This window comes from Hibiscus syriacus, unplaced genomic scaffold (genome assembly GCF_006381635.1).
Source record: "Hibiscus syriacus cultivar Baekdansim isolate YM2019G1 unplaced genomic scaffold, ASM638163v2 tig00111689_pilon, whole genome shotgun sequence".
Taxonomy (NCBI): Eukaryota; Viridiplantae; Streptophyta; class Magnoliopsida; order Malvales; family Malvaceae; genus Hibiscus; species Hibiscus syriacus.
The window spans coordinates 340,427-481,568 of NW_024063154.1; the positions used below are offsets into that span (position 1 = coordinate 340,427).

General features: G+C 33.1%; 11 protein-coding genes, 2 long non-coding RNA genes, 1 other non-coding gene and 9 pseudogenes across 15 annotated transcripts; 11 read left to right on the plus strand and 12 right to left on the minus strand.

Moving 5' to 3' along the window:
- The first annotated feature begins 3,850 nt into the window (after positions 1 to 3,850).
- LOC120167607 lies at positions 3,851 to 4,474 on the plus strand (annotated as a pseudogene).
- A 7,547-nt stretch (positions 4,475 to 12,021) lies between these two features.
- Positions 12,022 to 21,774, minus strand: LOC120167536 (annotated as a pseudogene).
- LOC120167608 lies at positions 12,695 to 15,176 on the plus strand (annotated as a pseudogene).
- A 3,303-nt stretch (positions 21,775 to 25,077) lies between the features above and the next one.
- On the plus strand, positions 25,078 to 25,701 carry LOC120167547. The gene is made up of 2 exons (XR_005520057.1): positions 25,078 to 25,130; positions 25,658 to 25,701. It is a non-coding gene; the product is annotated as an uncharacterized LOC120167547 (long non-coding RNA).
- Positions 25,702 to 26,735: 1,034 nt separating this feature from the next.
- Positions 26,736 to 27,412, plus strand: LOC120167544 (40S ribosomal protein S8-like; the record flags this gene model as incomplete). Its single annotated transcript, XM_039176532.1, has 2 exons — positions 26,736 to 26,905; positions 27,139 to 27,412. Coding segments are annotated over 2 exons (246 nt in total), but the record flags the coding sequence as incomplete, so codon positions are not given.
- A 622-nt stretch (positions 27,413 to 28,034) lies between these two features.
- LOC120167542 lies at positions 28,035 to 29,566 on the minus strand (annotated as a pseudogene).
- Positions 29,567 to 33,883: 4,317 nt separating this feature from the next.
- TRNAQ-UUG lies at positions 33,884 to 33,955 on the plus strand. The gene has a single exon. It is a non-coding gene; the product is annotated as a tRNA-Gln (tRNA).
- Positions 33,956 to 34,179: 224 nt separating this feature from the next.
- On the minus strand, positions 34,180 to 40,135 carry LOC120167538 (glycerophosphodiester phosphodiesterase GDPDL3-like). The gene is given in 11 exon segments (XM_039176529.1): positions 34,180 to 34,727; positions 34,820 to 34,873; positions 34,876 to 35,299; positions 35,974 to 36,116; positions 36,538 to 36,822; positions 36,972 to 37,010; positions 37,428 to 37,935; positions 38,066 to 38,181; positions 38,619 to 38,822; positions 38,825 to 38,911; positions 39,891 to 40,135. Coding segments are annotated over 11 exon segments (2,307 nt in total). The 5' UTR covers positions 40,009 to 40,135; the 3' UTR covers positions 34,180 to 34,398.
- Positions 40,136 to 43,203: 3,068 nt separating this feature from the next.
- On the plus strand, positions 43,204 to 44,500 carry LOC120167609. Its single transcript, XM_039176570.1, has 3 exons — positions 43,204 to 43,294; positions 43,354 to 43,867; positions 43,921 to 44,500. Exons 1-3 carry the CDS (start codon positions 43,204 to 43,206, stop codon positions 44,498 to 44,500), a joined length of 1,185 nt encoding a protein of 394 aa, XP_039032501.1.
- A 25-nt stretch (positions 44,501 to 44,525) lies between these two features.
- LOC120167610 lies at positions 44,526 to 45,056 on the plus strand. The gene has a single exon (XM_039176571.1). The coding sequence runs from the start codon at positions 44,526 to 44,528 to the stop codon at positions 45,054 to 45,056; it is 531 nt and encodes a 176-aa protein (XP_039032502.1).
- A 7,232-nt stretch (positions 45,057 to 52,288) lies between these two features.
- Positions 52,289 to 53,420, plus strand: LOC120167541 (probable long-chain-alcohol O-fatty-acyltransferase 1). The gene has a single exon (XM_039176531.1). The coding sequence runs from the start codon at positions 52,313 to 52,315 to the stop codon at positions 53,357 to 53,359; it is 1,047 nt and encodes a 348-aa protein (XP_039032462.1). The 5' UTR covers positions 52,289 to 52,312; the 3' UTR covers positions 53,360 to 53,420.
- A 5,336-nt stretch (positions 53,421 to 58,756) lies between these two features.
- On the plus strand, positions 58,757 to 64,914 carry LOC120167537 (annotated as a pseudogene).
- Positions 64,915 to 68,847: 3,933 nt separating this feature from the next.
- On the minus strand, positions 68,848 to 71,827 carry LOC120167540 (annotated as a pseudogene).
- A 453-nt stretch (positions 71,828 to 72,280) lies between these two features.
- LOC120167611 lies at positions 72,281 to 73,959 on the minus strand (annotated as a pseudogene).
- A 9,268-nt stretch (positions 73,960 to 83,227) lies between these two features.
- On the minus strand, positions 83,228 to 96,515 carry LOC120167539 (glucan endo-1,3-beta-glucosidase 12-like). The gene is made up of 6 exons (XM_039176530.1): positions 96,405 to 96,515; positions 95,013 to 96,320; positions 94,851 to 94,900; positions 90,095 to 90,104; positions 90,022 to 90,035; positions 83,228 to 83,240 (listed from the first exon to the last, which is right to left on the minus strand). The coding sequence occupies exons 1-3, from the start codon at positions 96,472 to 96,474 to the stop codon at positions 94,866 to 94,868; spliced, it is 1,413 nt and encodes a 470-aa protein (XP_039032461.1). The 5' UTR covers positions 96,475 to 96,515; the 3' UTR covers positions 83,228 to 83,240; positions 90,022 to 90,035; positions 90,095 to 90,104; positions 94,851 to 94,865.
- LOC120167545 lies at positions 83,286 to 86,823 on the minus strand (annotated as a pseudogene).
- On the minus strand, positions 90,136 to 92,590 carry LOC120167612 (grpE protein homolog 2, mitochondrial-like). Its single transcript, XM_039176572.1, has 5 exons — positions 92,387 to 92,590; positions 91,469 to 91,925; positions 91,219 to 91,397; positions 90,579 to 90,707; positions 90,136 to 90,418 (listed from the first exon to the last, which is right to left on the minus strand). The coding sequence occupies exons 1-5, from the start codon at positions 92,540 to 92,542 to the stop codon at positions 90,305 to 90,307; spliced, it is 1,035 nt and encodes a 344-aa protein (XP_039032503.1). The 5' UTR covers positions 92,543 to 92,590; the 3' UTR covers positions 90,136 to 90,304.
- Positions 96,516 to 103,246: 6,731 nt separating the features above from the next.
- Positions 103,247 to 104,772, plus strand: LOC120167500 (small ubiquitin-related modifier 1-like). Its single transcript, XM_039176496.1, has 3 exons — positions 103,247 to 103,452; positions 104,139 to 104,288; positions 104,608 to 104,772. Exons 1-3 carry the CDS (start codon positions 103,372 to 103,374, stop codon positions 104,686 to 104,688), a joined length of 312 nt encoding a protein of 103 aa, XP_039032427.1. The 5' UTR covers positions 103,247 to 103,371; the 3' UTR covers positions 104,689 to 104,772.
- Positions 104,773 to 107,787: 3,015 nt separating this feature from the next.
- LOC120167498 (aspartate carbamoyltransferase 1, chloroplastic-like) lies at positions 107,788 to 110,379 on the minus strand. The gene is made up of 5 exons (XM_039176494.1): positions 110,308 to 110,379; positions 109,181 to 109,757; positions 108,956 to 109,095; positions 108,395 to 108,568; positions 107,788 to 108,269 (listed from the first exon to the last, which is right to left on the minus strand). Exons 2-5 carry the CDS (start codon positions 109,725 to 109,727, stop codon positions 107,925 to 107,927), a joined length of 1,206 nt encoding a protein of 401 aa, XP_039032425.1. The 5' UTR covers positions 109,728 to 109,757; positions 110,308 to 110,379; the 3' UTR covers positions 107,788 to 107,924.
- Positions 110,380 to 112,115: 1,736 nt separating this feature from the next.
- LOC120167501 lies at positions 112,116 to 112,998 on the minus strand. Its single transcript, XM_039176497.1, has 2 exons — positions 112,852 to 112,998; positions 112,116 to 112,457 (listed from the first exon to the last, which is right to left on the minus strand). The coding sequence occupies exon 2, from the start codon at positions 112,444 to 112,446 to the stop codon at positions 112,222 to 112,224; it is 225 nt and encodes a 74-aa protein (XP_039032428.1). The 5' UTR covers positions 112,447 to 112,457; positions 112,852 to 112,998; the 3' UTR covers positions 112,116 to 112,221.
- A 6,105-nt stretch (positions 112,999 to 119,103) lies between these two features.
- LOC120167502 lies at positions 119,104 to 121,059 on the plus strand (annotated as a pseudogene).
- Positions 121,060 to 121,315: 256 nt separating this feature from the next.
- On the minus strand, positions 121,316 to 122,308 carry LOC120167499 (lon protease 2-like). Its single transcript, XM_039176495.1, has one exon. The coding sequence runs from the start codon at positions 122,218 to 122,220 to the stop codon at positions 121,372 to 121,374; it is 849 nt and encodes a 282-aa protein (XP_039032426.1). The 5' UTR covers positions 122,221 to 122,308; the 3' UTR covers positions 121,316 to 121,371.
- A 4,055-nt stretch (positions 122,309 to 126,363) lies between these two features.
- On the minus strand, positions 126,364 to 127,452 carry LOC120167533. Of its 2 annotated transcripts, none has more exons than XR_005520056.1 (3): positions 127,281 to 127,452; positions 127,068 to 127,179; positions 126,364 to 126,787 (listed from the first exon to the last, which is right to left on the minus strand). It is a non-coding gene; the product is annotated as an uncharacterized LOC120167533 (long non-coding RNA). The 2 variants fall into 2 exon arrangements; XR_005520055.1 differs by having other exon boundaries at positions 126,364 to 126,622; positions 126,694 to 127,179.
- Between the last annotated feature and the right edge of the window lie 13,690 nt (positions 127,453 to 141,142).

The following is a 141,142-nucleotide window of genomic DNA, read 5'->3' on the forward strand; positions in this document are numbered from 1 at the left end:
AAAAAAATGAAGAATGCGCATTTTTTACTACTTATTATGAAAAGTAAGATTTTGCACGAAAATAAGCATAATACAATAAAATCAACAAGAATAAATCCACAAGATCGAAGAATTAACGCGAAAATATTAACAATTTAGAACACTCGTTTGGACCCCGAAACTCCATTGTTGGAGATGGAAGTTTGCGTTGGAAACCACTGCTGAGGCACTCGAACAGTTCTGTAATGGAAGGAAAACAAGAAGAAAATTCTGGTTTTGTTGAGGAAGAGTTAAAAGGGTCAATTGATGATCCTTTTGTGGAAGAAAGTGAAAGCTACGAAGCAGAAGAAGTAGAAGAATTAATGGAAGAAAATCAAGTGTTAAGCACTGAAGAGCTGAACAACGGCACTGGAGATCTTTTTTTTTTCTTGTTAATTTGATGGGTAATCAAAATTCAAGATCGAACTTCCACGAATCTAATCAACCAATTAAAACAAGCCTAATAATACAAGATGACAGAGAATTAAAAATATGGAAGGAGATACTCTCAAGCCACTGTTTTTCTTATTTATGGTTGTTGTCACAATATAAATAGAGATTTGATATACAAAATATAACCCAAATAGTTCTAAGATTATATTTTTATCGTATCTCATTGAACAAATTAACATTAAGTTCAGACGACTACTAATTTTTTAATGAAAAATATGAATTTGGAACAAATGAAAGTCGAACGACTATTTATAACTTTTAATAATAAAAGATTCAATAAAATAATGTCTCATAGTCAGAAGATCATTTTATAACTTTCAATTGTTAAAAAACTCAATAAAACAATATCTTATAGTCGATGGACCATTTGTGTACTTTATCAAAGAAAAATATATAAAAATTAAAGCATGCATTAAATAATTTATTCGCATCCAACAAATACATTTAAATAATATTAATTTCAGATAATTTAAATATTATGTCGTTATTATAAAACTAAGTTTCTTTTTTTTATAAATAAAGTAAATATAAGATATTATTTATTAAAATACTTTTAATTATTTTATAATAAATGCTCTACTTTTTATACTCAATGCTCAAACTCAAAAATAATAATAACGTATCTCTTCACCAAGCATTCCAATCAGTCTCAATGTGGAATTTTGTATGAATTTTTTTAGAATAAAAACTTTCCATAAAATTGTGACGACTAGAGGGTCTAAATTATGGTGATGAGGAAAGCTCCCACAACTTGGAGCTACTTGTGATACAAGTAATCTTAATAATCGATGTTTAACCTCTAATAACGAAAACGATTCCTCAATAACATTTAAATACTCGTCACTTATATAAAAATAAAATCCGAATCATAAACTAACTCGATTTAAACGCACACGTTTATCACCCTACTCTTATATACCAAAAATAAATCTCCGATAAATGCTTTAAAGAATTGGAATGGATCACTCCACCCCAGTTATATGGTAAAATATTTAACGATTAAATATAAAAAAAAGGTTGAAAAATAGAACTCCCGTTTACATATATGATTAGAGGGTTTGAAGGCAGAAATTCTTTATGTAATTTTAATATGCTCGAAACTATTTGCTTTCGGTCCCTCGAAATATGTTTATGAACAGTGGGTCACTTAACTACTGATCTCCCATGGTTTAATATGGAAATATTAAATTTATTTTGGTCATGTGCACACTCAATCTGTCTTGAATCTTGATAATACCAGTATTATAAGACTTTTTAAGTATTGACTAAATTATGTCAACTTTGGTTGGGATATTTCCTTTTCCATTCCAAGTAATTTATAGAATAACGTAGAATATGCATTAACCATTAAATAAAGAGGGGCATTGTGAATGTGGTCGATATGTACCTTCCATACAATGAATCTGATGGAATTGCATGGCATTGCCAACTCTAATCTTCATAATTTTATAGAACTTTTAACTAATAAATGTTTCACTAGTTTAATTGTTGTCGATGTGTTCTATATTTGTTGATTAAGTCAACACACTTGTAACTATTTAGGGTAAATTAAACCAAAAATCACTCAATTCTTATAAGATAAACATGATTCACCGATTTCAAAACATTACAAACGAGTCATCAATTAATATATTGTTAGAAACATATCAGTGAACTGTTAAATATTAGAAGACTTTCTTACGTTAAATATTTTATTCATTAAAGAAGTACATTTCATGTAGTTACAAATTAGTTCACGATTAAATGATTGTAACAGCCAAGTCACTGATTAGTTTATTGTAACAATTATGTCATGTGTGTTACTACGTCCCATCACATTCAGTGATCGATGCCCCAAATTTCATCATTAGTGTCACCTTGATCTCCTTTTTCCATTCATTGGATTATATTCCCAAGAATCTCTCTCAAAAGTCATAAGATCACTCAAAAACTTTAAGACATTTAAATCTCAATCTTAACTATATACTATCAGATTACATCCATCTTAGGATATATCTTCCTCTCGCCAATGAAAGCCTCTCCACAAATTCGGAACATTGAATGAAACCCCCAATCTTTGAGAAACTCAAAATCCAAAACGAATTTCTTTTTTTTCTTCCTTTTAATGGTTGACTTTTTAAAATTTGATGATCAATTTGTAATCTTAATAACTTGAGTGACCATTTATAGTCTTACGACTAATTGGATAACATGCGATGAATATATCAAATAAGAAAATCATTAAAATATTTTTGACATCACCGTCTAGTATCCGTTTCATTTTTAATAATGACTCGTTTATAACTTTTTAAATATATCAAGGATGAGAAAAGCCTTTAAAATTAAAAAAATAAATTAAGTTTTTAATTTTTTAAACTTAATTAAGTCCTTTATTACAATAAATTAATCAGTTAAGTCATCGAACAAAAAGTTTGCATCAATTATTTTCTTTGATCGGTTTTTATAATTATTCTTAACAGTTTAGGGTTAGTACTACCACTGTTGCACAGTGTGCTATCACATGACATTTTCAGATTTTTTTAATTTTTAATTTAGAAATTATTTTAAAATTTTAAAAAGTTTTCAAAAATATTTAAAATTCTATTACACATCATAAAATTCTTTTAGTTTTAGATAAATTTAAGATCGTTGGATTAATGAAAATAGACGATTGATATTAACAATAATAAATATAAAAATAATATAAAAAATAACATCCAAGCATTAGTTGTTTACTTAGAACCCTCCATGTGCTGTCATTCATGTGCTTTGATTTATAAATGATGTTATTCGTAATTATTTAGTACACTTCGACAGTGCGGAGGTGTAGGAAAAGTTGGGTGTTTGATGAGGTTATCCATACCTAGAGATTATTACGTCAAAATCCCAGCCCTAAAGTTTCAGAAATACTCGGATCTACAAGTTGACTTTGATCAAGAGTTACTTTGAATATTCAAGCAATTTGTTTCCAATCACATTCCACTGAAATCTTCACAATATTCGTTACCCGCTGTTAAACAGCTGATGATGATTAAGATACTAATTGACTTTTGCATTGCAGTTAACTCAAGATTAAGCTTACATGCAAAAGGTTGGCATAGAGAGGTTTGATTGGATTGCTCTCTTTGAACCCATAATTGTGGATCATCACTATCTTAATTCTTAAACTTCCATTAATGCTCACATAATATTATTTTACTTATGAGATCTCATGGCATTATTTAAAGAGTTGGTAATGATAGTTGTTATTTTGCAGTAATCAAAGTACTTCTCTCAAGCAACATTCTTTTTGGAAGGGAATATGAAGGTGAGTTATTTATTAAAGAAACAATTTATCATCATTTATCGTTTTTGAACTAAAATGTTGGGAAATCTGATTGTTTAATTTTTTGTTTCAAATATGCAGCAAAAGATAGTTATAAAAGTGTCGATGCATTGCAGAAAATGCCGAAAAAAGGCATTACAGGTAGCTGCTGTTGCATATGGTATGTAATCTTGTCAAATCAAGTGACATTATTGGGCAGAATTAATTCTGGAAAATTTGATGGGATAATGTAGAGGGAAAAATGGTTGCGTTAGTTCAAAATAGAGTTAAATGAATAGTGGATAGGAAACGTTTGGATTATTTGATATTTTTGAAAAGACAATACATCTTCTAGGTTGCAATGCTGTTAAAGTTGATGTTCGCACTACATGCAGCCTATTGAATACGTCGTATCTTCTTGACATATTCTCAAAAATCAAACCACATATACTATTCATTTCACCTTAATTGACTCATGATTTTTTTCCACCGCATCATCTAATAAAGTTCATCAAAACAATGAAAACATAATTAATAGATGTGATGGATTGGCAGGGGTGACATCGGTGGCAATACATGGACCAGAAAGGATAGCTGATGATAATGGGTGATGGAGTTGATGCGGCATGCTTGACCAAGGCATTGAGGAAGAAGCTTTGTCATGCAAGCATTGAGATAGTTGAGGAAGTGAAAGATCCCAAACCAGACAATCACCGATAATAATATGTAAACCAGCCCAAGTTGAATATTACAGGGTGTGCCTGATCCAACTCCAGCTCCTTGTACTATCATGTGAAACTAAAATCACACCATTGTCTCCAATAAAGTCATGTTAGCACCTGTAACTCCAACTATTGGCCTGCTTTTTCAGTCATTTTTAACCTCCTTTTGACAATACCATTAGCTCATTGCCTATGTTGCTGTTGCTACAATATGTACGCAGGGACGAAGTTCGGATCAATTATTAAAAAAAATATCTATCTAGTATTTAGATTTAAGAATCAGGGAATAAATATCTTATTTATATTTAAATTTACTATGACCTAAAATGTTATTTTACCAAAAAAAAGAGGGTCACGGCCCTTACGAAATATATAAATTTAAAATGTTATTTTACAAGGAGAAGGGTAAATTTAAAATATATAAATGGATAGTAGAATTTTTCTTTTAACCCCATTATCATATGAAAGGATACTAATCAATTTTCTTATATATAGGGTAACCGCAAAAACAGCAAGCACGTGGAGATAGGAGAGATTGCATATATTTAATGGATAGTAGAATTTTTCTACAACGAGAAGGGTAAATTTAAAATATACAATGGATAGTAGAATTTTTCTTTTAACCCCATTATCATATGAAAGGATACTAATCAATTTTCTTTATGGGTTGCGTGGATAAATGCTTATGTTCTTAAGGACAAAGATTTATGGCAAATGAAGCTGGTCCAAGTCTGTTGAAGTTTCAGAAAAATCCTTAAGCTTCGAACCGAAGCTCATCCTATTCTGCAGAATGGAGCTATAATGGGAACTGTGTTTATGTAATGATACATTGGAAAATCGTAACCATCTGTTCTTTGAATGTCGGATTGCCACTCAGCTACGGGAGCAAACTTTTCTCCTTAATGGGATTAACAAGACATTTTTCTTGGAAGACATGATCACTTGGGCGAGCAACTCTTGGAAAGGGAAATCTTTATTAATCACTATTCTCAAACTTGCTTGGAGCGCCTCCATCTACGTTTTGTTGGAGGAATGCAACCGAAGAATTTTCAAAGGATGTTCTCGAAACATTGAAGAATTACTTAGCAGCATCAAAGATTATGTAGGTATTAAACTTAGGGGGAAAATATTAATAGGCTTGACTATGTTAACTCCAATCTTTGTATTGCTTGGGGTATTGACTAATTCCGATCATTTTTTTTTGTATTTAGCCTGTATATTCTTCTTGTTTTATGGGATCGGTGATTTTTTTGTAGCAAAACGTTGCTTCTTGGGTAATAAAATCGAATTATCCAAAAAAAAGTCTATATTAGTTTATAGTTTTAAGTAGGTTCAAATCATATTTATTTAATTATTCAAAATTTAAATAAATATTGTTAAATTGTTATATTATTTATGATTATTTTTAATTATTTAAAATTTTGAAAAAATACAGTTTAAAATTATTTGTATTTATTTAATTATTAAATTTAAATATACATTTAATTTTATAATATTTATGAAATAAATAAAAATTTATATTAAAAATTATTTCAATAATTTCAAGAATAGAATATTAATTTTAATTTGAAATTTTTAATTGATTTTTAATTGATTAATTAAATATAAATGATGATTTAAAATCGTTATTTAATTATTTCTTATTTTTAAATAAAATGAGATTATTTAAATTTAATTTAATATTTATATAAGTTAAATAACAATTTTAGTATTTATTAAATTAATTCTTAATCTAATTTAGTGGTTAAATATTTAAATATTTTTGTGAGATGTCCTTTCGAATCATAGATCTAATAAATTTCTTTTATTTTATAGTTGTAGTTTAATATAAATTAAATATATACTTTTGGAATTTAAGACCAATCATTTCCCTAGCCTAGATGGTTCAACACTTCAACGTTTGATTTACCACTTTATTAGTTGTCTAAAATTAATTAAATAATAGTATAAATAATTATTTAAAAAATAAAAAATTACCACGTCAAGTGTGCCGTTAATTTTTAAAGAGAGACTAAATTGAAACAAAAATTAAACGTTAAGTACGATTATTACCACGTCAAGTGTGCCGTTAATTTTTTAAAGACGAGATACTAAATTGAAACAAAAATTAAACGTTAAGTACGATTTTAAAATAATTGGAAGTCCAGGTGCTAAATCGGATCAAACGTGAAAGTTTAGGTATTAACCGCGTAGTTTACCCTTTAAATTTTAGATTTAAAAATAAATAAATATCTTATTTGATTAAAAAAATAAATCAGGAGGGATAAATATCTATTAAATATTTAGATTTAAAAATAAATATCAGGAGGGATATTAAGTATTTGAAAAAAAATCTATTAAGAATAAATATATATTAAGTATTTGATCAAACGTGAAAAAAATAAATATCTATTAAGTATTTAGATTTAAAAATCAGGAGATCATCTTCGTTTCTGCAGTATTCGATTGGATTAATTGATTAATCGATCAGATACGGTGATTAATTGATTAATTAAAAAAATCAGGATAAATAAATATCTTATTTGATTATTACTCGGATCTACAAGTTGACTTTGATCAAGAGTTTCTTTGAATCTTCAAGCAATTTGTTTCCAATCACTTTCCACTGAAATCTTCACAATATTCGTTACCCGTTGTTAAACAGCTGATGATGATTAAGATACTGATTGACTTTTGCATGCAGAGTTAACTCAAGATTAAGCTTACACTTCAAAAGGTTGGCGTAAGAAGGTTTGACTGGGTTGCACTTTACATGAAAATAATTAAACCCATTCATTATCTTATGATTTGCTTGGAAAAAACCACCTTTGAAGCGGATTGAAGGCAGAGAAAAGCCGTATAGTCAAGCCGGGGTGAGTCAACTTTTATAAATAACAGGCAAAGCACCGATGTGGCGGTGGCGGTGGTGGAGTTGTGTTCACACTGTGTACAAGGAATAGGAGGAAGGGAACGAGGGGAAGACACAGGGCAAATGTAGGATTCCATGACAGGGAGAACGAATATATAAATTTTAAGTAGGAAAAAACTTATAAAATTTATGGATGCGAAAATATATTTTTAATAAAAAAAATACAAAGAAAGTGTCTAAAATATATAGGAATTTAAAATTTTAGGGGGTAAGGTGACCACCTCCACCCGTTCTCAGTGATGGAGCCAGAACTAAATATTAGATTATTTTTAAAAATATACAGATTTAATAGGTATTTAAACTCAAAATTCAGCACAAACCAAGTGATTTTAGTGACTAAGGGATTATTGTTATCCTTAAGGTCTTGAGTTCGAGCATTGCATATATAGGGGTATGAGCGTTCATTGTCAAATAGTTGAGTCTTTGTACAAATATTACATTGTATTTATTTTAGGTTTATAAAAAAAACTCAAAATTCATAAGATAACACCTAATTTGTCTAATATTTAAACTTACAATGACCTAAATTGTTATTAGACCAAAAGTTTTAAGAACACGGGTATTCTTCTTTAGTTGTATCCTTACTTGATTAAATATTTAATAAATTCTTATATTTTTAATTTAAATATTTATTTTTACATGAACCAGAATATTATTAGACCAAAATTATATTGAATATATAAATTTTAACAGGATTTAGGACCCTTTAGACCCTCACTAAGCTCATTCCCTTCCCGTCTCCTCTAGGTTCATCCCTAAAGACAAAAGAGAGAGAAAATATGAGAGGAGGAGGAGACGATGCACAAGGGAGGATTTTTTTTTAAAAAATAATATTTAAAAAAAGTAAAATTTGTTAAGTGAAAGCGTCACGTTTATATTTTTAAAAAAATTTTAGGAAATATAAACATGACATTTGTCACTTAACGAGTTCTTTTTAACAGTAGACACCTAAAAGTGTAACGAAAAAAATATTAGACACATCTTTTTAACGAAAAAATTTTAGACACCAAAGTTAATTTTAACTATAGTTTAGACACTATTTTTAAATTTTTAAATTAAGCCCAAATAAATTATTTGTACTTTAAATTTATGTTAAAATCAATTATACTAATTATTTTATGAAAAAAAAATAATTATAATATAAAATATTATAAAAATATATTTATAACATAATAATAAAGAAATTCAAATTCAAATTAATTTAACATGCACATTTGAAACTCAGTTGGTAGAGCACAAGACTTTTAACCTTGTGGTTGTGAGATCGGGTCCCACTAAGGGTAATTCATAACGGAGGTCTTTTACGGAAGGTGTTCTCAACCTGGCGTTGAGGGCAGCCTACTACTCTACATCCCCTTATCTCATTACATATGGAAATAGGATCAGCTAATTTAAAGCTCAACAACATTGATTTTCCTTTCCTACATATTTAAAAAATAATTGTATCACAAAAGTTGAAGGGTCATTGATCTCAGGGCTAACAAAAGTTTCAAGAGTAATTTAACAAAAGGTGTTTAATATATGATTATTTTTTTAGTTTAGTGCTTAATGTTTTTTTCGTTTTAGTTTGGTGCCTAACATTTCATTTTGTTACTCAAAATTGGTCAAACCGTGACAAACTGTTAGTTTTCTCCATTAAGTGACACATGTCATAATCTCGTAATTTTGAAATTTATTTTTAAGAAAATATTATTATATTTATAAAAAACCTTATTTCTTTTAAATTACAAAAAAAACTCAAAATCCCCAAATCATAACACTAACCCCTGTCGCCACTCTTTCCGGCAACGATCACCACCGTCTACGTAGTCTTTGTCATCATCCTAGTTATAAGTCATTAGTTGTCGTCGATTGGCTGTCGAAATCGCTTGGAATTATTATTTTCATCTTAGTGTTTGCGGGGTATAAAACGTCGATTTGATGTCAATCGCCATTGATCAGTCACGATTTCATAGGAGTTTTAGTCACCGGGGGAGGTGTGGTCGGGTAGAGCTTCGTCGACGGCAAAAGGGTTGCGATCAGCGTGGTTTTAGGGGTTGAAATGAAGATTTTTAAAGTTTTGGGATCATTTTGAAATTTATGTGTTTTCTTTTTTTTTAATATATAATTTTATTTTTAAATTTTATATAAAATTTTTAAAATTATCATATTGTGGCATGTATCACTTAACGGTGAAAATTAACGATCTGTCACAACTTGACCCATTTTGAGTAACGGAATGAAATGTTAGGCATCAAACTGGAACGAAATAAATGTTAGACACTAAACTGGAAAAACGAGCATAGATTGGACACCTTTTATATATTTAAGCCATATATCAGTTTCGGTATATCTAATATAATAAAATTATAAATATTTTTATAATACCATAATAAAAAAATGCCAATAAATATTATAGATATAACCGACGTAGGGGTGCAAATGAACAAAATGTTCGATGAATTGCTCATATAATGTTCATTTATTAAGCTAAATAAATGAGAATGAACAAAAAATTTATGTTCATTTAATAAACGAACAAACATGAACAGAGATACGTTCAGTTCATTTATGTTCACAAACAAGCTCGTTTATCGACTCGTTCGTTTATGTTTATGAACAACCTCGTTTATTATTTTTTTACATTTTAAATATTGGTGAATATAGGAACTAAATTAACCACATGATTAAATTTAAAGATTAAATTATGAAGTTTAAGGAGTTTAAGCATTAGTAGTGTAATTTCATCATTTTTAGCTTCCAAATGAACATGTTTGTGAGCGTTAAATAAACATGTTTGCGAACATTAAACGAACATATTCGTTAAAGCAAAATAAACGAACACAAACACCTTCAAAAATAAATAAACAAACACAAACTGAACATGAATACCTTTAAAAATAAGCAAACGAACACGAACACAATGCTGCAGAGAATATCCAAGCAACCAATTCTAACAAAACGGTAGAGAATGTTTAAGAATTACGCGAGAGAACTAGAGAGAGAAGGGCTCCACGTGTATTAATAGATTTTGTCCTTATTTAGAATTCTGTTATTAGCATTTTCCTTGCTAAAAGATAATAGTTTGTACAGAAATGGGCATGAAAACACTGAATATTGCTCTCTTTCTTGAATCTATCGTATTTTCTTCTATCTCCCTCTACTATTCTAATCTCTTGTTTACCATACGTAACACATGAAATGTATGCGGATGAAACAGTCCCGCTTCGACCCACTCCATTATTACCCTTTATATATATATAGAGAGAGAGGATAAATACAATGTGTTATCTGTTTAAAGACTTCCAACTCTTTTATAATGAACACTCATACTTTGATATACTCAAAGTTGAGACTTTAAGTAATAATAATAAATCTATTAATCACTAATAGAAGTGCACAAAAAATCCGAATATCCGATTTTACGCAAAAAAATATCTGAAACCGGATTTGAGAAAAACCAGGTTTTTTTAACCGGATCGGATATTTTTAAACCAGATAGTATAACAAGTTTGGGAAAAAATTGAATGACCGGATTTTTTACCGGATTAAAAACCGGTTTTAAAAAACTTTTTTATCCGGAAAAAAAACCGGTATGAGATTTAAAAAATTGGATGACCGTATTTTTTATCGGATTAAAAACCGATTTTTTCAAACCGAAACCGGTTACATCATCCGGCCCTCCAAACCAATTATGATCCGAATCGATTTTTTTATAAACCGATTTTTTAACTTGGTGAAAAAACCACCGATCCGGATCGGATAAAGATCGAATTTAAATCCGACTATATGCATCTCTAATCACTAAGATAACTTAGTTTGTACTCTATTATTAACCTTGAACGCTTAACTAAGAAACATCCTAAACTTTAAAAAAAAAAAAAAAAAAAAAGTTGTACGTGTACCAAAAAGAAAATTTTGTGAAAAACCTGTGGAAATTCTAAAAATCATTCTGTTTCTGGTTCAGGATAGAGCATAAAAGCAGGATTTAAATGTATTGTTTTATAGAAAATCAATTTAAGAAATGGATCAAACTCTTACTTTAAAATACAATTAATATCATTATAAAGATTATTTTATATTTTTATATAAAAATTTAATTAACCGATTAAAGACCAGTAGTTGAGATATTAACACAAAACTAGTAAATTTATGTAAAAATCTTCTACTACACCTATGATTACCTATTGATGTAATTTTGATAAATATAGATAAAATGTTTTTGTTTATCTATATTGTAAGAAATTCTTATTAAAACCAACTTAATTAGATTTTTATTTTTCATTCAACAGTCTGGAGCAGTAAGCGAATAATCTAGATAAATAAATAATGATTAAATATGATAAAGAGGGTTTAACAGAAGAAGAGTATTATTAAAAAACTAAAGAATTTTTTTAAAAGGAAAAAAGAATCCCAATATAAAATCGACGTGGATGGATTTGCATATTTCAGTTGAATTTATATTTTTATAAATATAAAATTTATGACAGAAATAGAAAAAATAAACAAATTTACCTTGCCTCGGATACCATTTATGAGTTGTTGATCTGGATTCAAGTAACTACAATCACAAACACATTTATCAGAGCAAATTCCAGAGTATTACTAAAACACATTTATGAGTTGTTCACACCTTTTTTTTCAAAACCAAAATTTGCAAGGCAATAATTTTAACAGTCACGTACAATACTTGGCTTTCAACATAAATTCTCAACCTAGAACCACAGGTTTTTTCTCCCTACTTATTTTGTAATGAACAAAAAATTGTTTCCTCCAAATCTTCGGGCTGATTGGATCCATCCGTTCAACTCCAACAGCCAGCCAGCGACATACCACAATGATCTGTAGAATCAAAAGCAAATCTGATGCGTTTCAAGTATTCCCACATAAAAATGAAGCCTGTCCGTTAACACCGAGACCAAGAGGGACTAAACAACAACCCAACTCGAGAAACAGCTTTTGTCCACCTAAAACTAGATTTAAAAATTATCCCCAACTAAAGGAGCATAGTTATTCTGTTATGACCCAAGAATCTATGCCAACTCAGCAATCCTATCAATTATTGACAGATCAACATTCCAAGGCTTTGTTGGTTACGGTAACTAGCTATAAAATAGTGGAGTCAATGAAGGAAGGGCATGAAATATTGTTATAATCTGTTACTCTCTCCCTTTCTAGTTTTCTCTCTGTTCTTCCCTCATATTTCTCATTTTATCTTCTCTATTTGCTGTAATTTCTTGTTCTTCAATGGAATACAACTTAATTACTTGAGTTCATATCATTAAGAAACTGAGTTCATAACATTTGGTGCTTTCGTTGAGAGGCTGAACTATGGTGAAGGAAACAAAGTCCATTAAAACTCTGCAGAAGACTGTCGCTCGTCACGAACAACTATTGGGATCTCTTCAAGCTCATGCTGAGCAGCAGAAACAGGTGAACGATGAGATCCACAAACACTTAAATAGTGGAACGTCAATTGGAAATCATATCATTGCATTTGGGACTGCCAGGTAAACTTGTTACTAAGCAAGACAATTCAAGCACAAAGATCCCCCAAGTGTTCGACGATTTGTCAACACCAAAGGAAAATGATGTTGAAGACCAAACAAACCAAAGCAGGGATAGACTTAATTTTTCAAGTGATATCAGGAAATCATAGGTTCATCTAAACCCGTCGAGACAACAGAAAATGATGTTCAAGATCAGAATATTAAAATACAAGAGCAACCATCGAAGAAAATTGGGAATCTTCATGTAATTGGCATTCTGAATCCTGTCAATGGCAGTAAGTGCAAAAAACCTTCGCTTTGAATTCAATTTCCATACTGCCAAATATCTGGGATTATACTCTTTGATGTTGTGTACACCGCACGTTGCTGATTTCGGGAATAAATTACAGCTTTTAGGTATTACATATAAGGGGTTATTTGTTAGGAATTTGATATTTCTAACTATTCATGCTTGGAAAAAGCTTAAAAAGGAATCATTTATTGCATCTTACTCATGTGAAAGTGTTGATTAAGATTGATGGTCCTTCTAAGTTTAGGCTTTTGTTAATGGGAAAGAGTGTGACTCAATTCATTAGAAGTTTCGAAGTTCATGATGTCAAGCATTACATAAATGTAACAAGCGATTTGGTGTTTGACAAGTTACAACCAAATCGAAAGTTATGGCTTGGCCTTCGTCGCAATCGAAATTTTTTCCAAAAAGAAACACGAGCGGTTGTGAGAGCTGAAATGTTTGGTCAACTGACAAGTGGCCTAGAAGTTGCTTGGATCAAACTTAAAAGAGATGAGGTTTGACAAATGAAAATATTATGGGACCAATGTGTGACATTAGAAGAGCACTTTTTGAAGCATATGCGAGTCTTGTCATTAGACAAGTTGTCCAAGCTATAAGTGACCTGGTTGTGGGAGTTGTTTTATTTCAAGGGGTGAGCCCGAATCAACAATTATTTAAAATTGTACATGATGAGTTGATAAAAGTGATGGGAGAAGAGGTATTGAATTTGTGTTCTCAAAATTTGGTGCACCAGCCTGGAAAAGTAGACTTCAATCTCACTTTATCTACGAGTATAAATGTGTTTTCAGAGTTTTTAACAATATTAGCTTGGCTTTCGGGCATGCTGAAACAGAGAGACTATCCCGCATAACAACATTTGTCCCTGATACTGATGAATCAATTAGTAAGTTGGTGATACAACTCGATAAGCTTGTGGACATTCACGAGGTACAAGATGGCAACCAGTTGCCATTGGCTGAACGAGAATTGATGTAACAAAGATTTTGTGAATGTTGCTGCTCGACAAGATGTCCTTAACATTACCTACATATTTAAAGCCAAGGTTGTTGATGTTCCTAATCACACAATTATTCTCGAGTTGATGGGAGGACTAGACAGGTTAGTTACATTGCAGAGATTGTTGGTGCCGTATGGCATTTATAAGGTTGTTCAAACTGGTCGTCTAACGTTACGACGAATGAGCGAAACTAACTTTGTAGCCGAATTCTATCGATTAATGCCTCCGAGATCAAAGCCTCCAAAATGCCGCCAGAATTAATGCCTCTAGAATTAGACTATATCATTGAAGATATTGTGGATGGACATTGCAAGATGGCTCCTGATAAATAAAGAAATGGTGGTTGAGATGCAAGAAGTGAAGAAAATGTCGAACCCACAAAAGTTTTGTTCGTTGTGAATACAATGACTGGCCAAGAAGTTGCATTAGTCACGACATTCAATGTTGAGAAAGGGATTGTAGGTGCCATTTTAACAAAGCTAGATAGAGGTTCTAGAGATGATGCATCTTTGAGTGATAAAGAGGTGTCCGAGAAGCCAATCAAACTTGCAGGATATGGAGAGCACATGGAGGACCTTAAACTTTTGTATTTAGATCAAATGGTTGGACGCCTCTCGGGGAGGGAGATGTTTTTCATTGGTTGAGAAGGCACAAGAAGTTATATGCCAAGAAGATGCTGAAAAATTGCAAAAGATCCGGAGTACAAAGTTTTACTTCAATTATGTCCTAAAGCAGACTAATGCAATTACTCGGATGAGTTCTCTGACTCGTGTTATTGGTATGATTCCTGGCAAGGGAAAGGTTACCCCAACCCAAGTTCGAGAAGTAGAGAAGAATTTAAACTTAAGGGATTCAATGATGAAGTTCATCAACAGAAGTCACTCCACTATATTTGTTGGAAAAAAATTGTGTTCAACATCTTCTTCGAACCTTGAGGACAGGTTCTTCTCCAAGAGAGGGGGTATTGTTATGACCAAGAATCTATGCCAACTCAGCAATCCTATCAATTATTGACAGATCAACATTCCAAGGCTTTGTTGGTTACGGTAACTAGCTATAAAATATAGTGGAGTCAATGAAGGAAGGGCATGAAATATTGTTATAATCTGTTACTCTCTCCCTTTCTAGTTTTCTCTCTGTTCTTCCCTCATATTTCTCATTTTATCTTCTCTATTTGCTGTAATTTCTTGTTCTTCAATGGAATACAACTTAATTACTTGAGTTCATATCATTAAGAAACTGAGTTCATAACATATTCTTAAGTTCTCAGACTCGATGAAATGTACTTACCTGTGTATCATCAGTTTTGCTGGACTTGTCGCTGTATTTGCGTTATCCAATCGGCATAACCAGTGGTACCACCCATCTGGTCCTCAATAAGATTAACAAGCAGCAGTAAACCTTCCCTGGGTTGTTCACCTTGTCTTACGAGATAAGGAAGCTGATAATATGAAGGATCACTCTCTCTTAGTTTCTTCAATATCTTCATCAGCCTTCTCGACATTTCATTATCATGCTCGGTAAGCGCCACCTGATTAAACAGACAACATGAACCACCAGTTTAGTACTATCACGGGGCATGCCATGGCAAGGTCAAAGGAACAGTCAAGCAGATTAACTTCAAATAACATTTATCATGGCCAGCATTTGAAGCAAATCTTGTATATGCTGAATACCAACAATGATATCAAGCTTTACACATCAAATGGTCACTAGAACGGAACAAGCAATAATATTCAACAAACTTGAAACTATATGAACATAGCTTCATCAACAAGAGATCATACCCTTGATAATTCGGCTGCAAAGTCTGGTCCGAGTAAATTCTTAGCTATATCGGGAGAAACCATTCTACCAAACCAAATAACAAAGCGAAAACCATCATCGTATATATATAGGCCTCTTGAATCTAGGCTTTCTGCAACCAAAGGCAGCCTCTTCATGATGTTTTTGAAACCGTCAGCTTGAGCAGATGGCTGCAAATATGAGACAGAAGTGATGTTCAGTTTGCATGATCAACATCCTTACTGAAATATTTTAAATGTTTAAAATATTTCACCTTCAAAAGATACTCATCAATTCGAATCAAGCTGGGATATAGAAGCTTCAATAACTTTTTAACAGGTAATGCCATCATCGTGAAACCTGCTGCACAGCGTTCATCAAGCTGCACATCCGCGTATCCTCCTTTTAGAGGTACTGATTTAAAGAGTGCTAATCCATACAAACATAAGAACTTAAGAGACTCTGGATAAATCATCCTAGCTCCCAACCGATGCTGCACAGAATATAGATTCCGGTATTCTCTGAGTGCTTTTACGATCCTTAGTTGCAAAGAATTTCTAGCATCTTCGAGTTTACTGGTCAAAGTTTTCTCAATTGCTGCAAAATTTCTAGTTGGTTAGAAAATATAAGAATCCACAAAACAAATAGAATTCCTTGCAAAGGGAATTTTGATTAAGTTTACCTAATCTAGAAAACAAAGAAACAATGGCACCAGTGTCAGCCTGTCGGTACATCTCCCCCAGATCAGTAACAACAGGGGCAGCTGCTGTATGTACTCTGATACGCCTCTCTCCACAAGATGCAGTATATCTTTAAATTATTAAAGAAACATCAATAACCTATATCCTTTCCCGATTATAAAAGTAGCAGTTTCAGAAAACAAGGGAATAACCAAATAAACTAAAACTGATATAGTAAAGGAACCACTTGAAGGATACAATAAAGCAACTTGGAAATATACTGTTTGAGTTGTCAGCAGTGTCTCCTCAAGGGATAACTGCATTGCATATGCTTTATCACAGTCCACCGCTGGAAGTGCTAGTAAATCTGTGGACCTCAGCATAAAGTTTCCATGATAAGATGTAAACCGAATCCCTGGAGCGAAGTAACAAATAACATTAATCAATTACTTTGTATCATAAAGTCATGGGGAAATGTAGCATAAGTTACAATAAAGATTAACAGCGTTTTATATTAGAATTAATCCATGTCAGCACATAGATGGAAGGGGGGAAAATCATGTAGCTAACCCAACTACATTGGGATTATGGCTTAATAGCATCCACTTGCACGTGGATAAACAACAAATAGAAAGAATCTGCAGACCTTTTCCACATCTTATGCGCATAACTGCTTCCCAGGCTGTTTCCCTAGTGAGATCTCTGGCTAATTCATGGCTCAGCTTTTCTCCATGAATGCCTGATTGGAAGCTTGGATAATAATAAACTTGACCTCCAGTATATTTTGCCAGGGTTCCTATATTGAAATTCACAAAAGAGACATCAAGTATCACTAAAAAGCTCTTCTAAACATCTACATCATCTATATAAAAAAGAACAGTGTTTTTTTCACCTAACGAAGCTATGTCGGTGTATTTGTCACTGAAGGCATAAATATTAACCCCTATCTGGTACTTTGTAAGATCAGCAGCCATTTGCTTGTAGAAGGGATCTTCTGGTAATCTTAATATATGCTCCTTATCAGTTCCATACACTCGAAGATCATCCCCACGCAACTTCAAGCGCCCAACTCCCAGGGAAGGTAATGAGTTCTGGAATATTAGCAGCTTTCCCCCAAGTTGACTCTGCCGTAAATAGATGGTCAAACAACCAATATACAAGACAAACATCAGCAAGAAACTAAAAAGAATGCTATCATTGGTAAAGACTAACAGTAGAAATGGTAGAGAAAATAACATATCATAACCATTCTTCTTTTTTAAAAAGAAAAAATAAAACATACCATAACCATGAATGCTGCCTTAAGTGCAGGACCAAAAGCAGATTCCACGTTCACATTGTCCTGAAACATGGAGGGCAAACTATCCAGGAATGTTTCAACCACATTTTTAGATTCAGACAAGTTAACAAGGAGATCATCCGGCAATGGCACAAATATATCATCCAGATCAGAAACCACCATCATTTGAGGCTGTGTAAGAGATGACTGCAAAGACAGGAAACACACAAGTTATAATGGAAGGGGCCGAAATGGAGAAAAATCCCATCTAATAAAAACATTTCCACTGATCTAAGAATTCACTTGCCTTCATATTGTAAAAGTGGATGGTGCTATCATAAGTAATGAATCCAATTTGTGTTCTGGGGAAGCCTGGCAGCTCATCCAAACACGAACGTATAGTTTGAGCAACAACCTAACAGATATGTTGTAATTCAACACAAACAGTTAAATGAATATACAATGTAAGGAGAAAAATAGAAGGTAGAGATGAGCAGCAAGGCCTATCAAGGGTACATGTTATCACCAGAATTTAATAAACTACGATCAGAAAGTGCCTAGAACAACCAGGATGAACAATCAGCTAAATAAGTTTTACTATGTCCAACAAACCCTGTAATAAAGAAGCAAGGCTAACCCATGTTTCTCTCTATAGATTCCATGGCAAGGCAAAAGATTCTGCAAACCTCACTTTATAAACTTATTTGAGACCAAGTTGTGGCAAAGCCCCCTATCTATCACTTTCGAAACATACAAAATACATGAGACAGACACTAGATAACCCAAGCCAGCATTTTATACAGAATATCTGAACAAATATTGAGCACCAGTAGCTGATCAGAGAAAGAGAAACCTCTTCTTAATTCACGTTACAATTACAAAACTTTGCCTCTGTAAATCACTATTAGTGTAACACAATGTTTTATTACAACACACTATGCAAAACAAGTAACTGCTTTAAAGGAAATGCTTACCTCAATCATACCACTTCTTACTGCAGATATTGAAACATCAATGAGAAAAAAGTACAGTGGCGGCATTGGAGGCCGCACCATGTATTCAGTTGGTGCAACAAATTCCACACTGCCTTTTATAAGCTCAGGTCGCTGATCCAAATCAATTCTTCTGCCAGTGGCATCCAAGTTGGCAAAATACTCTCCGGGAACTGAACATAGAAGTTGAACCAAATAAGCATATTCTTTGTATTCTAACTATTAAAGAGATCGACCCAGGAAAGAAAACTTAGAATAAACAAAAATTACATTCCTAATAAAGAACAGTTAGTTAACATATTATGTGAAACCCCATACCACACCTATCATTAAATCAGAAGTGCAAAATGCAATTCACTTTACCAGTAAATTCAGAAAGTTAAAGAGTAAAGCTAGGAAAGATGCCCATTAAATCAAGCTAGCAGAAGACCGATGTATTTTACTGCAAAAAATCTATACGAGTGAGTAATAACATCATTGCACTCCAACAATATTTGACATTCCAAAAACAAAAGAAATGCAGATAAAAGACAAAAGAATGTATAGCATGGGAAATGATGCCATCAACATCTGTCACAACTAGAAACACTTGATGGAACTCATTGCACTTTCAATCGTTCAATTATATCTTTTCTTTCTATGTCAATTGAGTTTACCATCATTTAGAAAAGAACAAATGTTACACCGCCACTTTCTTCCAGCATCTGTAAACGTGACATAGGGATTCACATAAGTGCGACATCTTCTACAACGAATAATACCAGTTGAAGAGAAATTAATTGCTGGTACTTCCTCCTGAACATAAAACAACAATAATTAACAGGAAAAAAACATAAGTCTTCAAGAAAATACAGTTACTAAACACCTAGAAGTAAATTATTATTGATTCTTCATATACTTACCCCTTCAGGAGCCTCTGCAAGAGGACAAACAACTGCTCCAAGAGGCAAATGCCATCTTGAAACTAAAGACTGGGAATTTGGTATAGCATTTGTAGTAAGCCGTAGGTATCTTGGATCGCAATTCATGGGATACATCTCAAGGAAAGAACTTGGCACCACATCACCATCCAACGGCCTAGGAAGTGATCTATTATCAAGTGCAGGATCATTTGTTCCAGGAATAGATGCAACAGCGAGTGAACTAAAATCTTCTGTCAATCTTTGGACACCTCCAATAGGAGGTGCAGAGCCTGGATGTTGCATTTGGTCCCTTGATTGGTAGCCCAAGTTAGCTGCTACTGATGGAGGAGGACCATAACTTCCCTGCTGATTAGGAAAGGGAGAAGGCGATGCAGGTGGAGGGCATAAAACTTCCTTGCTGGGCAGGAAATGATGGCGATGCTTGTAAAACCGCAGGCTGCTTGCTTGGATATCCGGGAAAAGGTTGTTGGAAATTGGGTCTAATCCCTGATAACGATGAATCAGTTGGAGGTTGAGGAGCATTCATACTGGATGGGGGGAAATTTGCATTTTGTGGCGGAGATCCCATTGGCACAGGCAGTGCTTGTGTCTGTGGTCGAAAAGAAGGTGGCGGCACTGATACTTGACTTGCAGGAGGTTGAAATGGTGGCTGCCCCACAGGTGGTGCACGATTAGGGGGTGCTTGGGCAGCTGAAGGAAACGGTGGTGTTGGAAATCGCTGATAAGGCACCCCAGAAGGTGGGACAGATGTTATGGGTGGAGAAGGAACTGATGGATCACTAAAACGAGCGGGCGGGCTAGGTCTAAAATTGCTGCTTTCTGGTCCTGTTGCAGGACCATGTGGTGAAAAAGGTCTCACAGTTGGAGGAGCGGAAGCAAAAGGGGTAAAGGAAGGTCTCATGGGAAAATTTGGACGACCAGGGTTTTCAGTCCCCATTCTTATCAGTAATATGACTACGTTTGTTATTAATAGACACTCTCACAACTCTGCCTGCCAGGAGATGGAATATCACAATAGTGAGCTTTCACAAAAGAAAATAATGAAAGACCAGTAAATTTCAACTGAATCACCCAGAAAATGGCAAAAAATTTTCAGACATCACCAATGATTGTTATCAAGAATCAAGCAGCAGCCATAAACACCTAGAAAAACTAAATATTTCAAATTCACTTTTTTATTAAACATTCACATACTCATTAATTCCATGCATCCAACAAAAAGCAGGAAAAACAGTACAATGGCCTCCACGAGTCTACAGCAAAATTTAAGAATACCGCTGATTCAACCTGCACTCCTTTTGGCCACACACAACCCCCAAAAAAGATTAAAAAAAGTCAAATCCTTGAGTCTAAGGCAAATCTTAAAAAAGCATAATCCCAGTTCATAAATTAACTTCCAAATAGAAAATACCTAAAAAAAAATATTTAAAGATCACATATAACATAATTGAACCCGAAAAGCGTTTGGTTTCTTTATTTCATCAAAATTTTGTTCAGTTTTAAGCATTCAATATTTGCATCATAACAGTAATACACAGTTTAACAATATCAAATTCAATTCAATTCCTACTATCCCACAAAATCCAGCTCCTTTAATCCAATATGCTAATCCAAATTCAAACAAAAAACAGTTGAGATTCAATTTACAATCATCCCTAACTGAATTTCAATCAACTAATCCAAATTATAATTTCCTTTACACAAAATTAGCTTTAGCTTTGACTAAAAAATATTCTTTCCCAAAGCAATAAAAAGCTACAAAAATAAGACTAACCGGCGTCGCTTTCAGAGGCGTACACCTTCAGTGGCAGGCCATTGAAGATCTACACGATGATTTTCAAGAAACTGCGGATCAAAATTAAACCGAGGGGGTCGTAAAGGTATTTGTGGAAGGCGAGATCTAAAGAGAGAAGAGAAGCTGCTTTAGAAATTGCAGATCGGGGAGAGAAATTAAGTTAATAAATACTTGTTCGATATGTAATATTGTAAAGGGATAAAAATATAGATGCCCCAACACTATTTAATATAATACAGACAGTAAATTTACGTCGTTTTTATCCTTTGGCCTTGTTTTCATGAAGTCGTTTTGGGCAAGCTGGGTTTTTTAGAGTAAACTACATGAACGGTCACTTATCTTTGTGGTTTATTTTATTTTTCTCATAAATTTTTAAAAAATAATATTCCGGTCACTATATATATTTTCGGGGTAAAACATTTTTATCATGGGTCGTAAACTCACGTTACCTCGTTCACAGAAATCTGACTCAACACTTTAAAAAAAAATCTACATAATATCCAATTATAATACGTAGATTTAAAATAAATGTTGATCGGTCATTATTTTTAAAAAACATCATTTATTTACTCAATGTTGATCGGTCATTATTTTTTAAAAACATCATTTATTTACTCATTTAATTCAATAAAATACGGATAGTTTTAGTAACGTAGATTTAATAAATAATACGGATAGCTTTTTTATGTTCATCGATTCTGATTTATATTTTATCGGTGGTCATTCAATAGTTTGATATTCGTTTGTAGTTTATTTGTCGGTACATATATATTTGTTTTTATTCGAGTTTATTTATTTAGATTTTTAATATTTTCCTTATATAATTCTTATGTGATCGTAAGTAACTAATTTTTTATGTTAATGATTATAGAAAAACATTTTTATTATTTGTTTGAGTTTAAAATTGTGGTTATAAATTCTTATTGTAATTTAAATAGTTTTCTATTTTTTAATAAAACTAAAGAATTTTATCTGGTAAAAAAATGTTTGTTTACGTTAGGATTCCTAAATGAATTTTTCTTTTCGTTTGTTTTAATGGAATGTCTCATATACGACATCTTTAATATACAGTTAAGGAAAGATATTTTCGGAAATGCTATTTTTTTTAACATATCTAGTAAAACGATACCTAAAATATTATTTTTTCTACCGAAAATGTTAATATTAGACGCTATCTAAAATATTTAACATTTCCGATAAAGCGCTACCTAAAACATTATCTTTTCTACCAGAAATGTTAATATTGGGTTCTACCGAAAATTAGTTAGCGAAATTAACATTTCCGATAACATCTTTCCTTAACCTTATATTAAAGTTGTCGTACAACAGAACTACACATTTTAATGGGTTCCGAAATTGGTTTTTTTTCTTCTATCGGTCACCATCAATTTTTTACTATTGATTTTTATTTTTTAAATGTGATATGATTTTATATTGTTATGATCTTAATTTATTTTTTTCTTGTCGTGGTCTCACTGATTGATTATTGAAGTTGAATATTTTTTTTGTATTACTTTTATTTGTTTACTATTATTTTAAACCGCCATCTCTGTTCATTCTCAACCTAACGAACATCATTTTCAAGTCGATCATCAACTTTATACTCAATGCATCGATCATTGCATTATTTTTACCCCAATACAATCATAGTCTTTAAGCAATTTTAATCCACCTATGATACCTTAAATTCAACTTTCTTTGCGTGAACAAGTGTTTGAGAATCGTGTGATTAATATAGATGTATAACTTCTTCCCATAAAGGTACTCCCTCCAATTCTTCGATGCGAAGACCACTATCGTCAACTCTAAATTATGAGTAGCATAATTTTACTCATACAACTTAAATTACCTCGAAGCATAAACTAATATCTTATCCTCTCATATGAGAACATGTCTGAATCCACTAAAAATTGCGTCGCTCAAGATGGCATAACCCTTCTTAAAATATGACTGAGTCAAAATAAGAGCATCTATCAACAAGGTTTTAAGCTATTCAAAACTATATTGGTGCTTCTCGTCCATTCAAATGGAACTCTATTTATAACAACTTAGTCATAGGGGCTACAATCATCGAAAAATTCTTGACAAACAGACGATAAAATTCATCATTTTGATATTTGAATCATTTTTGTTATAACTTAGTCATAAGGGTTACAATCATTGAAAAACTCTTGATAAACAGACGATAAAAGTCATCATTATGATATTAGAATCATGTTTGTTACCTTTTATTATTGAAAGATTTGTGTGAGACCTAAAAAATTAAGAACAATGAGAAATTGATTCTATGTTGAGCAAGAGATATTTTTTTATTACCGTTAGCTAACATAACACATTTTTAACTCATTTATACTACTTGTAGCTCATTACATTTAGTTTGTGTACTTGTATTGGGTGTTGAAGCATGTTTTGGGCGACTTTAGTGCATGGTCATCATTATATAAAATCTAGACATTGCATTTGTGTAAAAACGGTTTATAGTGACTCTTTTTGACGTTCATAAGCTTTAATAATCACCTTAGACCTTAAAACAAATGTTTATAGTGAATTTGTATGAGATTATATGATAAAACAAGACATTTCTAAGTTAGAGTATAGATATTAGATAAACTGTATCGATATTATTCTTGATGAAACAAAAATCTAGGTTTTTAGAAGAGAGTATCAATGCCATGTTTATAGGTTATTAATATTATTCCTTTGGTATCGATATAAATATTATGGTATTGATATTGTGGCATTTAAGTCAATTCAAGGCTACAATTGATATCGATACTTAAGGAGAATATCGATACGCGTGAAAATGTATCAATATCATATGGATTAATGACTTCAAACATTTTTTTGGTATCAATACGCAAAGAGAAATATTGACACCCATAGCATGGCATCAATACTCATGCATGGATATTAATACGATTAATATATAAGAAATAGATATTAGACTTTGTTTTATCATATTGGAATTGAGAGTAAGGAATGTAATAGTGTTTCAGATCGAATAATAAGCCTTAAATTTGAGAACTTTTTCACCTTGTTTCTTAAATTTTTTTGATTCATATTAGTCTTTAAATTTAATATTTTTTTCAATTTGGTCTTAAACTTTTTGTTTGGTTCATATTAGTATTTAAACTTAGACTTTTGGTCATTTTGATAGTGAATCACTATGAAATCATCCCATGTGTCAGAGTTTCACGTCATCATAAGATTAAAAATGAAAAAAAAAATCTATCCTAAGGACAAGTTGGACAAAAAAATTAGTTTAGGGACCATAATAGAAAAGTTACCAAGTTCAAAGACTAAAAGCGTCCATCATTTCCTTAAAGGACTAAGCCCTAAATCCAAACATTTTATTGGGCCAATGGCTATAATCTATCCTTTGCATAACATAAACCCAGACCCTAAAAGGACACAAGAGTAATTTCAAAATTAGGGCTTTTGTGTAAACATTTCCTTGAACCTCAGAGCACAAAATTCCCGCAAAAGGCTTGAGCTTTTGCCTAAGCTAAAATGGGTATTCATGTGCACAAAAAATTTGAATATTCGATTTTGCATAATAATATATGAAACCGGATTTAGAAAAAATCATTTTTAAATCGATCGGATTTTTTTAAAATCGGATAGTATAACCCGGTTTGGAAAAAATTGGATGACCTGTTTTTTATCGGATTAAAAACCTGGTTTTTATCCCCAAAAAATTTGGTCTGGGGTTTAAAACTAGCTGTTAATATAACCGGTTTGGGAAAAATTGGACGACCGGTTTTTTTATCTGATTAAAAATCTGTTTTTTTAAAACCGAAATCGGTTACACATCCGCCCTCCAAACTGTTAGGATCCGAACTGATTTTTTAAAATCCGATTTTTTGGCTAGGTAAAAAACTGGATCGATTTTATCCGATCCGGGTCGAATTTAAATCCGACTTTGTGCATCCCTACTCTCATCCCTCTAGTTATTTTTTATCGATCTCTTCTAAATCATGCAATTTTCTGATTAACTTTCTTGCTTAATGGGTTTAATTCTTATTCTTTTTTTCCTGATAGGTATTTCTCGTGATTCTATACACAAAAGGCGTGCCACTGGTGGCTAAGGGTGTAAACGACCGAGTCGAGCTCGAGTTTGCGAGCTCGACTCGAACTCGAAAACTTTAAATGTAAGCTTGACTCGACTCGAAAACTCGCGAGCCTAAAATTTTCAAGCTCGAACTCAAACTTGAATTTAAACTTGCAAAAATCTTATATTACATTTAAAATATATAAATAATTTTCCCTTTAATCAACCATCACCAATACATTATAATATGAATATATGAACTATAAAAAAATCTAAAAAATAAAAATACAATTACAAGAAATTTAGGATAATTTTTTTTTGAAATTCAATCAAAAATCCAAATTAAATGTATAGAGTACCTTTAAATCAAACCCAAATTAAATTAAAACACTAGTCCCACCGTGAAGCACGACAACCAAGCAGCAACGCCCATACCCTGCTACCCAAGCACCACCCATGACCAGGCAAAGGTTTGCTCCCCATCCAGCCACCCATGCTCCCACATGAAGAACACCAGCAGCTAAAAAATTGAGCTGCATTGGTCTTGCCAATTTCAGCCCCCCCAGAGCAAGACCCACACCGTGCCCATATCTGCCCATGCCTTGCTCTACAAGACCCCGTGTCATATTGACGGCCATGAAGAGGAGACCGATGCACTGCCCTGTGTTTTTTTCTTAATATTTTTGTATCATCTGGAAACCGAACCTTGTTGTCCACTTTATTACGTCTTTATTTATTTTTTTGTGAGGTGCTGATTTTAGTTTTTCTTTAGCTTTTCGTGGAAGTTGCTATTTTTCTTTGAACAGTTGTTCTTGTTGCAACTGATTTGCCCTCACTATTTGGGCTATCAGTGCATATTATAGGTTGATCCAATCATGCTATCGTAAGTGTATCAGTTGGTTTCTGCACCTTCTCGAACTTGGTCTCCTACAAAATAGAAGTTCTATAGCAACCCAAGTTATACCTTAGGCAAGAGTCAAGACTTAAGTTTAAGCCTAATGACGTTGTTCTTTCAATCCTTAACTGAGGATATTGCTGTTTAAATTGTTTCACTCTGTGTGCCTATAAGAAGGTGAAACTGCTACAGAAGAGGTGAAGAAGAGCAACCATGCCTTGAGGAAGCTGGAGAAGCGTCAACAGAGTTGCAAGCTTGACCCTCATATTGAGGACCAATTCAGTAGTGGTCGTTTACTGGCTTGCATTTCTTCACGACCTGGCCAGTGTGGCCGTGCTGACGGGTATAACATCTCTTAAATGTCTTCCTACAGAAGCCATATATCATATTTCCCTAACCTCTTTCCTTTTACCATCAGCACCTACAATTGCTTTGTTTGACCTGTTAATTCTTACTAGATAGCTCATAATAGTTTTTCAATTCACTAATCTATTTGAATATGCAGGACAAGTAGTTATTAGTTAACAATAACTATTACCACTCATATTTTAATATGATGTCATATGGGTTTTACAGGCATATCTTGGAGGGCAAAGAGCTGGAATTCTACATGAAAAAGATCCAGAAAAAGAAGGGAAAGGGAGCTGCCTAAAATTTTCTTACTTGAGATTTCAGCTTTCAGAACATTTGATGTTGTGTTAGTGTTGAGCTTTTAGTTTGAATGTCAAGTAGTGGGTTTTGTCCCTATACAATTGTATTCTCATATCCTCAAGTTGCATGTACTTTTTTGTACTTTGAAGTTAGTACCTTGAACTTAATAAATTTAGCCTATTTTGGTTGGTATGGATGTTATTTTCCAGGTTATTTATGTTCCAACAATCACCCTGATGATAGAATTGTTACATGATGCCTGCAGTTGAAGTCCAAAGACTATCCTTCAGGATCTTTCTCCCACATTTCTTGGCCTCAACGTTTCTCCTGATATAGATTTGCAAATCTGTTGTAAAATCTGAATTTGTTTTTATATCTGTATTAAGTTCACATATTACTTTACGAATTTAACCAAATATACAAAAGAATGGTGAGTATTTGATAAAAATGATACAAGACTTCTAAAAGTAAGTTTTAATAGGAATTTTTAAAAGTGAACAACGGAGGAGAATATTCGAACTTATCACAAACTTCAGTTAATAAATTGAAACAATCGAAAGTACAGTGAGATTAAACCTGGGGTCGCTTATTTCCATCATATTGTTACATCAATTATCAAAGTTTTGTTGGGATTAAATCTTAATATTTTAATTTTTTAAGGGTAATGAATAGATAAAGTATAGTTAGTATCACATTGATGGATATATGACTTCTATGTAGATACCATACATATCTGTTGTATCGTTTCATATACTTTATTGATAAAATTAAAATTGAATAATTCTTAGACCAAAATAAAGAATCAAAATTCTAGGCTAAGACTAGTTTTCGGATCTCCAATGTCTTGCTTTCTCGAATCCATTATTGTAACTTTCTAAATCATCGATTGTTTGTTCAATCTCCTCTCGAGTGTTCATCACAAACGGACCACATTGCACCAACGGTTCACCTCCTACTAAAATGAACCTTAACAATTTGGATGACTTGTTCCATGCCTCTAAGCCATCCCCGGCTCCTAGAAGAAGCAAATGGTGAGCATTTATCGGCGACGATTTTGACCGCCCGAATAAATCCTCTCCTTCCAACAAGTAAACAAAGGCGTTCCATAATTTCGGTATCGATTGTTGGAGGTGAGATCCCGGATCTAAAGTGAAATCCAAGTACATTGTTGGGGTTCTCGTATAGATTGGTGATTTTACTCCAAGGCTTCACCGGCTATAACCCTACCTTTGACCCCATCCTTTGCGGTTTCTGCAATGTCCTTGCTTGATATTTCTTGATACATTGGTTCAATCCTGTGAATAATCACATGAAGATGAAGATTAAACTATTTTGGTACAACAAAGCTTACTTGGCGTTAATAAATCATGAATTAATGATTTCAAAATAAAGATAGATAAATTTGAATCAAATTAGAGTTCGATCCGATTAATTTATGTAGTTAATTTTAATAAATTTAGGATATAAAACCAATATTTTCGAAATCGAACCTACATTTTATATTTGGAGGAGCGGTTGAACCAAAGTTGAAGACCCTTTTGGGTTCCTTGTTGTGCAGGCATCTCAGAGTGCACAATACCTCTTCCAGCAGTCATCCATTGAAGATCACCTGCTCCAATGGCTCCTTATGCCCCTCAAAGTCTTCGTGTGTAACTGAACCCTAATGGAAATAAAACATAATTCAAAAATGCCCCTACCAAATGCAATATTAATACATATATGATATTTATATATTCAAATATAATAAACATAAACCTGGAAGTTTATTAACATAAAAATGTATTCCTTGAATGGTCACAATTCTATACCTGAAGCATGTAGGTGACTGTCTCAAACCCTGTTAAACAAAAAGGAAACAGAGTATATATAAGAATCAAAATATTTTTTCCATTTTCAGAAACAGAGTGCACAATTTTAGGGAAAACAGCATGAAAATCAAACCTCTGTGTAGATGATCGGGAAATCCAGAGGGTGCGATGACTGCGATTTCCAGAATCAAAAACGTTTTAATATATTAAAAGATAAAAACATGAAAATAATATTAAAACAGAGCATGAAAACAGAAACACTAACCTGAGAATTCATCCAAAACAAGGAAAGGATCAAAGTACCGTAACTCAAATCTGCCAAAAAAAAGATACACTTTAATCTAAAGAAGTGAAAATCGTAAAAGAATCATTGATTTTAATGGAAAAATAAAACAAAGCAGGAAATGAATGAAGCAGTCACTTAACCTGGCAATGCTTCTTCTTACTATAGCTCCAACTCCTTTGTGTTGTGGCCTAGCCAAAAACTTCATCACCACCAATCTTGGCTCATTTAAACCAACATCACAATTGTTTTTCTCAAGCATTTCGACAGTTTGTTTGGCTTAGTTATGAGTTGTGTGAATGAATTAATATTTATAGAGAAGATATCTATTTGGGGGTAAAACGGGGGGCAAGAGTTGGCCAATTAAACACTCACCACTTTCCTTGTACTTAAGTTAAACGCCTTCTGAAATATCGTCAGTATGGCGTTTCCATGATGTCCGTTGATGCAAATTTTGATCACATCCTTTATTTGATCGCCACGTGTTAAATCATCTATATCACTAGCTATCCGATATTGGTTCTCGACGTTGAATTCTCTTGTTAGTTTGGGTGAATACAAGACCTTATCCGAATTTTAGTCATTTGATAATTGAATATTCATATATTCCTTGTAAACTTCATGTTTAAATTCAAATTTTCAATGATCAAGTACAATTCTTTAATTCTTAAAATTCTTTAATTCGTGCTTTTAATGTTGAATTCTAAATAAACTTCAAGTAGATTTTGATATATTAATACGAGAAACTACCAAAGGGATTGATTCAAGTGGTAAGTAGTTTGACATTGTTTAAGTAAAGTTTCGAGTTTGAGTCATTATGCATACAGAAAATCTCTTCTAGTGTAGGTGTACGACGCGGGTCGGTCCAGATTAATCATGGTGAAGCCTCAGAATCAAGAGGGCAACCAAGAAAAAAAATAAGAGAAATTGTTGTATATGTCGTTTGTGTAAAGTTTAAATTTTATAATTATATATATTTGAACAATTTTAAAATTTTACATTATAATATTTATTAATATAATTATGGATGTTTTTTATTAGTAATTACTTATTTTAATATATTAATAAGTAATTAAAATGAAATGATCAAGGATTTGAACAAATTCTTCTTAATATGAAACAGATATTATTATGTGAGTATTATATGAAAGTGTAAAAAGAAAAAATATAACATTATTGGATATTTTATACTTATAAATAAAATTTTGATTTTTTATTAGTCCAAAGTATATATAAGATAGGATATGCTCAAAAGACTTAATATCATTTGATAATGAACGCTCAAACATCAATGCAGACGTCGAACTTGAACACAAAAACTCAAGAGATAACAACAATCCATTTACCATTGAGATCACTTGATTTATACTAATTTTTTTTCTATTTTTTAGTTCTCAACTAAATATGTTATATCAGCAATCACTATAAGATAAATAAACTCTAAAATTTTAATTACAATACTAAATTACATTAATGATCGAGAATTTAGATTTTTAAATATTGAATTATTTTAGAAAATAGGATAAATTAAATAATATCTTTTAAATCATCTTTTCTTCCTCTTCAAGTATTTCGGTTTAGTTTCTCAGACAAACTCCACAAAACCTTTAAAACTTTTGGCCTTCTTTGATCTCAACATTTGACTGTCAGATCACCATAATTTTGAGATATATTATTTTTCTCAGCGACATCCACCTTTTTTCCATTCAATCATTAGAGTATCGAGGGTGAAAATGAGAATTGTGACAAAAAATGGGTTATGAGTAGGGTTGTAAATGAGACGAGATTGATCACGAGTTACTCAATGTCGACTCGATCAAAGTTTAATCAACACTTGATCAAAGTTTAATCCACCTTTTCGTCATTTTGACCTGGTCAAAGTCGAAGTGAGCTACTTAATACTTAACTTGAAAAGTTCGAGAGCAACTCAAAAAAATAATATATTACATTTTTAGATTTTTTGAATTAAATTATTAATAGTATTAACATTTATATGTTTTTTTATAAATACAATATAAGACTTTTATGTACTTAAAGTTCATGTTCGAGCTTCAATTGAGCTAAGTTCGAGAATATTTTGAGTTCAAGTTTTTTTTAGCTCGAGTTGAGATTGAAAATTTTAAGCTTGTGAGCTTTTAAGTCGACTTGAGCTTCAATTTTTATTTCGAGTTTGAGTCGAGATTGATAATTTTAAACTTGCGAATTTTCGAGTCGAACTCAGTTTTAAACTTTTGAGTCGAGACGAACCAGCAACACTTGAGTTCAATTCATTTATAGCCCTAGTTATGAGGTTTAAGGTTTGATTGTGATTTTAGGTTATGGTTTTGATTGAGATTTATAGTTTAGGGTTTAGTTGAAGTTTTATGGATTTAGGTGAAATGAATGTTGAATACAGACTTAGGGAATCGAAATAAGCTAATTTATTAATTTTAGGTCTAACGACAATCATCAACAATAAACGGTACGGTGACCAATCTAAAAAATAAAATAAAAAATGCCAAGGCAGCACACAATTAGATAGATAAACGAGCGCTTGACTAAAACACAAACGATTCGAAAGTTCAACAATTAAATTAATAATTTTAAACTTCAATTACCAAAATAATAGTGAGAAGAAAGTTGAGTGATTATTTGTAATTTACCCTTTTTAATAGGGTTAAAAAACCTAATAACATCATAGCACCAAAGCATGACACGTGGAAAAATATCCTACGGCCTATGGCTGTGTTTTGGATAATGAAAAATCAAAAGTCAAGTCAAAAGCTTATACCATTACATGCATAATCGTATACCACAACAAAGTAATGGAAAATTTCTACAATGCGACAGCTTATAAAAAAATATTATCGATTTTTTATTATTTAAATAATAAAATCATAAAAAAATTAACTAAAACATTATTATTTCTACCTAAAACATAAATGGTTTTAACATTTCTAATAAAGTATTCAACAATAATAAAACCAGTAGAAAAAATAACAAAATTAGTAGTGTTTTATTGGTTTTATTAACAAAACTTATAAAACACCCAATAACAATAAAATTAATAAAAAATAATAATATTTTTGATAAATTTTTACCGATTTTATTATTTAAATAATAATAAAACCAATAATATTTTTTAATATAGCCGTGCGTGATCATTTCCCAAACTAATGTCTGTAAAGCAACAAACTGTGGAAATCAAAATCATTAATTTCCGCTTTGGGATTACAAAAATGATTACGCTATTATCTTTTCTTTATTATTTTTTATCCTCTCTAAACGTCGTTTGTTTAAATTCAGTCTTGAGCTATATGTAAAAGATTTTTCACAAGTATTAGGTCTTTAGATTTAAGCTCCAACATTCAAAATTTAAGCGTACATCTCAACTTATTATGTGTTATATTCATCATGACTATCTCGTGATCAAGAAAGACCGAGTGTCTTATATGATTAAATATCATTTTACGATAATTTATTAAAGTATTGAAAATCAATTACGAAACAATATATCAGATTGATTCTTTTAATCTCCACACCTACATTAATATTATGTCTAGTTTTAAATAAAGGTAATAAGATTATTAATAGTTGTTTGGTTTTTTTAAGATTATATTCGAAAGAAGTTTTTAGTTTTATTTTTCTTCATGCATATTGAGTTTTTATGTTGAGATTATTTTGCCTTTGTTATATTTTTTTCATATTTTAAAAAGACCTAGCTTTTTGTTAAAAAATATTGTTTAATATTTTATTTTATAGTAATTTATGTTACATAAAAATTAAATATGTAATAATATATATTTTTAAATATTGTATAAAATATTATTATGTTTAGCTGCAGCAATTGCTTGGACCAAAAGAGTGCCCAAACCACAAGTCTTTTGGCGAGGAGTTATAAGTGCAGATTGACCCACCGAAAAATATAAAAGATAGTTCATGATTTTATTTTATTTTTAATTAATTTAGAGTGATTACAAGGTAGTGTTTATTCAAACACTCTTACAGTTTATGGTGTTTGAATCTAGGATCTCTAGACAACGACGATCTATTTAACCACTAAAGTAACTTGGTTCGTACAATTAGTTCATAATTATTGATCCAAAATGAAAATAATAAATAAAAATTTTTCAAATTTTAACATAATTTCAGTGTAATATTTCGATACCTCCAAAAAAATTTTGACAAAAATCTAAACCAACAAAAGTGGACATCAAGTGTTCCGGCTTGAATGATTAAAGCAACATTAATTTATTGTGCTTTCTCATATCTTGAGCTATCAAGTTCTATTGTATTGTTGCGGTTCTATACTTGTCCCATGCTTGATATGAACAAGTTAACTCTGCATATTTCACCACTCTTGAAGCAAAGTCGTTTTTTTGTCTCCACCAGAGGCCTATCAACGTTAAAATCATAAGCACAGAGCGATTAAACAAAATGTCACTTCTTTCCAGCTCTACTTCCCCAAAGCAACATCTATATATATATTGAAAACAACCCCCCCCCCCCAAAAAAAATAATAAAATAAAACCAAAAGAACTTAATTGGAGTAACTATATAATAAACAAATAAATTATTGGAAAAAGCTGAAGCAAAAGTGGGTTCTATGGTGTAGTGGTTAGCACTCTGGACTTTGAATCCAGCGACCTGGGTTCGACTCCCGGTAGGACCTTGAGGATTTTTGTTTCATTTTGCATGTTACTTGGGGCTATTGAGTGTGGTGCTCAAAATGAATCTAAAATCCAATATTTTTATTTGACACCCAAATTCCAAATCCAAAAGTTTTGCCTCAAATCTAAATATCCAAATGGATCAACGTCTAACCAAATAAAACAAACGAGAGAGTGTGTGCTAACACAAAAGAATAATTGCACCGTATCTTTATACAAAATCAAATAGGGAAAGGATCCGTATCTTTTATACAAGTGTGAAGAATGAACAAACCTGCAAAACGAAATGCTAAAAAAATTAACGTCTGTTTGGACTCTGGAGGGGAGACAACTACAAAGAAAAGTTGTATTTTCTGCCTGCACTCAAACTTTCAAGCTACTCCATATCGAAGCAGGCCAACAAGGGGGCAAAATGGTTGAAGGGTAGGTCGGGTTTTCGAAGATTTCAAAACAGTACAGAAATGGCTAGAAGCACAGTCAATAGCGGCACGATGACTGATGCAGCAACTTTAGGCTGTCCATTTGGTGATCTTGGGGCAGCTGCAGTACCATTTGGAGTAGTTGGGGCAGCTGCAGTACCATTTGGAGAAGTAGTTGGGGCTTTGGCTGCGACAGGAGGCAAAGGAGGCTCGACAACATCCGCATCGGTCAGGTAATGGTTTGGAGCTTCAGCTGGTGGCAAGTAAGGTTCTGTGATTAGTTGATAAAGGCTTCCAGGCTGCACGGGAGCCATGTAACCAGGTGTACGATTGCCTCTGTTCAAGCATCGATTCCCTAGGAAATGATTATCACATTAATACTGGTTCGTGACATATTCATATTCTGGTTATAAAAGCGAAAGGCCGGTAGTCTGTAACAACACTTACTCCGGTATCTATTAGATGTCTTTGGGAAGTCTGTAACGACACCATTAATACCGCCCCCCAAAAGAATGAATTGATCTCAACAGTTGCGTCGGAGAAGAAGTCCCATGCTTGTGATGTGAACTCATTACTGAAGGTTTGGACATATACAGAGAGATTTGCAGCTTGTAGCCTTGGTACAACATTTGTAGCATTAGTGATGAATGCTGCATTTTCGGGGAATACAGAATCCTTGCTAATGACCACAGCAGTAGCGAATCTCCTAATGTCTTCAATCGTCGAACTCTGAGCACCTCCGATATCCTCATCAACCTTGTAAACAAGTTCATAGTTGGTTTGACTCTTGAACCTCATTAGAACAGAACTATTACTGGACTGTATCATAACTCTCCGAGCTGTCTGGTTACTGTAGCCAGTTTTGCTCAAGGCATCAAGCACAGCATCAGTTACACCAAATCCTTGCTCCGCAAGGAAAGGCGCATTCTGAAAGCAATAAACAAGTCAAAAAATGTCTAAACTCTTCACAAGAAAATGTCTGCTAGCTATAACCATCACAAATGAAGATTTAAGATAAGACTTCCTGAAGAATGTAGATTTTAGATCATCGAAAAGAGAAAAGGATTGCAAATTTGTTAGAGAATGTCAAGAAAATATTTAGACAATTGCTACCCATATAGAGGAAAAGATCATGAAGATTCTCTTTACAGTATCTATTAAGTTAAAAAATATCCTAAATATATTTAGCCTAAATAGAATAGAAGATACATTACAGTTTACACAATCGGTACTGCATTTCAGCATTTCGAAAACGGGAATGGTCTTTCAATCTCGAGTCAAGTCCAACTAAGGTTAAGTACTAACTGTTCTGGAATCTCTAGAATACTGTACTTTAACAGTGAGTTAGACAATGAAACTGTCAAACAGATGTTGAGTTCATATAAATTGAACTATGTTTCTCATAATAATTAAGATACCATGTTAACAGTAGCCCCCTGGCATGACAGAAAAATAGCTACCATTCACAGTCACTGTGCCTAACCTCTCAACATCCATCATTAGGTTCAATAATGTGATTAGAAATAGAAAATAAAATTATGGCAGTAAACTCGAATGCAAGAAACTTGAAGAGCAAAAATATAGAAAGGGAAGGAACTGACCTCTATGCCGATTAAGACACCTTGAAGAGAGCTAGCATTGCTTGCCATGTTTAAAAACTCGGATAACGTTAAGAACTTCCCAGCATTTCTGAACTTTGGGTTTCGAAACAATTTGAACTGTGACTGTGGGCTTGATATTACAGCTATAATGAAGTAATGATAGATTAAAACAAGGAAGGTGACAATAAGCTAATGCGGATTATATCTCTTAAAGGATGATATTACAGATTTAGATGATAGGCAAAGTGTAAAAAATTATAATATGTACAGTAGCAAGGAAATATCATCTCCCAAAGCAAGATTCATTCATGCTCCATCAAAATTAGCTATGGAACATGAAGAGCATTCGTTAAGCATAAAAAATATATATATATATAAAGCCACTCGATGTAAAAAAGTAATAATGTACAAACACCGATCTATATTGAGTTGGAAAACATTTTTTTCCAACATGTTATGTTTATATCTAGTAGAAAGATCCACCCCGAAAGAGAAAATAAATAATAAAAGAAAGCAAAAGTTCAGTATAACAAGGACAAACAAATGAGAACTATATTTACTTACGTGTCAAGCTTTGAATATCACTCCATGACAGATTAAAGGTAAATATTCCACTGCCCTGCATAATCTCTGGAATTGTTGTTGTACGATCGCTAAAACTTGATTGGGCAACTTTTGTGCTATCTATGAGATTTATAGAGCTCATGCAAATAGGCATTCCGTCCATTGTCATTTGAACAGGACAGTCAAGAACATCTACACCATCTTGAATTGCTTTTAAGTACGCCAAATTTGTACAACCAGGAAAGTCTCCACTTGCCCCATTACTTGAGATGACCAAAAGGTCTACTGTAGAATGCCAAAAAAAGAAAATAGCTTAACGATAACCTTAAAACAATTGTTAGTGCCTTGAAAGACACAATCACATAGCCATTACCACCATCTCTTAGAAAGAAAATATAAGGTCTTTCAATCAGAAGCATTGTATAACGACATACCTTGTTTTGAAGCATTTCTGCCTAGATGAGCAAAGCAATCTGAAATGTTAAACGAAAGTTAGCATATCAACAGAAAAATATTATTACCCATGAGCAGCAAAATGTAATGGTATTTAGTAAGAATCCTCTTATTTTTGACGCAACCATGGCAAGAGGCAACTATCGAGTAAAAATCAACAAAGTTCAAGTTTCTTAGGCGCTGTCTTTGTTATGGGTCAAATCTCACAATAGGATGTAGCACTCTTTTAGTCATAAATCAGGATATACTCTCTAATTTGTGAAAACTAGAAAAATTCAGAAGACATTTGCAAGATGGCAGCACAAGTCACTACAACAACTAATGATCCTCAAGAAAAATTTGAATTTGACCACAAGTTAAACAGCAAATATCAGTGTCAAAAAGAAACTGAAGAATGCTATGAGGATTTACATTGCATCAACAGATATATGCCTCACCTATAGCTGCTGATGGCGTTGTTGGGAAGTCAGATATAACCCCATCAACGGAGAATTGGCCATTATTAACAAACTGAAGATACTCAGCCACTGGATCATAGGAGTAGTTGAAGCTAAACGGAACATCATTATAAAATTCGGATGCAAAAACTTGTAGGCCTACTCTGTGAGCATCCAAGACGAGAGAAGTATAAGGCAGCAAGTAAAGTTGTCCATCTACAGGCCATATATAAGACTTGGGGACAATGATTCCAGAGGCAAATGTCCTGATAAATGTGATATTTCTTAAGAGAGAACCATAAGTCTGATTGGTTGAAGGCTCTATATCGTTCATTCCTAGAAAACGGAAGACAAGATTTGTTGCTGTTCTTCGGAAATTTGGTGCAATACTTTGCAGGAAAGCCACTTCCGGTGATGAGATATAGTTAATAGTTACATTTGCATTTCTAGTTACAGAAAGTACAAAGCTTCTCATACTCAAGTTGTGTTGTGCATAGAATGCATCATGCTGCAAAACAGAAACACGGTCAATTAAATCCAAAAGAGGAAGATGGAGTTGTAATAATTTAACAAGGGGATAGGAAGAAACACGATGGAAAAGGTATGAAGGCATTATTAAGCATTGAAAAATCCTTTACCTGAATATTCAACCAAAAACCAGGTGGATTCAACTGTGTATAGGTAGACTGAACAGTCATAATCGCGTAATTATTGCCATCAAACTTATTAGTTCGAGAATAGACACCTTGATTTACTGTCCAGATAACAAATAACACATTAAAATATGACAGGCACGCCAAACAAATGAAATCATAGAAGAATATATTACTAGTACATTTTGAAGCAAGTCAACCAAAAACAAACTTTTAGAAAAGGCTGAACCTGTATAGGTAATAATGTTGACATTAAAACTGGCATGCCCATATCAAAATTCCTAAAATGATACCCGATTGCTTGCAAAATGGCTTGAACTAGGTAGTGGTTGGGGAATGAGAGTTTTAAGATTCAAACTAAAAACTAATTTGAAACCAGTATGATCAACTTGGCACTCATAAGTTCATTAACTATCCATTCCACAAAGTTTTAGGAGATAATAATAATAATCAGAATGAAACAAGGACAACAATAATGAATGACATTAAGAACATTGATGATAGCAAGGGGGGAAGGATAAATGTTGAGCTAACTTACATATGACATTTCCAAGTTCCCTGAAAGTGAAATCAATAGAAAACCATCCCTTTGTAGAGACTCCATTGACAAGGTAAGTCCCCTGTCTATCATTGTATACACTTGCCACGTCAGAATTATTATCTAGCTTAAGATCAGGAAAGCATATCCCAGCTGCATCCCTTGTTAATTGCACATCACACCACAAGATCACATCAGGTAGACTGTTAATAAAGCCAAACTATAAGCTCCAAAACTGGAGTCTGCAAATACTCCTGAAAATCCACCATGTGCTATGACAAGTGGCGGCCTCCCTGCAAAAGCAATTAAATGGTTTAATCTTATTGAACAACAAAATTTTAATTAGCCTTGATGTCTGTCTACTAAGTAGAATCTGAATGAGGAGAAAGCTCAAGCCCTTTGGTATTGGAAAAAGGGCCCTCTTTTTTTCCGGTTTGTAAAATTCATTCTAATTTAAGAAGGAAGAGTCAAAATAGAAAGCATAAATATTCAAAGAAGTAGATCAAAAGGCATCAAGCTGCATTTTCAATCGATTTGTTCCATATCCCCGTCTATAATAATTAAAAATATCTACTAGTGAATAAATGAAACAAATATAAGACTCAGAAACAACTTTATATTTCAAGTAAACCTGAAATAATAAATGTTAAAATTACCCAGCAAAAAAAGAAAATTTACTTGCAGTTGATCTTGAGAAACCAAATGGAAAACAACTAAATTTCAAATTAAGGATCATAAATCTATAAAGAGCAGGTCAAGTTTTAATACTAATAAAGGAAAATATTTCCACTTTGACAGACTTGGGATTGGAATTAGTTTTTTGAATGAAGCTGGAACTTATTACAAACATACATTTTGTCATCGTTTCTTCCACTTTTATACAAACGAAAGAGAAATTAGACAAAACTTGAATTCTTTTTTTCCTTTACTTGAAGGACGGCAAAGTTTCTATTCATCTTTTCTCCGTTTTCTTTGTCCACAAACAGAAAAATACTGAAGAACAAAAAAGCCAAACCCAAACTAGCTAAAACTCAAGCATAAGACAAGAAAATTAACTTCGACGAATCTGCTAAAAGCTCAGGCAGCTAAAAGTAAGCTTATTTTGTGGAATTTTTATTATCATTTCCTCCACTTTTGAGGAAACGAAAAGCCAATAATTGAGGAAACTCAGGAATACTGAACATGCTTCCGGTTCAACAAGCTATTTTCTCAGCTATCTCTCCTATTTTCTCATCAATCAAACACAAACCCAGCTAAAATATTAAAACGCACCGTTTAAAGTCTGCCAACGAGAACCATTAGTCGATCCTTGAGCAGAAACCAAAGCTACGGAAGCTAAGAAAGCTTGAAGTACAAAAATGGCAACTGAAAGGCCCCGTAAACATGTCATTGCCAGAAATATCTTTTCCGATGACAGCTCAGCTCAACTCCGGCCGGCGACAGTTTCTTCCTTGCGTGCAAGATTAGAGAGAAGAGAACAATAACAGAAAAAATAGTGAAGTTTTCAGGCTGTATTTCAATGGAATTTTGAATATAATTACGACCTTTTACTTGATTAAAGAATGTTATGCAACCCCAAATTACGCGTTGTCGTAAGCTCAGCTTGAGCCGCTTTCACGAAGGTTCTTGCCTTTTTGGAGACTCTTTGTCGTATAATGACCGATTCCACGATATTATTGTGAAGGGATAGCAAATAATAAAATTAAAGATAAATTAAAACGGGATGGGGTTTCTCGAGACGCACAATAGCAGGTCTGATGTGTGTTCTGATTCTCTTCTCCGGTGTTAATTTTGTCCTAGTTTTTAATATTGGGTGATTGTTAGTTTTCTTGGTGACTTTCACATGGATTTGTCGTCTTTGAAACTCGATTGGAGGAAACTATTTGTTGGAACGGAAGAGCAGTCTCTCGCATTTTTTCCCTCTGAGGTCTTAGATGGGGTCCTCACTGTTAAACCGCCATTGACAGTGATTGAGGAGGATATAGCTGATTGGAGCTTCGCAGTTGTGGGTCATTTTATTGGCGCTGCTCCTAATTTCGTCTCGATGTAGCGGATTATCAACTCTCTTTGGGGAAATCCTCTTCTGTTAAGGTTAGTCTTGCTGGTGCTAATCTTTACGTCTTCTCGTTTGAAAATGCTTCTATTAGGGACTGGATGCTTGAGAATGGGCCATGGCATGTCCATAATAAACCTCTGGTATTGAGGAAGTAGGAGCCCTGTATGCAAAGGTTGGATTTCGATCTTTTTCACATGCCTGTGTGGATTCAGCTCTACAATGTGCCTCTGTAATTATACTCTAGAAGAGGTCTCAGCTATATCTCTAGTGCTTTGGGTAATCCATTATACATAGACTCCATAACTGCTTTTAGGGGAAGATTAGAGTTTGCTAAAGTTTGTGTCGAAATCTCTGTCGGGTCTGTGTTGCCAAATGAGGTTCAGGTAGTTCTTAAAGATGGATCAATGGTGAGGGTAGGTGTTTTTGCTCCTTTGCTACCAAGGGCTTGCTCTAGTTGTAAAACTTTTGGTCATCTGGCTGGCAGGTGTGTTGTAAGTCAGAAGGCAGTTTCAAAGCAGGAGGTTCAAGTTTGGAGGAAAAAGGACATTATACCTTATGTTCCTTGTGATGTACAGAAGATGGATTTGAACTCTCCTCATGTGGACTCTATTTTGTCTCCTAGTTCTTCAGGCAATGATATTCCTGCAGCTGTATTGGTTGTTCTAACCCTGAATTGTTAGTTGGCGAGGCTGAGTTAGTTCCTGCGTCTTTCTTGCAGGAGATTCTTGTTGGCCAAGCTCAGGAAGCTACTATTTATGTTACTGCTTCATAGGACAGCAGGGAGATGTGTGATATTGCTGTGAACTTGGTGGCTACTACTGTTGATCCTGATTGTTTGCCTAACTCTACCTTAGTAGAGGATGTTGCTCATAAAGTTTTACAAGAGGATTTTGGGTCTGATTTTCCCACATTGCAGGACTCTGTGGTCCAAGAAGAAGGTTAAGGGTAGGAAAAAAGAGAATATCGGTTCCTCCAGTAAACTTGATGTGTTGGTTGGTGGTGGTGGTGTTGCTGATTGTCATAGGAAGGTTATAATAGCTTTCATGAGGGTTGTTGTCCTGCTAAATGAAATCAAAACTAAGAAGAGAGATATAGTGGACAAAGCTAAAGGAAGTGTGAATGTAGGGGTTGGTGTTGGTGTTGGCCCTGCTGCTAATTGATGATTGTGTGCTTCTGGAGTGTAAAGGGGATTAACAATCCCCTTAAGCAGCAAAAGGTTCTGAGCAGGTTGGTTAACTTGGATGCTGATGTTGTGTATCTTTTGGAAACTAGAATTAGAAGTATTAATGCTGATAAATTCTATTCTACTTATTCTGATGTGTGGAACATGGTTGATAATTATTTGTGTTCTGAGGGTGGCAGAATTTGGGTTATGTGGAGGAAGCAGTGGTCCTTCTCTGTCTTGAGGACTACTGATCAGTCTATTACTATTTTTGGAATTGTTAATGGCCATATGACTTTTATTACTGCTATCTATGGCAGTAATAGTAGGGTTGCCAGGAGAGAGTTATGGGATCATTTAAAGAACTTGGAAAATGAGGCTGGATCTTCTCCTTGGGTAGTAGGGATGACTTTAATGTTGTCCTCCAAGCTGAAGAGAGTTCTTACTATGAGACTCTGGGCGACCATAATTCTCCTGACATGAAGGATTTTCAAGGCTGTCTGGAGGACCTGGACTTTTTGGATCACTCATTCTTAGGCCCCTCATTCACCTGGTCTAATAGACAGGATGAGAGATTTTTAGCTCGCAAGCTGGATTGAATTTTGGTCAACCATCCTTGGTTGGCTGCTTATCCTGATTCGTTTACTGAATTTAAGGCTCAGGGTGTTTCTGACCATTGCCCTGGTGTGATTTGGACTCAGAGGGTGTCTTGGCTAGGAGGCCCAAGCCTTTCAAAATTTGTAACTGCTGAACCTCAAGTGTTGACTTCTTGGTTATTGTCAAGGAGTCTTGGAAGGAGTAATGTGATGGGAATCCTATGCAAAGGCTATTCATAAAGCTGAAAAAACTAAAGCCTAAGTTGAAGGAGCTTAACAAAGAACAGTTTTCTGATATTTCTAACAGAGTGCTTAGCAAAAAGGCTTACTTGGAAAGGATTCACTTGTTTAAGTTGAGTCATCCAGATCTGAAGAACATGGACGAGGAGAGAAAGACCCATGCTGAGCTGGTAGACTTAGAGATTGCAGAATCTGAATTCTACAGGTAGAGGGCAAAGGTTCATTGGTTACAAGAGGGTGATCTCAACACCAAGTTCTTTCACCAAAGAGTTGAATCCAACAAGAAGAGAAGCACCATTAAGATGTTGGTGACTGAAAATGGACAGTTCCTAGACTCTTTTGATGACATGGCGGCTGAGTTAGTGAACTTCTTCACTAATCTCATTGGTATTGCAGACCCAATGGTCAAATGTCCTCCTGTGGAGTGCCTGAGAGACTTACTGAATTTTTCTCTACCTGTTGATGTTGGAGCTATGCTTATTAAGGAGGTGGAGGATGAGGAAATTAAAGAAGCCTTGTTTAGATAAGGCAATGGTAAAAGCCCAAGCCCTGATGGGTATTCTTCTTGGTTTTTCAAGGATGGTTGGGATATGGTGGGCTGTGATTTCCTTGCTGCAGTCTGGTTCTTTTTTATCTCCTCCTACCTGCTGCATGCTTTTAATTCTACTATTATTGTCTTAGTTCCTAAGGCACTAAATGTTTGCATGGCAAAGGATTTCAGACCCGTTTCTTGTTGTATTGTAGTGTACAAAACCATCACTAGAATCATCACTACTAGACTATCTCACATATTTTCTAGTATAATATCCCCTAGTCAGACTACTTTTGTAAAGGGAAGAAATATTGTTGATAATACCTTACTAGATCAGGAGATTGTTAAAGGCTATTCTTGGAAAAGTCTTTCTCCTAGATGTGCCATTAAGATTGATCTACAAAAAGCTTTTGACTATGTGAATTGGGACTTTCTGATGGTTGTACTAGAGGCTGTAGGTCTTCCTGTGAATTTCTGTAGTTGGATAAGGCCATGTGTTACTTCATCTCAATTTTCTGTTTCTTTGAATGGTAGCCTTGTGGGTTATTTTAGGGGTGCTAGAGGAGTTAGGCAGAGGGACCCATTGTCCCTTTACCTCTTTGTCTTGGTTATGAATGTTCTTTCTTCCTTGCTGGATGTATCTACAAAAAAGGGAATCTTTAGGTACCACCCTAAGTGTAAAAGAATTTCACTTACACACCTTTGCTTTGCTGAAGATCTATTGGTGTTCTTTCATGGTTCCATGGATGTTTTGAGTACCCTGAAGGTTTTTATAAGTTCTCCGATCTTAGGCTTAATGCCCAGAAAACTAAACTTTATGCTTGTGGTTTATCTGATTCTGTCCTTCAGCAAATCCAATCTGGTACGGGATTTAGGGTTGGTATGCTCCCTGTTAAATACCTTGGGGTATCTTTGGTGACCAGGAAGCTCACTAGCAAGGATTGCTCTGCTTTGGTGACTAAGATTAAAGAGAAGCTTTGTAAGTGGTCTAATAGAAAGTTGAGTTTTGGGGACAGGCTACAACTCATCAAATATGTCATGTTCAACATCTTCAGCTATTGGAGTAGGCAACTCATCCTGCCTAAAGGGGTCATTAGTGATGTTGAGAGACTTTGCATGAGGTTCTTTTGGAAAGGCTGTGATTTCCCAGCTAAAAGAGCCCGAGTTAGCTGGAACCAGATCTGTTATCTGAAATCTGAGGGAGGCTTGGGGTTGAGGAGTCTGGTTGATTGGAAAGCTTGTTGTCTGAAAATCTTGGCGCTTGGATGCTTGTTTCAATTGCTTTCTCATTGTTAGCTGGATCATAGTAAAGCTGTTCAAAATGAGGAGTGATGCTGTGAGACTATTTTGTTCCGGTAGTAACTTATATCAAATTAGAGCCAGCTGCTTATGGGATAAGGTTCGAAGCAGGAGTGAGAAGGTTCCCTGGCATCGCCTTGTGTGGTTTCCTGGCCACATTCCAAATTTTTCACTGATCTCTTGGATGGCAATCTTGGATAGATTGCCTACTAAGAACAGGTTAGCCAGGTTTGGTATTGTTACAAACAGTGTTTGTAGACTGTGTAGCTCTGGCCTTGAGTCTCGAAGTCACCTCTTCTCTGAATGCTCTTATGCAAGTGAAGCTTGGTGTGCTATCTTGCTGCTATGTGGACTTTACCATGTACCTACTGGTTGGAACGATCTTCTGCATTGGTTATTGCTAAACCTGAAAGGTAAATCATTGCTGGTGCATATCCTCAAGTTGGGTTGGACTGACTTTATCTATTGCATTTGGGAGGAACGGAATCGTAGACACTTTAGAGGGATGCATTGCTCGGTTGACACAGTTATTGGTAGCGTTAAAGAATCATGATAATTAAATTGTATAGGAGCTTTATGAATAGTCTAGATATTGTAAATAGGCAATTGTGTATAGATTGGGGACTGATATAATGCCTTGATTTATGTTTGTAGCAGCTTGGCTGCATTCTTCTGGATGAATGGAATTCTACTTATCCAAAAAAAAAAATTAAAGATAAATTACAAGAATGATCATTAAATTATTATCCATTTTTTATTTTAACCATCGAGGTTTCACTTTATTCAAGGTCGCATGACATAGATTAGTGACCCACAATTCATCAACTAGAATAAACAAGTTATTAAGTAGAATGGTAATATGTAAGGAATGAATTGGGTTTTCTTTGTTTATGATGGAAAATTGAAAGCAAGAAAAATGGATTAAAAATAAAGATTATTATGGTACAAATAAAAAAAACTGATTTGGGTAAATTACATTAAGAGTTATTAATGTTTGAGTAAGTTGTTGTTACCTACAAATGTTTTAAAAGTAATAATTTGATCATTGATATTATTGATTTATAACAAATCAGTCACTAATTATTAATCGTCGTTACGTTATTAATAGTCGAAGGTCATTTCTAAAGACGAGTTCGAGCTGAATGCATTCATTGTTGACTCCATATTCATCATGGGATCTTTTCGTGCCTTAACTCGAATTGTAGAAGAAGGAAAATAATTTGCAAGGAAAGGAACTTGTCTTTGTCATAGGCAGATTGGGAACTCGGATTGGGATTTCGATGCACTATCAGAGGCAGTTTCACCTTGCATAAGTATGTTTGGATCAAGTTCGTATTGAGAATATTAGAGTAATCTCTTGATGGAGAAAGCATTGATGCAAATGAATACGTGGTAAAAAGGATGGTGATGAATGATTAGAATGAAGATGAGAGGATTATGTTGCAAAATGACGATGATGTGTTTGAGGATGAGATTGATATAATTTATTCATAAGAAGAGTTAAATTTCCGAATGATTTAGATTTAAGGTTAAATTAATGAATGTGTAAATGTGAAAGATTAAAACTTTTATATTTTTATACAATATTTTTTTTAAAACCTGAAAATTATTATTTCATCTAACACGAGAATAATGAATTTATCTCTATCACTCGATTCTTAAAAAAACAAAGCCCAAATAATTGTTTAACAAAACCACATGTCTTCACAAAGTTGTTAGATCATGTATTGGAATGTTAAAGAATATCTTACAATAAAGATGTAGAAGTGAAACTGTTAAAAACAATAATATCATTATAAAAAATATCATTAGATTTAATTAAATTGTGTTTGTTTCTAAAAAAATATCATTACATTATAAGGAGAGTAATTTTTTTCAAAATTATATTTACACGTTTGGTTAATGAAAAAAATTATTATCATATAATAATTTATTACTAATAATAATATTGTTTTAAAAAAAATGTAGAAATGTCATTACCTTCAATTTATTAAGTATTACACAATTATTGTCATTTTATATAAAAATGACCCTAAAATAATTAGTTATTTCATATGAATATTTCTCAAATCTCATTATTTGAATATATTTTATAAATAAATAATACTTATAAAAATTATTTAAAAATTATAAGTTTGATATACCAATTATATTAATTATATTTAATATATTTTCCTCAAACGTTAGATAATGTAACGATTAAAATATTTTTATAAATTTTCATTCAAACATTTGTTATTTAATATTAAAATTTAACTTATTGAAAAGAATAATATCATAAGAAAATTTAATAAAAATATATATTTAAGTGATCTTTTATTATTTTAACTAAATAATATTTCATTTTAATATCTTATTTATAAAGATAACCTTATATTCCACATCCTCTGAAAGGTAGCTAGGGGAAGGAGTTAAAAAACCGAGTCCAATTTCTTTTTCCACGGCTGGAGCCAGTAAGCCAAGCCAAGCCATCCTTTTTCTGATTGGAAGACAGCTAGTAGGCCCACGTGGGATTACCCCATTGGCTTTCCTACCAAACGTGTGGTTAACGTTACAAGGTGGAAATCCCACCACAACGAATTAAACAAAAATAATAAATAATAGGAAATTTGGGGCAATTAGAATTAGAACACACTTCTTTTTATTTTTTTTATTAATTCGAAATGAATATAAGTTATTATCTGTTAAAATATTATTTTTAATCATTTAATAATAAAAATTTAATTCATTAATATGTGATGCTTGAATCAAAACCTCAAGAGATACGAAAAATAATAAAATTTTTAACCATTAAAATCATTTTATTTACGCAATATTCTTTTGGTGAAATTGAAAGATTTTGGCAATTTGTGATTTGGTTTGGGATTTTTGTAGGGCTTGGTCAAATTATTATTGTATTTTGATGTTGACTTTAATTATTATTTATAAATATAAAGCCATGGAATTTTTTATTATTTTAATTTAAGAAATTCAATGAGCAAAAATATATGTTTGGCTTTATTAGCTGTATGTGAATGACTGTCCCTTATTCCCATATGTAATGAGATAAGGGGAGGTAAGATAGTAGGCTGCCCCCAACACGAAGTTGAGAGCAGCTTCTGTAGGAGACCTCCGAATTATGAAATGCCTTCCATGGGACTCGATCCCACGACCTCAAGGTTAAGAACCTTGTGCTCTACCAGCTGTATATGATTAACATGAAATCAATATTATCACATTTCAACCATTGAAATTAAAAATTAAGATAAAGATCAACGAAGATAATATAATTTGAATTTATATATATTAATTTGTAAATTAATATTCTCTCATTTCAAAATTTAATGATGGAATTATAAAAGAAAATATTCTCTCTTAACCAACTCATATGTCCATTCACATGTAGACTTTTCTAATGATGATATTATTATTTCATGCATGTTCTCAGACATTAATCGCAATATTAATTACGGAAGGAAGAAAAGGTACAATTGCTTGCTTAGTTGTTTTTTATAATATAATAATTGTAGGATTTTCAGTGATTATCTACTAAAAGTTTAGGAGAAGCATGTGTTTATTTTACAATTTAACTTTTTCAAGTATTATATTTTTATTAATTATGTTTATATTAAAATTTTATTTGTACTCATATCAAATAATAATCTTATATAATTAATATATACGTGCATACTTTAACAAGTATTTCTAGATCCATCACTATGATTATTCCTTTATTCTTTAATATAAAACTAATATATTCATTACTAAGTCATCTAAACATCAACATCATTTTATTAATTGCAAGTTGCATAACGAAAGGCCAAGAGAATTTTTAAAACGACCAAACTTCTACAAAATTTAATTACACCATTTTTAATTTAAAAAAGGGCTTCTTTACAAATATTTTTTTAAAAAATAAGATTATTTAATTGTTATTTTTATTGATTTTAATGAAAGGTTTGATCAAAATATCCTCTCTCCCATCGATTTAGGATACATTATATATCTATAAAAATTGCAGGTTGAGATGCAGAGGACAAAGAAAGGAAAACTTGCTCTAGGTTCTTGTTTGAAGATGAGAAAAGAGAAAAGAAGAAGGGATATGAATATGAAGAAGAAGAAGGTTTGGGAAAGAGCATAGGAGAAAAAAGGTGGTCACTATATCCCAAAATGACACACCATATCAGCTCCAATTCTCCACAATCACTCATTATTTTCTTGAATGGATAAATTATCTTTTAGGTCCCGCTACTTTCATTTTAAGCTCAAAAGTCCCTTTTTTATCTCCAATTAGATAAAATTCTTACTTGATTACGCTCAAAAGTCCTATTTTTATCTCCAATTATACCAAATCCTTACCTGATCAAGCTCAAATTCAACCCAAAAGACCTACATGCAATAACTAATTTATTCAATTAAATTTCAGGTCAACGTTAAAACATTGACTCTAAATTTTAGGTTGTTTCATATAAACTGACCCAAGATAACAACCCGAGAGCCTTGTTGGCCTAACTACCTAGATGACTCGTTTTAATTATGGGTATGGGGTGATGATTGGGTCACTGTCAAACCTGTTTGTAATTTTTAAAGCTTGTATATCTCTAAGCATATTTTGGGTTTTTTTTTCTTGGAATATTGTTATTAACCCAGTGCGTTATATCTGCCCCATTTTTAGTGTGTAATGTGCAAAAACGAGTCACACATAGTTAAGCCCAAATTCAACATAGTTGAACAATCCCACAAATCAAGGGATCTCCAGCAACGATTCAGTGCCCGAGATGTATGCATTTTTCATTGAATCACTACTACAGTTTTGCTGATGAATTTGACTTTAATAATCATAATATGTTAGATTATATGATTTTTAATAGTTAGAGTTGATTATAGGTAGCATATGTTTAGAATTATTTTTAACTTGTCGACAACGTGCACAAACCCTAAAAACACAACTGTTTGAATCCAAGATTTACAGGAAGAACAATATTCTCATTTACCATTTAAACCAATGATTGAGTACGTAGTGATATGTTAGTATTAGTTGCATTGTGCATTTTAATGTCAAACACTTATGTTGATAAAACGTGCTCACATCAATGCAAAGCTAATTGATGTTCGTCCGATATGAAAATAAAATGCATTGAATGCTAAGTGAGGAGATTAGAAATTTCAGGTACATTAAAAAAAATTAAATTTTCATATATTTAAATTTAAATATTTTTAATTTAGATATTTAAAATTATAAATAATTAAAATATTATATTTTTTACTTTAAAAAATATTGCACGACAAATAAAAAACACATGGTAAGGCACAAGTAGTTCATTTTCTGATAGGTTTAAAAAAGATATTGTTTTTACCAAGCTCTAGCACTTCCAATTAACGATGGACGGTATCAAAGGCCCTTCTAATTGATTGCCATTTAAGTTGAGATTACTCAATTGACAGTCCTGTTGGAGGAATCATCCCACTGTATCTTGTTCTTCTATAGATTCAGAAACCAAAGGCTTTTGCTCAAGTGCCATCGGAATAACTCCACTCAAAAGTTGTTGTAAGTAGTATTGTAAATGAGATGAGACAGATCGTGAGTTATTCGAGCTTGACTCGGTTAAAGTTTGATAAAATACTCGACTCTAATGGACTCAACTCGACTCGAGTTCTTAATGAGCCAAAACGAGCTACTTGATATTCGACTAGAAAAGCTTGTGAACAATTCGAAAAAATAATATATTAATTTAAAAATGAATTATAAGGTTTCTATGTACTTATGGTTTATGTTCGAGTTTGAACTTCACCCAAGTTAAGTTTAAGTTTCTTTTTTATTTCAATCTTTTTCGAGTTTCAATTCATGATTTTGAGTTCAAGTAAAGCTTAAAAATTTTAGGCTCGCGAGCTTTCGAGCCGAGTCAAACTCCATTTTAAAATTTTCGAATCGAATCAAACTCAATAATACTCGAACTTGACTCAGCTCGTTTATAACCCTAATCATAAGATATGTCAAAAACTCCAACGGAACTTGTATTGAATATTAAATTATTATTTGAGATCATAAAGACACTTATTGTCCGAGATAGAATCGTAAGATTTCCACGAAGGAAATTAGAGTTTAAGCCTACTTCCATGGATGTCTTTAAATTTCTTCCATGTAAGAAACTTTTCCGTTCAAACTATTATTCGAGATCGGAAAGACATTTATCGTCCGAGGTAATATCAAAAGATTTGCATGAATGAAACTGGTGCTTAGGTCTTCCTGATGGAAGTTTCCAATCTTCTTTCATGTAAGAGACCTCTCCACTTAAATGACTATACCACGTAACTTTGGTCTCAAAGATTGCATCGGAGAGATATTATGCTTCTTATCATGAATGAACACATTATTTTATGTTAAAGAACGGATTTATAAAATTTGATTAGAACGAAAAGTCGAAAACATATTATAAAATACAAAAACTCATCAAATGATATTCGTGGTAAAGGGATATATCTGTAGGATGTTTGTGCGTTTTTAATTGATTAAAAAAATCAAAACAAATATTACTTTATAATCGTCTTAAACTGTTAAAAGTATATTTAAATATGATAATTTAGACATTTGTAGAATGCAGAATTAAAAAAATTTGTATTCATTAGTTTAACTCAAAGAAAAGATGAGGACGTGAGCTTGCTTCTTTGAATCATGAATTAAGCCACCTAAAACACATTAAGGACATTAAATCTTCCGTATTGAAAAATATCAAAATAAAATTTTAATTATAATTGATGGTCAAATAAGATAATTTCTTTTTATTAATTTAACATGTTATGTCTCCTTCTTCTTCCCTCTCTCAATCCCTACACTAAGACGATGCAACAACCAGCACTGGGTATGGTCCCACCTCCAATGGCTCCGCCACCGTCTATGGCGGGAGCTCCACTGGCCCAGCAACAATACCAATACCAGCAACCTCCTCCGGCTCCTCGGTCTCAGCAACCTTACATGTACATGATGCCGCCTCAGAGTCATCCTCCTCGATGTGGACCCCTCAACAGGGTTCGGCAGGGATGTTGACTCATCAATCGAGGACGGGTTAATCTGGTCAACCAGTTAGCAAAGATGAAATTCGGACTTTGTGGATGAGAATTGTCTCACGAGTTGTTTTGCTCAAACTGGGGAGGTATTCAATGTCTTTTTCTTATTATTGTCTCTTGAATGTTCATTGCTAAGACTAGCAAGCATTCAAATTTGAGATGCGTCTTTGGAATTATGATGAGAGAGGCTGGAATGGATTGGTTTGGTTCTCGGGGACTTTGGGAAAGATATTTCTTTCCAAGCAGCGTGTTCCAAAGGTCTGGGGAGTTCCGCTTGTTCCTTGACTACCATCTTTGTCAATTTTGAATTTGTGATGAACTTGTTTCTCACAGGATCTTTGGGTCTCGTAACATTTTTGAGTTTTATCATTTGCAGTGCAGTAATGATAGTGTCCTACCTGCTTTTTGGCCTTTAATTGAAGAATGTATTACCCTGCCCTTACAGAGGAGGAGGAGGAGGAGGTGGAGGTCTATTTTTTAATTGCCGCGTAACACTAGAGTTAACGTGACTTAACGGAGGAGGTATATAAACCGAACTGACCGATAATGAATGTGATTAAACGCTCAGACATTTTTAAACCGATGACCAAAGTAGAATAGACCAAAAACAAAGGTACTACTCTTATAGTTTACCCTTTTTCTTTTTGCTTTTAATTATTTGATTATTATATTCATGCAAAACATGTGATTTTCTATATTAAATTAGTTAATGTCAACTATATTCCTGAAAATTCACAAATCTTCATCAGGCTTCGACATCAAGAAATGGAGGCACAACTTGAAAGCACCATCAAGGTATGGATTTTGGCTATAATCTCTCTTTCTTATTGTTTCTACGTATCATCAAAACTCCCCAGAGGCATATTCAGGCTTATTTCTTTGATCCCAATCTTCATCCTCTTCCTTTACCTCCCTCTCACCATCTCCTCCGCCCATCTATGCGGCCCCACAGCCTTCTTCCTCGCTTGGCTAGCCAATTTCAAGCTCCTCCTCTTTGCTTTCGACCAACCACCGCTCTCACCGCCGCCTCCAAGCCTTTTCCATTTCATTTCCTTAGCTTCTCTCCCCATTAAACCCAAACACACAACCCCATCTCAAAGCAAATCTAAACCACCCCAAAGATCAAACAACACAACCTATCTCCCAAAATCAATCTTGTTCGCCATTAAAGTTGTAATATTAGCTCTACTTTACCATTCTTATAACTACAAAAATTATATCCATCAAAATGTAATTCTAGCAATGTACTGTGTCCACACCTACATCGAGCTTGAGCTCACTCTAGCCTTGGCGGCAGTCCCGGCTCAAGCCATCTTTGGGTTTGAGCTCGAGCCACAGTTCAACGAGCCCTACCTGACCACCTCTTTACAAAATTTCTGGGGTCATAGATGGAACCTCATGGTTACTAGTATTCTACGCCCTACCGTATACTACCCCGTACGACGTATTTCAGCTCCTCTACTCGGATCGGAGTGGGTTTCCTTGCCGGCGATCGTTTCCGTGTTCGTAGTCTCCGGGTTTATGCATGAGTTGATTTATTATTACTTGACTCGAGTGGCTCCTACTTGGGAGGTGACATGGTTTTTCATCTTGCACGGTGTTGCGGTGGCGGTGGAAGTGGCGGTGAAGAAGGTGGTGTCCGACAAACGGAGGTTGCACCCGGCGGTTTCCGGGACATTGGCTTTGGGATTTGTGTCGGTCACCGCTTCTTGGTTGTTTTTCCCGCAGATATTGAGGAACGGTGTAGATGAGAGAATCATCGGAGATTACTCCAAGTTGTTGGATATTTTTAAGGGTTTGCCCCTATCATGATTACCATTAATTTGATTATCGTTGTAATGAATAAAATCAAGGGCAAACTACAAGTCTATTACCTCAATTATTACTTTTATTTTATTTTAATCATTAATTATTTTTTATTAACTAACAAAAAATATATTTATTTTATTAACATATAACGAATATAAAATAATATTTATTCAAAGACTTTTAATTATTTGACTTTAAATACTCATATTTCTAACATACATAAATTTAAATTTAAAATCTCAAAAAATAATAATAATTCTTTAACCATCAAAATTGTTTGGTTCGTATATATATTTATTATTATTTTTATTTAACAAAAATGACAGTTTACAATGTTTAAGTTTGAATAATAAACTTAATTAATATTATATATAATTTCCTTGTTTAATTTAAATTCAAATAATATAATATAATGTATTGAAAACAGAAAACCTTTTTATTAAAGTGCAATTATTGCTTTTCTGTTGAGTGCCGTTCTATTTTTATTTATTAATTTAAAATAAATAAAATACAATATTTTATTTTAAAATAAATTTTAATTATTTAATATTAAACATTTACATTTTTAATATTCACGTTGCGTATTTACTTAATTATTTAATGAATAAAGATGATATAATGAAAACAAATTCAATAGTTATTAATATCATACATGAAAACAATATCAATATCTTTATCGATTAATCTTTTAATTGATGTGAATTATTTATAATTTTGGATAAAGTATACAAATGGTCTCCTGATTATAAGGTATTATTTTGTTGAGTCCATCGACTATTAAAAATTACAAAATAGTCTCCTAACTATAGGACATTACTTTATTGAGTCCCTCGATTATTAAAAATTACAAAATAGTCACCTGACTATTCATATTAATAGTTTGATGACCATTTTGCAACTTATAATAGTCGAGAAACTCAAAAAGCAACACCCTATACTCAAGAGATCATTTTGCAACTTTTATTAGTCCAATAACTCAACAAAACAATACCCTATAGTGGGAGGACCATTTGTGTACTTTACCCTGTAATTTTTTTAAGGCTAACATCTTAGATTAGAAGCTAATTATTTCTTGTTAATATAAAAACTTCAATTTTCAAAATGATTAAAATTATTTTTTCAAATAAAATCAAAGAAAATATTATGCTATGTATGTGGGATTAGTTCCGTCAATTGTCCTTCAATTATAATTAAAATTTTAAATTGATTTTTAATTTTAAAATTTATAAATTAACATAAATTTGGTAAAAAATTATACAAACTAGTATTATTTTTAAAATTAAAATAGGACATGAAAAATCTATATAAAAATAAATTTTATTTTATAAAATATTTATTAAATATTCATTAAAAATTATAAACACACTCTAGACAAACATAATTAAAAAAACTCAAATTCTTCTTTGTTTTTAAATTAGTTTGCTTCCGACGTGACGTGCAGTTTAATCACAGGTATATATATTTTTATTTGTATCCTTGTTAGAATACTCCTATTTATATTTGTATTAGTTAGTAATTTAAGGTGTTTCATGACGACAATAAATATATAAATAAAAAAAACATAAAAAAAACATAAAACTAATAAGAAATTTCGGAAATATATTTAGAGAATAGAAGGACCATTTATAATTAATACTATTTAAAAGTAGAATTTTCATTAATGAGAAAATAAACTTATTTTGTTTTTAGAAAATATGTATATTTAATACGATATATATATATATATATGAACCGAATCAAGTAAGAGTGACAATATGAGTCATATTAAAGATTATTTTTATATTTATTTTTTAATACTTGATGGTTACAATGTAGTATTTACTCAAAATATTTGTTAGTTATTGATAAAACATACACTCTACTAATGTAGCTGTTCGATTTGAAGATCTCTAAAATAATAACATTCTTTTTAACCATTGAAATTGTTTAATGAGTTAAAAGAAATTATATTTAAACATTTCCAATTTTTTTTATTATTATTGAAGCATTTCAAAAGTTGTATTTAAAGTATATCATATATATACATAATAAATATAATTTATTCGATTCGCTTTCTTGTTGAATTTGATTTATCTGTCCCCCGCCCCCCTCTCTGTCTCGCACACAATGCATGTTGCATAGCATGCGGATGCCATATAGCTTTGCATAAGCGCAATCGGTGGCACGCTAAAGAACATGAAACGTAAGTAGTGCATGAACTATGGACGATAAACCATATGATGTGCATATGGTTTATGACTCTCCTTCAGATGCTTAGGTTTGATATTAGGGATAAATTTTTAAATTTTTAAAAGTAGATAAATTTATAAAATTTATTGGAGATGAAAATAAAGTTTTAATTAAAAATTTAAAAAAATTAAAATATATACTATTTTTATATTTTTATGGGCTGCCCCCACCTGCTCTCTATCCATCCTTGCTCTTCTTGGATGAATGAGTAAGTTTACATAGTTCAAGGGTTATGTTATTGGAATGATTGATCTAATTTAAATGAGTTGTATAATTATTTCTAAGGGTAAACTATATGCTTAGTACCTAAATTATTAATTTTATTTCATTTTAATACCTAAATTTTTATTTATTTCAAAACCATATTTAACATTTACTTTTAATTTCATTTTAATACCTCGTCGTAAAAAATTTAACGCTGACAATTTTATGGGTGAATTACATCATTCATCACTTAACTATCTTCTCACTCATATTTTGGTCACTAAAGTTTAAATTTTTTCAATTTAACTACTAAACTTTCAAATTGCTCATGTTTTTATCACTCTAATTTATTTTATTAATAATTTTGTGACATGATATTTTCTATTGTTATCTTATTAATAAACAATTAAAATAAAAAATAAATTTGAAAGTTAGAGTGATTAAATTAGGAGTTATTTAAAAATTAAATACTTAAATTTAAAAAATTAAACTTCAGTGACCAAAATATGAGTGATAAAATAGTGAAGTGATGAATGATGTGATTTACCCATAAAAAAGTATCATGTTGTAACAGTTCCGTTTAGCTTTTAACGTCAGAGTAAAAAAACAAAAAGTAAACTTCATGTATGATTTTAAAACAAATGAAAGTTTAGATACAAAAACAAATATTTATGTACTAAACATGTAGTTTACCCTTTTTTTAATTTACGTCGATTTTTTAACCTGCAAAGTTATTAAATACTAGGGTAAATTACTTAAATGACTTCTTAACTATAGGGTTAGTTCGATATGACCACTATTCTTTCAATTTTGGCAATATGACCACAAAATTATTTAAGTGGTTTCAATGTAGCCATATGTCGTTACAAAAAAATGACGTAGTTGGTGTGGACCTTTGACCCACAGTTATTCAATAACAATCACATCAACTACATCGTTTGTTTTGTAACAGTAGATGATTACATTGAAATCACTTAAAGAATTATGTGATCATATTACCCAAATTGAATGTATAATGGTCATATCGACATTCACTTCATAACTAAGTGGTCATTTGAGTAGTTTACCCTAAATATGAAGACGGTTTCTCAACATTATTTAACTGACAAATATTTTCTCGATTATTTCAACCAGATTAAGAAGGATAGAAAATATCTACATTTTATGATCAACTCTAATATGTTTCGTGGTGATTTTATAGGAATCACATTTATTTAAAAATAATTATAAAAACAGTTACAAAAATATAAAAAAATATATATAGAATACTCATTTCAATGACGTAAAACAAAAATGTATTTAGTTGAAGTGTTTTATATACTCTTAGCTAAACACGAGACAACATTTCAGTGTACTTGATCTTTATTAGATGAAAAAGGAAAGGTGCGGATTGTAAATTCAAAAATGTATTTTTTGATTCGTATATTTAAATAAAAAAAATTATTAATTTGAAGAAGATATTTTATGTAGGACGCGTCTTCTTTCTCACGACGTCTTTGTTAATAGACAGATAAGAGAAGAATCCATGAGAGATGGGCAGGAGTTATACAGGCCCATGAGTATTGTTGAAGATTAGCCCAACAGATAAGAGTCCAATACACCTACTCAACACAAGAAGAAGACAGCAATGCTCAGCGTTTAAGGTTTAGAGATCAGCATACAATTGTTATCAGTAAATTATTTATACGTTATCAATAATTAAAAAAAATTATAAATAGATTATATCTATAATTATTATAAAATTATTAAAAAGAAAAAAAAGCGAGCTAAAATCAACCTTCAGATTTTGCACTAATTTAATTGGCTACTCACGGAATCCAACGTCCTTTTATTTTTTATTCTTTTAATCTCCTCTTCTTTTTCTATCCTTTCTTTACTTATATCTAAAACAGTAAATTTTACAGCTGAAAGTTTTACAGTTAATTGATTATTTTAATCTGATTTTAATTAAAAAAGAAGAAAATATACACAAATTGATCAATACTTGGCAATTTGTCAAATCTTATTCAGTAAATCTCCAGCGAATCTTCTTGGCAAAGCCAGTTTGTTTTTTTTAAAATTATTTTAAAAGGTCTATTTGACGCAGAGAAATCCAGAAGAATCTGATTCCGATGTTGATTCAAATAATAATTAAGTAAAATTTATTAAATAAAATCAATTAGATGGTATATATATAAATTTAACTTTGAAATTTAATTTGATATTAAATTTATTTTTCTTCAATTAAACGTTTATATTTAATTTAATAATTTTTTAAACTCGAGTTCAGTGCATGAATTTGACTTAATTTTTTTTAAATTAGTACTTATAATAAATAATTTAAGTTGTAAAGTCAAATTTAGATATCTATTTAAACTAAAAAATAAATTTAAATATATAATTTTTTAAAAAAGAAAGTAGGACACTTGGACAACAAACTGAATTCAAATAGGCGTTAAAAAAAAGGTAGTTACACATTTAATATTATAATTATCATTTTTGTTTCATTTTAATCGTTTAACTATTTTTTGTTTTAAAATAATATATAATATTACGTTTTGGTTTCATTTGGTTATTCATTGTTAAAATACTAATAATGTTGCTGAAGTGATACCATTATGTAATGTCGCATCATTGTTATTTTTTTAAATATCACATCATCAATTTTCTTAATTTTTTAATGATGGGTGATTAAAATGAAACTAAAACATAATATTAGGTTATCTTTTGAAAAAAAAAGTTGAATGAACAAAACAGAATAAAAGTGATACCTGGATACTAAAGTGTAATTTACCCAAATACAGGACAAAATTGGGCTAAAGGCCTAAACTCTCCCAAAATAATGAAAAGGCAAAGGCCCATTGAGATTGCTTCGTTCTCCTACCCAAACTGCAACACTTTTGTCTACACGTTAAGCTTTATCTTTTTAAAGTTTTACGTTTAACACACAGCACAGAACCTGAGAAAAACAAAAGAAGAAAAGAAAATAAATAAATATTTTTTAAAATAAAAGGGGAAAAAACCTACACAAAGGAATCATAAAGGGGTGTATCGATTTATCTAAATTTGATCTTTTTGTTTCAAAGGTAACACTTTCCACCCATTAATTTCACTACCCCTTTTATCTCCCCCAATTCTTTCATGTTTAGGGTTTCCTTTACTCAAAATTGACAACTTTTTTTTTGTTGGTTAATCTTCTGTTTTCCTAATTGCTCAAGTGTTTTTAATTCTATAAAATTTTCATGAATTTGGTTATCTTAAGCTCACTGTTTTTGAGTATTCGGTTAATTTTCTGAGCAAAAAGCTCTGTTTTATATAGGGAAATGAAGCAGAGAATTTAGCTTTATTGCTTCTTCTAAAAAAAAAGCTTCAATTGGTCTATTTTTATTGATTAGGTTTATCACTACCGGAAGCTTTTGCCCCATTTTTTTTTTGGCATTTTATGTTAGGTAGAACTTAGAAGGTTATTAGTTTGATCTTATTGGCGATATTTTGCATGTTTATGGACATGGATTTATAGGAAAATGCTTTTTCCTTTTGCAGATTTTCGATGATTGGGCTAATTATTATGTCTGTTTTTGAATATGGGGTGTTTGGAGTAATGGGTATTTCTTATCTAATGGCATTTGTTTAGAGCTCTTGTTTGTTTTGTTGGTTCTTCAAGCTTATTCTGTTATTATTACCTATTTAGTTTTGTATTGGGATGGTTTACAGGTATTTTATGGTTTTTCTTTTGCTCAGCGATATGCATGGTAAGAATTTAGGTTTCAAAGGAAAAATGATATATTTATTTGTTGGGATTTTGACTATTCTGCTAGTTATAGGGTTGGTTTCTGGATTTTAGTGTATGTGGCATAATTGGTACAGTTATTTAGTGGGATTTTTCAGGATTCCTTATTGTTTCATTGTTTATTAATTAAGCTTGTACTGAAATTATAATCCGTTCAATTTATTTGTGATTGATTTATAGCGGTTTTAGATGTAAAGTATGCTTTGTTTCTAAAGTAATTGAAATTCTGTTTTAATCAGATATTTGATTTGATATACATTCCAAAGCAGTTCGTGGTTGGATAATGGCTGTGCCTGTTGAGGCTCCTGCCAAGCATGTTTTCGATTTTGATGACGAAGATGATGATGGGCCTGTAGTGTTCAAGAGGAATAATACCTCGTCCTCTAAGCAAAATCAGTTAAACTCGGAAGCAAAGAAGGTCTCTTCTCAAAGGTCCGATGGACAACCTGGGAGGCAGGCCTCTGATGCACAAGCTCCCAATGGTCAAAGTTCCAGTTCCCAGAAAAAGCCCATCCCACCTTCTAAGTCACCTCCTGTGAGATCACCTATTTTGAGCCCAAAATCATCAAATTCATCTGTGATGGCATCACCAGCGAGGTCATCAGTAGTGAATTCTAAGGCATCGACTTCACTAAATGATCAATCAAAGCAAGAAACAAAGCAGCATAAGTTTACTGCTGTAAAGGAAGAGAAAAGACCAATTAAAACCACTGAACCAGACAGTGACGATGACGATGATTCACAACCTTTGAGTGCAAGGCTTAAGGGGATCTCAATCCAAGGCAACAAAGGGGCAAGTACTTCAACTCCTATCCTATCACAGCGATGTGTACCAAAGATTGAGATGAAAGGATCTGTTGAAGATCCTGATGACGAAGCTCCTTTGTCTTCGAGGTTCAAAATGAAGTCGGATGCAGGGACATCAAGTAGTAAGCCATATGAATCTCATGAGAAGAAATCTCTGGCTTCTAAAATACAGCAGAATGGTTCTATCATGAAGTACAAGCAGCAAAAGTTTTCTTTGTTGCCAGATAAGAGACCTCTTGATAAGGGCAATTCATTAGATCAGTCTCGTGCTAAAAAGCCGAAGATTTCAGATACACCTACAACAATGAAATCCAAGCAAGTCACAGTGAAAGCTGAAAAGATGATGATGACCATATTCCAATTTCCCAGCGGATAAAAAGTCAGTTTCATCTGACAGTAAAACATTGTCAATGAAGCAAAAAGCGACCAAAGTTGTCTCTTCCTCATTTAAAAAGACAAATAAAAAGTCAAAGAAAGAGATGAGAAATTCTAAATATAGCAAGTCAACAAAGCTGTCACCTAGTTCAGGTGATGGTCAGAAAAAATGGAGTACCTTGGTTCATAGTGGTGTGATATTCCCACCTCCATACAAGCCTCATGGGGCTAAGATGTTGTACGATGGACGACCAGTTGATCTAACTCCTGAACAAGAGGAGGTCTCTCTCTCTCTCTCTCTCCATCCATCTATCTATAGTGTTATATGTTGTTGAGTTATCATGTTTTTCTGTGGACCGATTTCGTTAACGATATTGCAGTTTGATGAAAGTTCAAAGTTCTCATTTGACTTTCTGCTGGATATTTTAACATGATATGTTCATTCTGCAGGTGGCAACAATGTTTGCTGTAATGAAAGATACAGATTACATGAGTAAACCACAGTTCAAGAAGAATTTCTGGGAGGACTGGAGTAAGATTCTGGGAAAAAACCATATCATTAAGGGCTTGGACAAATGTGATTTCACTCCAATATACGAGTGGCATTTGGAGGAGAAAGAGAAGAAGAAGCAAATGAGTTCTGAAGTGAGTTGGTTCAAAATAAGTTTTGGCTTCAACATACTAAGGGTTTTTGTACTACATCCATATTAGAACCTGCATATTTATTTGCTTCATGTTCCTTCAAAGTAAACTATGAATAATGCTATTTTATAACCGTTAAGCATTGTTGCTTTTTGCAGGAGAAGAAGGTTTTGAAAGAAGAAAAGTTGAAGCAGGAGGAGAAATATATGTGGGCTATTGTTGATGGTGTCAAAGAGAAGGTGAAGATTTAGTTTCAGTGTAGAATTCAACTTATTCCTTTCAAAACTTCTTTACATGGATTTATTTAATTTGTTTTTGCTTATCCTCATTCTACCCTGTTTTTGGAAAATAATATTGATATGCAACTTTTCTTCCTCCTTGTCCATCAATCTCAGCGAAATTTACAAATAAAAAATGAATAGCTTTCTTTTGATTTATTGGTCGCTTTTCTTTTTCTAATTCAGATGATTGCTATAATTGCAGGTAGGAAATTTCAGAGTTGAACCACCGGGGCTTTTCCGAGGCCGAGGAGAACATCCAAAGGTATTGGGGACATGCTTGACAACTTCAATGATGTAGAGAACTTTATGCTTTATTCTGATAGTTCAATTTATGGGATTCTTATATTACGCTCTTCCAATTCATCGTTGTTTATCAGATGGGAAAATTGAAAAGACGTATTCGTCCATGTGACATTACCATTAATATCGGAAAGGATGCCCCAATTCCGGAATGCCCAATCCCTGGTGAAAGGTGAAGACTTAAGAGACAGAGATAGAGTGTGTTAATTTTCTAATATATATGAAAAGATTGGAAATTATTAACTTTGGGCTTTTGTTTGATTGACAGATGGAAAGATATAAAACACGACAATACTGTTACATGGTTAGCTTTCTGGAATGATCCCATTAATCCGAAAGAATTCAAATATGTATTTTTGGCAGCTAGTAGTTCTTTGAAGGGGCAAAGTGACAAGGAGAAATATGAGAAAGCAAGGCTGCTGAAGGTAATAACCAATGTGATGGTACTTTTAGTTTTTATTTACTGAACCATCTATAAATGGATATCTGTGCTTTAAATGCAGGATTATATCAAGAACATCAGAGCAGCGTATACTAAAAATTTTACAGCGAAAGATGTTACAAAGAGACAAATAGCAGTTGCTACATATCTTATTGATAAATTAGCTCTCAGGGCGGGTAATGAGAAGGTATATCATGTCTGCCATGAACAATCCATTTTCTGCTTCTTTTGACTTGTATGCAAGTACATTAACTGCGGATAGGAGTGAACTTAGTGGAGGAAATAAAAGGTCTGACCTGATTTTTCCATATGCAGGATGATGATGAAGCTGATACTGTTGGTTGCTGCACGCTTAAAGTGGGAAATGTGGAATGTATTCCTCCTAATAAGTTGAAGGTAAGGACAGATTATGCACTAAGAAGAGATATTCAGTATTTCATTGCTAACTTGTTGGAATGAGCCTAATTTTTGTAAGACTTCACATGTTAAAACTGTTTAGTTTTGGTTAATATGCAGTTTATATTAGGCTTGGAAATTGTTGTTTGTTGAATTCTATTGCAGATAGTCATTTACCTGCTAGCTGATATTAATGTTCAACATTTTTTGTTTTTGTTTTGACATTTAGTTTGACTTCCTTGGTAAAGATTCAATTCAGTATGTGAATACGGTAGAGGTTGAGCTTCCTGTGTACAAGGCAATTGGACAGTTTCAAACTGGTGAGTTTGATCACCCGTGGTTAAAATTCATACGTGTATGATATCACCTGAGCTAAAGAGTGTGATCTTTACTTTATGCAGGGAAAAGCAAAACTGATGATCTTTTTGATGAGCTCGATACGAGTAAACTAAATGCTCATTTGAAGGAACTCATGCCTGGTCTGACAGCAAAAGTTTTCCGTACCTATAATGCTTCCATTACATTGGATGATATGGTATGTTATACACACATTTTACTCTATTATGCATGTGTGCCTATCCTAGATGTGAGATATATATTGGACCATGATGCTTATAGGGATATATAAAGGATTTATGAGAGCTTTCAATGTAGTAGGCAAACACCTTTACTGATAGCATACCATTGTGGTTTTATAGTGTAAATTTTTATACAGTTTTCCTATTTGACTCTGTTTGTTTGAAATGAAAGTTAAATAAAGAAACCAAAGGTGGGGATGTGGCAGAAAAAGTAGTGATTTATCAACGAGCAAACAAAGAGGTAAGGGATGTTTCTGGCTAGATGCTAAGCTGAGGAAGTTATCTAGTTTAACTTTTTGGTTTCTAGAATTTTGATTATTCTTGCTGCAGGTTGCAATCATTTGTAATCATCAACGTAGTATCTCAAAATCTCATAGTGCACAGATGTCGAGGTTGACCGAGAAAATAACAGAACTCAAGGTAATTACTCTTCTAGAAATTTTCTTGGAAAACTTCCAAATCTTTACATGTATATTGAGTGTCATATTCCCATCCCTCTGGGAATATAACTGACATGAGTGTTGCCAGTACTTAAAGAAAAATTGTCGGAGTAACACAGGCACATAAGATTTTTTTCCTCGGTGTTTTCAAGTTGAAACATTTTCTTCTGAGAATTGGTGCTTTTCCATTTTAACCATTGGGCTGACATTTTTCTATTTCTTGTAGGGGGTTCTAAAAGAGCTAAAAACTGATTTGGATAGAGCTAAGAAAGGGAAGCCGCCATTGAAGGATGCTGACGGGAAGCAGAAGAGAAACTTAACCCCCGAAGCGTATGATAGCTCATTCGCTTTTTCTTAAGCCTTCCATACAAAATTTTGATTACCAACTCTTTCATTGATTCGTGTTCGATGCAGGATAGAGAAAAAGATTGCACAAACAAATGCAAAAATCGAGAAGATGGAACGGGACATACAAACTAAAGAGGATCTGAAAACTGTGGCATTGGGAACATCGAAAATCAATTACCTTGACCCTAGGATCACGGTTGCATGGTGCAAGCGACATGAAGTTCCCATCGAGAAGGTAAACCATATCCAATTCTTACTATTGGAATGACACATTATTCAATCGAGGTTCATTTGGCTCTTTTATGTTGCTTCACAGATTTTCAACAAGTCTCTTCTGGCAAAGTTTGCTTGGGCTATGGATGTGGATACGGATTTCAGATTCTGATAATCTGTAGCGATTACCAGGTTGGTGCTGTTAAATTCTTACTCCGACCTACCGGCGGCCCGCAAGGAAAAGATGAACAACCGAAAGGCCCTCATCTTGAATCATCGTCCATTTTTCCATTAAAGTAAACATTTTTTCTCTCGGTTTTAGCAGAAAATTCATGTTACATGTCTATCTAATCAAATCTAATCAGAAGGCTGGTTGGCCTAGTTCTTTTTACATCTCCTCATGCTGTTCCATCTTAAAAGAAATTGTTTGCTTTTAACTTTTGAACATTTCTTACTAACTGTCAAATGTTGGACTCGAGATACATTCAAGAGTGGTTCATAAACTGAGTTAATTTTGTACTTTTCCTCACCGAGTTAGTTTACCATTTTCCCGTTGAAAATTCTGCATATGTTGTTTTCGGTGCAATAAAGATGTTAATGTTAAAGATAACATACTGTCCTAAGAAAACAAAACTGGAATCATCCTAATCAGGGTGGATCGAAGGGGGAGAGGGCGGGTGAGGGCGATTGCTTTTCATAAAAATTTTAAATTAATATATATTTCAGATATTTTATTTATATTTTCAATTAAAAATAAATCCTTTCCTCCATGATCCTAATGGATAGAAACATTATTCAACAACCCTTTTTAATTTTAAAATGAAGTATATGACTTTTATCCTAAAAGTGATTTATTAAATTATCCATTTAAATATTTCATTAATTTTTGACATTATTTTATAATGATACGTTAATATTACTGTTAATTTTTAAAGATAAGTGATCAATATGTAACAAAAAGAAATTGAATAATAATTAATTTTTAAAGATAAGAGCGCGACCAAAATAAATGAGTGATAAAAATAAAATAAGTGAGTGATAAAAATAAAAACTAAATAACAAGTGAGTGACTAAATTAACAATTTATCCACTTTTGGCATGGGGTGAACCAAGGCATAGGTAGGCTTAGATACGTCCCTGTATCCATGGGCAGTTGCATGATATGAAAGCGCTTTTTAAAGTAGGAGGTGACTGTCGTAAGACAGATTATTTATTTCTTGGATATTTTGGGTTTTACTGTGTGGAGACCTTTCTGCTTCTGTTAGCCTTGAAGGTAAACTATCTTATATATATTCTAAAGGTGCGTTTAAAGTTCCTTTTTTTTGGTAATCATCAGGTGAGATATCCAGATCTCATTGGAGGGAACCATGAAAGTCATCAAATCACACAGGTTAAACAAATTTATTTGGTTGCTCTATTAGATTATTGTGTTTCTTCAAGGTATTGAATCACTGTCATATCTTATCAGGTATATGGATTCTATGACGAATGTCTTCGTAAATATTTGAAGATACTGCACCGACATATTCGATTATTAAGGTTTTCGAGTTTCTCATTATTAGAAAATATAAATTACCAACGACATCTGTAGACTGTAGATTGTAGGGCCAATGATGTTTTAGATTGTCAAGGGCCATTTTAAGTTTTGCATAAACAAGTCTTTGTCTGATGATCTTTTATGCTGTTGATTGTATGTTGTCTTGTCGTGCACATCAGTTAGATGTTCGACAACCAGATAGTTACAGTCTGGTGGTCAGCTCCCAATTACTGTTGCAGGTAAATGATTAACTCAAGAGTTTCTCTTCCATTACGTCATAGCTTAATAGTTGGTCCTTGCCCGTCTTGCAAATGTGGTAATGTTGCTGCAATTCTATAGCTGGATGAGAATCTTAACAAGAACTTGTGTTAAAAGGAACAGTTTGTATCACAAATAAAATAATCAAAATTGGAAAAATAAGTAAATAAATAAAATCAATTTTATATTTTTCGGATAAAATAATTATAATTAAAAGAGAAAAGAATCAGTTTTTTAATTTTGGTTAAAATATAAGATTGATCACTTTCATTTAATATTTATATTTTTTCCTCATCAAATTTTAAAAGAGTTAATTTTTTTTCACCGTATTTTCATTTTATTAAGATGTGGTTGCTTGAGGTTAACTGTGATTAGATCATTAATGAATTGTTGACTTGATGCGGTAAATAAATAAAATAATTTGCATGTGGATTAAGTTTAGAAAAATAGTGAAACAAAATCTGTCCACAATTAACCTAGCCCTTTGTTGAAATCTCTAAAATAAGATCCTTGTCAACTTTTGCAACCCTTCTTCTAAATCCCTATTAGCTTAAAACCCTTTCATAAAGAAGAAGAAGAAGAAGACATCGATTAAAAAAAAGAAAAAGGAAAAAAATTATAGAAGCAAGCAACATAATACCCATTAGTCGTTGTAGAGAACAAGTTGAAATCCTCACTGCTTAGACTGATGAGAACTCATATAGGATGTTCTTTGGATGTAAAAATTACGGAAATGAGAGCAAGACTTGTTGCTGATTTTTTATTTGGTATGATACTCTTCTCACCCCTCATTCAAGAGTAGTTATTGTTGGACTCGTAAAGAAATTGAAGAAAATCAAGAGGACGAGATTGTTAGAACAAATTTATTGACTGTGTCTGTTAGTTTTATGTGTGATGATTGTGTGAGTTATGAAGTAATGTAAACTTAACTACCTTAAACATATGTTTTTTGTGTGATTGTGGTGGAGATTTAAGATTTTTAAGACATGTTAGTTGATTTAGGAAACTTTTCAACTTCCTCCTCTTTGTGATAATTCGGAGGTCTCCTACGAAAGATGTTCTCAACCTGGTGTTGGGGACAGCCTATTATCTTACTTCCCACTTACCCCATTACATATGAGAACAAGAGTCAACCATTCATAAATAAATTGAAGAAAATCAAGAGGACGGGATTGTTAGAACAAATTTATTGACTGTGTCTGTTAGTTTTATGTGTGATGATTGTGTGAGTTATGAAGTAATGTAAACTTAACTACCTTAAACATATGTTTTTTGTGTGATTGTGGTGGAGATTTAAGATTTTTAAGACATGTTAGTTGATTTAGGAAACTTTTCAACTTCCTCCTCCTTTGTGATAATTTTTCCCCATAGATTTTGTTCGAACGACCCCTGTAATTAAAATATACTTATCTTTAACCTCTAAAATTGATTACATAAAAGAAGATAGAATGATGTTAATTACTAATTAAATAAATAAAAATGAATAAAATAATTATTTAAATTAAAATTACTAATTTTACCCTGTGAAAGTAAAATACTCAAAGATTACTGTTTTTTAATCAAATCTAATGATGTGGCCGAGGGTTGTCTTTTAAATAAGAAGTGATTGAATAGAGTAATAATTTTCTTTATTACTTTCATCAATTAAATTTAGCTTATAAGACGACTTATCTTTCACTAAAAATCTTAAGAAATAAACAAGAAAATAAAAAAATGATTTCGACCAACTTTGTGGACTAGTACATAGATCGACTTTTTTAATGTAACAAACATAAAAATTTATTTTAAAAGATAATTTTTCTTATTTGATCAAAATAATTTTTTCCAGAAAATGTGTAAAAATAAAAGAAATAAACTTATAAATGAGTTGATCTTAGACATGTGAGCTTGTATAGGCCATAGTTCTATCAATTAACGTGACGACTATATCAGCAAGTATATATTATTATAGTCTTAAATTGGTATTTTTTCAGCTCAAATAAATTTGCATTTTATTATTTTTTAAAAGTTATTTCTTTTTAAATTTAACCATGATCATTTTAAATATTTTAAACAATTAAATTTTACAAAATATATATTTTAAAAATCATATCTAACGTTTAATTTGTATTTCATTTTAGTACCTGTGCTATTAAAAGGTTAACAATAATATTGAGATGTCAATATAAAATAATGTCGTATTATCACTGAAAAGAATAAAAAATGTCATATCAACCGATCTGTTAATTGTTTAATGGAACGGTACTGAATTAAAACCTTAACTAAACGTTAAGTATCATTTTGTAAAAAAAAAGTTTAAATCCCAAAACAGAACAGAAGTAATAATTTAGATACTAAACTCATAATTTACTCAAAAAATTAATGAGGGAGATACTTGCACGTTTATTGAAATCACGGACTATTACAAAATAGTATTTCTTTATATACTTTTTAATTATTTCAACTTTATCGAAATTCTAGTCTATAAAATATTTAATTTTAAATATATTAATTTAAAAAACTAAATGTTTATTTCATAAAATTTATATTTTAATTATATGTCTTATTGCTTTCTCACTAGAAATAAAATTGGATGAAAAAGTAAAATCCGAAAGAAAAAAATCTCTTTTAAAAACATGGAATCTCAAATGAAAAATTAAAGTAAAGAGTTGTTTATAATTTCCCCACTCTGAACTGAAAAAAAAACTCTACAAATCAAGCCATATGATTCTAAAGAACATTGGTAACAAACTTTGACTGGCTGACGGATTAGTCAGCAATTCAAGTGATTTCTTTAAGTGCTCTACGGCAGTCGACACATCGTCAAATGCTAAGGCACCAACTGCGAACCGAGCTGCCTTGTGTGCAGCGGTGATTTTCTCAGGTGGTGGTTGCCAATTGCTGTCGTATTGGTATTTTTGGGTAGGAGTTGGTGAAGGTTCCGAGATTTTCGCGTTTCTGCCACTCGAAGAGTATTGAACTGTTGACGGATTGCCACTCGAAGAGTATTGAACTGTTGACGGATAGCTTGTCGTTGGAGGATCTGACTGGGGACCGTAAGGAGTGTCGGAGCCTTGATGGAAAGAAGGATGGTGAGACGAGGCTGAAGGTAAACTACTCTCTGAGAAACTTGGATATGACTGCAAATTAGGGTATGAATAAGAGGGAGCTTCATGGGATGGGTAACTAACTGGCAAATGTGGTTGCTGATCTTGTTGATAGGGTTGATAGTTGTATAATTGAGGGTATGTGGGATTTTCAGATCTATTTCCAGGAAATGATGTATGGAAGTCTTCTTGTTGGGGCTCTTGCGGGTAGGATTGATCGTGAGAAGGGTAACCGGCAGAAGGAAATGAATGAGGTGACAGTGAAATATTTGACGAATGTTGGCCATCGATATTATCATGGAACTGAGATGATGGTGGAATATTAGTATGATGCTGGTTATTTGCTTCATGGAACTGAGGTGATGGATCGGAACTTTGTTGAGGACTGGTAACTGCGGGTTATTGTGGCCCGAGATCCTACAAGGACAAAATAGATCAAGATTATCGAGAATTTGACATTCTGTTTAGAAACATACTAAAGCAGTGTTCTGATTAGAAACATATATATGCATCATGAGGTGTACTCGATGGAACCGACAAATCTTCATCACCATTAGGAGGGCCAGGTACGGGCTTCCTTCCTTCTTTTAGAGCTCTCCTAATATCCGCAGCTTTCCACACCGCATACTTCTGTTTCTGCTCAAGCTGTAGAAGAAAACAAAAATGTTTGAAACCAAAATAGCACCAATAATATGTTATAGTACAAGTCATAGCCAGCATTCAATCAACATTAGAAGCACAAACTCTAAATCCAGTTATAACAATTACAAATCAGAGACTCACATCAGGCTGAAGAGGACCGAACTGGTTTATAATATCGAAGAAAATGCTGGCAGCGTAAAATGTCTTTGCTGTATTCCTATACCAGCAGAAAATGTTAGTCTCAACGCACTTTATCAAACTACTAAACTACAGTAAAAGGATTGAATGTTGTAACTGAAAGTAAATTTTATAATTTAGAAGGTACCAACGGTATACAAACAACAAACTGCAAACAAGCAATTTAGCTCATCAAAAGAGCTGATTTTCACAAGTTCTTTATCCCAACAAAATGGTAAACCTCAAAGGCACGTCAACAAAATACAAATTAATATGAAAACCATATATATAATAAATGAATATTCACATACAAGTCTGCCCGTCCAGCACGATCTGGTTTGTCTGCCTTTGAAAAGACATTCAAGGCAAATCCCTCTAGATGCAAATTATCGTCAGGTCCCAACTTCACTGTTTTCTTATCCTGCAATGCATCAATAATGAGGAGAGATTTATAGTTTCCGTACAAAATTTATTTATCATACAACAACTAAAAGCTAGGAGAAACAATCCCATGGTGATGATCAATGCAAAGCTGGATGATTCTAGTTGAAAAGCTATTCATTCACACACGCACACAAAAAAGAGAGCAGGTATTTTTTTCTTTCCTCTGAAAGATAACATTAATTACAAATGAAGGAAGAACCTTTACACAATGTGAGGGGATTACAGGCAGCATAAACATGGAATAAAGTCAATGCTGCAAAGCGGATCCCACCGATCGATTTCTCACATTAAGATTATGCCACCAGACAAATTGGAACTAGCAACCTGGAGCCTCAGTACTAATGCAAAACAGCATGATAAGATCCCGCTAGAGGATCCAAAGTTAACACAATAGAGCTTGATGATGTAACCGAGTTTAGAAACTATGATAAATACATTACTTGCATGCGCTTAATGGGTTCAAAACAAAAGCACAAGCTAGGATTCTTGGAGGTGGTGTCAGCTTGGACAAGTTGGACCATAGAATCAAGATGATCAACTTCTTGCAAGTTGATAATGACGAGAATCCAAGACCATGTTGTGAGACAAAAGCCAGATTTTCATACCAGCCAATTTGGTTAGTTTCACATTATTAGCACCTTGCAAGAGATTGACCACAAAGGTTCCATGGTCTAACTTGTCCAAGCTGACACTCTCTCCAAGGATCCACAACAGCAAGGCTTGCATTATTTGTTAAATCATACTAACTCCAGCTTTCCTATTTGAACTAGTTGACACACTCAAGTCTTTATCATAATAGTTGAGCTAGACCCAATTGATTAAACAGTTATGTGACAAATACCAACATTCTAAAATCGAAGATTTTCATGTAAAATCACATGACTCAACCATAAACAAGACCTGATTCAACATTATCGATTAAGTTCTCCAATACAGTAAACTAGATCCAGAATATTAAACAGTTCAAATAAAAATACCCATAAATAAAATTTCAAATTCAGTTAATCATTAAAAAGAAGAAAAAAGACGAACCTTTTCAAGCTGATTCATGAGAGAAACAAGAAGAGAATTGGTGGTTTTGGTTCTCTCGCTATTGGGTATCTTCAATCCTTTTTCCATTGCATATAACCGACCTTTAAAAAAATCAAAGCATAAAAAAACGATCTATTTAAGTTCCACAAAATGATTCAAAAAGCATTGATTTTACAGTAATAAGCCACAAGAGGCTCGTGTTTTTGAAGTTCATCTGCTCTTTAAAGATACGGTAAGAGTAGCTTGGCTGGCTCGTTCTGGCTTGCCATCCCTTTTTCTTCCTCGGAGAGAATAAAAAAATGGAAGAGTTGCGTTGAGATTTTTCAAGATGTGATCGTTTTAGAAAATTAGAATTTAGACTCGACTTGAGTTGTGAAAAGTATAGGGGGTAATGTATGTACAAATCCTCGAACTACAGCCAAAATTTTAAAAACATTCTCATTGAATCCTCAAAACATTGTTATCACATCAATAAGAAATCTAGAGAGAGAAATGCAAAGTAAACAATATGAACTAAAAACCAACTTTCAAACGCCGAATATATTTTTTCTTAGTAATATGGGATAATTACATTGTAGTATATGTTCAAAAGATGTCATGATAAAATCCGAGACCTCTAAGGATAATAGTCATCTTTTTAACCAATGAAATCGTTTGGTTTATACACAAAAATCACATTATTAAGCTAGAAACAGTATATACTCTCCGGTCAGTAACTATATCCCTACAAACAACAGCTCTTGGATTCAAACCAATACTCTTTACAACAATCTGATCTGGTAATAACAAGACAAAGGGCTGTAAAATCTCTCATGGTGATGCCGGAGATGGACCTTTTGATAATTTTCTCCCTAGCAGCTTTGGGATCTATCTCTATATGAGCGGAGGCAAATATCTCCTCGAGCTCCACTTGCCTTTTGAAAGCTATTTCCTTCATTGACTGATTTAGAAATGTTGCATGTAACATGGTCGAATAATCTTCTTTCTTCCTCAGGGGTGTCCATCAAATTCCAAAGACCAATTAGCTAAGTTGCCAACTCCTGAATCTGTCAAAAGAGGAAAACCTTGACACTTAAATTTATTTGAACAAAAGTAAAAAGATTTTATAACCTCGGATATCTATATTAAGTATTAAAAATGACCCCATTAGGCCGAATATCGATTTGCAATAATGTAAGTAACAAGGCATCAAGAAGAGAAACCGGAAGTACATTTTCCATAGTTGCTATAAAAGACGAGGTACCTTATGAGGCCTCTTCTTTTTATCTTCATTTAAAGCTGAAACTGTCTTGATCAACCTCGATAGTGTGTCATTGCTTATGCTTTTTGACTGTACGCCAGTGGAGTCATCTAAGCTTGGATGAACTTCGGTTACAGTACAGAGATCATGTAGGGTGCCAACTAATTCGAGAACTTTACGAAGCTGATCACTCTACAATGCAATGAGAAGTTAGTGGAATTATTCATGTAAAACTAGATACATGGATAATCAAACATTTCAGCCAAAGAATTTACCTTCTCCTTTTGAAGTTATTTCAGCTCTACTTGATATTCATCCAACTTCTTCAGGGACAAGTCGGACTCATCCACTGCAGGAGCATCTGTCAGCTCACTGGCATTCCCGGCAATTTCCTCACATATCTTCTGAATCTGAGACTGTACATCAGAAAACTCTTTAACTCTCTCTCTCTCTCTCTTTTCCATAGCTGTTCGAGAGCTGGTGCTATAGCAGTGACTTGTTCCTTGATTGTTTCAGATGCCTTCTCTGGCTGTCATCAAACTCGAAGGAATAATATGATCTCTAGCTCATGGTTTGTTACAGTAAACTTATAAATACCTTCCCATCATCCATAGCAACTTCGAATATAAGGTAAAATTAAGTGATTAAGCCCCCTAGGGGGCCAAGTGCATCCCCATGGAAAAATTGTTAAATTTAGTTTAATGTGTTAAGGAAAAAAATAGCAAAATAGAACAAATGTGCACACCCATTATTTTTAAGAAAAAAATATAAAAAATTTGGACCCCTTTCCTAAGTTTCTGGATCCGCTGCTGGCACAATGCCAACTGAACTTTTGTCTCCGAGAACTGATACAAGAGTAGAAAGCTCGAGTTTGGCATCTGACAAGGTCTGAAGAAGTTATGCTCTCGATTTTTCAGCGAGCTTCACCTTCCTCTTGTAAACATCCAAGCACTCTTGCTCTATCTGCTGAAGCATCTTGTCCCTGTCTTCATCACTTTGACCGACTTCATCCCAGATTTCCTACATTCAATCGAATAACATTTTACCAGCTATATTTCTTACAAACAAGCAGGTACTAGAAACAAAGATTTTAACGAAGACAGCAAAGTTAGAAGCCATATTATCTGAAGTTTCTGCAGTAAAGAACCACTTGAAGCACACATGAAAAGAAGAAATCAAAGCTAGAAAGAGCATCTTACCAAACTAATGACATAGAAACCTAGCAGCAGAAGTCACAAACACATGTAATAATGGCAATAAAAACTAGAAATTCAAAAAGTACAAATACATCATTTACAATGGATCGGCATGTTGAAACAATATAAAAGAACCTCAAAGGCATAAACCATGTAAGATGCTACTATGGCATTTAGCAAACAAACTATAAAATGCCTGTAAATGCTTTCCTCTAACGAGAACTGGAATACGCTGAGTAACTAAAAGTATTATTTAACTCGGGTAAACTAGAAAAGAAGTTAAAGGTGTTGCGGAAGACGGCTATCGGATAGAGTAAAATCGCAACTGATAATTTGAGAAAATAAAAATGAAGATAAAAGAGACACAAAATTTACGTGAAAAACCCCTAAAAATTTAAGGTAAAAACCACGGGCAACGGTAGAAGAATTTCACTATGAGAAAATAGGAATTACAACCTCTATCGATCTACCAAGGAGAAAACAATGATAATTCTCTCAAGATAAAAAGGAGAAAACAACTCTCAAGAAACTCTCTAAAATCTCTCTAGTATTGGAAGAAAGTTAAAATGCTTTGGGATGATCTTGAAGCTAAATGAGCTAGGGTATTTATAGTTGAAACTTAAGGACTAATCTTATAAATACCCTAAAGTCTAGGGACTAAAGTTTGTGATTTTATCATTTTTGTTTTCAACAAAAACTGCCGTAATAATTTTGTTTGACAATTGCACCATAATTTTTCAACAATTTGGCAGCAAACTTTGAATCAAATTCAACCGCCTCATGCCGCCCCATTTAATGCTTTGATTTTTCAACAATCTCTCACTTGAAGATTTGATTTGAACAATCATATCTTCACACCATTCTTTCTACCTTGTACCTTCATGTTGCTTACGTTTCTGACAGGCCACAGGAGGATTGACACCACATAAATTTATCAGCATTGATCGCTTTCGTCATGAAATCTGCTACGTTGTCTTTGGTATGGATCTTCTGCATATCTACTGTCCCTTCTTCCACCTTTTCACGAATGAAGTGGTACTGAACTCGTATGTGCTTTGTCCTTGAATGAAATGATGGATTCCTTGCTAGATGCAAGGCGCTTTGACTGTCACAAAACAGAGATACATACTCTTGATTGTGCCCAAGCTCCTCCAATAGCATCTTCAACCAAATTGTTTCTTTACTGGCTTGTGTAGCTGCTACATATTCTGCTTCTGTTGTGGATGTAGCCACAACTGACTGCAATTTTGAAACCCAGCTTACAGCTCCACCAGCAACTTTGAACACATATCCTGTAGTAGATTTGATTTTATCCAAATCCCCTGCATAGTCAGAATCAACATACCCATTGATAAGTAAGTTTGATCCTTCGTAACATAATGCAACATTTGAGGTCCCTTTGATGTATCTTAGGATCATCTTTACTGTATTCTAATGCTCTTTGCCTGGATTCGCCATGTACGGACTAACCACTCCCACTGCTTGTGCAATGTCTGGTCTTGTGCATATCATAGCGAACATTAAGCTTCCCACTGCTGATGCATACGGTACTCGAGACATCTCCATCCTCTCTTTTTCACTGCTAGGATTCATACTGGAGGATAATTTGAAGTTAATAGGAAGAGGGGTAGAAATTGACTTACAATCTTGCATGCTAAATCGTGACAAGATTTTCTTCAAGTAATTCTTTTGTGAAAGCCAAATCTTCCTATTACTTCTGTCTCGGTGAATTTGCATCCCTAGAATCTTATTTGCTGATCCCAAGTCCTTCATTTCAAATTCCCTAGCCAATTGTGCCTTCAATTCTTCAATATGATCTTTGTTGGGTCCTGCAGCCAACATGTCATCCACATACAACAACAATATAACAAAATCGTTATCACCAGACCTCTTGAAATAAGCACAAGGGTCTGCATTAAGTCTGTTGTATCCAAGGAACATAATGAAGGAATCAAATCTCTTATACCAACACCTCGGTGCCTGCTTTAGACCGTACAAAGATTTGTTCAACCTACAAACCAAGTTCTTCTTTTTCAAAACCTTCAGGCTGGAGCATATAAATCTCTTCTTCAAGATTTCCATGAAGAAAAGTTGTTTTAACATCTAGCTGCTCTAGATGTAAGTTTAATGTAGCACACATTGTCAAGACTACTCTAACTGTTGTTAGTCGAACCACAGGAGAAAAAATCTCATTGAAATCAATACCTTCTTTTTGAGCATATCCTTTGACCACCAGTCTTGCACGATACCTCTCCACTTGATCGTCACCATTTCACTTGATTTTGAAGACCCATTTGTTACCAATTGGATTCCTTCCTTGTGGTAGTGGCACAAGGTCCCATGTATTATTTTTATAAAGGGCTTCAATTTCTTCTTGCATCGCCATCATCCACAGTGAAGCATCTGAGTTGTTTATTGCCTCCTGGTATGTTGATGGCTCACCGTCCTCTGTTAAAAGGCAATATGCAATATTACCTTCTATAACATAATCTGAGTGCCAATTGGGACGTCTTCTCACACGATATGATTGACGAGTTGTTGGAGCTTCAGAACTCTTTGGTTCTTGTTCATCATGTGCTGGTTCTGCTTCAGAAGAATCTCCTTGTTCAAACTCTTTTTCCACATATATCTGAGTAGTCTCTGATTTTTCCACATCGTCTTCTTTTCTTTGTAGTTTATCTTCTACAAAGATAACATCTCTACTGATGATCACTTTGCGGGCAGTGGGATCCCACAAGCGATACACCTTTACTCCATCAGCATACCCCAAGAATTTGCATTTCCTGGATTTTGGATCCAACTTTGAAATTTCTTGGGAGTTATACATCACGTACACTATACTTCCAAATATATGGAGGTTTGAATAATCAGCTGGTTTTCCAGTCCACATCTCCATTGGTGTCTTCAGCTCTATTGCAGTTGATGGAGCTCGATTCACCAAATAACAGGCGGTATTGACTGCTTCTGCCCAAAATGATTTTTCTAGGCCTGCATCCCTCAACATTGCTCTTGTTCTTTCTAACAAGGTTCTGTTCATATGCTCTGCCACTCCATTTTGTTGAGGAGTGTTCGCCACTATGAACTGTCTTTTGATGCCTTCTTTCCTGCAAAAGTCATCAAATTCTTCACTTGTGTATTCTCCTCCATTATCTGTTCTGAAACACTTGATTTTATTTCCAGAATCAAGTTCCACCCGCGCTTTGAAGTTTTTGAAAGTTGAAAACACATCGGACTTCTTCTTAATAGGGTACACCCAACATCTCCTGGAGTAGTCATCAATAAATGAGACAAAATATTTTGCTCCGCCTAGGGATGTAACTGGTGCTTTCCATACGTCAGAGTGAACCAGTTCTAGAACACTTTTGCCTCTAGAATTTGATGTGTTGAATTTCAACCGGTGCTGCTTACTTGTTATGCAATGCTCACATAAAGTAAGTGATACATTTGTTAAGCCTGGAAGTAGCTTTTGCTCCACAAGGACTTTCATTCCTTGTTCTGACATGTGTCCAAGTTTATTATGCCATAGCATTGCAGAATCTGAACTACATGAGGCAACAGAGGCTTCTGCTTCTAGCAATGTCTCTCCCTTCAGCATGTACAAGTTTGCAGCTATCTTTTCACCTTTCAGCACCACAAGCGCTCCATGAAACACCTTCATGATTCCTTTCCGTGTTTCAATCTTTCTAGCATTATTATCCAACAATCTGTAGGATAATAAATTTTTCTTCAGACCTTTCACATGCCGCACATCTCGAACAACTTTAATTGTTCCATCATACATCTTCAATTTGATGGTTCCCACGCCAACGATCTCTAAGGCATGATCATTGCAACTATACACAGATCCTCCTAAGACAGATTCATAATGATGGAACCATTCTCTTCTTGAGGTCATGTGATATGTTGCTCCCGAATCAATGAGCCATATATCTGCAAATCATTTTCTTCCTTCCACGGTGGTTGACGCTTCACAGCATAGAGCATCTCCATCATCTGAAGTGTTTGCGGTATTGCCTTGTGGATTGGAGTTTTTATTTAGACTCCAACAATCCTTCTTCAAGTGACACTTCTTTCCACAGTTGTAACACTTTAAATTCTTCTTGCTTCTCGACTTCGATCTACCATGTTTGTGACTGCTGCTTTGGCCATGTTCTGGTGATCTCCCTCTCATCGTTGTCATCGTTGTCAACGCTTCTGCTTGTTGCAGATTTACTTGTCTGTCTTCCTTGTTCTTGCGCCGATTTTCTTCTTGTAGAACAACAGCTGCAACGTCATCGAAGACTAGACTTGTGACATTACTATTTGTCAAGTTGATGATGAGTTGATCATATGAATCCGGTAGACTTTGAAGTAGAAGTTCAGCACGTTCTTGTTCTCCTATTTTACAGCTTAAGGATGTAAGCTGAGAAAATAAAGTGTTCAGTGTATTTAAGTGCTCCGTCACAGAAGTAAATTCTGGCATACGGAGAGTGTACAATTTTCTCTTAAGGAAAATTTTATTGTGCAACAATGTGGCCTCGTACAGTTTGGTGAGATGATCCCATATCTCCTTAGCTGTCTTCTTCTCATCGATACTTGACAATACTTCATCTGCTAATGCTAGATGAAAGTTTGTCATAGCATTTCCGTCCATTTCGATCCATTTGTTGTCGTCTGTGAAATCTACTGGCCTTTCGCTGATAGCTGCTAGACAACCGTCTTTCCTCAGGATGGCCTTCATCTTCAATTTCCACAATGAGAAATTTCTCCCATTGAACTTTTCAATATCAAATTTCGTTGCCATTGCTTCGTTTACGGATAGCTCCCACTATTTCACTATCGTGAATAGTTCTCTGGAACCTTCAAAGAATGGGTAATAACTTCTTACTTTCTTATGTTGGAGGATCCACCTTTTGGTGGCAACCACAAAGACAATAAGCAGATATTACACACTCTAATCTAGCTCTGATACCAATTGTTGCGGAAGACGGCTATCGGATAGAGTAAAATCGCAACTGATAATTTGAGAAAATAAAAATGAAGATAAAAGAGACACAAAATTTACGTGAAAAACCCCTAAAAATTTAGGGTAAAAACCACGGGCAACGGTAGAAAAATTTCACTATGAGAAAATAGGAATTACAACCTCTCTCGATCTACCAAGGAGAAAACAATGATAATTCTCTCTAGATTAAAAGGAGAAAACAACTCTCAAGAAACTCTCTAAAATCTCTCTAGTATTGGAAGAAAACTAGAATGTTTTGGGATGATCTTGAAGCTAAATGAGCAAGGGTATTTATAATTGAAACTTAAGGACTAATCTTATAAATACCCTAAAGTCTAGGGACTAAAGTTTGTGATTTTATCATTTTTTTTTAACAAAAACTGCCGTAATAATTTTGTTTGACAATTGCACCATAATTTTTCAACAATTTGACAGCAAACTTTGAATCAAATTCAGCCGCCTCATGCCGCCCCCATTTAATGCTTTGACTTTTCAACAAAAGGCACCAATGTGCACTTGATGGAGCAATTAAAGTAGCATAAGATTTGGTTTTCTCGAACATCGAAAATTTACAAAGATGGAGAAACCAATCTTGAATGTCTTACTTCAAGAACCAACAAAAAGTAAATATACTTCAAATGAGTTTCTATGTGTGCGTGTGTATGGAACACCACTTGAAATAAGCTTTAAATAAATATTCCAGCTTGAAGCATTGAACTTCCCAAATGTCTAGCAAAAGCAACATAGCAATATGAAACTCCGTCGTCACATTCCTCATTCAGAAAATAAAGAAGTCATTAATTTGGTTCACTAAAAACCAAAACAATCAGCTTGAACAATAAAAACCCAACTTCACAATTCCAGTACTTCATCAACGTTCACTTAACAACGACAACAACAACAATCACAGACCCAAAATACCACATATTCAGAAAACCAACTCCAAAAACACTCCAGACCCCTCTTAAACCCCATCCTAAACTAAAATACGAAATGTGCTTTGTTTACACCAGGATCAAACAACTGAAAATGCAGCAACGACAACAAATAGAAACAAAAAATATTGCGTGCCCAAATCTTGTTTTAAGAAGACATTTCTGGGTTTCTTTTTTTCAGATCCAAAGCTTTTATCTTTACAAAGACTGAGCGAGTTTGTGAGAGTGAGAGAAGCTGATAATACAGAGACGAGAAGCGGAAAATGCAGAGAGAATGGGACCATTTTCCTGACAAATTCTTATGATGGACAAGTATCATGTGTTTTGAGATGACGTTGTTGAATTTATTGGTTTGTTCCTTTTAAACAATTCTTCTTCTTCTTCCTCCTCCTTTTTTTGCTCTTGCTTGTATCTAGGCAGTCCGTGTACTACAATTTACTTTGCAAATCTGAAGTTTATTACAAGTTTACTTTGCTGTTTTTTGGCAGACTGGTGTTGAAAGACTTTATGTTGTTCCAAGGGGTATGGAGAAGATACAAAAACATGCCTATATATGTAACAGAGAATGATAAGTTGCAGAGCTATAGGTTTTGTCCATGGCGGTTTTTAAATCTTGCAATTACTGTATAGTATGTATTTGAATTTATGTAATCTTTTATACTTAAAAGTAACTGTAGACAGGAAACTTGAAGCCTATTAGTCCATTTCCAAAGCTCCAAGCAACCTTGGTAGCAATAGGTTAAGGTGCTCCCACCCTTTATTTCTTTTTGAAGTATTCATTTGCCAAACATATATTCAGACAATGATACAAAGATCTAATCTTCCACGGATCCTTTGAATCTGACACAACCGAATTCAAGCCGTAAGCATGTCAGCATAGATACCGGTAGAATTTGAACCTGTGACATCAGTGTATAATTTCCTTTTAACTTGATCAAATTCCACAAGGGCTACCTTGCTGCTTTGGCCAGAGCAATTAGGTAACTCCGTTTATCTTTCTTTACCTTTGTGCATATTCAAATTTGAGTAGGAGAATATGACCTTTTAAGGACCGAAAAACTTTAGAAAAATGAACCTACACTTGCTGAACACATACATGTATTCAACACTTGTTCCCGAGTCTTAGTAACTCGATAAACACATGCATCTGAGGTTGAGTAACCAAAAAATGAAAGCTTGATGTAACATTAAGACGGGTTCTTAATTTGAGACAGGAAGTATGCTGATGTACGAGGATACTTTCTGTGGAGCTTGATGGATAACTTTGAATTCAAGATTCGGACGTCAATCCTCCAACTATGAAGCCAACTCCGAAGCTTTCCGCTAAATGGTTTCAATATTTTCTTGCAAAAAGAAGCTGTGCAAGAATTAACAGACTAAGGTTGATCAATGGAAGACAGAAATCTCAACATTATGGAAAAAACAAACATATCATAATTGCTAGAACCGAAGCTAATGCAACAGTTATGTGATATGATGTCCAACATGTCATCCAGACTCCACCTTGAATTGTTTACGGACCAACCCGAATGAAGAAAACTAAATTAGTTGGTATTTTCCATCCAAGCAGCTTCCCGCTAAGAGATTATGATAGCAAGTGTTGGGTCAAGGCGACGCGCGTTGGTGAGGGACTTGAGTGCACAGCCTCCATTTCCGGCGTCCAATTTGAAGAATAATAATAAATTCTTTTATGTTTTAATTTATAATTCTGAATTCCATTAATATGTTATGGAGAATTAATGGTTGAGTGACTAAAATTAAACAGATCGATGACATAAGAATAAAAATCAAATAAACCGAAAATATAAAGGACCACCTGTGTAGTTTACTCTAAAAATATATAACTATCATGCATGAAATAGTAAACACCCAAAAGGTTTTAAAAGTAATTTATCAATAAATTATGTAAATTTGAAATAATTTAGTTTACATAATTTATTTCATGCATCAGACATAAATTTAAAGTTTAATTTATATTTTTATAAAATAAAAATTTTCATTTAAAAATATTAATTTAATCTTCAAAATTATTAGTAATTTTATTAAAATTTTGTAAGATGTATGTTGTTAATAAATTAAAAATTTATGAACATATATTATATTATATTCATCTTAAATTAATAAATTATTCAAAAATATATATTTAATTTGATGTCACTCAATTTAATGACACCATTTAAGTTTAAAGATAACGTATAAACCAAAGTAATATATATATATATACACACGATTATAATAGTAATTCTATTTTATTTATGTTAAGAAATACTATTGAAAATGATCATTTCATTTGAATTATTTTTAAAATATAATTACTAATAATAAATCAAAGAAATAACTTAGTTAGAAAGATAAATTATTTCAAAAATTTATTTTTAAATAAAAATCTGCATTATTAATATTCACAAATGATATTTATCATAATTTAGCATGCTGCTGTTTATTAGGTTTATATGTGTATTAATAAGGATGTTTAAATGATTAATTAAACCACCGATCGAATTGAATTATCCGTTTTTTTTCTCTATAATCGTTAACGGGACTAAATTTTTTTTAAATAATTAATCAAACCTAATAATTTTTTTGTAACCTTTTTTTAAGTTAAATTAATGTTCAAAATTTTTGAACATTTCGATTTCATCTAAACATGTAATTAGTTTCAACCTAAATTTTATTTTTTTCAAACATATAATAATTATAACTTGACCTAACGATTTTATTAACAAGTGATGTGATTAGTATATACATATAGTTTGGGATGAAATTGGAATATTCAAAAAGTTTTAGGACAAATTTAGAATGAAAGTCATAGTTTGAGAATGAAATTGAAATGTTCAAAAGTTTGAAGACTAATTTAGAATGATAACAGAATATATAATGCAATTAACTCATACTTTAATATTTTCGATTAATTCAATTAATTAATTAATTTCGAATCAAATTAACTGATAACAGAATTTTAAAAATTTTCTTAATCGTTAATCGATCTGATATGTATCCGATTAACGAAAACAATGAAATCACCGTTTGTAATTGTATTTTACAACTAATTGCAGGCCGTCTTTAGTATATTTTTTTCCCGATTATATATTCGATGGATTTATTTAGCTTTTCTAGTTCTCCCCAACCCGATCTTCATGCTCTGCTTGTCAAGTTCAATTTGTATTTTTTATAATAAAAAATTGAACAAAATATATCGTAAATTCTTTATATTTTGAAAAGGCTTAAGATTTAATGTCTGTAACAATCTAATAATTGACAACGTTAATACGTTTGGCCAAATTTTTGCTCTCTTACAAAGAATGTTCTCTTACAGACCTAATCACATACTGAAACTGCTTAAAGAAGCTTTGAATAGTTTCATGCTTACCAAAACGTTGAACATTTGAGAATGGCTCAACCAGCTGCAAACTCTATTAATAACCCGGTTCCATCCCGCTAGGTTCGGGTATTCTTCGTCTCATCGAGTTACGTACTGGATTTCTGCATGTTCTTTGAGCCACACTTTCGCTCCCTCCAGCACTTCTTGTACCTAGACAGTGTCGAAACAACATGAATTCGTCTCTGCACCATGTAATCCGAGAAGTGAAGGAAAACAAACAGTTTAGGAACGTAGAAAAGTAAAAGAAGAACCGAGCCCTGACCTGTTCCTTCACACGTTCCTCATCGTATTCTTGCTTGTGACGTTCGAATTCAGTGATTGAGTTCTGTACCTATTTCACAAGCTCCTCAGATGAAAACTGCAACGTAAACACAAATCAGAACATATTTCGAAAATAACTTCTAATAGCATCCATCATGTCCGAAGTTTGAACATGTATTTACCTGCAAATTTTCTCGTTTGAAAATATCACCTACAGCCAGGTTCTGCTTTATCAACTTCGTTATATTCTCTTTCTGGTTCTCCAAAAACTCGTTCACCACCTTCGGACTTGACAGCAAAGCCAATTGCTGTTCATTTAGCTTCATCTTTGCCTACATTGGTTAAACAACGAATTATAGCTGGCACAACCATGCATACATATAAAACGCATGCAAAAACAAACATGAGCAGGTACAAGACAAATAAACCGATGCTCTATTTATAATTATTTGATCATCGGTAACGTATACTGGTTACCTGAATCTCTAGAAGTTTGGCTCCATAAAGCTGCCTACCTTGTTCCTCGAACAAGGATTGGGGAATATCGATTTCCACCATCTAATCAAACATCATAGTATCAACCATCAACAAAGTATTCTCAATTAAAATAAACCAATCTTAATGTTAGGATTGATAACCTTCCAAAGCTGGTCTAGAATTGCATTATTGGTTGCTTGGTCTCTCGCAGTTTGCTCCACTTCTCGGCACCTTTGCAATAATGATTCCTTCACCTGCACATTCATACAGCAGAAAGTTTCATTTAAATGAAAATGTCGCAATTAGAATCAGAAAAGGCAAAAAGGGGAAATTTACAGTTCATAATAGTAACCTGCTTCAAGTCGGTGCATCCAGGAAGAAGCTTATCAGCTATGGAGTCATTTAGCTCAAGTAAGTCCCGGTAGAATAGTTCTTTGCATTCAACCTATAAGGAAAATTGCCGCAGAGTGTGCATGTCATCTTTCATGTAAACCAAATCGAAAATTTTATGGGGACTTTCTTATAAATCTGCAATAATGTTGAAACCACAAAACAAAGTGGAACTCACAGTAAATTGCGTGTGAACACCACGGAGATTTTCTTGTTGCCATGATTCAGGAAATACAAGCGGAAAGGACTTCGTTTCACCTCGTTGAATACCAATTATGACATCGATAAAACCCGGAAGTACACTCACCATCCTCAGTATCAAAATGAAATCCCGAAAATGGGGGAAAAAGAGCTTCAAGCTAGTAACATAAAAAATCCAACCATCTGCATGACTCGATTATTTACGGAGAGCTACTCATTATTTAATTAGAACAGAAACATTGGTAAGAAATCTTCCCTTTTGAACCAGAACCAACATTGAGATATATCCACTCTAATATCTATTCCGACCATCACTTTCCAGCAGTCATTTACTTGAAGTTCAGAACAGAACAGATACAGGAATGAAAGAAGTAAAAATCAAAATATAGGCAGTTTGGATTAGTACGACCGACCTTACTTTCTGCAGCTGGAATACTTTGAACATTAGACTCATTTTGGTCAATAGTCGTTGCGGATATATCAAGGACCACAAGATCACCGACCTGAAAACATTTGAACCCACCATAAGTTATAAATTCCTATATAATGATAGCAGAAGACAAAAACCAACCATCTCATTTTTGTACTTAAAATTCAAAAAATATGAGAAAGAAGTTGGAGCTAAAGATTAGTGAGCAAATCGGACATAAGGAAAGTTTAACCGACAAAGGCGATAGCAGTTTAGAAATGAAGGAGTGTTTCTTAAACTTGAACAACCTGTAGTCCTCTGTCAGTTACAACTTTCAGTGAACCTATGGACTTGTGGCGGCGCCTTATTTCCAGCTCACAGGCTCTTTCAGATTCTATCTCATTGTCGATTTCAACAACAATCTTCAGATTTTTGTATCCATTCTCGGTTATCCATTTGACTTCCGGTACCACATCTACAATAACATCGTAACTGGAAAACAAATCAAATCAATGACCATTTGGATCAATGCCAATAGAGGCTTAAGCACGTTTTTCGAATCAATTATGCTTGCATGTAGTATTGTACCATAAACCTTAAAAGCAATATGCCAATGATATTTAAGGATGTAATGTTTGCCAACCTAAGAGAGGTATGAGAAGAATAGCGTTTCTCCATATCAGAAAATTTGGTTATTATGCGAACCGAATCTCTCAAAGCCCTTCCTTCTACCTGTAGAATAAGATGAACCAAGTATCATGAAGTTGATCCTTAATACGAATAGGCTGAAAAAGAAAATAAAATTTTCAGAACATTAAACCAAATGAAGCTAACATAATTACAGATACCGTAGACATAGCACGAGGGAGTGTCCTTTTCAAAAATCGATTCGACCGTAGCCTTCTGAATACTTTCCTCCCCAACATAACTCAGAAGAATACTCTCCGGGATCTTTCCCGGACGAAATCCAGGTATCTGTCACATGTTAGAAACACTGACTTTCAGCATTCAAAGTGAATCTAACGAAGGACATAGGTAGTAGCATTAAAGCATCTCTACCTATTGTAGACATGCATTTAGCCATTCAAACCAATTCACAGCTCTAAAAAAAACTTATGAATCAGGCAGGAATCAAAACCTAAAATGAAGAAATGCTTAAGAAAGAAGACTTGTTTATGAACCAAAGGGGACTATAAAAAACTTGATTTTCGGTAAGAAATTACCTTTACTTGCTTCATAAATTCTTTTATAACCCTTTTGTAACAATCCTCACCTACAGCTGCCGGAACTTCGACACTCAATCTTACCTGAAAAAAGTGTTTGATAAGATGAAGAAAACAAGTATTAAACGTCTGGGTGAAAATTATATAAAGAAATGACATGAAGAATGAATGAAAACACCAAGAACTTCAAATTTCGAATAAAGCTCCAAAATCATAATCTTGAATCAGGCTCTATAGTCTCAGTGACCTTGACATCAGCTGGAAGCTTATCTGTATCGGATTTTGAATTCTTTGACGGATCTGATGAAGCCTTAATAAGAGATGAGACTGGCCATTGATGTGACTGAATTTGACGGGAAAAAGAAGTTGAGGGTTTCCTTTGGAGTTTGGCATTGAACTGGAGAATCGGGTTTCTGAAAGAAAGTGAAATGGTGTTTTTTGGTACGAAAAGATGGGTTTTTTGGTTCAAATTGTGGAGTTTTATGGAGTTAACGGATAACGCCATTGTTACTGCTTTGTGGAGGCTTGAAGCTTTAGCTATTGGAGATAAGAAGAAAAAAAGACTCGGAATGTTTGCGTGACATTTTGATATTTTTTCCATTGAAGTAAACGGTGCGTTTCATATACTATTCGAAATTCCACTTCCATCTATTTCTTCTCCCTCTGTTTCACTAAAATTTGTACCCAATATTACCAGATAAATAGTATTAATAATATTTGATGCTCTCAAACTTTTTAAAAAAGATTAATGTGATTCTTAAATTATTTTTACATTTAATATAATTTTCAAACTAAAAAAATAAAAATGATTTAGTACTTTAATAGATAAAATTAAATTTTAACTATTACAATACTGACGTGACGGTCTATAGTGGTTCATATATTCCAACACTAGATGATACATGATATATTTAGTGACATCGCCTACCATTGCATTGCATGCTATAAATTATTATACTTAGTGACATCAGGTACCATTGTCAATTTCATTGTTTAATATGCTTATGATATTGGATACTGATGCGTGTTATAAGTTTTGATGTTTAGTGACATTATGTATCTCTACCTGATATGCTTAGAGATATTGAGTACCTTTGTTATCTGTAATATCCAATATTTGTTAATTGTTACTTCATATTAACTGACATTGAATAATTTATTATTGTTGATATGATTGTATGACTAAATATATGAATTAATGTTGTAGTTGATGATACTCACGACACTAATGAATGTTGATAAGTATAAAATTCATAGTGATGACACATGTTTAGACTCGTACATCTTTGTTTGTATTTATGTTGTATGCTTATATTTAAAAATTGCGTAAAGTATAGTAAAGTGAAAATGTGTCACTGAGCTTCATTTGGATATTTTTGTACACGTGTCGATAGATTATAATCATTTAGAAGAGTGTCATTGTCGAGGGATTTTTAGTACTTCATTTTAGAGTACAACTTTTGTTTTACATTAATAGCCTATGTATTCATACGACTTTTACCAGTATTTCAATTTATAAACTCTATTACTATTTGATTTTGATGTTGATTTATATTGTGTCATAGTCGAAGCTCTAGTTGTACAACTACCTTTAACTATTCTATTTCAATATAGTGTTGATGTTTTAAAGAGTGTTGGACATATTATATTAAAGATTTTGAATTTAGCGGTCATCTCTGTGGCTCAACATAGCATTCTAGACTTTAAGATCTATGGGTCGAGTTTAGGTTGTTATATATTTCTTATGGGAAAGCCCTACACTATTTTGTGTTGTCACTTATAAAACATCATCTATATGGTTTAAAAGTCAAACTTTTAATGATAAGAGAAGACATGCGTATATGAAATAAATATAGAGTATTATTGGGTTGATTTAAATGGTAAGCAGTTTGATATCGCTTAAGCAAGTCTCGAATTAGAGTCTTGTGTATGCAGAAAATCATCGCTGGAAGACACCCACCAAAACGAGATGTGCGACCTAGGTTGAACCGGATTAATCAGGGCAACCCTTAGGAACTAGAAGGGCAACCAAAAATAAAAATAAAGATAGAGCACTCGCTTTATAGTACGAGTGAACTTAAGAGAACCTAGTTGATCCACTAACCAAAAGGTTAAGTAGAAAATTAGTTATGAGTTTGTCGAGGGGATGAATCTAAAGCTCATTGGTTGAGTATTCATGATGGATACCCAACTTGGATTTCTTAGTTTTATATGGTCAAATGGAGCCATGGAAAGACTCAAGATGTATATTTCTACATATCCCTATAACAAACAATATACATGCATTAGATTGAGCTTTCGAGCTTAATGAATTCATATCTCAAGTTTTGGATGGTCTTAGTAAGAAAGACTTGATGAATTCACCCTACATGAAAAGATGAATATCTACTCTTAACCAGAGACGGAATGAGGATTCTAGTTTAAAGAGGCAAAATGTAATTAACAATAAAAAAATTAGAGGGACAAAATAAAAATAAATCAAAACTTGAAGGTCTAAATAGGTATTTATCCCTATATATCTTTTAATAATAAAACATTAGGCCCCTTGGAACTATACATAGCTCCATCACTGCTCTTAATGAATTCATATCTTAGGGATTTTTTTGTGGCTCTAATGAGAAGAACTTGATGAATTTACCGAACTGAAAGATTGATTTTTCTACTCTTAATAAATTCATATCTTATATGTTGAATGTTTCCATTGGATGAATGAAGTTAATCGTGTTTTACTAGTTTTCTCGTATCTGAATAAATTTTATATTCTTTCATTTGTTAAAGAGAAGAATTATTTATTTTCATTACGTATTAGTTCCATACACGTTCATTAGTACTTAAGAGATTGATTCCATTATTGCTCATCTAACATTTTACTTCAAAATTTCTTCTTGGTTTTATATAAAAAATTGTGCATTGAGAGAATATTGATAATGCAAAAAATCTCAAATATTAAAATAATATTTTATCAAAGTTTATATTTTACAGTTATTATACGTCATACGATAATTAATTATTTTTATAGCTGATATTTATTTATTTATTTTTAATTTTAGCCTTAATTTGAGCCTATAACTAAAAGTTATTTTTCAATTCTAAAAGATGCAACAATCGAAGCAATTTCTCTCCTACCACTCCTTATCCCTTGAGCAATTTTCTTTCTTGTTTTTTGGAGCATTATTTTCAGTTCTAAAATAAGGTAATTTTGAAAGATCAGGGCTAAAATCTACCACTAATAATAATTAGAGGACCAGAGGGCCAAATCATATTAAATTAAAAGTATAAAAAACTTCATTGTGTACAATCTCATGCCTTCTACAGCGACTGGTTCGTATAGTTAAAGAAAATGTTTGGCTGGTTATCCAACGATATTTACTTGTTCAAGTCGAGCCTGTTCTTGTACTACGTCGTACCAACGTATCGAAATTGTGGAGCGCCAACAGATCAAGGTTAAATATGTTGTACTGTTTTCGAAAACTATGAATATCTAGCTTGCTCAAAGTTGAAAACAAATCATCAATGTATATGTGTACATACACACACATTTGCATATGTTTGGCCAATTCATCATATAGACTATGCTTTAAGAATGAGAAACTACATTGCTTGCTATTTTTCCATTGCATTTACATCAAATGTTCGCGTTGCTTACGGTTAGAATAACTGTTTTGGGAGAATCGGGTCGAATATCTTCCCTAGCAAGCAATGTTCAGGAAACCTTCTTTCTTGCATCAATCATTGGTGGGGGAATGGCGAAAATATTTTATTCAAACCAACATAACCAATTCTGTCAGTTACTAGAATAAAGGATTGAATAGTTGAACTCAACTTGTTGGATGGCCAAACTCAAGCTCAACTAGAACAACTCACTCGGTAGTTCGAACTATTCAAGCTCAGCTAGATAAATTGTCGAACTAAATTCGAATAACTTACAAAAAGATGTCTTCTATTAGTAGTGACATAAGAGACTGATAACCCTTAAATGTGTAATAATTCTTTATCACAAAGGCAAAAGTTTTTGAAAATTTGCCATTTAAAACCTTACCTAAGCAACCATCAAGCATCAGAGCCTTTGTCACTCGTGCTATTCTCAGTTGCATCTTTACCCATTGCTTGAGTAACACCGACCTCAGCTGGTCGAATAACTCGATCATAGAGCATATATCCTGCCTGTAATAAAGAACAGAAACATGTATTTAATGGTAATTAAAATATAAGTAATGTAACTTTAAACTAATCCATTTCTAGAATCAAACTTTAATCTGAATCAATTATAAGAAACCATAGACAAATGGAACTGTTTTAATAAAGTTCAATTATAAGATAATACCTTCAAAACATGAGCAACTGTTCCAGGAGGCTTAGAATTATCTGGCACTTGGAATACTGCATTGTGCCTCTGTGGATCGAATGGCTCGTTTGTAGGATCAAATTTTTCCACTCCAAACTTTCTAAATACCTGAAAGCAATAACTTCTCTAACCGGTTAGTAATAAGATACAGAATACATGTATGTAGTGGTCAAACATTGCCAACGTGATACAAGAAAACTACATTGCTCTGACTATGGTGTAGATGTCAGATATGGGGATATATCCAACATGGGTATCTTCTATCTTTTCACGTTTTTTCTCATATTAGGAGAGTTCTTGAAGGGTCTCCCGAACCCACATTCAACAATGTGCCAAACATGGATATTTCAAGAAAAATGAAGATCAAAACAATGTAGGCAGAAACAACAACTTGGATAATTAACTAAGCACATGACCGAGTACAACAAGTGATTTTATGATAGTCCAATGATTTAAGTATTTTAGTTCACCAAATTTTCCATTTTAACAAGGAACGAAAAAGGAAATGAATCCTACAAGTTCAATTATGAAACTATATAATTCCCCTTCACAAGACCTCCCAATATCATGGGAAGCTTTGAGACTAACAACCTGACTGGCGAAATAACAGAAAGCTTACCTCTCCAAGCTGTTTCTCAGTCATTTCAACTCCTTCTAGGAGTGTCTTAAGGAGTGGTACAGCTCCAGCAGTGTCTTTTGATTCATCAATCTTAGAGAAACTGCCTTTAACATGCGTAGAAGCCCTTGCTAAATTATCTGCGACGTCGAGTAGGCCTTTCGCAAAATTCTGCAGCACATCAACAAATAATTACACTTGTTTACAGAGATTCCAAATAGAATATTGGTTCACCAACACTACCTGAATGGCAAATTTTTTGAGTTCTCCGCTTCCCGTCTTGTCCTGGCCATAACATTCTCCATTTCTGCAAGAGTTCGAACAACTTTGTCCTTCATTTGCTCAATCTCCTTTTGCTTGGCATTCAGGAGCTCTTCTTTTTCCTCAACAAGTTTCACCATATCAGCCATTGATAGGTCACCATCGCTCTCGGAATCCGAATCAGAAAATGCAGTTCGTTTAGTGGCTCTCCTCCTCCTCTTATCTGTATTTTGAGACTCCGTGTTAAAACCTGATTCTTTTGTAACTTCAGCCTCTCCAGGATTCGTATTCCCACTTGGCTTTGCAGGATCTTCACCATTATTCTCTACATTACTCCCATGTTCCTTTTTGGAAGGCTCGGGGGAGGCCGATGAAGAGATCCCAAATCGTCGGAATGCAGAGAAATTGAGGTATGAATATTGCAGCTTCAATACATCATTTGTAATCATCTGCAAAATGCACGCAAATTTTATGAACTTGGTTATGTTTTGTAGTAATCAAAATACGAGTTTAAGATCCAAAATCCAGCATGATCATTCAATTACTGACTAAAAAATTGAACCTGACCCCAATTAAACAAATATTTAAATTGAAATTGCAGCTTATAAATCATTAATGTAATGACTACATTAAGGCAGTTAGTAAAAAAATTAAAAAAATGATCACATAAATATGAAAAAAGTAGAACAAATGTTGAGCCTATACAAGACACTCACTTTCATATAAATTAAAGTCATTTTAACTTCTAGCCAACACTTAGGGAACTCCAACATGGTGAAACAAAGAATAAAAACTCAAAAATGTAACAAGTCATCAAAATTGAGCCAATTTAAACAAAATCCTTAAACCCTATCAAAACCCCCTCAGAATTAACCAAACAAATCAAAGGTTTTATTGGTTTGTTTAATACATTGAAAATACTTCTGTACCTTATTCGGAAATTCACAGACAAGAGAGTGAAACTGAGGGAAGAGCTTGGCGTTTGAAGGCTCTTGGTAGTTGAGAGAAGCAAGGAGCGTGCACCGACGCTCCTTGAGACGCGTGACAACGCCCCGGACATCAACATCTCTGGGGGAGGAAGAAGGGAGAAGGAGGTTTAGGGTTTTAGAGGGTCAATATATATATATTGCGTTTTTTCTAGAGAAAAGAAAAAATAGAAACGAGAGGACAAATTTTTAGAGCGAAAGAATGTGCGTTGAGAGAGAAAAAGCAAAAGTTGATTTTATTTTAGTGGACGAAATAATCCTCAGTAATGGTACGAACGACGTCGTTTCACTGGGTGATGGGTGAATTTCAACATTCCTTGAGGGTGTTATCGTCTCGGTGATAATTTGGTTTGGGTCTTTGACGTACAAGAAAAAAAATGCATCGAGTAGGTCTTTATAATCATAAAAAAATTTAAGGGGAAACTATAATATTATATGATCATTATAAAAATAAATGTTTAAATTATATTATTTTTTTCATTTAAATATATATGTTATTTATCAATTAATCTAGATGTTTAATGTAATAAACATTATCAGTTTACGTATTCTGATTATAACAATTATAAAAAAATCTCGTTAAATAACACATATTATATTTTAATAATTTTAAAGATTTTATTTTAAAAAACTTAAACAAAGTTGTTTAGTTACTGTTTTATGTGCATCTTTGTTTGACTGATGGAAATGTTTGTGCAGTAACCTTAAGCTGAACTAGAAATATTAAACTCCTTTAAGTTTTAGCCTGAAGTTTGGTTGGATAGGAGAAAATGGATAAGGAATACAACCATTTGATACACCGATTTTAGGAGTTTTAGCCTGATCGGGAGAGGTTCTTTTCTTACCCTGATCGGGTGAGAGTGAGAGTGAGAGTGAGAGTGAGAGTGAGAGTGAGAGTGAGAATGAGAGGGGTGAAATTATTTTAAAAATAAATTAGAAATATAATAATTTATTTTTAGGTTTTTTTAAATAAAATATTTGAAATTATAAGAATACGACATGTCATTTAACATAGTTTTCTAAAGGCTGTTATAATCAAGCATTTAAAATAATAACATTTATAACGATAGCCATTTATATTAATCGAAAAATAATTTAAACATCTAAATAAAAAATATATAATTTAAACATTTATTTTTATATTAAATCGAATTTCTACTTTAATCATCCAATTATAATTTATTTAGGTGTATAATCAACGTTATGAAATTGTTTTCTAGTCACTATCTTGTTCACTATCTTGGTAGAGTACAAGGTTTTTAACCTTGAGGTCGTAGGATCGAGTCCATGAGGGCATTTCATAATTCGGAGGTCTCCTACGGAAGTTGCTCTTAACCTAGTGTTGGGGGCAGCCTACTATCTTACCTCCCCCTTACCACATTATATATGGGAACAAGGGACAACATGTTATGCGGTACTTTTTATTTTCTTCAATCAAACAATCCGAAATATAAGCTAAGTAGTAGGATATGTGAGTAATGACATTGTTTGTGATTTTGATTTCCACTCAAGAATGATGTAAAAATTATGTTAGAATATAAATTGTTAAAATTTTAACATAGAGTAAACTTATAAATTATTAGAAAACGAAAACAAATTATGAACTAAAAGTACAAATAAAATATCTAAAATATATGTTACTTTTAAATTTTTAGGAGAACGATTGTCTCACTCCTCGGTTCATCTCTATTTCTATTCACATATTTTGTGTAATAATAAGGGTGTCCGATGAAATGTTGATAGTCTAGTTATATCATTTGAAAATTTTAAATTCTTATACAATACATATATATATATATATATATATATATATTATTAATAGTTTAATTTTGTATTCTTAAAATTTTATAATTCAACACTTCTTAAATTATTAGTATAAATTTTTAAATTTCCATTCTTAATACAAAATCTTACATCCATCTCGATAATAATATATATTATTAATTCATTATCTGTTCTAAGTAGAATTTGATAAGATTGTGTTTGTACGTAGTGTTCATATTTTATTATTTTGGTATTAATTTATATTCAAGTAAATTTTACAATCAATTTAGTAATAAAATATACTAGATTTTTTAAATAAGATCAGAAGATTAAACTATGATATTTACAAATAAAATAAACTAAATTGAAAGAATCAATGAGACTCTATAAAATTTAATCTAAATTAATCAATCAATAAACTAAATATCAATAATTAATTAAAAATAAATTTCATAACATCGTATAATAATGTATGAATATTAAAATAATACAAAGGCGATAATAACAATAAATACAATAGGACCACGTAACTATAAAGAAGAGAAAGTAAAAACAACTAATAATAACTTTTCATCCTGCTCTATAATAATAACAAGAAATTGCTAAATCTGTTGCTGAATTCACCAAATCTTTTCCACTTCAGTAGCCCGTTGGAAACTCACAATTCCCATAAGCTGCAATTCAAAAAATTATATTAACGAGTCAGTCCAATAAATCTTTTGACATTTAAACGACAATTTCATTATATATATATAATTTTCAATTATTGTGTAATTAACAACATACCGGGACGTTGTGAGACAACATAAGCTGCACCGCCGAACTCGCACGTACCGGCCGCGCGTGTCTTCTTTTGATAATAGCTGTTGAAGGCATACGAGGCATGTGCTTCCAGCGTGTTCGGACTAAAACATTTCGCGCCGGGTTGAATAGCCTTACAATCCGCCCCTCCTTCACCGCAAGCATAATCCAACGCCGCCTGCAACGCCGCCTCGTTTGCTTTCCCGTTGGCCACGCACCAAGTCTGCCCAACCTTTGTCTTCGACACTTCTCCGGCAACCGGTGCCTGACTCGTATTGCCTTTGACCGGCGTTGACTGCCCTCCTTTGAGCTCCTCTTCTGTTAATGGTATGTTATATACCTTTTGTTCATTAGGGTAAAATAACCCATAATTCCTTTCCGAAGTTGGACCGGGTTTTTGGTTCTCGTTGAACAAGGCAAATAAGTAAACGTTAATTGGGTCTTGAGGTCTCAAAGGGGTCCCACTTCCACTCAAAACTTTCCTTACCAAATTACCATTATACGACGCCGCATTGTCCTCACTAGCACCAATTTCATTCTCGTCCCCCATTGAAGGCCACCCTGTTTCGGTCACCACAATCTTTACGTCGTCGTATTCAATGGCCGACAAGGCGGCAACAACGGCGTCGATTTGAGCTTCGAAAAGGCTATGGTATTTCAAACCGTTACCCGAATCCACCACACCCGGGTTGTCCTTAAACAAAGCGTAATCCAGTGAGATTTGATCCGAATTTGCAGCGTAAGCGAAAAACGGGTACGCATTAACCATGAGGTAAGAACCGGTTTGTTTCAAGAAATCCAACATGGGTTTAATAACCGGCTCGACTAATTCCTGCTTGAAAGAACCGGCTGAAGAAGGGTAAGAGTTTTGCAAGGCACTGAAAGCTAAGGGGGAAGATATTTTAATGGCAGAATCTAGTTTGGATTTAACGAGCGAAGCGTGGATGTTTTTCATGGCGGGTACCAGGTAGTTTGTGTTTTTCGGGTCGACAAAGACTTCATTCCCAACAGCTATGGCTTCTATCTTTGTTTGAGGGTAGAACTTGATTATGTTGGATTGAACCCAGTTATTGGCAGCGGACTGGTCACCGGAGATTGTGGCGAGAAGTTCGTTGGGAAGAGCGACGACGACGGTGATTCCGGAGTTCGCCAACGCAGTCAGAACGGTGGCGTCGGTGTCATAGAGCTTCACTTTGTTTATTCCATGGGATTTCAACAGCTCGACGACTTTTTCCGGCGACGGTAAGTTGTTGGCAACACGACCGTAGTTAATCCCGACCGAACCAGAAGCATCTGCAAGAAAACAAAAAATAATAATTTAACTTTGGGTTTCGTTGAGACAACAAAAAAGAAAGGGATTCATTTTGAAGCTCATACCTGAGACAAATATGGCGGAGAAGAGAACAATGGGTGAAATGAGAAGATAGAAGAAAGATCGGGATACCATGGCCAGAGCTTTGAAGAAGAAGAAGAAAATGAAGTGGTTTAAAAAAGAAAAGAGAGGGATTTTAACGTTGTTTATAGGGGAGAGTGGGGTTAGTGGGGGAAACCAACTACTTGGATTGAAAGTAGCAATGCCAGCCACCAACTCGACCGTTTTCTTCTACAGACGTAATAATAATATTTTTAACTTAGATTTAGATATAACATCTTAGCCATACACGTGGTTTCTATTGAATGGTGATTCAGCAAATCGGACAGTAATTAATAGTTGTACTTGATGTGGATGGATACGTTACGTTAACCTTTGGGTAATAATAATAATAATTTTTGTGAAAATTAGATTTTGATAAATTTTTCCAAAAGATTCTTAAATGTGTGTAATATTATATTTTGAGAAATAAAGTGTTTTATTATTCACCTAAATCGTCAAGACATAATAAACAATTTTAAATCATTAAATTACTTAATAAATTTACATAACTTCTTATTTTTATCGAAATACCAACTTCATCAATATTTTTTTTTAAATAAAACTTAAATCTTAAAATAAAAAAAGCATATAAATATATGAATATTTATGTTCTATTTTTAAAAAGGCTATTCATAAACCAATAACTTATAAAATAAGTGGATAGAAATTCTTAGTTGAAACTCTCCTCTCCTTTAGGTTGTATGTTTAATATTTATTAGAGGTTGTTTGGTTCACAAATTATAAGATTATAATTAAGAATAAGATTATTGAAATGTTAAATTACTTAACACATTACTGAGAATAATGTATTATCTTATTTGGATTTTTTTACATGAATGTAAGATAACAGTTTTTTGTTGAAAAAATATAAGATATATATATTTTACTAAATTGTCCTTGAGATGCATTTTATTTCTTAACAAGTTCAATTATCAATATTAAAGTTAAAATATTTACATGAAAAATCATTAAAAATATTTTTTATTATTTATAATTTTTAATAAAATTTGTACACAAATAACTTAATATTTACTTTTTATTTTTATTTCTTTGAAAATATAAAAATATACTTATATCAATATAATTATTTGTTTATTTTTAGGTACCGAGATATTGAGAGATGTACATACTTACACCGGTGTAAGTATGTGTTAATTGCTATACTTTTTTATTTTATAATATCATATCAGATCATTTAACAAAATTAATAGAAAACATAAAATATATAATATAGAGAATATTTTATGAAAAATAAATCTAAAAATAAACGCAATAAAATATATAATAAAATAGAAAATTAATATTTTTTTACTTTCTATAGTATGTATCATATTATTTTATAATAAGTATTAAAAGAATCTAGAACCACGATATTTTTTTTACTAAAATAATAATATTTTTACTTTATATTATCCAAATATCTCACCTAAACAACGGTGGAAGAAGAAAGGAAATTGTAAAATTAGGGATTTATTATACAAATTAAAATAATAAAGAAGATGATAATTTTAAATGATTCATTTAGTTTAGGGGTAATTTTATCCAATCCTACTGAAATTGTTAAATACTTAAGATATAGGAGGGAATGAGATTCTCGAGAATCCAAGCCAACAAAATTATTGTAGACAGTGTTTCGTTACCCTTGAAATGTATGTTTTTAAATCAAACATGGGTATGTGAATCCGAAAAAAAAATTTATTTCTCATGGTAATAATTTTTTTTCTTAACCCAAACATGCCTTTAGGAATAAAAATTTCATTCACCCTCCCTTTAAGTAGAAATTGTTAAAAAAAATTACTTACAGTCTTTAAAACCTAAATCTATCTTTAAAAATGCAATGAATGGGAGCAATAGATCATTGAAATATAAATATGTGCTCTAAAACCTCAAATCTTTAATATACAAATTCTAAATATTTAATTTATTTCTGTTCGTTTTTTTCTCCTAATGGGAATTCTTCATCGGCAATTTATCTTTCAAAGTCTCACCTGCACATTTGGAGAGATTTCTTTTTCCCCCAAAAAAAAGCATTCGTTAAATTTCAATGGCATCTTGTGCCAACATATGAGCTGCAATATTTACCTCACGGTAGGTGTAGTGGACTTTAAATCCTCGGTTAACGTGAATGATATCTTGTACTTCATTGAGCATCAATCCGATACCAATTAAAAACTTCAAATGTGAATTTGTTGAAAGGCTTAAGTTGGATAAGAAACGTAAGGAAAAAAAACAGATCAGACAAAAGTGGACGTTATAATAATATGTGGTGAGGTTGTTGGCTTTAATATACAGTCATTTTCTTAATTAAAAAATTATTATTATTTAATAAAAAATAACTTCATAAATAAATTAAAAATATTTATTACGATCATAAATTTACTTATAAAATTATTATTATTGTCATATATAATTTAAATAAATAATTAAAGAACATAATGTATTATAATAGTGTGTGAGAGAAATGATTCTACTATTAATATATCAGATGGTTACCTAAGAATAATATTCTCTTTATTTTATCATATTAATCATATGTATAAATACCAACAATTGACAATTAATTAATCAATCAATCAAATCAATCAATAATCAAACAATTAAATTATAATCAATACATATTTTCATTCTTCATGTTGAAACCAACCATCGATCGTGCGAATTAAGCCGAATAAAGCTCATTAATAATTTTCAAAACAGGATAACGTTTTCTTTTGCAATTTGCAAGCAAATCTTACGTTGGAAATCAATTTGCAAGCCTGAGAGTCTAACGTTAGGATAGATAAACATGATAACCAGATAAACAATCTAAATTTTAAAAAAAACGACTTAAATTTAACCCTAAAAAGTATTATAAAAGTAAACAAAGTACATGGTACAAGAACAGATAAAACCATCCATAATTTTTATCAAAAAATAAAAAGGCTAATTAAATAAATATATATATATATATAACTCAAATGATAATTGTAGAAGTTCTCATGTGCAATTTGGAGACAATATATAATCCTAATATATAACTTACATATTAACCTAATTTTCTAATCATTTCGTCAATATTTAAACTATACTTAGGTATCTTTACAAATTAACTCATATCTTATTTTAAAATTAAATTTCAACTAATTTTAATTGTATTAAGTCATGTTTAATACAGATCACTAATTATCTTATAATAATAAATAACATGCAATTCTATTTGATTATATACGTATCATATGCATATAATCCAATAGTTATATGTTACTTCATAGAAACGTTGAATTTGGTGATTTTCAGTTAAGAAAATTTAAGAGAGAACATTGAAACCATGGATGAGTTTTGAAGAAAACTCTATCTAAACTCCATGTTTGACTTTTTCTAGTGTTTCATACTTGTCGTTTGCTTTGGTCACGTTAACCTTTGAAATTGATATATGAATATAATCATATCTTAATAATAAAGTAATTTGGTGTTATCGTCAATGGGAAGATACCTTCATTTATGACTTTGATGATAACTTCCAGTGTCCAAATACGAGTCGGCAGGTTTTTGTTCACCAAGTTTATAAATGAAATGTTTGGTACGTACGAGAAAGACAGACAAGTGAAAACAAAGGAAAAAAACCCCATAACATGTTTTCTCATTGCAAGCGTTAGAATTTGGTGAATGTCAGTTGATCTCGTTGGTAATAATTTAGGATGATTAGACGGTAATATTTGTTCACAACTTCTTTAGTTATTAACAATTTATATACATTCTATAGACGTATCTACTTAAACTAGAGACTTCTAAGAGAATAATATTTTTTTTTAATCACTAAAATCATTTAATAGATTCCAGTAAATTCCAGATAGTGAAACCATCTTTGACATGTTTTTATTGTTTCACACTTGTGTTTAACTTTGGAACTGAGACATGCCTTTATGTTTGAAGTCTTAATAATAAATAAATTAGGACAGGTGAGTCCTGGGGTCCCTTCAATTATGAGTTTGATGATAACTTCAAATGTCCCAATTGCAAGTGGGCAGACTTTTGTTTACCAACATCATCTTTAAAAGGTTGCCTCACTATGTTGACTTTTCCCCATATAAATTCTAATATTCATATTTAATATTTGGTTGGGGATTGATTATTTAATTATTAAGAATTTAATTGATATTATAAATATTGATTAATGATTAGTTTAAGTATTGAGGTTTAGTAGGCAAAATTTTCGAGATAATGTTCTCGAAAATTTTATTTAACGATATAACGTACTCCCAAGATTAATTGCTCAAATAGGGTGAATTGCACAGTGTTGGTCGTAGGTCGCCATGCCTTCCGGGCGACCTACAGCGTGGCAGCTTCCCAGCATAGGTCGCCATGCACTCCTGGCGACCTTGTAGGTCGCCATGCACTCCTGGCGACCTTGTAGGTCGCCATGCACTCCTGGGGACCTTGTAGGTCGCCATGCACTCCTCCTGCTCCTCGCGTAATTCCTCTTGCCCTCGGATGCCCTCGCATAGCTCGCTCGAATGGCATCGGTTGGATGCCCTCGGTCGGATGCCTTCGGATGCCCAACGTGTTGGAACGTGCATGACACATGCAATCTCTCTCATAGCTCGCCGGGAAGACATGGCGACCTAGTAGGTCGCCCGGATGGCATGGCGACCTACGACCAACACTGTAGATTTCACCCTATTTGAGCAATTAATCTGATGAGTGCATTATCTCGTGAATTAATTTATTCGAGAACATTATCTCGAGAGTTTAGCCGGTTTAGTATATTTATTATTCTTAACTTATTAATAATACATACACATATTGCATATATATATATATATATATATATATATATATATATATACTCAAATTCAATACCTATAAAAAGAATAATGTTTTTTTACTACCGAGACTATTTGATGGATTTTCTACATTTAATTTTTTTAATTGTATTTGATTGTTGTATTATTTTTCTTCTTAATACATAACAACTCATCATTCAGATTGTTGAAAATATTAGTTTAACAATAAATTTAATCCGTAACCTTTACACATTATTACAATTTAATCTTAATTTTAAAAATTTAATCATAAAAATTTAAAATTATACCAATTTAATCCATACTAACCCATTTTTTATTTCTTCACCACCTCAAAGCTTTCTTTCCTCCTCAGAACCTAAAAATTTAAAAATTTAATCATAAAAATTTAAATATTATATCAATTTAACTCAGCTTGGTCGAATCAAAGGGTGTCTCAAAATATTTTTTTAACATCAACAGTTGAAATCAACTTTAATGACTAATGAATTTATAAAGTGACCTTAGTGGATAAAGAAAGTGTTGTTCTCTTTTGAGGTCCTGAGTTTGAGCGGCTGTGTCTGCATAATGCATAGGCGTTGTAAACAGTTAAAAAAGATTATCAACAAATGTTACATTGCAACCATTCCATACTATTAAAAAAAATACATCTCAATGATAAAAACTTATAATTATATGTCTGTTTTGTATAAGAAAGCTATGAATATTATGTTAGCTCTCTTGATTTATGATAATATCATGCAAGTCATAAGCTTGGATTAAGAACATTATAAGTTGCATTTTATTACTACGGTACAAATGATATTGAAAGTACTATAATTCTAGATATGTTCATAGAAATGTAAAGAGTAAAGGATGTTAAAAGCAAATGAACTTTTGATACAGGTTTTACAAGAAAGGCTTGATTTTAATATGATGAAAATTCCGCTGTTGAGACTAATGCCCAAGTCACATTTTATGTAATACACAGGTCTATGAATGCCACATTTAGTTTATATTGTTTATAAAGTGATCTTTAGGTAGACAAGTATGCCTCATATTATTTGTTTTAGGTTGACTTCAATTACCCAATATTCTAATATCGAATGTGACATGTTTTCTTTAGTCATACTCAGACAGAGGATGTTACATTTAATCTACTGGTTATATGATGTTTAATGTAATAATACTCGAATCTCTACGGGTCATTTACTAATGGAAAAATTGAAACATTTTAATATCTTTATTTCAATTAAAATCACATACCCATGTTTAATTTGACTCGATGATGGCATGCACATTGATCGGTGGAGTTAGAGAAAAGTTATCAAGATGAAATGAACCACCACATTCATATTGCAGTAGTGAAAATGAAGTATGAATCCTCTGCTACAACCATTCTCATCATTAGAAGATTTTTGTGAAAGATAGTGAGAGAACGACCATAACTGACTGTGACGATTAAAAATAATAATAAGCACACTAATGAAGAATTATGGTGAAGTGGATAATGATGGGAGTGAATTAAAATAAAGATTAAACTGGTGTTATTTTAAAATATTAAGGATTTTGAAAAAAATTAAGGATTAACTTTAAAGAATTAAGATCAAATTATTATAGTATAAATGATAAGGACTGAATTTTTGTTATGCTAATTTTATTAACTAATATGTCTTCCATTATCAAATTTTAAACAAAGAAAAGAGATAATTTATTTTTTAAATCTATTAATTATTTTATAATTCTTTAATCGAAAGAAAAATATTTTATAATCAATATATTATTTATATAATTTTTTTGACATAATCATCGCTATTTGATCGATTAATCTAGATTGAATATTATAGAGACAAAGTCAATATTCCCAATCCACTTTACTATATTTATAAACGTTATAAATTTATAATTCGAATAACTGACTTATTAAAGGATCTAACAACTAATCTCACTAAACCGAATTTTCAGTCAGTCCGATCTATCTTCAACTAAATAAATCCTGACCGTTAATTTCATTCTCCAAAAATCACAATAGAAACAAAATCCCCGGTCTCGTTATTCTCCAGCCAAGCCGAAAAAGATTAAAGAAAATCAATCGCTAATTCGGACCCTCGAATATCCGATTTCCAAACCCTAATTGGATCACCCAATATCAAAGAAGTAGAAGACGAAGATGTCGAGAGTAACCAATCAAGAGGAAGACAAGAAGCCCGCTGATCAAACGGCTCATATCAATCTCAAAGTCAAAGGCCAGGTTCAAAAAATTTCAAATTTGCCTTTTAAGGGTTGAAATTAATTTTTTGTAGGTTTTACCTTTTAAGGATTTGATTTTTTGGTAGTGAACGAAATCTAAATTCTGGGTTTTTTTTTTGTTGAGTAAATGTCCTCTTTTTTGGGTTATATTTTACCTTAAATTGGACAAATTATGAATTTAATTTTTTTTTAATCTATCAATTGACTTTTACTAGCATAGTTTTTTGATAAATTTTATTCTTTCAGTATGTTATTTTAATTGAATTGGTATGCACCCTAGATGATTGTTTCGTTTGACACTATTTTCATATACATATAAAACCATAGTTTGATTTGATGCGCGTATTAGTAACTGTCAGAATTTTTCTTAGCATATAATATAACCTATACAAACATGCAGCTACTCAAACTCGAGGCTTCTGGAGAGAATAGAAAACCATATTTTCAAGCACATAATAGACTATATATTTTGATGTAAATGTCTGATTCAGGTATTTTAGAAGGAAAAAAACAAAACAAAAAACTAATAGAATAAAATAGCCTTAAAGGAAAACAGCAAAGCATGGTTTGGTCGAATGACTGCTTAATTATTATTGTTAGTGATGTTATGGAGCATTTATGGATTGGGATTATGTGAAAGGATTTGAAGTTGCAAAATGCTAATTCATGCATTTATATGTTTTGTAGGATGGGAATGAAGTGTTCTTTAGAATTAAAAGAAGCACTCAATTGAAGAAGCTTATGAATGCCTATTGTGATCGACAATCGGTTGAGTTCAATTCCATTGCCTTCCTCTTTGACGGCCGCCGTCTACGTGCCGAGCAGACTCCAGACGAGGTTCTTCTCTCTCTATCTCTCTCAACTATATGTATAGTTGTCAATTCTGTTTTGGATTCGAAAACTTGACCCTTATTAATCCGAATCTAAACTCCATACAACATGACTTGAAATGACCCATACAAATAATTTGAATTCAAAATGACCCAAACCTGAAACAGACTCGAATATCAATTGGCCAGACCTTGACTGACCCGAAACCATTGTTTTATATCTTGGTTTTTAGTTTTATAAACATTCATATTTATAATATATCTTCGTCTCTCCATTGTTTTATATCTTGGTTCTTAGTTTTGGTTATGTGTTCTTTTTGCTACAGTTGGAAATGGAGGATGGGGATGAGATAGATGCAATGCTGCATCAAACTGGTGGTGCTATTGCCGAAATAGCTGGATTTTAGGGTACGTATGTGGTTATTTAGTAGGATTTAAATGGCAGTAGTTGTGAGATTAGGTTCTGTTAGAATATAAACCCCTTGACACTATGTGGCCTGTTAGTTGTTTGCCTCACCACTTGCTGTCAATGTTGCTTCTATGTAGTTTAAAACTATGGGTGTATGAGGTGCTTATGAACCCAGAATTTAGCAGAGTTTGTGAGTTTAACTCAACAGAATTTAGCAGAGTTTGTGAGAGTAACTCAGTTTATGTAATCACCTTTATAGTATAATAATACTCGATAGGTTTGAGACGGAGATTTTAGCATGCGTATTACCATAAATATGAAATGCAACATGAGTGGTAAACCACACAATAATTGAGCAAAAAGATTCAATATCAAAGAAAAACCAATTTTTTTTTTTTTTGCTTTAAAACACAACTTTATATACGGCTGTGTTCATATTATTATTAACATAGGTTTATATGATAGCAGATTTTGTGTTCATAAAATTGTAATTATGAGCATATATGTATAATGTATAATTCTATTATAAAGTATGGTATAAAATTAAGTGATTAATTATGTTACACGTATCAGAGATATTAAAGTATCATGGAAAATAATATGTAGGTATCATAAGTTGTATTTATAATTTGAAGAGGGGAAGAATTATAAATACTTAAAAATGATTTAATACTCAGTTTATGTAAAGAGCACTATCTCCCAAGAAATAAGTTAACTTATATTTCTATTACCTTCTAGGCATACTCCAACAATGAATTCAAGCATGCCTCTACGAATCTAGTATTTTATTTTTAATGATTTGACCTGATAAATATTAGGTTTAATTTTATATCGATTATGATTTGCTTCTATGATGTATGCCTCGTTTTAAGAAAGCTTTTCGGTATGAGATATTTTGAGCTGAAGATAAGAGGGCTCGTATTATTGTTCTCGAAACTTGGGTGTCTTTTCTTTTTTGTTGTCCTCCCCGGTTTTGAGGATTTTTTCTTGATTAATTCAGACCGACCCGCGTCGTACACCTGGTTTTGAAGAGTGAGTCTCTCATACGCAATACCTCGAACTCGAAACCTGCTTAAGCGATATCAAGATCCTTACCACTTGAACCAATCCTTTTAGTGGGTTATCTTTAGTGGTTTCGTCTGTGGTTTTGATCGTCTTAAAGGTATATTGTTGGATTGTAGTCCGCGTTTGCAATGTTGGAAGTAGGATAGGGGTACAACTGAATATTTGTTAATGCCGAGATAAGCTTAATATTTTATATGCTTTGCCTCCTGCTTCCAACCGGAAGGAGCAGATTTTTTTTGGTTGAAGATCAGTTTAGTCTGCTTCTGGAAGATGAGGAACTGTTATGGAAGTAGTGATCTCGGGTGAATTGGTTGCGACATGAGGATTATAATACTTTGTATCTCATTGTGTTGCCACCAAAATCAGCTATTAAATAGTCATTTTGGTCCCTATTCTTTTTTGGAATATTTTGATCCCAACGTTTTATTTTAGAGTAAAAACCCTTAATATTTGACCAAATGGTCATTTAGGCCCTATTTTTTTAGAACATTTTGGCCTTAAACGTTTCATTTTAAGATAAAGATATCTCTATTTTAGTGCGTCTATTTGTTAACTATCGATTTTAATTCATAGAGATTATTTTGCTTTAAAATAAAATGTTAAGGACTAAAATAATTATTTTGATAAATGTTGCGAGTTACTTCTGTCATTATACCATTAAAAAACAATTTTTTTTATTGAATTTATTGTCGATGATGATCCGGGTGGCCGTCACACTAATCAGTTGGCTCAGGAGGAGTTTGATTGGGTCTCGTAAGACTGCTGATATAAATAAATCAAGCATTAACTCAACCGTCGCAGAAATGTGATGTTTTTGGAGGGAATTAAGAGCATGTTTCCGTCTAATGCTCTTGGTCTCGACGAATAATTTACTAGATTTTGATCTACGTTCGATCAGATTAAATTGATCAAACAAAGTAAGAAATTTAATTTAATTAAAATAAGTACTTTTTTGTTTTATGTTGATTGATAATAGGAAAAACAATTTGAGTAGATTTCTTGTTAGGTATGTTTCTTTCGTAATCAAGTAACTATTCTTATAAATATGAATGTTCATTGTTCGGTTTTAACAGAAAATATCTACCAAACTGAAATTTAGTTTGGTTAATTGGTTGGATAATTAGATGTTCGATCAATTAATAATTAAGAAAATTGTTAAAGTTCGGAAATCAATTAATCTAGTTCAGAATTGATTAATTAATTGAATTAATAAAAAATATTTAAAATTTAAATTTATATATATATATATATATATAAAGTTCAAACTTCTGAATAGGGCTTGGAGTGTGCAAATTCATTATGTCCATCGTGATGTTAATAAAGTTGCGGACAAGCTCGCAAAGTTATCGCCTTTGAAGATACTACTGCACATGAGTTCTTTGAGCCTCCTTTAGTGGTTTTGCCTTTTTTTTTCCAAGCAGATTGTAATGGTTATGGAATAGAACCTTGCTAAGCTTTCCATGCTCTTTCCTTTATTTACCAAAAAAAATCCAACTATTCTTTAATTATAATCCTATTAAATTTTTAGGACATAATCAAATTTTAATCGAAATAAAAAATATATAATTCTATTAAGCTCAAATTAATCTAATTAAAAATTTTACAATAAATTTTGGTTAATTCAAAACTTAATTGAATTAGCTAAACTTTATCTGACTTAACTAATAATTTTTAAAAAAATCAATTTAATTAATGACAAGAAAAAATCGATTAATTTGATTTGATCAATAATTAAATTAACTGTTTAAACACTTCTACTTTTAAACAGATACTACAAATTAAAGTTAAATGAATTTTTTTTTCCAAATCTCTTTGTATTCATCTATTTTTTATATCAATGAAAATTCTCCTCATATTTATGTGATTTATCTTAAGATTTTTCTCATAAATTTTTGTGTCATCATACGATAATATAATATTTTGCTTTCATTATATGATAATAGTAAAAAAGAAGACACAAATATAAAACCAAATATAATATAAACATGTTGATATTGTAGACATAAAAAGTCAAACTCCATGCTTATTCGTCAAAAAGATGATATTAACTTGACTTCCAAACCAACAGAAGAACATATAAGGAAATATGAAAAATGGGTTTTGAGATTTTTGTTCAAATGTTGTTCTTAGACGCAAATAAATGACCTGAAAAAGAGAACCGCCCAACCCCTACCATCCAACAAGCAACAGTTTCAGGAGAGCCATCCTTATATAAAGACCATTCTTTGCTTGTCTAAAATAGGCAGCCCTCGGGTCGCCATCAACCTCGACCGTAATCTCATCAAGCCTCGGGAGAGGGTGCATGATTACAGCATGCTTCTGCATCACCTTTAACACATTCTTGTCAACTATATATTTGCCTCGAGCTTCTTCGTAAAGACCAATTCTTTCTCCAAACCGCTCTCGCTGGATGCGCGTTTGATAAACCACATCGCACTTAGAGGCCACTTCCATTAAATCAGCGCTTTCTTCCCACTCGACGCCCATTGATGTCAAATAATCTTTAATGTCATCCTGAAAAAGAAGAAAAAGAAACAAATACGGGTTAGTTTGAAAATCTATTGGAAGTATGTCTCTGTGTGTGTGAACATAAATTCAGGTCATGTAGTTCTTGTAAGTCAAGTTTGCTAAAAACGAACCTTCATTTTAACAACGTCGGGGGAGACAAAGTAGATCTTCACATCTTGGTACTTTGTAAGCAAGTATGCAAGAGAACGAACAGTTCTCCCATTGGCAAGATCTCCGACAAGACCGACTTTGATGCCATCCAATTTTCCTACCTCTCTTTCTATGGTGTAGACATCTAAAAGGGCCTAAACAACATAAATAAAGAAACAATCTTTTGAACTCAAACAGTTCAAATATATGGAAAAAATACTTGGAAAACATTAAACATACTCATAATAAATACTTATTTGTACTTGACCTTCATCCTTGAGTTCATGTAACATAGGATGCCAATTGTTTATACTAAGAAACCAAACTTGGATGTACCAAATAGATAACGACCTTAGAAGCAACAAAATAGATCATGGTGAAGACAAGCCATATCCCATATTACAGAAATTACAAACGTAGGATTGTTGGTTTTTCTTCATCACATATGTTTTTCATTTTACAGTTCTTTCATACCGATAATATAGTTTGCGACTGCCTACAGGGTTCAATGGAAATTAGTGAGATACTCGATTATAAGTTACCTGGGTTGGATGTTGACCCGGACCATCACCAGCATTGATGATAGGAATGCCTGCTGTAGCTGCTGCTTGTTTAGCAGCACCGCTTTCAAAGTGCCGCATCACAATTATATCAGAGTACCCTTCAACAGTTCTTATAGTATCTACAAAACAAGTTACTTGGTTACGAAAAACACCATAATTGAACAACTTCGAAGAACATTAAGCAAAAAGGTGAAGAGAATTTGCCTTCAAGAGTCTCTCCTTTAGCTGCTGAAGAAAATTCTCTAGCATTTTCAGTTGTTAGAACTTCACCACCTAGCCGTTTCATGGCTGACTCGAATGAAAGCCTAGTTCTGGTTGAGGGCTCGTAAAAAAGGGTGGCCATTAGGTAACCCTTGAGAATTTGGCTCCCAGGTGATTTCTTTTCTATTTTCTCCATCTCTTTTGCCACTTCAAATATAGCATTTAGAGTTTCTCTATCAAATTGTTGAGCTTCAATCACATCATCAAGTTGAAACTTCTTTCCCATTGAATTCACAGGCATCTTCTCGACTTCCACAGCATGACATTGCATCCGGTTCCTCAAAAGCCTTTCACTTTGTCCCCATTTCAGCGAGTTCTCATCAGTTAGCAATCTTGAATACATAAACTCGGATGATAGCATGGCTTTAACAGGTAATCTATTCATGAGATTCAAAGCATTAAACTTGAACTCTTTATTAGGATTGAGCGCCTTTATATCAAAGGACTCCCCTTTCAAGGAGAAATTGGAAAATAATGTTGAAGAAGCCATTGTAATTGAATAAACACAGCTTCAAAGTCTCTGAAACAAAAAATCTAAACCGATGGTTAACTTACTATTGATCATATAACCTCCACATGAATTTCTATGAAAAGAAAGAACTTTATGAATTAATGATTCAAAATGAATGAATGGTGCCAATGAAGGTTCCCTGATTATGCACTAAAAGTACCCACAATTTCCATTAAGCTGAATCAAGCCAAACACCGTTGCAATATATATATATATATATATAATGTTAAAATCCACTATTTTATAAGCTTAGTAATATAAGCCATAACTTAGGAATTGTAAGCTTATTAGAATCACAAATTTTCTCAAGCAATCATCTATCACCGCATCAAAAGAAATATCCCAGTCTTTCAAATTCAACAAACAACCCAACAAAACATAACATGTAAACCAAATATAAAAAAAAGAGAATTAAATTACTATACTACTGACTCTCAGTATAATGTTCAGTTCAATATTTCCATCATTTTTATACCTTAACAAACAGAAAGCAGCCAATAACATGAAACAAGTATAAAACTAATAAAGAAATAGAGGAACTAAGACTAAGAAAAGAGACCTGGAAAAATATTACAGGAAGGAGAAGAAAGCTGTGTTTAGATGCTGGGGAAAAAAGGTAAATATATTGAAGGGAGATAAAGATAGGGTTTTTCACTTTTTTTTCTGTGTTTTCAAGATATTATAAATAGGAAATGGAGAAAGTAAAAGAAAGAAAGTAGGGATTCTTTGGAAAGAATGAAAATTCATGAAATTTTTGGCGGAAAATATATATCACTATTAACTTCATTTTCCAGAGTTCTTTTTGGATTTTGTCATCTGTATTCGGTTGTAGATAAAACGGTTTGCAAAATATAAGGTCATACGATCCGACGGTTGGGCTAAACTCATCTTCGTCTTCTTTTCTGATACAAAAAATCTTTATAAATTTTCATTATTTTTTAAGGAAATTTAAGAAAATCATATTATGAATTTTAAAAATTTAAAATCCAAAAATATCAAAATCTTTGACAGGGTATTTTATTTCGACAGTGAATTTTTACAAAGAATTTAATTAATCATATTATCTAAAGTTGGTGACATGATCTTACACATTTTAGATTATCACATTTAAAGAAGTGGCTGAGGAGGAAGTCTAGTATATTTAAAGGGGACAAGATGGTGGCAGAAACGGCAAGGGAACAGTCGGCAAGGCCATACAACGGTTACGGTGGAGACAACATCAAAAGGTAGGCTTGTTTGTGCCGATGACTGTTAAATTAGAGACAACATCAAAAGGTAGGCTTGTTTGTGCCGATGACTGTTAAATCAGAGACAACATCAAAAGGTAGGCTTGTTTGTGCCAACGACGGTTAATGCAGAGACAACATCAAAAGGTAGGCTTGTTTGTGTTGACGATGGTTAACGCCGAGACAACATTAGTCTTGATCCTACAACATTGCATTCAAGCTTATGGCGGATGTTCCAGTCTGCATATCTATGTCCTTAACACTATATCTAGCTCATCGAGGGTTCACTACTTTCATCAGCCACAGTGAGGAAGATAATAACGATGAGTCGGTGGTTGACTTAGCTTCCATTTGAATCAGCTTTTGTCATCGATATTACACGCATGAACCAGCATCAACATATATATTAGCAATCCATTGGATAAACGGCTCATTTCAAGCACAAAATCAATAAGAACATAGACATGTATGAGTTAAAAGGCAATTATCTTTCCCCAAACTTGAGGGTCTTACAGTAACCATATAGCACTCATCGAAAGGAAGGCTTTACCTCTCTTTGGTTTTAGATAATGGTTTTTCCGAAACAGAAGGGACATGATAGCACCACTGCTTCGATGAAGCCCAAAATGTCTACAAGATATAAAAACTCGAATTCAACAAGCTGGCTAGTTTCAACTTTCAACAGAAACCGGATCACAAGCTTCAAGATAGTTCAACACGAGACATCAACTTATAAGCCATCCGAAAAGATATATTGGTACATAGAAGAACGCATACATCTAACAGATGACTAAAAAATGCAGATTAAAGGAACAACTATCAACTTCCAATCAATCAAAGCTCCAAAGTAAACTGCACAATAAAAAGATCCAACTTGACGTTCAAATCTATGTATTGTCTCATCAAAAGCATAAAATAAGATGAAGAAAGTTAATACATCTCTGGTCTTGCTTGCAACAATAGTTATCCCAAACGAACATCAAGCCTCAATAAGACATGATCATTGAAAAATCCATAGGAAAGAAGGAATGAAACTCCGAAAAACTCCGAAAAACGAAGAACTCTTATAAGCTATATATTAAAGCAGCAACACACTGAATGAAAGATTGTCAAACCACAATTGAAACACTATCTTATCCAAAAGATCAAATGACCTTCAATTAACTATCGACACTAATGTTACTCGACAACATAGATGCTTAAATCGAACTAAAAATACCCAACATTGCATTGCCAACAACCATGACTCATTTTTCATTTTTTTCTGAGTTCTCAGTATCATCCGGCTTCTCCAGCCCATAGCGACGGTTGAACTTAGCAATCTGTCCTTCGGTTGCAGCTAATTGACGTTTAGCCCTTAAGTGATAAACTTTACCAACACTATGTATTTTTGTCATCATGAAATTAATCAAACGACCACTCGGGGTCACATATGATATCCATTGCATCTGAGGGTGCAATCCTTTCCTCATCTTTAATAAAACTACAATCCAGAAACAAGCTTATTACATAATAACCATGAAAACCAACAAAGTAATATACACAGAAACAGAGAGATATCAATAATGTCCAATTCAATAACAGTTAGACTCAAACACAAAATCAAAGGTTAAGAACACTCAATTATGATTGAAAGTGTAGAAATCGTGTTTACTTTGATTACGATATAATTGTTCAGTTCTAAGGTTTAAAAATATTTTTTCTTGAAAAAAAATAGTTTAAACTAAAACCCAGCACTCACCCTTTTTTTTTTACCCAGATTCGGGAATCTGGGTTCATAAAAATACAAGGAAAATATAGGCATTTTAAACAATTTTCAAGAAAAACAGAAGTAAAAGAAACAAATTTATTATAAAAAGAGAGAGAAAGAACCGAACCTGGCGGTGGAATCAGCTGCGAGTAAGTTAAAGTATACAGTGGCAGCGCCTGAGAACCAGAAAGACGGCGACGGAGCTAAGATGAGTGGCGGCTGTCAGCGAAGATTAGGGCAAATCCTATTTTTCGTGGTGAAACGAGAATTTACCCCAAAAGAAAAATCAGAACAAATATATTTGGGCTGGCTCAATAAATGTCATTTTATTTGATCATAAAGCCCATAGCCCCTATGGACAATTTATTCTGAAAATAATGCTTCATGTTAAAAGCTTTAGGCCCATGTCCCGATTGTTTATTTTCTATTTATCCTTTTTATTTAATGAAAATGTTTTTTTATAATTGAATCTTATTTCGATTGATACAATTATTGTTGTAATATTTTGAAAACGAAGTAAATTTAACTATAATTGAGTGCATTATTATTTTTATTTAAAAGAGTTAAACATTATATTAAAAATAAAAATTATTTTTATCAAATATTTTGGCGCATGAGATTATCCATACTATGCAACATAAAAAGGGAGGTAAAGGAACGATGGTTGTTAAGGTAGATCTCGAAAACATCTATGTTCGCTTAGAGTGAAACTTTATTGAAGACACACTTTAAGGCGTGAGGCTTCCATCTAATCTCATTGTTTTGATTATGTTGCGTGTTCGTTCACTAACTGTACAAGTCCTTTAGAATGGGGTGAAGACTGAAGAATTCAAGCCAATAAGAGAAACTAGGCAACACGGTCCACTTTCGCCTTATCTTTTTGTGTCGTGTATGGAAAGACTATCTTAAACGATTGTGAGGAATATTGATGACTTAATCTTATTCGGTGAAACCTCTGTTGATCAAATGAATGTTATGAAAGCGACCTTAGAAGATTTGTGTATCAGCTCGGGTCATCGGGTAATTACCTTTAAAACACAAATTTTCTTCTCAAACTACGTCTCAAGAGAAATACGTGATGATATTACGAGTGAGCTTGGTTATATAGAGGTTATAGACCTTGGCAAGTACCTTGGTGTGCTGATTCTGTACAAAAGTCAATTGATTCAAAGCTATCATGCACAGAAAAACCGTCGTAAGCCTACCCAACTATGATTCTAGTGATAACTTTATAAACAACAGAACAACAAAACATCGACCGAAAATCCTTCATACTATAATTCAGCAATTTGAGGACAATGATTAAAACAGTGGCATTAAATTTTACATAATTTTTCTAATTACATACTTAAAATATTAAAATTATATATACATATATATATTTATTTTTCCAAGAAAAATAATATCTAATTACATCCTTAGAAACTTTAAGTATATAATTACACTATAAAAAATTATATATTAAAAAAATACAATCGAAGACAATGGAAGATTCGGCTTTAAGTAGGTTAAATGATTCAGATTTCAGACAAAGATATATATACTTGATCTGACGCGGCATGCTCTAGAGTCTGTCACTTGTGCAAATTTGGACCAATAAATACACAACATATTGCGAAATTAAAAAGAAAAAAACCGACAAACATAAGCCCGGAGCATTATAATTCAATTATAACCTTCTAAACTGATCTTATCAGGACGAGATGATGGTTTAGGACAATTACGTACCCATTGTAAGAAAGAAAGCCATGCGGTTTCACTTCCTATTTGCTTGGACACAACCCCACAGTTAGGGCTGTAAAATGTTGACTCAACCTGCAAAACTGATTAAACCTGACTCGAGTCAAACTGTTTTTAACCTACACTGTGGTGATCCGAAATCGACTCGAGTTAGAACTGGTGTTGACCTGAACCCGATTTAGACATGAAAATTGTGGATCCGAACCCGACCTGCATCCGACCTGAACCCGAATTGAACCGAAAATATGATACCTGAACTCGAACTGCATCTAAGTGATATGAACTCGAACCCGAGATTGACCTGGTAAATAACTGGTATTACCCGACCTGTTTTCAACCTGACCTGTTTTTAACCTGACTTATTTTTAGCCTGAACTGTAAATGATCCGACTTGTTAATGACCTGATATGATATTTACCTGACTTATATATTACCATAGAAATCTTATAAATTATTAGTTTTTTAACTTATGATGTAATTAAAATATTAATATGATTACTTTTTAAATGTTATAATAAAATATTTATTATGATACTTATATTGATAAATAGACCTATTATATAAAATTATTTAATAAAAATAATAAAATTATTTAAATGTAAATTAGATAAAACATTATTAATAATGCAAAAGGAAAATTAATATAATTTAATTTATATAAATTATATAGTTTAATTTATATAAAGAAAAAATAATATTAATAATAAAAGTATTTATTATGTAATATATATTAATGGTTTACATTAATAATATGAATAATTTTGGCAATAAAATAATAATTAAATTGATAATAACTGAATGTTAATATTAAACATGATTAATTCTCTAAAATCTAAATATAAATTATACCGTTTAATTTTTATACAAAAAAGTATCTAACAATTATAACATAAATGAAAAATAATATAAAATATAAATTTAATTGATAATAATAATTTAAATAACATTTAATAAAAAATTTGAATTACATTTGAGTCAATTCAAGTTCAATACAATAAAATGAAAAAAAAAATTAAGTTCTCAGATATTATAACAAAAATGTTATAAGTCTAAAAGCCTAACTTTGCTATCATAAATTTCTTCATCGAGCTTTTATATCGGAATAGATGCAACGTTGTTAAATTACGGTCAACTTTTAAAGCTACCAACATAATTTAACATGAGTAACTATTTCAAAAAAAAATAACAGTTTGAACAATTTATTTAAGTCAGACCAACAAAATAAAATACAAGGCAACAACAAGAAGCAAGCAACAACAGGCAGCAACAGAAGGTAGATTTTCTGCATTAAACAAACATTTAATCAGTGGTAAAGCCAAAGGGAATACGATGGCTAACAGTGCCAAACATTTTCGACTTTATCAAACCCTTACATAATAAAACATTCAACATTGTTTATGAAAATAAAATTAATATCAGGGAAAATCAGAACGTGATACTTTAGACAGAAGCATCCTACAAAAAAAAAACATCAATTAAAATTTGTTTCAGATAAACATAATAAACACAATATTTCTGCATTAAACAAACATGCAGTCAGCAGTAAAACCAAAGGGAATACGATGGGCAACAGTGCCAAATATTTTCAATTTTACCAAACCCTTACATAATTAAGCATTTAACATTGTTTATAATAACAGAAATAATATCAAGCAAAATGAGGATGTGTTACTTTGGACTAAAACATCCTACAAAAAACAAAAACATCAATAAAAATTTGTTTCAGTTACTGTTAAACATAATAAATATAATAAGTAATTAATAAGTAGAAGTTAGATGTAAACGGAAGAAACAAGACTGAATCTCAAATTCCAATGATTTCTCTTAATGTTAAATTCCTTAAAAAATTAAAATTAAAATAATTAAGAAACAATTCAACATCGTAGTTTTTGATAAAATGTATGAGAATTGGTGTGATATATCCATCACCGTATCCAATTAAATTCCCTTAAATGTATGAGAATTGGTGTGATATATCCATCACCATAGCCAATTAAATTCCCTTAAATCTGGTTTTTCTCTGCATTTTCCAAGTTCCCAAGCAAAAGTGTGTCGAGATCTTTCACCAGAGCCTGTATATTTTCCATGTCAATTGTTCTAGAAGCTATAGGTATTAAAAAAAAAAAGATTTCAATCCCTTTAGGTACAAAGATGCAATAAAAAATAGCAACAGAAACGTCCATCTGATGTCATCCACTTTCGCTATCCTACCACGTCAACCATCTCCGTCAATTTTATAAATAAAAGATAAATCTCATCCGTCGATCTCCCCTTCTCGTCAACTGTAATCCAAGGCGCGAAGACAACGCCTACTCCGCGCCCAAAAAATGGATCCCAAAATTCTAAACCATCTCTACAGTAAACTCACTGCATAATTCAATTCCATTCAACGGTTCAAATCATTCACGTCATCGATCCTTGTCAATCTTAAAAATCCAATTCCCGCTTCAGCTCCTACCGATACCGCCTAACTTCCCTCGCAAACATCTAATCTTTTATTCCTGCGAATTAAAAACTCTTATTCTTCTCTTTCCTAGAGACCAAACAATTCCCAACAACTGAAGAACAATGGCACCAAAAGCTGAGAAAAGCCAGCTGAGAAAAAGCCCTATACATAGTTTATAATTTGTAATTAATATTAATATAAAATATAATCTATAAAATTAATATTAATATAAACTATATGTTATAAATTATATAATATAGTTTATAAACTATAGTTAATATAATTAATATTAATATAGTATAGTTTATAAACTATATACTATATTAATATAAATCATAGTTAATATAATTAACATTAATATAAACTATATAGTACATTAATATAAACTATAGTTTATAAATTATATACTATAGGTTATAAAGTATAAACTATATAGTACACTAATATAAACTACTATTTATAAACTATAAGTTACATATATAGTTTATATAACATATAAATAGATTGTATATATACATATACTATAGGTTATATATAAATAGTTTATATATACTATACATAGTTTATACATACACATACTATAAGTTACATATATAGTTTACATGTATACATATACTATAGGTTACATATATTAACTATTGTTTATGCATAGTGTTTAGGGTTTATATAAATTATATATTTTATTACTTTATATAGTTTATGCATAGTACTTCTATGAACTATATAAGTAATTTACTTTATATGGTTTATATATATAGGTTATATATATATACATACTATACATAGTTTATACATACATGTACTATAAGTTACATATATAGTTTACATGTATACATATATTATAAGTCTATAAGTTACATATATTAACTATTGTTTATAGACTATAGGTTAATGTTACATATATAATTTATATAAACTATTGTTTATATAATCTATATATGAATTATCAAATGTGTCTATACATATATAGTTTATAAAGTTTAGGATTTAGGGTTTATGTTTTAGGGTTTAGGGTTTAGGGTTTTATAAACTATATAATTTATTACTTTATAAAGTTTATGCATAGTATTTATTTAATATATATATATATATATTAATAATATATAAACTATATATTTTATATACTTCATACATATATAGTTTATATACATACATATACATATATATACTATATTAATATAAATAATATTTTATAAACTATATACTTTTTATAGTTTATACATATATAGTTTATATATATATTTCACATAAACATAATTTATATATATATAGCTTATAACAATTATATAGTTTATAATATAAATATAGTTTATATATAAACTTTAAATGAATGCAATTTACTATATTTTCATTATTTATTCACATTTTGTATTTATTTCGATTTAATCCTTTTGTGTTTTTTAATTTATTTCAATTTTAAGTATTTCACTTTTATATGTATTTAATTTAGTTCTTAAATGTATATTTGCATCTTCCATTGTTAGTTGTTATTTATTTTTATTTTTGTAACTGACCCATAATTTTTTAAATGTGTTTAATTTAGTCATTTTTTATATTATTTTAAACATCGTATTTTAAATTTATTTCGATTTAGTCCCTTACATATGTGTGTTGTTCAATTTATATTTAAAGATTTTATTTGTAATTTTACATTTCTTCAATGTTGTCATTAAATTTATATTTTTAAAAAAATTGATTTATGAATATTTATTTTTCTCTTAATTTACTCGAAATCATATATAATTACAAATTACAATTAAATAATCACAAAAGATGACAAAATAATTAATCCAAAAAATAATAACGACCCGACCTAAACTCAATCTGTATCCGATAAACATCCGACCTGAATTTTATCTGTCAATAATGTGACCCGATCTGAACGAGATCCGACTGAAGTCCACCCGAACCTGAATTAACCTGGTATTTATCTGCTTCGACCTGAACTGACATCGATCTGAACTGAAAATGACCCGACCTGAACCCGATCTGGATCTGATGTCAAATCAACCTGAAAATAACCCGAACTAATTTGACCCAACCTGAATTCGATCTGAATCTGATGTCAAATCAACCTAATTTAACTTGTATCTGATTTTACTCGACCTGTCAAGATCTAACTGAAATCTGTCCGATTATCTGATTTTACAACCCTACCCACAGTTGTAGGCAAGTTGAGTCCACTGAACCAATTAGGAAACCCAAATCACCCTCCCTTTTCTCAAAACAAAATAAATGGAACCTCTCTTGGCTTCCTTTCTGTTATCTTACCTCCTTTTCTTTGATATTTCTTCTTCTTCTTCTCCTTCCCATTTATCACAGCTCTTTGAATCTTGGTGCGATCAACATGGGAAAACCTACTCCTCGGAGGAGGAAAAATCTTACAGACTTAGAGTCTTCCAAGACAACTACGCCTTTGTTATTCAGCACAATGATATGGCAAATTCTTCTTTTTCTTTGGCTCTCAATGCATTTGCTGATCTCACTCACCACGAGTTCAAGGCCTCTCGTTTGGGTCTCTCAGCTGCTGCCATTGAGTTTATGCGACCCAACCTTCGAGAGCCCGGTCTTGTTCGAGATATTCCTGCTTCACTGGATTGGAGGAATAAAGGCACCGTAACCCAGGTCAAAGATCAAGGAAGTTGTGGTATATACTCACTTTTTTCATATTACCTTTTCTTTTTTGTTTCTGATTTGATAAATTCTTCGCGACAAGTTAAGTTTTTTTTTACTTTCTTTTTTTGGGTGATTAACAAGAACCGATTTAATCATCTGGATCGCGTAGTTTATTTTTCCAATATGAATTGACCATTCCAAAAATGTTACAAGCTGTAGATTAAACTTGTTTTTATGTAATTTATATGGGGGGGAATCTAAATATTGATTTTGTGTAGATGCTTGTTAGGCATTTGCGGCAACTGGAGCCATGGAAGTTGTAAATAAAATTGTCACTGGATCTCTTGTTAGCCTCTCTGAACAAGAATTGGTTGATAGTGATAGAACTTACAATACTGGCTGTGAGGGTGGGTTGATGGATTATGCGTATCAGTTGTCATTGATAACCATGGAATAGACACCGAAGAAGATTACCTATATCAGTTGTCATTGATTGTAATGGCTTTCCGATTCCTTTGATCTTCTACTTTGTCATAATGTTTGATTCTGTTCAATAACTTCAGTTTTGTTGTATATATTACAGATGAAACGACGCGTGGTAACAATTGATGATTACGCTGATGTGCCTATGAACATTGAGAAGCAGCTATTGCAAGCAGTGGCCACTCAACCTGTGATTGTCGGTATATGCGGGAGCGAGAGAGCATTTCAATTGTACTCCAAGGTTGGTTTTAACTTCTAATAGCTGTTTTGAAAGAGTATACCTTTGTTGATATAGTATGATTATGATTATCGATAATATATGGGGACGGGGGATTTTCACCGGTCCATGTTCGACTTCCTTGGATCATGCTGTGTTGATTGTGGGTTATGGTTCAGAAAATGGACTGGATTATTGGATTGTGAAAAACTCGTGGGGTTCGAGGTGGGGAATGAATGGCTATATTCGTATGATACGTAACAGTGGCAATTCTGAAGGGGTTTGTGGCATTAACATGTTGGCTTCGTATCCAATAAAAACTAGCCCAAATCCCCCTCCTCCGGGACCAACTAAGTGTGGTTTCTTCACGTACTGTTCAGTTGGGGAAACCTGTTGATGTACACATCGCCTATTCGGAATATGCTTTTCGTGGAAGTGTTGTGAGTTGGATTCAGCCGTGTGTTGCAAAGGCAATCGTCACTGCTGCCCCCATGATTATCCAATCTGCGATGCAAAGAACAATCGGTGTTTCAAGGTTAGCATGACGTTTTCCACAACTAGACACTTATGGTTCGATATTTAAATAATCGAAACATGACATAACAGAGTTTGTAGTTTAATGATTTTGATTAGATTTTAGGGTTTGATTACCCACTGATGGGTATTTCATGCGTGCAGAGAGTTGAGAATGATACTGTAATGGAAGCATCTGAAAAGAAACAGTCCTTTAGGAAGTTCAGCAGTTGGTGATCCTACACGGCTTTTATAGAATAATTCAGAGTTGTATTTGTAGAACATATTTATCCATATAATGATGGGAATGGCTAGTGTAATTTTTACTCATGTAAAATGCATTCTAGTTTTATGGGGATGGGAGAAATTACTTGTTTAAAGAAATACAATAGATTGGAGATGACTGGCCTGGCAAGCCCCAGCTATTGCTGTTCTGAAACTGGAACTTAAAACAGATCCAAAAGATCAGCTTTTGCAGAAATTAGCCATTCATTCAAGAGGCTAACAAGAACAGCTGATGAAAAACAAGCATAGCTTCATTATCCATAGTTTACAGTTCGTGTATAACGAATTACACATCAGAATATCTATATACTCACTGAGGTTTTCGATTCGATATTTTGATTAAATTCTCAGGATGAAGAGGGAAACACATCTTTCACAGCCGAAGCGGCAGACAAGTAATTAAGGGTGTTCCTTAAAGTTTCCTTCTCTCTTTTTAGTCTGGTCGCAGTATCTTCCAACTCCAGTAAAGCCTGTTGCTCTCTGGGCGCACCTTCGAATGTACTCCCCACAAAAAACGAAAACGGAGTTGGAAATTGGTTCCTCCTCAAATCCAGCGCTTCCTTTTCCTGTTTCCCGTTAAGCCGGTTCGATAACCGAATCACGTCTTTCATGTAATTCTCCACTTCGTTGGCCAACCCGTCCAAATCTTCAGAGCCGGAAGGTCGGTCTTCGAGCCAATTGACTTCCGCGACGAGATACGGCTTCTTGCGGACAACGTTGGCGATACGGAACCGTTCCTGGCCTTTACATATGAGGAAGAAGCGGTCATCGACGAGACGTTCGTGTTTGACGATTTCGCCGACGCATCCAACGTCTGCGGTGCCGGTGACGGAGTCGGAGTAAATGACGCCGAAGCGAAGGTCAGTGTGGAGGAGAGTGTGCATCATAATGCGGTAGCGGAACTCAAAGATCTGGAGAGGGAGGATGGCGCCGGGGAAGAGAACCAAGGGGAGAGGAAATATAGGGAGCTCTTCGACGTCGTCTGATGTTGGAGGATCGGTGTGGTGATTATCGGAGAAAGAAGAAGCCGAGCAGCGGAGAGAGTTGAGCCTTTGATACCTGCGCGATTGAGAGAGAGAGGATGATTTCAAAAAGGGCTTAAAAATGGGGTATGGGTTGGCTGCCCGATGGTTTATCGAAGGTTGGTGAGTGAGCGAAGAAGAAGAGTGGGAAGGGATTAGCTGAGGGAGAGCCATTGAAGAAAGAGCAGAAAGTGTTTGAAGTTTTGCGTAAACGATATTAAAAATGGAAATATTAGCTCCAGTTTCCCATTTGTCGAATAGAAGGAAACCAGTAACTAATGTCTATTATCATGGCCCCATGGGAAGGACATTTATTTTTCTCATTTCATTTTGTGGGCCGTCTCTAAAGAGCCTGTGGTCTATGTGTTGTGAGAGGAGTGGATAATATTGTGGGGTAGCATGGAAATGGAAATGTGGAGCGAAGAAGCCCACGTCGGACTTATTTTATCTGGATTTTGTGATGCATTTTTTAAATTTTTGGATGGGGTTTGAATTTTTGCATTCAACAATTGTGGTAGTGGTGCATGCTCTTTCATCTTTCTTGGGTCATTTTCAATTCCAATGCAATAATTGGGATACTGACCAATAATTTTCATACCTTCATTTGTTTCTAAATTTCTTGAAAATAATTATAAATAATCTTTTCTAATATTATTGAAATGATTATTGTTATATTGTTTCGTTGATGGTTGAATAATTAAAATTATATGGATAATAAACTAGAGTCTCATTATCAATGGTTGACATAAAGAAAAAAAAAATTATGTTAAATTTTGAGACGAATTCTGATTGAGATTAACCTAAACACCAATTCAAGAATAGATGTGAATTCTTCAAGAAAAATAACCATTTATCTCAAGTTGACACCCCCATAGTATAGATCACCAATAATCAGTGTCTTACCTGCTATACATCAATATTGATGCAGTGAACGTGGATTAAACTTCACATCAAGCTGGACAATTTATGCATGATTTTTAACTTTATTCTGAGTTTCTACTTATAACTTCTCGTCACAACAAACAGTCAACTAAGGCTCTCACAAGATTATTGCAAGTAGAGCTCAAACAACTCCAAGAGCAATTCAAAGCTTCTGAAGTGCTCCACCCGTAGCAATGGATACTCTAAGAGCTTCTGATGAACTCAAATGCAAAATCTCACCCACCACATAGTCTTGAAGATGGATGTGGATGAATTTAAGGTAGCATCTCTTATGTTGCTTCTTATAATACATTGTGCGATTAACTTTTGATTTACCTAAAACTTGCCTGAAGCAAAAGATCGTAGAGGTAGTTATTTACTTTATTGATGAATTTATGGTTTTGATTAGATCATACTGTGGCCAAAGATTGGGGTGTGGAGGCCACGCCAACTTTAATTTACTGCTAAATAGTTGACAAGACAGTGGGGGGAAAGGAAAGATGAAATCGAGCAGAAAACAGCCATGTACTCCGCTTAACTTGGTGCTGAAAGTATGAAATAAAAGTAGTCCTTGTTTGTTTTCTGAGCTTAGAATCCAGTGCACTACACTGAGCTTCCCAATCAATGGAAAATAAAATCTGGAAACAATAATGTTTCATTTCTTAAAATCAATGTTGAACAATACTTTTACTAGTTTTCACCCACTACTTTACAAATCATTCATACATGATGAATTTAATGACGGTTGCCTAATGCAATTAAACAATAGTGACACTGGAATATCTTCTCCACCTATATCCTTACTCATTTTTCTTCTTCTTCTTCTTCTTCTTCACAGCTTCCTGACTTGTGATGTTGTCTAGGTAATGTTTATAAAACCAATCTCCTCGCAAGAGAGATTTTTGATGCATCTCCACCAACCTCTTCAAAGACTACCAACAAATTTCATGTTGGCATGATCTCCACAGGACACCACACCCACTATTTTGATACTACTTTTTAAGTTAAAGCTTGAATAATCTGAGATGTTTCACCACAAACGGCCGAGAAGAAGGGAGATGCACTAATTTAGTCTCATCATTATTTGTTGCCTTGATTGCAAGATGGAATGCAAACTATAGCGTTTTTGACCCCATCTTCTCCTGTTATTCTGAGTCCCATCGGTAAATGGCCCAGCTATATTAACTTCCATACTGACCCACAAAAGTTGAAACTTGAACGGAGAAATTAGAAATATGACCAGAAATCGAGCAGTTCAGTTGAGAAAAGGGACGTCTTGCAAGTCTTATCATAGTAAGTGTCAGGGGAAAAAAGCATGATATATATTGTGTATCATTGTTTTAGAAACTCATGCATAAGATTCAGAGGTAACCAGGGCACACTGCGGACTTAACCAAAAAAATGAGCAATCAATCAAAAAGTAAATCATAGGCACCAATAGATAACATGAATACAAAGGAAGATGCACAAATGTGAACATGTTTCAAGCTCGAGTCCATTTAGATTGCAGGAGGTAGGAAAAGGTATACATACATATAGGGCTTAGATTAGTATCCGCGAGCGTGCCTATTCAAGAAATGACAGATTGAGCAAACAGCATTAATGGCACTTGTTAATGGATATATCAAAATGAACATGCATTCTTATATGTTGTTTATACAAACCAATTATTTAACAACTCATATAAAGTGTATATATACTTCTATTTTATGTAAAGATAATTTAGATATAAAAATATAAAAACTATTTTCAAAAATAAATTCAATAATTGATATAGATCAAATATAAAATCAATATTTTATTAATAAATGAAAGAAAAGCTAAACTAGTTCAAATTTTATTCATAATACTTTACATCAAAGAATATTTTATTTAAAAAATATGAAAAACCTAATTTTGAATGGACTTTTAAACTTGGACAGATGGGATCTAATTTGAAGTAAATAAATATTTGAAAATTGAAGATTCCAGAGTAACAGTTTAGACTTTAGAGACGAAGAAATGCTACATACAATTCTAGCAAAAGGATTTTATGATGGGCATGTGTTTGTGTTCTATCATTTCTCCTTCACCTTTAATTTACGACATCAATTTCCCATGGAATTTTAATCTTAATCGCTCTGGTGGCCCTCTCAGTTTTTCTACTCACAGCAATAATAGGAGTATTGTTGCCAGGGTTGCTCAATGAGGATACGAAGTGGATAGTGTTTCGTTGCAAAGTCCGACAATCAAGGCCGAAGATGAAGAGGAAGTGGTTGATGAACACGTTAATGGAGTTGCCGGAACTGAACCGGTGGACGATACATCCAAACCGGCAATATTTTGGAAGAAGAGAGACGACAATGATGACAGTGACGATAAAAGCTTTGAGGATAGGTTCAAGCTACGAAATGGGAAGGAGGTAAAAATATTTGGATTTTATCAGTTCAAATTTTGGGGAAATTTTTTGAATTATTAATCAAATTAATTTTTAATTTCTTTGAACATTTTTGAAGAAAAAGCTTATTTAGTGGGCGTGGAGCGAAAAGGCGAGATTTCGGATTCGTTTGCCATCGAGGAGTCTCTTGAAGAGCTGGCTCAGCTGGCCGAGACTGCTGGGCTTATGGTCGTTGGTTCAACTTATCAGAAGTAAGAGTGTTGTATGTTTAATCGAATTGCATTTTCATACTCTAAGCTGAAACTTTCCACTGTATTTTTTTTTTTGCCTTGAAGGTTAGCTTCTCCCAATCCGAGGACATACATAGGATCAGGGAAGGTTGCAGAAATTAATAGCGCAATCCGTGCTTTTGAGGTTGAGACTGTAATATTTGATGATGAGCTCTCTCCGGGGTAAGGTTTGTAATAATTATCTTTGTTTAAACCTTTATTTTAGAATCTTAGTTTAGAGTGTTTTTAATGAGGGGAGTATCATCTGGGATGTCAATTGTTTGAACCTTAAGAATGTAACATGAAACCATCATTATTTTACATTTGATCTCATCTGAGTCTATAATTAAATTTCAGACAATTGCGCAACTTGGAGAAGGCGTTTGGTGGGGATGTTAGAGTTTGTGATCGGACTGCTCTAATCCTGGACATCTTCAATCAGCGAGCAGCAACACATAAGCAGCTTTACAGGCAAGCTCAGATTGTTTGTTTGATAAAAATTCGGATGTCATAGACACAACCGATATTAGATTGAAGTTGGTAAAATCTTTCTGTAATGAACATGAGCAAAAGAAGAATAATCTATACATTTGTTATTCAAATTATGATACCTTTCTAGGTTGCATTGGCTCAAATGGAATACCAATTGCCACGTCTTACTAAAATGTGAACTCACCTTGAGCGTCAAGCTGGAGGCAAGGTGAAGGGTATGGGTGAGAAACAAATTGAAGTGGATAAACGTATCTTACGTACTCAAGTGAGCAACAATTTCTGTTTCCCAGTATTTTGTAGATAAATATCTTTTGATGTAGATACTCAAAACTTGTACAGATAATAGTATTTATGGTTGTTGCAGTCTGGTTCCTTTCGATAATACTTTTTGAACTCTGAACTTGTTCCCATGAACCAACATATATGCTTTGCTAGATTGGAGTTCTTAAAAAAGAGCTTGAATCTGAAAGAAAACATCGAAAGCAATATAGAAACCACCGGGTTTCTGTTCCTGTTCCTGTCAGTCAAATAAATCAGAAACCTCATTGTTATACCTTGTGTAAGCACCATTTTCAACATCTTACCCACCATCACATTTTTCTCAACACCAACCCCCACAATCCCTTGATTCCTGCAGAAACATGTGCCTCACCCATGCTCCACTATTGTTTGTCTTTATTTCCTTTGTAATGGGTATTTAACCACCCAAAAGCAGTGTAAGAGGAGAGAGCATCGATTAGCAAAAAAAAAATCAATGTAAAACAGGGGGATGAGCCTTGAAAAATTGATACGAATGAAATTGTTGTAATCGAGTATTAAACCCCAAAGACATTTGTAAAAAGGGATTCCATTTTCTTTTCAGGAGGAAGCAATTCAAATTTAGGTACCAACTGCTTAATATTTCTTAGTGTTTTTTGTGTTTACAATATGAATATGGGTAATTAAAAGAGAGTTTTTCTTACTTATTTTCTTATGAATCTTGTTCTCGGGTAAGCATTATTTGTCTGGGTCGCCGCCGAGTGTGAGTGAACCGAGAGTAGTGGTGGAAATCGTCTGAGCCTTAGGATCATTAAGCTAGTAGCGTTGGGTTTCATAAGTTTAGATCAAAGTAAACAAAGAAGAGAAAGGGTTAAAGTAATACCAAGTATTCAGTTGTGTTAGGATTAGGGATTTACCTGGTCAAGTCTTGCGGCTGTTAAAATAAGGGAGGTCACCAGGGTATAGTGGTCGGTTGGTGGCCGATGGTGGTGTTAAGTCTGCGAAGAACCATGAGGAAGATGAAAGGGAGAACGATGGAGAGAGAGTGGAGAGGATGATGATGAGGCGGTTGGGTGTGAGTTTAGTTTAATAAGGTTAGGTTTAGTTTATTTTTAAAATAATATATATTAACTTATTAAAATGGCATTGTTTTGATAGTTGATATCCGTGTTTTGCAAACGGAGGGGTGAATTCTTTGGCTAATCCTTTAAGCTTTAAAGTATTCAACTCAGGTGCTTAAGTTTTTTAATTTCTGATTTTAGCTCCTACATTTCACGCGCATGTCATTTCGGTCCTTGATTGTAGTTTTATATGTTTATAATTTTGTTCCTCTATTTTATCCGCATTTAATTTCAGTCTTAAAACGTATTGTATTTAATTTTTTCTATTTTAGACATTATACCCTTAGGTTTTTGTATGTTACATTTTGGTCGTGGGTATGTTTGGGTTTATTATATTTTTAGTCTCTTCTATTAGTCATAATTTTATTTTAGTTTTTGTAATTGAAATGGTGAAATGTTGTTTTTTACTTCAATTGTTATTATTTTTGTAGTTGAAATGGTAAGTTTATATTCTTTATCATTTAATACCTAGTTTAAATAGTTTACTTAGTTTTTATAACTTTGCATTTTTAAGTGTTATGTTTCCTTTTATTTATTTTAGTAATATTGGTATATTATATATATATATATATATATATATATATATATATATATATATAGTGTTAGCACTAAGTATTAATATTATAATTTACATTTTATATTTGAGCCCATAGGTTTTTCTTAATTTTCATAATTTGACACTTTAAATTAGAAAATGTCTTAATTTATTTTTAGTTTAATGAGGACAAATAAAATTTTGTTTGGTTGCATTTTTTAAAAAAACTTAAGGCATTGTTCAGTTATTAAGGAATTAATAATATATCTCCCGCGATTGTGCTCAGGTGGTGACTACTAGTAATTCCCTAAATAAGTCGACATCCTTTTCAAAACTACATGTTTTTCTAAAAACGAGGCAATGTTCGGTTATTAGGCATAATAGTTGATCTCCCGCATTTACGCTCGGGGACGAATGCTATTGGTCTCAATAAACGAATATCCTTTTCAAACTTTGCATCCTTAATGATTTTTAAATTAAATAAAGATCGAACTCAAAGTTTCCGATTTTAAATATAGGGTAATCAACTAGGTACCAATTTTTGGGCGCTTGTGGGGGTGCTAATCCTTCCCCACGCGTAACTGACTCCTGAACCTGATTTCTGATTTTTTGTAGATCCCAAAACTCGATATTTTATTAAAATAAAATATTTTATTAAAATCACCCAGTTTTTACGGTGTTCTAATCTCACCTTAAATGATTAGTGGCGACTTCTCACATTTCGAAACGATTTTCAAAGAGAAAATTCCCGAGTCGGTATCGGTCTTTCCCCGCCCGGGAAAAAAACGGTGTCGACAGCTTGGCGACTCTGCTGGGGAATTTTGTTTTTAAAACAAATTAAGAGTCGAGCCACGAGTTGGTTACCATGTATTTACTATTTTGGAAATTACGAGTTCGATCTTATTTAATTTACTGTTCATTATATTATTTCAAAAAAGAAAAAAATAGATTTCACTCTGGTTAATGCTTACATTTTTGTGAATACTTAGGATTGTTGCATATCATAGCTCTAAACCCGAGCTCAAACCTGGTTTACCTAAGTAGGGAGAAACGTCACACCTCACGAGGAGCATTGGGCTTCCTTGTGTGGGTCTGATAAAGTATCTCTGGAAAGTACCTTAAGTTGCCTATCCGGATATCGGATCCGAGGTACGCTTTTAGTGGTGTGATCCCCTGAGCTGAATCTGATTCGCAAGTCTGTAACGGGCCATAATCGGGGGGCAACCTTAGCAGGTTGTAAAGATGGCTTGAGAACCTTTGCTAGAACCCAACCTCATATAGAGAATTTAGTAAGCCTATCCCGCTAGAGCCATGTGGATACTTAGGAGAACTAGAACGCATGCGGTTAGGATTATTAATTTTATTTGTATGTCTTTTTTTCAGTCTCAATTTTGAGTCATATTTATTTATTTTTGGTAAGACTACATTTATGGACTAATCTTTTTAACTAACTTAATTCTTGTTGTCTTTGTTTCTACTAACATTGGTTTCCTTTTTTCTGCTCTTATTATATATTTGCATGGACATGACATATCATTTAAAAGTATTGATCCCTAAATGACTGGTAATGTAGAAGGTTCTTGAAAAACAATACCACAACAATGCCTTTCTATGGGATCGACAGGATTTCGAAGATGCTCCATGTTAGATCGAGTAGCTAAAGGGAGTCTACCTACCAAGGAGACGAGCCGGACGTATACTTGCTGAGGTAACAAGTTGAATTCAAGAAGATTCGTCGCTGAAGCCAATAGTTGAATATCACGAACCAGCTCAAAAAGACTTATGAAAGAAAGAGGTGAGGTAGATGCATTGAATACGATGCAGTACCAGATGCTTGTCGGAGCTAGGCAACTTACAGATGGACCAGATTTTCACTTTCCCAGTGTACCGAGACATTTTCGGTTTTTTAAGAATTGTTCTAGGAACAGTTATTTTGAGATAAATGTCTTTTGGATACATTCATTTTGCATGACATTTGCATTCATCAATACATTGTCGAATCATGCATTAAACCGTTCATTCATTAAATTAATGATAACAAGATAAGGTTTTCGATCGCAGTGATCTGGGTTTACACTAGTAGCGAGAACGCTTATCATCTGCATGCGAAAGAAAATGCTTGAAGAAATAGAGGTTAAGTTAGCCAAAATTGAGAGAGAACAGAAAGAGATGCAAGAAGAAATGAGAAACAAGTTGACACAAATGGAAGCTAGTATCACAAACTCTCATCTCGATCTACTGAACAAGGTGGATGAAATGTTTAAAGGACATTTGACTGCTAGAAAGACCACTACGAAAGACCCCATACATCCTCCGGGTTTCACACATGTTCACATTCCAGAGCACACCTCTGTGCGTCAAGAAATCAGATCACCAGTCTGCTTCACAGTCGAGAACCCACAATATCAGGTCATAGCTTCATTCCCCATTGATTTTCCTGTTGCGTCTGGGCTGAAGCCAGGTGAACGTTGTACTAATATAAAGGTCTCTGGCCTAAATGAATTAGCTGAAAGGGAAAAGATTGTCTAAAGAGTGAAAAATTTAGAAGAGGTGGTAAAATCCAAGGAGATGGTCAATGAATTCTATGTGAGTAACGCAAGGGATTTAAGCTTGGTTCCTGACCTCATATTGCCCCCGAAGTTCAAAGCACCAGACTTCAAAAAATACAACGGGACCCCTTGCCTATTGGCCCATCTCACCATGTTCTGCAAGAGAATGGCAGGTTATACTGAAAATGAGAAGTTTCTAATACATTGCTTCCAGGATAGTCTGACTGGATCGGCGATCAAATGGTACAATCAGTTGACTCGATCCCAGATTAAATCATGGAGGGACTTGGCACGAGCATTTTTGGAGCAGTATCGTCACGTCACTAACCTGGTACCTGACAGGTGAACGTTGCAATACATGGAAAATCGACACAACGAAACCTTCATGCAGTACGCCCAAAGATGGCGCGATGTGACATCACAAGTACAACCCCCATTGCTGGAGAAGAAGGCTACAATTATCTTTGTGAATACCTTGAAGGCTCCATATCTGGGGCATCTAGTAGGAAATGCTACCAAGAACTTTACCGACCTAGTTATTTCTGGGGAATTAATCGAGAACGCCATTAGGAATGGTAAGATAGGAGGTTCTGATAGCACCAACGTTAAGAGAAGAGTCGATGTCAATACGGTGAGTTCTTATTCAACTAATCGTGGGGCCAAACCTTATAAAATGACCCAAGAGAAGACCCCTATTAGTGAAATTCCGGTGATATATGAAGAGTTGCTCCCAGTACTAGTTGAGAAGAATCTCGTGACTCCAGTTAGGTCTAAACCGAAAGAGCCTCCATTTCCTGAGGGGCATGATGCTAATGCAGTATGTAGCTACCACATGGGAAGCTCGGGGCATACTACTGAGAATTGTGGGGCATTGAAGTGCAAGGTTCAACACTTAATCGATTCAGGGGCATGGACGTTCGAAATATGATAGGGCATTCTGATGCAAACTGAGAAAAAAATCATTGCAGCCATTACGAACTTTTGATGCACTTTTATATTGTCTTGTTTGAATTTCTTTTCTTTCTCTTTTCGTTAAAAAGTTTGTAAATCACTTGACAATCGAACATTTTAAGTAAAATGTTACCTTCTGAGGTTATGAGCAAAGAATAATTTTCAGACTCGAAATTCTTTAAATATCCACTAGATTAAAAGCTCTTTTAAGAATCAGAGTTATAGATCTTTGATAAATTGACAATATTGAAAACTGATAAAACAAAGACCCTTGACCTTACACAGAGGAACCCTATACCCTTCTCTTACAGGACCACTATAGCCTATGACGATAAAGGCTTGACATTCAGGTATGAATAGGAGCGGACAACATAGGGCATCTCTTGTGTGAATTGCAAAAATGCCTATACTACACTTCTGTTGAAGACGTTCAGCGATGATCCTAATCTTCACAAATGGAATGGTGGAGTGGATGAATTTAGTTTAGGTCAGCTGTTTGGGAACTGAGCTCTAAATATGGAATTTCCTGACTATCAAATACACCTAGACTATAACAAGTTCTCTCGTTGAGCTTAAGAAATTCTAAATCTGAATGCTCGAAATGCTAATAAATTATTACTATAGAGCTGAGCTATTCCGCTAAAGCAATTGGTTATAGAGGCAACTCAAAAGCCCTGGCTTTATGAATAGATTACATTCAAACCATGACATTGATCGGATACTTGGCAGTTCGGTGTTTGCTCCACTGTGATTGTCAGGTCAAAGACTTTGTGACGACATGAATCCTTCAGTTAGCCCAATGAGAGCGATTATAAGGTATATACAATAAAGCTGAATTCAGCTAGTCAGACAATGAAAAATTAAATCAAATTGATCTAAAATGAGTTTCGATGAAAATGGACTAAGGGAATCAAGGAACACTTGTTATAGTCAACCTCACACAAGCACGCATGAATTTTATGTTTAGATTGATGTCTCTGCAGTATCTTTGTTAAAGGAAGTCTATGAAGCTTGAACAAATGAAAGATTTCAGAGAACCGAAACAAAAGTGTTCTAGAAAGTCTAGTGATTGATTATGCTAGTTGCGTCATTTTGTCTGCATTCGATTAAAATGCCAAGCCAAAGAAGAGGGCCATCTCGTAAGGTTCACAATGACCGAAGAAGAGAGGACATTTCGATGACTGAAACCTTAGAAACTTAAGGGAGCTAACTTGAAACCAACCCATCAATTTTGACACTTTTCAAAGAGATATAACTTTGAAAGATTAAAAGAGCTGTTGATTCTTTTAATATTTATTGAACTCATGTTGTGAGATTTTCTTCAATTGTGAGCCTAAAAGAATGATGTTTTCTTAAATGAACTTTCCATATTTTGAAAATAAAAAGAAAGAAAATATTTTCAAATAGGACAATCTCTTTGGGGAGTTTAGCCTGGAAATTGATAGAGGTCCCTCAGACCTAGAAGCTCAAAACCAGAAATTGGGGAAAAGAATTTGAATGTTAGGGAGCCAGGAAAGTAGATGTTTGCAGAGAAATGTGATGGTACACCTTGGTGTGAGAGAAGAATGAAGACTAACAGATCAAGAAGAGAACCAAGATTGCTTGAGCACATTTTCACTGCTATTAATCAAGAAGAACATGCATTACACATACATGAATTTGAATCTTTGCATCAAACATCCATCATCAGGATAGTTACATCCATATACATTTTACAGATCTTTCAGGAGAAGATGAGATTAAAAGATAACAAGACGTCCTCAACAAGAGGGAACAATCATCTTCAGATTCAACATTTCCAAACAAATTTTGTCTCGCTTGAGATAGTCTCATTGAATATGAATGATTTATCTCACTTGAGATTATTTTTCTTAAAACAAGATTTTATCTCGCTTGAGATAGTTTCCCTCGAAACATAAGATTTTGTCTCGCTTGAGATAGTCTCATTGAATATGAAGGATTTATCTCACTTGAGATTGTTTTTCTTAAAACAAGATTTTGAACAAGATTTTGTCTCGCTTGAGATAGTTTCCCTCGAAACAAAAGATTTTGCCTCGCTTGAGATAGTTTCTCTCGAAACAGAAGATTTTGTCTCGCTTGAGACAGTTTCCCTTGAAACAAATTTTGTCTCGCTTGAGACAGTTTCTCTTGAAACACAAAATCTTTGAATATGAATGATTTATCTCACTTGAGATTATTTTTCTTAAAACAAGATTTTGTCTCGCTTGAGATAGTTTTCCTCGAAACATAAGATTTTGTCTCGCTTGAGATAGTTTCTCTCGAAACAGAAGATTTTGTCTCGCTTGAGACAGTTTCTCTTGAAACACAAAATCTTTGAATATGTTTCTCTTGAAATAAATTTTGTCTCCCTTGAGACAGTTTCCCTTGAAACAAATTTTGTCTCGCTTGAGACAGTTTCTCTTGAATCACAAAATCTTTGAATATGTTTCTCTTGAAACAAATTTTGTCTCCCTTGAGACAGTTTCTCTTGAAACAAAAATCTTTGAGACCATTTCCCTTTAAGCAAATTTTTTCTCTCTTGAGATAGTTTCCCTTGAAACGAGTTTTGTCTCTCTTGAGACAATTTCCCTTGAAACAATTTTTATCTCTCTTAAGACAGTTTCCCTTGAAAGAAGAAACGTATCTCACTTGAGATGGTTTTTCTTACAACCAATTTCGTCTCGCTTGAGACAATTTTCCCTTGAAACAAGAAATTTTATCTCACTCGAGAGAGCTTCTCTTAAAACAAATTTCTTATTCATTTTCATCCAGATGTTGAACATTTGACAGGAATTCCAAAGTTAGCGAGGTTTCATTGCACAATTCCATGTTAAAGAAGATTTTAGCAAAGAATCAATTCACGTCTTCATCTTTGAAAGAAATGGATCTCAGCAAAATTCGAGGACCCTTGGGTCAATACCTTCGGGTACTTTAAACACCAAATTACTGACACATGATAATCTTTTGCAGGTTTGAAAATCTTCAAAGAGAAGATAAACCAATCAACATTTCCAGTAGAGAATTCATAATGAAGAGATTGTTCAATTGTTTGCTTGATTCTATCACAGAAGAAGGTAGATCAGCACCAACATGTCGCTCGATTCTATCACATAAGAAGGTGGATCGACATTTGTTCGCTCAAATCCATCACAGAATGAGTTGGATCAACATCAACTTTTAGCTTGATTCTATCACAGAAGGAGGTAGATCAACACCAACATTTCGTTCGATTCCATCACAGAAGAAGGTTGATCGACATTTTTATTTTCGCTCAAATCCATCGCAGAAAGAATTGGATCAGCGTCAACTTTTTGCTTGATTCTATCACAGAAAGAGGTAAATCAGCACCGATATCTCGTTTGATTTCATCACAGAAGGAGGTGTATCGACATTTTTAATTTCGCTCAAATCCATCGCAAAAGGAGTTGGATCAGCGTCAACTTTTTGCGCGATTCTATCACAGAAGGAGGTAGATCAACACCAACATATCGTTCGATTTCTATCACAGAAGGAGGTGGATCGACATTTTTATTTTCGCTCAAATCCATCACAAAAGGAGTTGGATTAGCGTAAACTTTTAGCTCGATTCTATCACAGAATGAGGTAGATCAAATCGACATATCGTTCGATTTCCATCACAGAAGGAGGTGGATCAACATTATTATTTTCGCTCAAATCCATCGCAGAAAGAGTTGGATTAGCGTCAACTTCTTGCTCGATTCATCACATATGGAGTTGAATCAGCAACACCTCTCTGGAGGGATCATCATTTCCAGTGGAACGACCAGGATGAGAAGAACTCATAATCAGAAGAACTGAAGATGAAGACTCAACCGAGAGAACAAAGTAAAGATGACATTATTTGTAACAAAGAATCGACGATTTCACAGAATGAGAAGAATTGACATTCCCCAGTGAAGAGTTCAGAAGAGACAAAGAATTGACAAAGAGGGACAGCTGTAAGCACCATTTTCAACATCTTACCCACCATCACATTTTTTTCAACACCAACCCCCACAATCCCTTGATTCCTATAGAAACATGCGCCTCACCCATGCTCCACTATTGTTTGTCTTTATTTCCTTTGTAATGGGTATTTAACCACCCAAAAGCAGTGTAAGAGGAGAGAGCATTGATTAGAAAAAAAAAATCAATGTAAAAAAGGGGGATGAGCCTTGAAAAATTGATACGAATGAAATTATTGTAATCGAGTATTAAACCCCAAAGACATTTGTAAAAAGGGATTCCATTTTCTTTTCAGGAGGAAGCAATTCAAATTTAGGTACCAACTGCTTAATATTTCTTAGTGTTTTGTGTGTTTACAATATGAATATGGGTAATTAAAAAAGAGAGTTTTTTCTTACTTATTTTCTTATGAATCATGTTCTCGGGTAAGCATTATTTGTCTGGGTCGCCGTCGAGTGTGAGTGAACCGAGAGTAGTGGTGGAAATCGTCTGAGCCTTATGATCATTAAGCTAGTAGCGTTGGGTTTCATAAGTTTAGATCAAAGTAAACAAAGAAAAGAAAGGGTTAAAGTAATACCAAGTATTCAGTTGTGTTAGGATTAGGGATTTACCTGGTCAAGTCTTGCGGCTGTTAAAATGAGGGAGGTCACCAGGGTATAGTGGTCGGTTGGTGGCCGATGGTGGTGTTAAGTCTACGAAGAACCATGAGGAAGATGAAAGGGAGAACGATGGAGAGAGAGTGGAGAGGATGATGATGAGGCGGTTGGGTGTGAGTTTAGTTTAATAAGGTTAGGTTTAGTTTATTTTTAAAATAATATATATTAACTTATTAAAATGACATTGTTTTGATAGTTGATATCCGTGTTTTGCAAAGGGAGGGGTGAATTCTTTGGCTAATCCTTTAAGCTTTAAAGTATTCAACTAGGGTGCTGAAGTTTTTTAATTTCTGATTTTAGCTCCTACATTTCACGCGCATTTCATTTCGGTCCTTGATTGTAGTTTTATATGTTTATAATTTTGTTCCTCTATTTTATCCGCATTTAATTTCAGTCTTAAAACGTATTGTATTTAATTTTTTCTATTTTAGACATTATACCCTTAGGTTTTTGTATGTTACATTTTGGTCGTGGGTATGTTTGGGTTTATTATATTTTTAGTCTCTTCTATTAGTCATAATTTTATTTTAGTTTTAGTAATTGAAATGGTGAAATGTTGTTTTTTACTTCAATTGTTATTATTTTTGTAGTTAAAATGGTAAGTTTATATTCTTTATCATTTAATACCTAGTTTAAATAGTTTACTTAGTTTTTTAACTTTGCATTTTTAAGAGTTATGTTTCCTTTTATTTATTTTAGTAATATTGGTATATTATATATATATATATATATATATATATATATAGTGTTAGCATTAAGTATTAATATTATAATTTATATTTTAGATTTGAGCCCATATGTTTTTCTTAATTTTCATAATTTGATACTTTAAGTTAGAAAATGCTTTAATTTACTTTTAGTTTAATTAGGACAAATAAAATTTTGTTTGGTTGCATTTTTTAAAAAAACTTAAGGCACTGTTCAGTTATTAAGGAATTAATAGTATATCTCCCGCGATCGTGCTCAGGGGTGACTACTAGTAATTCCCTAAATAAGTCGACATCCTTTTCAAAACTACATCATGTTTTTCTAAAAACGAGGCAATGTTCGGTTATTAGGCACAATAGTTGATCTCCCGCATTTACGCTCGGGGGCGAATGCTATTGGTCTCAATAAACGAATATCCTTTTCAAACTTTGCATCCTTAATGATTTTTAAATTAAATAAAGATCGAACTCAAAGTTTCTGATTTTAAATATATGGTAATCAACTAGGTACCAATTTTTGGGCGCTTGTGGGGTGTTAATCCTTTCCCACGCGTAACTGACTCTCGAATCTGATTTTTGATTTTTTGTAAACCCCAAAACTCGATATTTTATTAAAATAAAATATTTTATTAAAATCACTCAGTTTTTACGGTATTCCAATCTCACCTTAAATGATTGGTGGCGACTCCTCACATTTCGAAACGATTTTTAAAGAGAAAATCCCTGAGTCGGTATCGGTCTTTCCCCGCCATGGCGAAAAACGGTGTCGACACCTTGCTTTCAAGCTAACCCGTTCTTTATGCAATCGAGTAGTTAGAGAAGGAGATTTCAATTGAAACAAAGTCTTCCAGCAATAGCTTTAAGTTTTTTCTATCTATGGACATATCATTTCTATGATGTGCCATTCTTGATACTTCAACTCACAATGAATGCCTTTTGATTCTCAAACCTAGACCAGAGTACTACTAGCTAATTCATTCTGGTAGAAAAGCATTGAGAGTTTGAAGAAGTCATGTAGCATGATTAAGATCTATGAATATTAGTTTTATAAATCTGTGTATAAATCCTTTCTTCCTGAACGAAATTTGCTTCTTTTTTTCTTTTCCTTTTTCTGCTATTGAAATGAGTTTGTTCTGTTTTTTTCCTGTTGTGTACCTTCCAGATGAAAAATGGAAGCGAATTTCTTCTTATAGACACTGTTGGTTTCATCCAAAAGTTGCCAACTACTCTGGTAATGCTTCTCAAATTTTGGAGATATTTATGTTATTAGGAGTTCCTTCAATCATGTGTGTGAAAGAGCGTGCCTTCTGATTTCAAACTACTTTATGTGCAATTATTTAAATTTGAAAGATGGTACTATTGAATCTTAGTACCAAGTTTGTATTGAGTGGCGCCCCAGAATTCATGTCAGCTCTGCCTAATGGTTGCTTCATGCAGCTTGCAGCATTCAGAGCTACATTGGAAGAGATATCCGAGTCTTCTCTATGAGTGCATGTTGTGGACATCAGGTACAATATTTTCAAATATTTTCCGTTTTTTCTTTCTCAAATTACCAACTAACTATGTTCCCTGTGAACTTCAGCCATCCCCTTGCAGAGCAGCAGATAGATGCCGTGGAGAAAGTTCTAGCAGAACTAGATGTGTATGAAATTCCAAAATTAATGGTCTGGAACAAGGTAATGATGATATTCTCCAACTCTAGTTACTAAGAATTGAAGCATGCAAAATAAACTTTTTGACCCTATTATACTAGTGATTTGCATAACTTTATGCATACTCGATACATCTGCATGAAACCTTGTGGGTTTTTTTTTGTTGCTTAATCGCATATGGTGCCTGCAGTTCATTACCTCAGCATGCTTATGCCATTTGTTTTGAATAGATTAATTATTCCTTTTTAGTTCTTTATTGATTGGTTTAAAATTGATAATTTACATTTACAGGCAGTTTTTGCTTTTAGACACTAAATTATTCATAGTGATCATAACATGTGTTCAATATTTTGCATCCTGTTTAATGAACCATGCGTAGAAACAGGGTTGGAGCTAGAAATTTTTAGTTGTGGGATCAAGTTTTGAAGAACTAAAATATCTAAAAAAAGTCATATAAACTAGTACACAAAAATTTAATGCCTATTTCGTAACTTTTGAAAGTTCAATGACCGAAAATATCATTTCAACATAGTTTAGTGAAAATTTGTTATTTTTATTTAAATTAATGTTTTATAAAGTGTACTTGTAAAATTATTACTAATATAGAGAATAAATTTTCCATTTTTATGGGGTCATTACAACCCTCAACATTGATCCGCCACTGCATGGGGAAGGGATCCAATTGCTTACTGGATTGGACCATGTATGGCAGGTGGATAGGGTTAGTGATCCACAAAAAATCAAGTTGGAAGCAAAGAGAAGAGAAAATGTTGTTTGTATATCTGCTTTGACCGGCGAGGGCTTACAGGAATTCTGCAATGCTGTGCAGGGAAAGCTGAAGGTAATAATTAATGTCTGTATTTCAATATCTTTAAAACATGAAGGTGGTTGATTCTGATTTCTGTGTGATGAAGCTGGAATCTGTTTTTACTAGTGAGTAATGTTATTCTTGAATAGGATTCTATGGTTCCAGTGGAAGCTTTACTCCCATTTGACAAAGGGGAACTTCTGAGTACCATACATCAGGTTGGAATATTGGAGAAAATTGTACGTATTAGCTAAATGTTAAACTAATCTAATTTGCAGTCATTATAAAGAAACATAATATCAGTGTTGTTTTTTTGTATATCTTACCCTTTTGCAGGAATATACCGAGACGGGCCATTTGTCAAAGCATTTGTCCCTCTTCGTTTTGCTAGGCTGCTTACCCCAATGAGGCAACTGTGTAAATCGTAACTTTGATTCTCTCGAATGTAACCTTTGAATAGATTGTGTTAAATTCAATGGGTTTTCAGTTGATTTGGGAGAGAGCGGTGGTTTTTCTGTACAGCATTGCCCAAATACCAGTGTATATAGAAAACCCAACTTTGTTATCCTTAAAGATGTAATTGACCTTGACAGCAATGAATGGAGTTCTAGGTTTTTATTCCCAGAAGACAATGTCAGTTTTCTGTGTGAACTCGGGGTGCCGGATAACAAGACCTCAAAGTCTCAAAGTACTGCTGTGAACGTCGGATATTGAATAATACAGGGCTTCATACTTTGTTTTGAGATTAGACGAAACCCTGCAGCAAGTCCAGAGCCAAGTCGAAGGAAGCCAAAATCTAATTTAGTTGCTACCTGAAGTAGATGAATGTTGAAGTAGCTTTGTAGCAGGTTAACCACTCGGATTCGTGACCTGCTCAAACTCGGACGTCATCTTTCACCTTCGAACTCCGGTTCGAGATTGTGAATTAGTCAATTTTGAGTTTCCTAGCTTTTGTTAACTATAAATTTAGTTTAATATTCAACCAATACAGCTTTTGTTATTGTAACCTAAAATATACATGCTTTAATAATAGTAAGACTATATGTTATATTTGTATAAAGCTTTTAAATGGTCTATCATACTAATTTAAACTATCATATTAAAAGAAAATTTAAAGTGAATGAATCTTTAATTCAGAAATTTTAAGATCTTTTAGTTATGATTTTTTATATACTTTTAGTTATGATCTTTGTGATTAATGTTGATTATTTTTATTTTCTTTAGTAAATATGTAAATATAGTTCTTAATATTTATTGTTATTTTTATCAAGTTGGGGTTTTAAAAAAAATAAATTCAATTTTTTTAAAAAAGAAAAGTAAATTATTTTAACAAAAAATATTGACCAAAACATTAATCTTTAATGATTTTTTTTATTAGTCAAAGGTGGATTATAAGGTAATATTTGTCCAAGATTCTTTTTAATGATTCTTAGATATCAATATTTTACTTTGTAGTGATACATTATTTATTTTTTGTTTTATGTTAATAAATAATTTAAAATTACAGAAATATTTAAAAATATATAAAAATTGCATGATATATATAAATTATTAACATATTAAGTAAAATTTTAAAGAATATTTTTATTGAAAAATAACGATTCCATTTTTTAAACGGTTGTGGCCTTGTTAGTGAAATTCAATATATTTGTTAAAAGATCAATGTTTAAATTTAATAAAAGAAATTAAAGGCTTAATACAAAATTAAGTGTCCAAAGTATATCCAAAGTTAACTTTAGGTGTCTAAAAAGTTTTTTTTGATAAAAATATATGTCTAACGCTATAAAGGTTACCATTTTAGGTGCTCACGTTGTAATTGTCGTTAAAAATTTAA

Bases quoted from the DNA above. Each gene is read 5' to 3' on its own strand.
- LOC120167499 (XM_039176495.1), bottom strand. From the start codon at position 122,220: ATGGCTCTCCCTCAGCTAATCCCTTCCCACTCTTCTTCTTCGCTCACT.
- LOC120167612 (XM_039176572.1), bottom strand. From the start codon at position 92,542: ATGTTGATGTCCGGGGCGTTGTCACGCGTCTCAAGGAGCGTCGGTGCA. The intron at 91,926-92,386 runs GTATTAAACAAA...TGCATTTTGCAG, and splicing joins GGTACAGAAGTATTTTCAAT to ATGATTACAAATGATGTATT. The intron at 91,398-91,468 runs TGCCATTCAGGT...AATTATTTGTTG, and splicing joins AGCGGAGAACTCAAAAAATT to ATGTGCTGCAGAATTTTGCG.
- LOC120167500 (XM_039176496.1), top strand. From the start codon at position 103,372: ATGTCGAGAGTAACCAATCAAGAGGAAGACAAGAAGCCCGCTGATCAA. The intron at 103,453-104,138 runs GTTCAAAAAATT...TATGTTTTGTAG, and splicing joins ATCTCAAAGTCAAAGGCCAG to GATGGGAATGAAGTGTTCTT. The intron at 104,289-104,607 runs GTTCTTCTCTCT...TTTTTGCTACAG, and splicing joins CCGAGCAGACTCCAGACGAG to TTGGAAATGGAGGATGGGGA.
- LOC120167501 (XM_039176497.1), bottom strand. From the start codon at position 112,446: ATGAGGAAAGGATTGCACCCTCAGATGCAATGGATATCATATGTGACC.
- LOC120167539 (XM_039176530.1), bottom strand. From the start codon at position 96,474: ATGGTATCCCGATCTTTCTTCTATCTTCTCATTTCACCCATTGTTCTC. The intron at 96,321-96,404 runs GTATGAGCTTCA...GTTTTCTTGCAG, and splicing joins CTCCGCCATATTTGTCTCAG to ATGCTTCTGGTTCGGTCGGG. The intron at 94,901-95,012 runs GTATGTTGTTAA...TTTGAATTGCAG, and splicing joins TGTTGTCTCACAACGTCCCG to CTTATGGGAATTGTGAGTTT.
- LOC120167609 (XM_039176570.1), top strand. From the start codon at position 43,204: ATGGTAAAAGCCCAAGCCCTGATGGGTATTCTTCTTGGTTTTTCAAGG. The intron at 43,295-43,353 runs GTTCTTTTTTAT...TTATTGTCTTAG, and splicing joins GATTTCCTTGCTGCAGTCTG to TTCCTAAGGCACTAAATGTT. The intron at 43,868-43,920 runs GTACCACCCTAA...GCTTTGCTGAAG, and splicing joins ACAAAAAAGGGAATCTTTAG to ATCTATTGGTGTTCTTTCAT.
- LOC120167610 (XM_039176571.1), top strand. From the start codon at position 44,526: ATGAGGAGTGATGCTGTGAGACTATTTTGTTCCGGTAGTAACTTATAT.
- LOC120167498 (XM_039176494.1), bottom strand. From the start codon at position 109,727: ATGGCTTCTTCAACATTATTTTCCAATTTCTCCTTGAAAGGGGAGTCC. The intron at 109,096-109,180 runs GCAAATTCTCTT...CTTGTTTTGTAG, and splicing joins TAAAGGAGAGACTCTTGAAG to ATACTATAAGAACTGTTGAA. The intron at 108,569-108,955 runs GTAACTTATAAT...TATGTTGTTTAG, and splicing joins CGGGTCAACATCCAACCCAG to GCCCTTTTAGATGTCTACAC.
- LOC120167541 (XM_039176531.1), top strand. From the start codon at position 52,313: ATGGAGGCACAACTTGAAAGCACCATCAAGGTATGGATTTTGGCTATA.